Genomic DNA, 131,808 nt, shown 5'->3' on the forward strand with positions numbered 1-131,808 from the left:
ATAATTATTATTCTAATTATTAATAGTTATTATTATTAGTAGTAGTAGCAGTGCTCATATCATAATTTTATCATAACAATTCCTAGCATGAATATTTATTATCAGGCCCCGTTCTACAGGGGTTCTTGCAAAAGCACCCTCAGTTGATACTGTAATAATATCATATTGGCCCTGTCCCGAATGGCACCCTAAACACTCGCGGTCTTCATTTATGAGTCCGCACTTTTGTGAAGTAATGGCACTTTGGCTGGATCCCAAATGGCACACTTCATGTGGACTTGCGGTCTCGTGGCCTTAAATTGCGCGTGTTTGCCAAGTGTACAAGTCCGTAGGGTGTCCCATTCGGCATTTCAGCGCTCAGAAGTGTGCTCGCGAGTGCTGCCTTTGTGCCTTCAAAGCGGACTTCGGCAAAGCCTGCACTTTCGCACCCTCCACACGAGCTACCTAGCCAGGAATCATTGCGAAGTTGCGAACACCCATTCAGATAATTGAGGGGAGGAGTTTCGTGGCTGTTTAACTTTCGGTGGCATGATGTCATCAAGCCTGTCCCAAAATACACTCTCGCATGTGCCCAGCGCCCCTTAGGTCTGCACTTCTTGACGTCACCAAGTGTGAACTCGAAGGAGGTCCACAAGCCCTGACTGTGCCATTTGGGATCCAGCCTTTGACTGTCGGGAAGAAGTGTGCTGTGGAGCTCGCTTCAGTGCGGGCTCAGCAAAAGTAAACATCAAGGGCGCATATCGTCCGCAAAGGGTGCGCTTCTGATACCTAAAATGACAAATGGGACACCCCACGGCCTCGTGGACTTAACAGACATGCGCACGTGGCAGCCATTGGAAGTCCTTCACCAGCAGTCACTCGAGGCGAGTATGACTGTCCTCTCCGTTGTTTCTACTTGTGGGTCTTCAGATGGCTGTAGAGGCCAAACCGCAATCCGCTTACTTTGGTGCAGTGTGGGCAGAGGAGAGTGGTGATCGTTGGTGGTGGTTGAGCCTTTTTGTCTTTCTACTGCATTATTGTAGTGGTGATGCTGGTCATGTTGGCTTCCTCCAAGACGCTGTTGTTGGTGCGTCTGTCCTCCCAGCTGATCCTAGGAATCTTTCATAAGGATCTTTGATGGCATTGTTTCATTTTTCTCAGGCGCCTGCTGTAGGTGGTCCATGACTCGGCTCCATACAGCAGGGTTGGGAGGATAGCGGCTCTGTAGACCAGGAGTTTTGTTTGGACTGTTAGGTCTCAGACTTCAAAGACTCTTTTCCTGAGTCTGGTTAAGGCTCCACTGACACAACTCAGGTGTTTGTTAACCTCAGAGTCTATGTCAGCTTTTGAGGAAAGAAGACTGCTGAGGTAGGGGAAGTAGTCCACGTTTTCAAGAGTGGTGTTGTCCGCTTTTATGGTGGGCTGGGTAGTTGGCTGGTTCGGTGGAGATTGATATAGGACCTGGGTCTTCTTGATGTTTAAGTTTAGGCCCAGGGCTCTGTATGCTTTGGCAAAGGCATGCAGGATGCCCTGGAGGTCTTCTGTGGAGTGCTGTGATGACTTTATCATCTGCGTACTGAAGCTCTGTGACGGTGGTGTAGTTGACTTTGCTCTTGGCCTTGAACCTGTTAAAGTTGAAAAACCTGTTAAAGTTGAAGAGTCTGCCATCAGTTCTGTTCATGACTGGAAGCCCCTCTTCGCCAATTAAGTGGAGTATGGCTGCAATGAAGATGGCAAATAGGGTGGGTGCGATGATGTTATCCCTGTTTGACCCCCGTTTCCAATGTGAAAGGCTTGGATTTGGAGCTGCCGTTGCTGAGTACTGTGACTGACATGACATCATGTGGAAGCCTCAGTATTCTGATATACTTGTCATAACAGCTGTACCTTGATAGTATGCTCCACAGAGCCTGGCGGTCTACCGTGTCAAAAGCCTTTATCAGGTCTATAAAGGCCATGTACAAAGGCTGCCTTTCTTCACTGCATTTTCCCTGTAGTGGCTGTTCTGTGAATATCATGTATGCTGTACCTCTGGATGAGCAGAAGCCACACTGTAATTCTGGGAGTAATCCCTCAGACAGTGGTAGCAGTCGGTTTGCAAGGACTCGAGCAAGGACTTTGCCTGTTTTTGACAGGATCGAGATGCCCCTGTAATTTCCACATTCAGCCTTGTCCCCCTTCTTCAATATGATCACTATTAGAGTGTCCCTGAGCTCTGAGGAAAGTTCTTCTTTTTTCCAGACCTTGAGGAGTAGGACATGAATGTGGTACAGGAGCTCTGATCCACCTTCCTTTAAGATCTAAGCTGGGATCACATCTGAATCGGCGGCCTTGTTGTTCTTAAGGCTCCTGATGGTGTCTTGAACCTCTGTTATAAGTGGAGGTTCCCCCATGTCATTTCTGATGGGACTTTCCACCAAGAGTTATTTAACTCCCTCACCTGTCCGCTTTGGCTCTGGAGTGAGCCACCCTTTTGGCCTTACAGGTTACAGCATTTTGCCAGGCACAAAAGGCTGTTCCAGGCTGAGTTGTTCCATCGATGTGTTATTCTCCTCAAACCAGTCTAGGTGTTTTCTGGACTTGTACCCAAAAATGGTTTTGCAGGTAGCAAGGATGGTAGACTTGAGCAGACAGTGCCCTTAATGTCATCAGGGTATTCTTGTTGGAGGCTTTCCCAAGAGGTCACTGTTGGATGGCAGTCTCCAAGATGCCTTAAATTTATTTTTCTAGCAAAAGAGAGTGTTAGTGATGGTGAGGTTGTACTGAGCAGACTTGCTGAGAAGCATTACTTCATTAGAGTTGATGTTCCCAATGCCTTCCTTTCCAACAGTTCCCTTCTAGGGGTGTTGATCCCAGCCATCCCTGGCAGAATAAGTTTATCTTCCCTGGGGATTCTTGACAGTGTCTCATCTAAGCAGGTGTAAAAGGTCTCATTTACTTACTCTTCAGAGTCTAAAGTAGGGGCATAGGTGCTCACAACTATTGCTATCTGGTTGCTGGCAAGCACCAGACGGATGGTCATGAGACGCTCACTAATTCACTAATTCATAGAGGTGGCTGATAAGCTGGTTCCTAATAGCAAATCCAACACCATTTGATCCTGGGCTTATCAGCAGCTTTTCCTTTCCAGAAGATAGTGTAGTCACCATTATCCTCTTTTAGTTGTCCTTTGTCTGCTAGTCGGGTTTCAGAAAGGGCGGCTTGGTCAATCAGGTATTTTCTTAGTTCTCTAGCGATGATTGCGTTTCTTCTCTCCGGTCTATATCTGGTTGCACTATCCATCAATGTGCGCACATTCCATGCTCCAAAGTTCATAGTTCTGTGTTTCTGACAGTGGATGGTGATCCCTCTGGACGTGGTAATCCAGTCAGGAGGTTTGAAGCAGGCTATTTTTAGGGCACCTTTTCAAGCCCCTTCCCCACGTGGGGTGAGCAGAGTGGATCCTATAGGGCTGCTCAGTTGTGGGTGCAGCTATGGTTGCAGCGCCATTGACAAAAACAGATTTGGCAAACTCTCCAGTGCGTATTTGTGTTTGCGCTCTGGAGAATGTCAAATGTTTCTATTTACTTCTAATCTGTGTCAATAATCGCATGTTGTCTAAGTACTAAATTTTTAATTTTATTTACTTTGCGACCTTTAAAAAAGTATGTTATATAGGCTAATGTAGTATGTAGTTTGAATGAAATTTGGACGTACTACATCTGCCATGTTGTTATGGTCACATGACCACCAGCTTCAGTTGCGTCACTTCCCTGCCATTTATAAATCCCCTCCTGTGGCCTCATGGGATAGTAAGTGTCCTGCAGAATCTCAGCGGAAGTAGTATGTCATCTGGGGACTTTTTGCCTTATGTTTTTCTAATACGTATTCGGACATACTACTCTTTTGTAGAACTGTTTTCACATACTATATAGTAGGGAAGTATTTGATTTTGGATGCAGCATGTTTTTGCATCCAAAAACATACTATATAGTAGGGAAGTATTTGATTTTGGATGCAGCATGTTTTTGCAGTGGTGAGCAATGTAGCCAATCACAGAAAAGTGTGTTGATCTCTTGAATTCAATGGCCAATCAGGGGTGTTTAATTTAGTCAGAATCCACTCACCGGTCAAAATGCTGAATCATCTCATTATATACAATGTAAATAAGAGATTCATTGTGCAGTGGAGACAACTTAATTGATTATAACAGAAATTTGTGGTAATTGCACACATTTTGGAAGTGACAACCACATATAAATGCGGGATTCACTCTCGAAATTGCAATGATTGACACACAGCACGGGACAAAAATAAGAAGAGATAAGAAAACCTATATGCATTAAGAGCACTAATTTCAGAAGCATCCTCAGTGATTTGATTATGGAACCTTTATTTGATTTGATTCTGGATATTAATACTAATAAGTAAATATGGCTAAATGCAAACAGAACTGTGGAAATATTATCTGTGTCCCTCCCACTTGCCCCTGCCTCTATCTATTTGCAATCCTTCTCCACTGCACACTTAATTGTGAGAATGTAATGCTGAATTTAGTATGTCCAGGCAGCAAATGTCACACACTGATGTTACTCCCACTTAGGATAGCCCAGTTGTAATTTTTTTCCATAAAGGACTGAAGATAGTGTCAAATTGTAACGTTTTAGACATATTTTTTAATCTTTTAATGTTTTAGTCCATCAATAGCCTATTTGGCCCATAATCAACCTTCTGTATTCAAAAAAAAATGTTTTTCATAGCTAATTTTAAATATCTGACCGTCAAGATGAAAGAGGAGTTGTTTACTTTGGCCGCCATTCCTTTGGGTGCATTGTCCTTGCTCAAGTGACCGTGACTTTCCCATCATCATTTCCCATCTTAAAAATTCAAATTCCATGGACGGAATGCTGGAATTAAAGAATCTGTCTTCTCCACTGACTGCTGCCAAGTTAGCTCTACTAATTAACATGCCTTCTGATGGGCACAATCCAAATACCTGATGCTTACTAATCATTTCCCGGTTGCAATTTACCATGGGAAGAATGCGTCTACAATCCATTAGGGTCATTTATGGAAACTCCAATTAGATCTGACTTTGACAATGTGAAAATACAATAGTTAAATATGACAATTTCTTAATTTTATAAAACAAACAGGACTGCTTTTAAATGTTTCACAATGACCCTGTTCAAAAGATTAGGGTCAGTAAGATTTTCTTTTCTCTTGAAAGAAATTAATACTTATATTTAGCATTAAACTGATAAAAAAGTGACAGTAAAGATGTTTACATTGTTCAAATAAATGTTCTTTTGAACTTTCTCCATCAAAGAATCCTGAAAAAATATGTATCTCAGTTACCACAATGATATTAAGAAGCACAAGCGTTTTCAATTGTGATAATAAGAAAGATTTCATGAGCACCAATTCAGCATATTATAATGATTTCTGAAGGTTCATGTGATACTGTTTTACTGTATTTTTGATCCAATAAACGCACACTTGGTGAGCATAACATTTCAAACACATAAAAAAAGAAGTGTTGGTTACACTTTATTTTAATGTGTCCCTGTTACAATTACACATTTAAGTACGAGTAATACTATATGTACTTATTAAAGGGTTAGGGTAGGATGAGGGTTTTGTTTAGAGGTAGTTGCATGTAATTAATCCTAATTTATAGTAATTACTATAGTAAATACATGTAACAAGGACACATTAAAATAAAGTGTTACCGAAGTGTTTAAAAACAATGGCCAAGCACATGCAGATGTTAACAGTAAACCTCACAACGTGCATTACATGAGAATATTAAATATTAAATTGCATCTCATACAAAAATGCTGATACAGCATGTTTGCCATGTGTTCCTGTGCAGCCGGGATGGCATTTGTCACTCCATCAAAAGAAAAAGCTGCTTGTGTAATGACTTCATCTCTCTATATGTGTGTGCGCGCGCGCCTTCTTTTCGAGTGCGGATTTGCTGGTCGCGCGCATGCCTCCCTCTGCCTGGCTCCTTATAGTGCCGGGCGGGAGGCAGGAATTCTGACCGAGTGGTACGGACATCGCCGCCAGAGACCACAAACACGGAGCTCTCCCTTTAAACAAGGTCTCATGATCGACAACTCTTTCAATCAGTTGTCCTGGCGTGGAGGATCAGGGCGAACGCACGTCTTCCTTCACTTAGAGCAAAGCGCGTGAGTGACAGTGACAGTGGAACTGAACATCAGCATCTAAAACTCAAGGAATTCACAGACGACGAGCCGGCATGTATGAAGTTTTATTAAATATTTAAATTCAGTTATATACTTTACTTTTAATTAAATCATTTAAATGTAATAAAGATTTCTGTTCAGATGTTTAATTGAACTATTTCTGTCAGAAATAGTTCAATTAAACATCTGAACAGAAATCTTTATTACATTGTGGTTGATGCTTTGCAAAACATTTTTTGTGTGTGTGTGTTTTAATTTATATGAATGCTCTGAACTTAAAGGGACTTACAGTTAAAATTCACCCAAATATGCCAATTTCCATCATTTACTCACCCTCATTTTGTTCCAAAGCTGACATCAGATAAACATAGAAGATATTTTGAGAAATGTCTAAGTATCTTTTTCTTCATACAATGGAAATCAATGGTCACCAAAACCAACATTCTTCAAAATATCTTCTTTTGTGTTCTGCAGAAGAAAGTCATGTTTTGGAATGGCATGAGGGTGAGTAAAATATGGCAGAATGTAAGAATGAAACTACTACTGAAAAGTGGGTGATCGTAGAAATACATTTTTCATTAATCAGTCATCACCATAATATAAAAAACACTTGAAAAATCATTGAACAGCTCTTTCAACTAACAACCAGACTGGAATATACCAAATTATTTCAACAAATTATACATTTTGCTGTTTGGTAAGTTTTTTTAGTTACCAAATTCTAGACATCTATTTTAACTGGTTTTATGCTCACAAATATGATTTGCTTCTGAATCAAGGTTATGTATAAATGTATTATATAAAATTATTACAAATTTTATATTTATTTAATTAAATATATATGAAATAGATTTGTAACTTTGTCCAGTGTATGTTGCAGAATATGGTGTATTATTTGTTTGTCCTGTAAAATACCTTCATAATTATATGATCAATAAGTTATAAAAATATATTTTTACATTGTTTTAACTCACCAAAATAAGTTAAACAATTAAAAAAAGTATAAGTTATGCAAGATTCAACTATTTTTTTAAAAAGTAAGTTTAATGCAATTTAAGTGGAAATGACTTAAACATCCAAGTTGATTGTACTTAAAAATTTAAGGCGGCAACTTTTTTTTTGTACAGTGTTCCTGTTGGTTTTATGTGTGCAGATTTTGACCTGTTGATCATGCATCAGCTGTCTGTGATTTCCCTGTTGGTCTGTCTGTGGCTGGTGGAGCGCTGCCATGGCAACAGTAGCTTGGGCAACAGCCTCAATGATCTACACACTCAGTTTGGTGTCAGCCTCTACCAAACGCTCACAGAGACAGAGAACAACTCCAACCTGATCGTGTCTCCAGCCAGCGTCTCATTGTGTCTGGGACTTCTGCAACTAGGTGCCAGGGGCAACACTTTAGCACAGCTTGAGGGAACTCTGGGATATGATGTCAATGGTAAGAGTAAACTAGCAACACACTTGTAATCTGCATGTTGGTGTCCCAAACAGCTAGTGCAAAATCTAAATCAGCAATGCCTGACAACCTGCCTACCTTTGTCCAATACTTGAAGAGGAAACATATGATGATACAATGGTCTTCTTGTAGATGCTCGTGTACAGGACATTTTGTCTCGGCCACAAGGAGACCTGGGTAATTCCAGTGACGGGGTGCGCCTTCAGCTTGCCAATGCCTTATTTGTCCAGAGTGGTGTGAAACTCCTGCCAGAATTTACTCAGCATGCCTTGGGATGGGGTAACAGTAGTCTACTGAGTGTAAACTTCAGTAATCCCAACTACACTCATAGTCGGCTACAGCAATGGGCACGTTACCAGAGTAAAGGTGAGTGCCGTGACCCTAAAACCACTAGGATCATCGTGATTTATGTTTAAAATGTCTTTAAGTGATGAATAAGCCATATAAAAAGATTTAGGATCTTTGTATATGAATTTAAAAAAATAGATATATTGTTAATTATATAGTTATGTAAATATATATTATGCAAAATTAAATACTGATTTGAATTTAAATACAATTATGACTTAAAAATATATAATTATGTAAATATACATTATGTAAAACTAAATACTGATTTGAATTTAAATGTAAGTATATATAAAAATAGAATTAACAAATATTTATGTAAATTTTTTTTGATTATTTTAAATATGAATTAAAAATATAATTGTGATATAGTACGTAAAATTAAAGTTGAATTTAAATACAATTATGACTTTTAAATATAATTACGTAAATAGATATTATGTAAAATTAAATACTGATTTGAAGATAAATACAATTATGACTTTCAATTATAATTTTGTAAATATGTATTATGTAAAGGTAAATATCGATTAGTTTAAATATAAGTATGAATTAAAAAATATAATTTTGCAATATAGTATGTAAAATTTTATTTTGATTAGAACTGAAATATAATTATGATTTTAAAATATAATGTAGAAATAAATAATCTGAAATTAAATACTGATTTGAATTTAAATATAAGTATGAATTAATGTAAATGTGTTTGATGTAAAAGTAAATATTGATTTGAATTTAAATGATTCAATTTTCAGTAATAATTATGACTTTAAAAATATAACTATGAAAATATATTTTATGTAAAAAAAATATTTAAATGATTAATTATCATTAATCATTAATTATGTCTTTCTAATATTATTATGTAAATATATATTATGTAAAAGTAAATATTGATTTCCATTTAAATAGTTTTATTACACATGGCACTAGTATAGTTTTTTAAATGATGTAATTATTATGATTTCTAAAGCGGATGACCATCTCCAGACAAGAGCGGAGCAGCTTGGGTCCGGTGAGGCCCAGGAAGAGGCCTCCGGGAGAGACAGTTTGCTGCACATTGCTCTTCTGAGCACGGTGGTGTTCCATGGTGCCTGGCAGAAACAATTTCTCTTCACTGAGACTCAGAACCTGCCCTTCACCCTCTCAGACGGCAGCACAGTCAAAGTGCCCATGATGTACCAGTCAACCGAAGTCAATTTTGGTAAGGGAAGGAGCAAAACAAACACCATTTAGATGGAGGCCTATCAGAATTATATTGGAGGTTTATTTTTTTTTTTAAAAGAAAGTTCCCTCACTTTACCTGTCCACCTGTCTCAGGGCATTTCCGACTGCCTTCAGAGCAGGAATACACTGTGCTGGAGCTGCCATACCTGGATCGCTCCCTCAGGCTACTGGTGGCGTTACCTGGTGACCGGAAAACCCCTCTGTCACAGCTGGAAAAGCAGCTCACGGCCCGTGCTGTGGGACTGTGGGATACTGGATTAAGGCGCACTAAGATGGATATATTTCTGCCCAGGTAACGTTAAAAAATATTTTATGCAGTTGGGATTCGAAATGAATAATATTATTTATATCCAGGTCTTGTGTGTATTTCAGGTTTAAAATGCAGAGCAGGTTCAATCTGAAGCCTGTTCTTCAATCTCTCGGTATCTCTGATGTCTTCAGTCCCTCAGCTGCTGATTTTAGAGGAATCTCAGGTAGGAAAGTGGGACTGAAAACAGTTTAAACCAATCACAGAAGCTGATGATACAACAGATATCTTCAGTTGAAATCGGTGATTGCAAGTTTTTCTCACTATGTGAAGATTAAACCTGTTTAATATGTCTACAGATGGGGAAGGGCTTTTTGTATCAGAGGCTTTCCATGAGGCAAGAATAGAGGTGACAGAGGAAGGGACAAAAGCAGCTTCAGCAACAGGTATGTGATATTTTGCTTGCTGAAAAGGATGAGTAGGGAATTAAAAATAATACAAATGTTTAGGAATACCTCTAGATAATATCAAGTACTGTCTGTTTAATGTTAATGAAGACTGATCTGATCCTACGTTGACATGCATGCCAGCATCATATTATAGAATTGGATACATTGTGGGTTCTAATAGAAGTCATGTTACACCTGGAAAGTCACGATAAAGTGGAAGCGGTGGCAGATCTTTTCTTCTGTATTGTGACGTACATCCAAGAGTAACGGATTATTGGGTGAAAAAATGTATGACAGGGACTTGCTTCTATGGTTTTACTGCACTAAATATTTAGAGAAGTCTTGCATACGTCACCAGAGAGAAGTCTTTTGTTAGTCATGACATTTTGATGAAAAATTCCAAAGTCAAAATTTAAATAAAAAAAGAAACATACACCGTGAGATCAAACACAACGAGATCAGTGACATGCATTTATAAAATAGCGTGAATTTTCCTTGTTTATCTTTTACAAGAGGACAGAGATGATTGTAATTTGTTGACAGCCCTGATTTTTCCATCTTTCTTTTTAGCGATGGTGCTACTGAAAAGATCCCGTTCAGCAGTTTTTAAAGCAGATCGACCATTTCTCTTTATCTTGCGACAGATCAATACAGGTAAATACTAGAAACTGTAATTAGTATTCATGACATTTTTTTTTCATATTCAATAAAAAAAATACAGTAAAAACAGTAATGTTGTGGAAATATTATACTTTAAAATACATTTCTATTAGCCTGGAAATCCAGACCTAAATCTAAAAGATTAATGGTCTGGCGTCGATTAATGAAAATCGCCCAGCTCGAGGGCTCAGGGGCGGCATCAAGTATGCATTTGAAAATCTCACTGCACGCAATTGGATAACACTACGACCAATCACAACAATAAACCCCATACACTACCAGGAGCTAACTGGTAGATTAGACTCTTACCGTATCCGGTCGGCAAAACAGCAAAAACGCCCTTCATGCAAAGGAAGGATTCGAGCGCTGTCTTCTGTTCCTCTTTTAGATAAAAAGCCAAGTCTAATTCGTTCATTGAAGCGGCCAAAGCCGTTTCAAACAACTGGTGTTCATCCATAGCCATCTTGCAATGTTTACTAATGACTTCGACGTCACAGCGCTGTCGTCATCCCGCCTCTGGCCCGCCTATATCAGATAACCCGATGTGATTGGTGCAGCTCAGATCGAGGGGCATATTTAATGAGCATCATTACTCGACACCAGAGTAACTCGCTGAGCAAATTCAACTTGTGCTCTCGCGTGAACTCTGGATTACCAGGGTACATTTCTATTTGAATATATTTTAAAATGTAATTTATTCCCGTGATGGCAAAGCTTAATTTTCAACTCTTCAGTCTTCAGTGTCATATGATCCTTCTGAAATCATTCTTATGCCAATTTAGTGCTAAAGAAACATTTCTCATTAAAAATAATTTATAATAATATTTTTTTTTTTTCACAATTCTTCGATGACTAGTATAACAGCATTTATATTTGAAACATTATAATTGTATTTAGTTTAATGAGTCCTTGATGAATAAAAGTATTAATTTCTTTCATAACAAATCTTACCGTTTTGAAAATTAATTTGTGGGCTTTTATTCCACAGGTTCGTTGCTGTTCATAGGTCGGGTTCTGAATCCAGCTGAGATGTCTTGAGAAGATCCATGCAATCACAACTGCTTCAAATTATAAACACACACACACACACACTTGGCAAAATCATACAAATGTATATTAACATGACTCCACACACCCCTCCTCCTTTATGGTTGGGGGGGGGGGGGGGTGAGAGGAATATTTGAGGACCGTTAGGAGGGTCCACTGACACTTCAGGAAGAGGGACGAGACTTTTGTACATATTTGTAAATAAAATTTTATTACATCAGGGTTTTTTGCACTTCACAGCGTCTGCTGTCATTTTTTCCCCCTCTGCCCTCAATAAATTTCCACATTTCTGATGGAAATGTTTGGTTATCATCAGTTTATAATTTCATAATTGCATTTTTTTTTTTTTTTTTTTTTACTTTAATCCAAAGCGCTGTTTTCACATATACTGAAAAATGTAAAAAGGCTATTGGATCACAATGTGGCATTATAAGATGCAAAAATATAAAAATCAAAATAACTAAATCCCAGTAGGATTGCAAATTTCAGGAATAAAAGAGCTCTGACCATCAAGACAACACAGTCCATGCTCAACTTTCCCCACCAGAGTTTTTGAAAAAAAGTTGCCTGCATGCCACCACCAGCATTTTTTGATAATTTTCACAAGTTTCATGGCCGCCAGAATGTTTTGTATGAATATCTGAAAATGCAAAATGTGAAAAAAGAAAGAATGAAAGAAAGAAAACATTTCATTCAAGCTTCATGCATTATTTTTTTAATCAACATTTGAATGTGGGCAAGATTAATACAAATAAAAGGATCATTTTGAGCAAAAACCTGAGAAAATCCCGTTTTTGTCAAAGCCTACGTCTGGATGGGATTCACAACTATGATCAAAACATTATAGACAGAGTAAATCGAGTCCCTCAACGCCCCCTAAAGCTGTACAGTTCTAACTCGTCCTGGGTCAAAATTTCCTTCAATAACATTCGGCAGTTTTGATTTATATGCAGTTTAATGTTGATGATGGCGTTTTTTTTTCACATGATATCGCTTTTAGAGCTGCTGCTTCTTCGCCTGTGTTTAGTTCATGAGGTTCAGTACTCTTTCAGAAGATTTCATAGCGCCCCCTACCGAATAAAATTGAAAAAACAAGGAAAGAGGTAAAATTCCGTCAATGGCGGGGAAAGAGTTAATTTACAGTTTAGCAGTCACAAGTAAAAGATACGAAGGGGAATAAACTAGGCTAGCATTCCACAAGTCAAATGTATTACCTCAAACATCGATAACGGATTATTTTTTTAGTCCTACTTTTGATGGTCTCAGATTTGGAGCTCAAGACACATTGTCTACTAATGAATAAAATAATGAGTTTTAGTTCCTATATCTCACAAATTTCAATAATTAGATACATATGTCTGTTGCATATACCCGTGAGTTTAAGTTAAGATCTGTGGTTAATCGATAGGAAAAAAAATTAAAATGATAAATACACTGCAATGAGCCACTTGAATACTTCCGGCAAACTAGTGGGTTTAAGTGTATGGGGGGAAAAACACCACGAACATGGTAAGATTTGCAATCCTTTTAATGACATTGTGCCACTGAGAAATTAATGACAGAAAAATGTCATTTATTTACATGACTATTCACAGTGTAAAATAGACTTTATTCAAATACATACAAGAAAGGCTTTCCACCAAAACATTCTCTTAAATAATATTTTCAATGTCACCATGTACATATATACAGCATAATAAAAATACTTTTTTTTAAAGAAGCCACAGATTTATCTGTAACATTTATGATGAAGATTTGGTCCCTACATTAGGGTGCAGGGTAAGGAGGGTGAGACGCACAAAGACCAAAAGAAGCTAAGGGATACTGAAAATTTGGCAGTAATGTAGGAATACATTAGCAGCAACTTCCCATGTTAATGAATATGTGGCTCTTGACTCTCATGGATGTTTAAATATCAACCTTAAATCATTTGCATGTTTCATTATTATATCCTTCTGGTTGTTTCTTCAGTAAATCAAATTTGGTTACTTAATGCATAACTGTCATTTGTAATTTTCAGCAAAGATATCAAAGTTCATACGTGTTACAGTCCTTACTTATTCACAGAAATTTGCCATGGTTCCGTGTTCTGAAAACCAGATGACATGAACCTCTTTTGTTATTGAAGCCATGTGGAATAAGGATGGGTGGTTTTTAAGAATGAAAAAAAAAAAAAAAAGTTCAAGTAACAACTTTTTTTAAATCTAGATAAGAGCTTTTTTTTTAGAATGTCAGGGAAACAAAACTTCAGAAAGATGTTCCTCTGCTTGCCAAAAGCTAAATCTTTTGCAACGACATCATTCCTGAGATGAGTTATTTTATAATCAACAATGATTTTTGGAGTGTACAAGACTACATTTAATTATAAAACCTCAATGTCACTCAAACCTCCAACATTAAATAATTGCTTTGTAACTCGCCTTTTTATTGGTGGAGAATATTGCTGATAAACATCTACTTTCCAGTAAATGATCGTGTCTGAAACTGAATGCAGCAGTGAGTTTGCAGAGACGTTATTCTCGACTGAAATGAAAAATTTGAAAACATGTTTATATTGGTGATCATGTGTCAAAATATCACAGGGAACTGTGGGGGGAGAATACAAAAATGCAAATGAGATGAGGCGGAATATGATGCCATTCAACCAGTTCTCTTTGGCACAATTAGATAGGAAAAAACGTCTAAGAAAAAGAAAAGGAGCAGTGCATTTATGACCATCTGACATAGAAACATTCCCATATCCCCCCAGTCCTGAGGTTTAGAGACAACCCATCAAGTCCTCATCGATAAAATCAGCTTCAATACTGATAAAAACTGGAGACACACGAGTGCCAAGTAACGTTACATAAATAGTGCAGATCTGTGCGCGAGTATTTCAAGTAGGGCAGATGGAGTGCTCAGAAACCGTCCAGATGATTCATGCTGTTGGCTCTTAAGTGAATCTCCTCTAAGAAGTTCTCCAGCTGCTCAATCAAGACCCTCTTCTTAAACCTGTGCACGCGCACACAAACAAACACACAATGTAATTAATTAGTAATTAGATATATTAAAGCTCCAGTATGTGACTTTGGTATTTGACCACAAGAGGGCGCAGTTTCCAACAATAACAAAGGCGAAGCTTGATGACGCTATGAAGGAGGTGACGATGGGAGATGTGGTTTATAATGCGTTTTCACCATCTAGCGATGTATCTAAATGGAATTAATGAATCATGATCACGGATGAGGTAATTTATTCGTTTTTGTATTACCTGTATGTCTTATCGTATTATTTTATGTCATCATAATTAATGAACTGCAAGGGACGTGAAATGTTATGCTATATTAGGCTATCCCGTTACAACATACAGCTATTTGTCAAATGATTTGTTTGGTTAATGTTGTGCAGTTTTACGTTTTTTATGGTTAATGCCGTGTTGTTTAACGTGTTCAAACCAATATCTAAAAGTAAATTTGAACGAACATTTGCAAGTAATGACTAAATATTTTTTTTAACATCATCTCCGATTGTAATTGTACTGCCATAAGCTCGGTCACCACACGTGATAAAAAGCCTTACCAAAGTACAAAGAGCAATATAACTTTGTTTATAAGTGCTATTATTGACAGTTGCATGTCTTACCTGTCTCAATACACTCGCGAGAGAGTCTCTGACAAGTCCAGACGCGCAGCTCTCTCCATCTCGAAAACGCCTGCCGATATTTATCCGGGTTTTATTCCTCCGTTTGTCACACAGTCCGTGACTCCGCGTGTATCCGAATATGGACGCTTTCGTTTTGTTGGCACTTCAATACTCGCCAAAGAGTTCGTGATCCATAACAGCTATAACCATACAGTCTATGGCTATAACGCTTTAACCACCACTTCCGCATTTTACCATGCGATATTCCGGTGATGTGGGTCATATTTTTTATTTTATTCCTTTTTTTATTCTTTGTCAGATGTCTTTATTGTTTATTGTGATAAGAAAAAAACCTCAATAAAGTTGTAAAAAAAAAAAAAAAAAAAATCCAGTGTGGTGGAATTCGGAAAGAAGGATAGAGAGAGCGGACATTGCGTCACTGAGGCGCGACATTTCTTTTCCGGGACGGCCAGTTATTTAAAATCGGAATTTCTCTGAAATAAAAAATCTTTGGAGACTTTTGAGATATTGTAAGTACATAACTGGAGGAAATATATCACACTGTGCAAGTTATTTTTGGAAATTTTATTACAAAATCCCTACATATTGGAGCTTTAATAGAATAGTAGCGTAATTTGAATGGCTTAATGCATTGGAAGTGCAGACATTTGTGTTCACACATTATGCACACTTCCATTTTTACATAAATGCTTAGGCATACGTGCAGCAAACATGTACCGAAAGTATACTTTTGATAGCACACAAACACAGGCACTTGACAGTCGACACATGCACGCCAGAAAGCTTCATTCTTGTCAAGTGTCTGTACTATTTCTCTCCACAACTTGACCAATAAAAACAAATTACTTGGAGTTTTGTCCAACTTTAGTTTAAATGACTATTGCAAAGTATACATAGGGCATAAAAATGGACTTAAACGCTGTATGTATGTATGTATGCATGCATGTATATATAGCGTTTAAGTCCATTTTTATGCCCTTCTCGCGGATGCAAGTCATTGCTTACGCTGCACATGTGCCCACTACTGGTGGAACCCTTGCAATGCGTTTAAATGTAATGCCCTAAGCCCTTGCGGTTAAGTGAGAGCAAAGTGAGTTGCTGTTGTGAAGTCACAGTTGTGTTGCATTGTTGTCTAGATCTGCAAGAAGTGTACATGAGTACGGTAGACTCGCTCCCTCAGTCAGAATTGAGGGACTGTCCATATATACTTCCCTCGTCCATTTGAAGTTGAACGCACTTCAAAATGGTGGCGGGGATTCCACCAAGGGGAAGTGCTTAGGGAAGTTTGTGAATGTATATCTAAAAGTGGAGTAAAACGCAGGCAATGCATACTAGTGTTGCACGATGTACCGATACTTCAAAAGTATCGCGATACTTGGAAATTAAAAACGTCACGATACCTACATTTATCAGTATCGATACTTAAAAAAAAAACGCCTCCCTATGGACGTCTGTGTTTTTTTCCTGACGCACGCAGCAAAGAACCTGCCGCTGTCAGTGTCATGTGACAAAACACTACAGCGAGATGGCTGCAGCTGGGCGCAGCTCGAGACGCGCGGAAAGCGTGTGCATGCCAGAAATAGAACCGACGCCTATTTTTCACGCGACACGCAAGCGTGTTAGGAAAAGATGTTTCTATGTCATTTTGACACGAATACATATTAATCAATGACATTTTGATGTTTGAAAGTTTTGACAAATACAATATAAAATACAATATGATTTTCAAATATTGCACCTCTCAATACAGAACGAATTATTCTGTAGCCTATTTTGCCGTCAACACTGCCGACGTTGTCTTTGCTGCTATATATTTAGCCTATGTTTAACATGAAGTATAGGCCTTCCACAACTCTCTCCCCACGTCAAATATATCACCAATGAGGCTTATCATATGTTACCAATATTAAACATTGTTTAATATAATCGCTGTTCATATTTTTATTCAAAGTTCAGAATCAAGATAAAGCTCTTCTGTTTCTTATGATAAATGAGATAATGCAGCTAAAAGTATATATTTTTTTACCTTGAATGTCATTGCTCTAATTAATTTTTTATTTTGATATTTCATATTTTGTTCAAGTGTTTAATATATCTGCTGTTCATATGTTCATTTATTAGTGTGTTATATGATTAGAATGTTGTCCCGGTTTTAAAATACAGCACAGCAATGATATTTGAGAGTGTTTCTCCCTTTTCAGGAAAAGTATCGAAATCGCAATACTTGACTTGGTATCGGTATCGAAACAATAATTCTGGTATCGTGACAACACTAATGCATACACCTATTGTTGGGTCTCCAGTAGTTTGTTGTTCTGTCTGTTTCTTTTTTTACTGCAAATCCAGTGCTGCCACCTTGTGGACCAACTGATAAGTGGCAAAAAAATTAAAGGCGCATACATGAACTAAGCGTAGAGTGAAAAATCTGGCTCCATGCATTCTACGCTGATAAAAAAAGTAAATATCATACACTGCAAGTATATCCTTTTGTATGCGTAAATTTTTTTTTTATTTGGGCTTTACTCTTTGTACAAATACCAATATGTAGTTAATCTACTTCAAAATTTTGAATCTGGAGAAAGGAGTTTACCTGGCAGCCTCTTTGATTATGCTTTGCAGGAAGATCAGACGTGTTTCCAAACTGCCCTGGATTTGCTTGAGGAGGTAGAAGATTTTCTCATAACCTGCGTTAAGGACCGGGGGGGATTGGTGGTGGAGGAAAGATTTGATGTATGGCGTCATGAGCAATGTCAAAAAATAATTGTAAAAACACAGGAACAAATTCATTTCCCAAGACCGGTAATATTGTACAATGTACAAATAAAACTAACAAAATGAAACCCAGCTGTAACAATATAACAGATTTTCACATTTAGCAGAAGACGCCAAAATGTCCAGTTGATTTCACAAGACAAAGCGTTGGTGGGAGACCACCCCTCCTTCGCTTATTGGACGCCGTCCAGGAAAGAGCATCAAGAGAGGAAATGATGGAAACACTTGAGCAGTGTTTAGTTGCAGACATCTGCACATGTGTGTTGTTACTTACGTCTTCCAGGTTTCCGGATCTCCTTGGTGATGAGCACTCGGAGTTCAGAGTTCAGCTCCTGGCTCTCTTCGTTTCTGATTTTCTTCAGCTGGCAGGGGGAAGGGTAGCGGCACGGGGCCTCCTCTTCACCCTCACTGCCCAGAGAGAGCTCGCTCTCGCTGGACTGGCCGTTCTCCTGAACTCCGTCCTGCTGGTTCTCAATCTCATCCAACTGGAGGTGGTTCCTTTGCTCGATCGGTTCAGACTCTGGCACAGGACTCAGCTCCTTGTCCAAGTTGTTGTTGTTGTTTGACTCAAGATGGTTGGTGATGTGGTTTTCCAATTCTGTGTGATCATTATCTGCTGCTGTGTTGGATCAGACATGAAACATGCACAAGTAAAATTGGAGGTTCATGTTTTAGACACTAAGGAACCAGAATTAAGTGGGATGATTGTAACACCTGGTACTAAAGGTTTTTTTCTTCATGAGTTTATTGGTTACTTACTTCTGGGTGGTGTTTTGGGAGGTGTATATGCCCGTCCCGGCCGAAGCAGTGGAGACATGCAGCGCCTGCGTTTGGGGGCCCCTACCCCAGCAGGACTGTTGGACTCTCCAGGACGTTTGCCTTTGCCTTGAGTGCCAGTAACAAATTCATCTGCCTCATCCACCATCATCGCCTGACATGAAAAGAAGAGAAAAAAAATGCTATTTGCCTGAAAGTCAAATCTGTGTAGTGCTTCTTTTTGAAAGCCGGAGATCCAAAATTACCTTCTTGTCTAATTTGAAGGGGTTACCAAAAGTGTGCAGACGTTTAGGCTGATCGGGGTCTGCCTCTCTCAGAGGGGACGGGCAATGCTTCAAGAAGTCCTGATAGTTGCCCATCTGAGCTATAGGCACACTGTGAAGCTGATCTAGAAAAAAAAAGTAGATTTGAAGTTACATAATGTTAAAAAATGACTATATAAATGGCATCATGAAATAAACCTTGTATCACGAATTGAAGTCAAAAGCTTGCAGTTCTTTTGGAAATCAAACTAAATATAATTGAGAGAATCGTCTCGGAACGGAAACCAATAACCATTTATGGCTGTCTGAGCATTACCTTGATCTTGTCCTTTCAGAATGCAGATGCTAGAATGCAGAAGGTTCCGCCTCATGCGACTCAGCTGGTCCAGTAGATGAGCTCTTGGGATATCATAGGGGTTTCGCAATCCTTGTGGTTTTAATGCCTGTGTTGTCAAAGAGGATAATGGAAAAGATGAGGGATCTGAACTGGTTATGCACAAAAAATGTGATTCTAAAAAGCAAATGTTCCACATATACTCAAAACACTCGCAGTCAATTCCAGCCTTTTAAACATTAATCTCACACTGACTTGATTTAAATTTAGAGAGGTCATATGTATGTGTATTCTTTGTGGATCTCCTGGTCTAGAGCATGAAAACATGAAAACAGTACAAAACATCTACAAAGTGTGCAGTAGTGTACATGCACGCACTTTATTCAGAGCAGCTAATTGAAAGCCGGCAAACTCCTTGGTGTTTGCCTCCATTGGCAGAGCTGGCCCATCTCCTATGATACTTTGCAGCAGCTGTGTGAAATCCTTTCTATGGGCCAGAGAGAGGGCGGAGCTTCTGCAGCGAAGTTTAATCCCACCTTCTGGCACCGCCTTTTTCCCTACTGATGCACAAACTCTGTCTGCCTCGACCTTCGTCTGTAATATACACAATTTAATAATTCATAACTTCATAAAACACTTTTAAGAACAAAGCCTTTAAAAACAAGCTATATTAGTACACACCTGCTGACTGAGCTTTTTGAGATAGGTCACAACACTGTAGCTGAGGCCATACTCCATGTTGTCAGCCAACAAGTTTGGAGCTCCCATCATTCTTAGTGCTTTCCGCAGGGCCTGAAAGAATCAGGATGAAGAAAAAAAAAAAGAGAAAATAATTTAATTTAATTACTTTTGTAATGTTAAAATGAACATGAGTGATTCCATTACTTACAGTGATGTAGTAGGGTGGCATTGTTTTAAGATAGTTTTCAAAAGATTGTCGCCACTTCGCTGGAGGCTTGAACTTATGCACAGTAATCAAGTCATCTATAAATGCATGATGAACAGTTATGTGACTTATATCCATCAACAATCAAAAATACAAAAGCAAATACAGATAGTCAAATTCTGATAAATGAGATGTTACTAATGACACCTACCAAGCAAAGGCAGCACCACAGGGTAGTTATAGGGCATGACAAACAAGTTGACACAGGTTAGAGCTGTGCTGGCCTTCAGATAGCCAAATGGCTGCCCGAGTTCCCCGTATTTAGCACTATTACACACAAAAACCTGAGAGAGAATAAAACGTTACAGCAATAAACGTTCAGCCATAGTAGAGGTGCAATTTAGTGAATTCTGAGGATGCTTTCACACTAGCACTTTTGGTGCACAACTGGGTTCGATTGACTTCAGAGTTTGGTTCTTTTGGATGATGTGAACGCTGTTTTCCGAACTCGGGTACACACCCTCGAACCGAACCCGAATACGCATAAAAAGGAGTAGTGTGTAAAGCTAAGACTGCAGGGTGCTGCGACTAAATCTGTGATCAAAACTTCTCAGTGATGAACTGTAATAAATCTAAATATGGATCTCAATTATATTGTTTGCGGATGTGGTTGCTGAATAAATGCACTTACGTAACCTGTGTGAAAATATTAAAACCTTTTGTAACTGTTTTAATAGAAAAAAAAACATTTATGTAATTTGGAATTACTGGAATTACTATTAGGGATTTCACTGTTCTCATTTTTGAAGAGAAGTTTCTTGTTTTACCAGTTTTCTTAAAGTAGACATTTATTTTAGGCTATTTATCATAAATTAACTAAGTACACTAGATGAGGTGAAATAAAGTTGACACTCTTGATTTGTGCTTATGGTGAAAGTGAAATAATTATGATGTAATGTAAAAATACTTTTATCAAATGACAACAATCTTTTCAGTTTAACCATTAACCATTATGCAGCATGATGAAAAAAGTTACTAGACAAACAAAAAAAAGAACACAAGTTGACTAAATATGATAAAAACTAAAAAGTACATTTAACATGATAAGCTGACAAAATTAACTAGTTCTCACTCATTTTCCTGACAAGCGTGACTAAGCAACAGGGGTAAACAGCTGCTGCTTTAATTATGAAAATGCACCACGGTTCAGACACAAATACTATAATGTGAACACAATCCAGCGAGGCCAGGGGGGAGCAATCAAACTCTGGCTCAGTCCAGTCAATCGAACCAAGTGTGCAAGTACCCTGAGTGAACATACATGCTCCCCGATTAGCATGTATGGCACTAAAATACTGATTCTAGCAGTACCTGCCAGCAGGTGTGTGGTGATTTCCTCTCCAGTATATACTGAGTGAGCGGGGAAGGCTCTAGCTCGTACTTGTCAAAGGGCACTTTGTCAACCACCATGGGCTCTGAATCCACACATGAAAACTTTACTTGTGGGTGAGATGCACGTGGAGGCTGCAGAGGAACACAGGCAACTGAGCATACAGCACACTTGCAAGTTTACATTTCACTAGAAAAAATACAGTATTTATCATTTAACAACATACCAGCATCGACGGCTATGTTCATGGCAAACTCAAGAGTAATAAAATGAACAATAGTCATAATAAAAATTATATTTAAATTAATTGCATACAATCATTTACATTACACTAGAAAAACCTAGAGCATATACACATTACATTAGATTAGATATAAAAAGGACTGAACAGATGGTACAACATACACAAATTGAAACATTTTTTTTATCATACCAAAGTAGGAGAGTTCTGGTCAGGCCAAAAGGACTCTGGGATAGGCCAATGGCCAACAGGAACACCAGTTTTAGGGTTGGGTCTGACATAGATCAACTTATGACAGCTGTGCCATGATTGAGGTCCATACTTCATCTCTGCTGGGCCATCTGGAAAAAACAAACAGTAGTGTCATTAATAATGGCTTGGTTTGCATTTTTTTGTAAAGCATACACTACCATTCAAATGTTTGGGGTAAGATTTTTCTTCTTTGTTTTGGGAAGTAAATTAAAAAAAAAAATTCAGCAAGGAAGCACTAAATTGATCAAAAGTGACAAAAGATTTCTATTTCACAATATTACGGTTTTATTGTATTTATGATTAATTAATAATTAGATTTATCATTAATAGGTGCTTTACTGCAATATGTCTGAAAACTACAAGCCTGGTCCTCCTTTACCTTCAGTAGGTGGAGGATCAGGTCCAGTCTTCTCAAAATTGATGACGACACCACTCTGGATCTTCTGCACCAGAGACTCCAGGCACTGGTTCAGCATTCTCTGGGAAAACACGCTGTACGAGCGGCCTAAACATGAAAATAAACGGGAAACAGTTCAATTGCATCTGACGTGAGATTTAATCTGAGTGCTTAAATGTAGGGATGCACTGATATGAAAGTTTTGGCCGATACCGATAACCCATAATTCTTTACATTTGAAAGCAGATAACCGATATATTGGCCGAAAAATCTAAATTCAAATTGTTATATACTTTGATAGCCTGTATTCATAAACAAAAGGCTTACCATTAAATGCCATGTCCCAAAGTCTTCAACATAAATCAAACATACAATACAGTAGCCTAGTTTGAACCAGTGTAAGATTCCTTAACTTTTATAATTAATTTTACACTTGATTGGCCAAATTTCTTTATTCAAAAATGGTAACACTTTATAATGTTTTTGTTAGCATTAGTTATTATGAACAAACAATTAATGAACAATACTTCTACAGCATTTATTAATGTTAAGCTCAACATTTTATAAGATATTAAGATCCAAAGTTATATCTGTTAACATTACTTAATGCACTGTGAACTTACATGAACACAAATGTTTTAACTAACATTAACAAAGGCTATTGCTCTCTGCAAGCCACTCCCACTAATCCAGAAAGCGCATATCTGCCTATAAGAGAAATCACTCTTCCGTCTACAAGGCTAGCTACTACCAGAGCTTGAAATTAATTTCACATTCACACAAAATGTCTAGTTAGTTGGCGAACTCATATAGTGCATTACTCCTCGTTTGTATTTCGTTCGAAAAGGTGAATTATTGCATGGTACCGGGATGTTCAGTCAGAACATATGCGGTGCGAAACTAGGATAGTTCTCAACACAAACGTCCGTGTCCTCGTCTGATTCAGAGATTTCGTCCAGGAGAAATTGTCATCGTTGAAATTCTTTGCCGCAGACGGACTCTATCTCTGTGTTCGTAGCGGTTCGTAGCTGCATTGTGAGATCACCGGCGCCACCAGTCCGCCCTAACTCGAGCCAGTCCGGGCTCCTCGTCCGCGGCAGGCAGGTCTTCTGCCTCGGCTGCTCTTCGCTATAATGCGGCTTGTAAAGGTAGCCACAGACACCTGATTCAAGCATCAGACTTCCACAGCGCCTGTTAGCTTAGCTTCAAACAAGATGGAGGATATTGCTTTCAGTTTCAGAGAGTAAAGTCCCACCCACTGATCTGTAATAGGTCTGTAGCGTGAGCGCGCCCCACCCTGGGAAAGATGAGAAACTAGTGTCTGTAGTCTTAACAGAAATCCCCCCCTCTTACACTTCCTCCTACAATGACGCAAAATGACGATTTTTGCGTCATTGTAGGAGGAAGTGTAAGAGGTAAATAACAGATTTCTCCCGTCTCAGGGGAAAATGAGAGAGTGTTGCACGACCATTCAATAGTATGACTGGGTTTCTAACAATGCAAAGCTTAATGCAAATGGGTGAAGTGTCCCTTTAAACAAACCATATTGTTGATGAAAATAATACCAGAACAAAAAAGTGTGAGTTATTAATAATAACGCATCAATGTTTTGAAAAAAAAAAAACATTAAACATTTTTGATATTACAGTAATAGTAAACATCTTTAATATTAGGCTTACTGTTTCAAATTACATCACTGCTGTTTGAGCTGCGCGCGCTGAAGCTTTAGAGAACGAATGTTAAACTGAATCGCTTTGCGATTTTTTAATGTTTTGAATTGCTGTTTGATTGCGCTAGCTGTAGGAGTAGGCTAGCTGAAGAGGAAAACTGAAGAACTTTTCTAGCAGGTTGTTTAAATCAATTAAACATCTATGTGAGATGTATACATAAACTTAATATTACGACTTATATCTGCACAAAATGACGTGAATGCACAAGCAAACTTGACTGCGCTGGTCAGAACGTGTAATCCCTATTATGGATGCGCTATTCCCACAACAACGCGCTGAAATGGCAACTAAACCCAGAGAATTTACAACGTTTTATAACAATTGTGTTCTCATTATAATGGCATGTATATGACAGTCCCAATTATAGTTATAAATATGCATTGCCTTTTGAGCTGCACAAGCTACAAGGTACAATTAAACATTTTACTGCATCGTTCATTAACTCTAACAAACGCATCCTATACATATATACATACATATAGGTCTAATATTCTTTGATATACAGGTCTAATTTTCTTAACGGATCGATATCATCAAAAATTACCATTTATCGGCCGATATCGATATGTGGTCGATATATCGTGCATCCTTACTTAAATGTACATTTTATCCACTGCTATGCATATTTGAACTTGAAGTAAATTAATACTGTCTGCTTTAAGATGAAATGGTTCACTGTGGCTTTTTTTCCTTGTCAGTTCACTGCCAGACCACAGCTATTCACATAAAGCTGCACACGCACACACACACAACACAGTAGCCACCCTATTGTTTTTTGTATTTTATCAACATGAGAGGACAGACATTGTTCTTTTCTCTATAGTAAAGTTTAGTTTGTCTCCATTACACAGATGTATTAGTCAGCACACACAAGTCCAGTAAAATCTGCCCTTTAACCACAATTCAGCAATTCTCTTCAGTTCACAATTCAAACACTATTTCACAGCATTTAAACGTCACCCAATATGATCTGACATTTACTCAGCCGGGCATGTACAGCTTCTGAAAGAGTAGGGCTGCCCCCAACAGTCGACTAAAAGTTAAAAGGCTTGGTTGACTAAATTTTGATCAGTCAGTTAGTCGCAGAAAAACAACAACAAAAACTCCACAGGAATTGGCAAAAGGAATTGTCATGCAGTGACAGATTGCTAAAACTGTTTTTTTGCGGTGATATGCCGGGCAGGAAATCCAAAGTGTGGGAACATTTCGAGAATGACCTCAAAAAGGTAACGGGACCTCAAACATGACTTGCAACATGCAAGAAGTAGCCTAATGTTAGCCACTTTACATGGCTGCTCACTCTATCGTTAACATCAACCTAGATAAATGTGTGCTAATAAGGCGAACATCCAAGTGCTGTGTGGAGTGTAGAAGCTAAACTAGTACCGCACTTATTGCACAACGTCCATACCATTAGAGCACATCTCCTCAAAGGCCGGCTTAATTGCGAGCAAGACACAGAGCTAACTTCTCTCCGACAATGTAGACAAACGTATGTTCCCTTCTCATAATATGAGAAGACTGAGATCGGAGGAAAGAAAATAGTGACGATGAGTCAGATCTAGGCTTAAATGAATGACTAAGAGTCGACAAGGAAAATCTTTAGTCGACGGCAGGCCTATTAACCAAATCTACTTTTTCTGTAACCTCAAAGCTATGAAAAATAAGTAAATAAAATCTTTTTCAAATCTTTATTTTAAATGCAAAGACCTCCATTGTAATCTCAAACATACTTGATCATAAATAATTCTCACACACACAATCCAAACAAATATTTCATGGTGGCTATAGCATCTAGCAAAGAACCAATAAACATTGCCAGTCTACTTAAAGGGGTAGCCTACTCCTAAGCTGAGAAAATGGGCTTTCAATAAAACTTTGCTGCCTATGCAGTAGAAAAGTGAAAAAAGAAAATTTAAATCTGTGCCAGAGTCAAATTCCATTACTGGGATTCCATTACAATTACTTTGCAGTCATTTAGTTATAATGGTGTCGACTTGTATTATTCCCAGGTGCAAGAATTCAAAGAGTAAACGTTTAGCGGGAGTGAGTTACTTTTGGTTTCCAGTGAAGGATCCAGTTCGTTGTAAGGCAGTGGCTAAAGGCTGCAAAAGAAACGTAAATATGGAGAGGATGACCACGAAACACAGTGTTTTAGTCCAAACGGAAGGGAAAACTGAAAGAAACTGCCGTTCTGTCAGTTCCACCCAACAACCCCCCCGAGGCAAAACGCTGTTGCATACAGGAAAGAAAGCTGTTGCCATAGTGTTTTTTTTTTTGTTTTTTTTTAACTATAATGCTGTTTAAAGAGTAGACATAGTACAATGCAATTTATGATGAACCTACCCTTACAATAACTGTTCTGTCGATCTGACTGTCCATGGATGGGAGATTAAAAATGCAAAAGTATAGGCTAATCTGTCGTTTTCACGAAAGCCCTGGAGTCTGCCGGATGAGGCGTTTTGAATTTCTCGGTCCAGGTAACACAGTGAACGAATAAACATTATTCAGGGCTCGACATTAATGCTTGTCCAGGAGAAGAGAATTTTACTCGAATTCCTAGAATTTTATTTTGACTCGCTCATTAACAAATTAAATTAAATTTAGGAATTTAAAATGAAAGATGAAGCATATATTTAATAAGATTTGGGGAGGGGATGCCCTTTAAAAGGTGCAGATCTTATAATATGCAGATTTAAATATATCAAAGCTGATTAAACACTGATGAGAATATTGCTTCAGAATAATTTATATTTACAATAATAAAAAAAAAAAAAAAAAAAAAAGAATTCCGGAGTACTCTGACACGTGAATGACATTTACTTGTCCGAAGGACAAGCACATGAAAAGACTTAAATGCCGAGCCCTGATTATTAATTTTTATATATACTACCGGCATTGTAACAAAAAGCAGGTGGAAAATTGACGGAGTTACATTTTAATTTGAGTTCACTTTTAAAACATGCAGTCCATTGCCTTTTCTATTCTACACCTTTGTCTTTCTGTGATAAAATTTTCACTTAAGTAGTTAAAACGCATACACACCCCCAGTGACCTCACACATGGGTGTAATAGGAGAAGAGTCAAGAGGAACTCCACCCAATGGTTCAGGGTCAGGAGAGGAGTGGCCTGGAATGCGGAGCACTAAAGAGAAGAGTCGCTGGTCCCATCTGAAGGGCTCTTTGGTCAGCTCACTGCCAGGTAATGGTGTTGTCAGGGGTAAATGCAACTGGAGCACAGAAAAAGGATGAATTAATTCACATTTCAGCACATAAATTGAAAAAATTCCCGTAGGAGACACTGACTTGACCATTACTCATTTTACCAGCTAGAGACTGTTACTTTTACAGATGTGCAAGTCATATTGTTAAAGAGAACAACAGAAGATAGATATGGGAAGGAAGGAGCAAACTATATCAAGAGGAAAAAGTTTAAGTGGAAAAAAAAACAAGCACAGGATAGCAAGCAAAAAAGAAAAATAGGAAACCCATGACTAGACAGGATGCTATAGTGGGTCTGCAAGTCCAGCCCATACTGACACATGACCCACCTCGTCTTGCACGCCAGAACTGCTGGTCAGCTTGCTGCCATCAGTTATGGCCAAAATGATAGCTGGCTCCAAGAAAAAAGGGTTTCTACCCTGCAAAACACAAGACAAAATAAAAATGATAAAATAACCATAAAAACTGTGCACCTGCAGTGGAGCTCATTAGACAAAGGCATAGCTTCATACACCCACTCTTTTTGATGTTAACACACTGGCTTCATTATACGAATCTAAAATATGACATCTATGCACTGATAAAATAATGTAAACTCAATCAGTTAAATGCTCTGCTCTTTCAATGATTGCACTAAATTGTATCTTTAGCACAGTGCAGATTTTATGGATGAGTAATTTCTGAAACAAACACATAAACCAGAAACAAAAGAGATCCATTACTATGCAGTCACAATAATATAGAGAGTGAGTCTAAATTTACCACAGGCTGGGGACAGATTTAATGACCCTATTTTTCTTGTGTCATGTCACTACATGCAGCTGTATTACATGCCAATAATAAACTCAGAGACAGAATATATTGTCTAAATCAGAACCGAAGCATATTTTACAAATTCTTCTTTTCGGTCCAAAAAATAAAAAAACAAAAAAGCTGGGGCCTATACCATGAAGCCGATTTAGGTAGCGTGGTAGGTTTCAGTTTAGTTTGTGCCAACACTGGGTTTTAGGCACTATGAAAGCAGCTCGGCTTTTAGCGGTGATCATCTCCATAGTAACTTAAAGTCAAAATTGACCCTATTTACTTTGTTAGCGCATATTACTAGTCTTGTGGTGAAAATTTATCCGTGCAAGTTAATACACAGAAAGAAATTGTTTGCCGTCGTAATCTTTAATCAAAGTCTGAAAAGTTACTTCCGGTCTGGAATGGCTGATGACGTAGGTTTGACGGCTTGGTTTGGGAAACGCTTAACCACTCCTCTCCAACCGTTAGTCTGCTATGAGTGAGAGATGGAGAGGAGGAGCGCTAGAGTAAAACCCTGCCCTCTGTTCAATATTCCGTTTCACTGGGACATCACAACACTGGAGAAAAGTCGTTTGCAACTTCCGGTTCACGCGGACTTTATGCTCCACGGATAACCTGCTCTGGGGCAGGATATGTTCTGGGTAAGAGATCGCAAACCAAAAGGTTTGCAGACCAATCAGCTGTATGCAAAGTGACAGCTCTGATGCAATAAAGTCACTCTCCCAGTTTCTCTTGCTCCAAATAAAAGGTCATTACATAGAAACATTTTTTTAAGACAAAATCATCTGGCTTTTAGTGATGATCATAATATTTTTTTATGATTTATATAAATTATTATACCCTTAATCCATTAGACATGAGAAATTTTAGTTTAACAATTATTACACATTTAGTTTAATGAATATATACTAAAATGTAAATATGCAAAGAATCAATAAAGCTTTTGTGAGAAGTGAATAATGTTTTTTTTTTTTTCTATATTTTTAAGCCATGTAATTGGTTGTTCATTACTGATGTCACACTTTCATGTGAACAAATTCCATGACCTCAGGATCAAAATCCGAGTAGAGAGGAAGTTGATGATCAGTGTCACGGTACAAACAAAGCTTAACCGGATTGTTTTGGTTTTGTCAATGCAAAACTAATCCCGTAACCCTGAGTTTGTTCAACTACCACAACAAACACAAAATATGTGTGGGGAAATCTTGCATATGTGGCATTTTACCAGCTCAACATGCAGAAATACAAGACCTGTCCACTAGAAAAGATCTGAGAATTTTTTTTGTTTAAAACCAATGAACTAAAACAACACTCAACCTGGAACAATTTTAACTAGAGCACACTTTCACAGCATAATCAAGGTTCCACTTCAGTTAGTCATCGCCCTTATTTGCATTCACGATGCGGTTTACTTATTACTACAGTGTGTCACCAGGGGCCCTTGGGATTGTGTTGGCACAGTGTGAGCCTATTGGGTGCTTGTTTAACTGTGAGATGTTGGGGGTGGGCTCATGGGGTTAGGCCACAGACTTTATACCAGTCCCTGGTTTATAACATACCTGTCCATAGTTGTCTATCCCCGAAACTAATCTATTGAGATTGAGCAAATCAAAAGAGGTCCTTAAAGACTGGCCGATCGATGTCAATCCAACTGCTTGCAGGTTCCTCAGCTCGGTCATAAAAGTGGCATGACTGTCCTTCCATCCGGCCTGAAATATCAAGACACAGCAAATGATTAGTTATGCTTCTAAAGAGATCCTCGCATCACATCCCTTCAGGATCTGAAACTGGCTGAGGCAATAATGTAAAGAGCAGTGAAGAGTCCTCTCTCTCTGGGTGAGAAAACTAAGTTAGGTTAGTCCCCCATCTCTCTTTCCTCAAACACACACACACACAGAGAGAGAGAGAGAGAGAGAGAGAGAGAGAGAGAGAGAGAGAGAGAGAGAGAGAGAGAGAGAGAGAGAGAGAGAGAGAGAGAGAGAGCTCTCTGCTGCCACACTGAACAAAATGTCGGCCATGTTTAAACACACAAATTCATGCTGGGCAGAGTGTTTTCACACCACAAATTTAGACGTGGTGTTTTGAAACGCAAACAGACGAAGCGAGTGATTAAAGTGTTTGGATTGAAATAAAACAGGTTTGGAAAGAAATAAAAGAGTTTGTACCTTAATTCCAGCCGGTGCTTCCTCGAAACTCACTAACATGTATCGGTCTCCCCTGCTGGCCGGATCTCTGCTCCTCAGCTGTGGAGAAAAGTGGATGGAAACGTACGTTTTTTTCTAAGTTTTCAGTAAAGTAAGAATGTGGAGCAGAGACGTGTATTCATTTACCTTCAGGAAAGTCTCAACTGCGCCCTTCGCTATGTCCAGATAGCTAGTGCCCAAGTGGGAGCGCTGGTTCATGGAGGCGGACGTGTCTATCAGAAAAAGTAACACGGGCATTGTGTTGATAATCGCCCCTTCTACATGGACCGAGTGTCAGTGCAAGCGGACAAATGCAGATAAATCTTTTGTTCGCCTCCTGTCGCTGCTGTCAGCACGCTGCTAGCCGGCTAATGCTAACTGTCTCGCGCATTCTTTCTGTCAGAGTGTAACTGTAGTTAGTGTTGAAAGATCGATGCCTTGTAAACTTAAGCAAACCTCAGACCCTGGGGGGGGAAAGGTTGTTGATTTACAAGGGAAACGGGTGTTGTTGCTGTAATTTGAAAGAAATGCCTAACTTTTATCATGGTAACTTTCTGTTTAGTTTACGTCCATGATTCTCCTCACTCTGAGATGTGCTCGCGGGCTGCAGTGGTTTTATTCTGCGTTCAGCACTTGACTCCGCCTCCCAAGCCCTGCCCTAGTAGCGTGCGTCAAAACGCCTCAGCTGATTGGCACCTGAAAATCAGTCATTAGCATATTCTCAAGAAACGACGCTCAACGGAAGCATGCGCGTTTGTAAACACTTTGTTTTTGTATCGCATAAACATTAACATTGTATATGCACTTTAGTTCAAATGCAGATACTGAATTATGCATACAAAAAAAAACATAAAAAAAACATAAAAATAAATATTTTTTTTTTATTGAAAGAGTCTCTAAGTCTCTACTAAAAGTCTCTACTAAATGCACAGTTTATATTTATACTTCTTTTTTAATTTCTGTAAATAATGATTTGCTGGATAAATTACATATATTAGGCCTACATATACCCACCTTTCCATATAAAGAGTTGGAAAGTATGCATAGGAGTACATAATAATATTACGATGTAGTGGCATGCTATTGTTACTTTATTGACATTTCTTCCTGTTCTATGTTCATTTCTTTTTTCTTTTTTTGTAGTTGTTGGTCTTTGGAAGCCCTTGCTCTCTTTATACAAAGTGACAAACAGCAGGAACTTCTTAGAAACAAAGATAGAAACAACAGAAGAACAAATTCATCATGTTACCAGACAATATGAGCCACATAATCTGCAAAATGATTTGGGATATTAAAAAAACACTTACAAGACAAAACTCATTAAAAGCATGGGATGCAGACATTTAGTTAGGCTTTCTTGTAGAGATAAGAGAATGAACAATAGTTCTGTGGTGTCTGTCTGCACATGATATGATAAAGCCGAACTATAAATAGAACAATTTCCACTCTGTGTTTTTATTGTTTAGACCCAATTATTATTTCAAAATGTTGAGGGGAAAAAAGAAAACAGATTAAACTAACATACATGATTAAATTCATTATACAGGCATTGAACAATTAGCACCGTTGTACAAGATTTGGTGCAATTAAACAATGCTCATCCTACAATGAAGTGGAAATAAAAGAATGAAGTTCAACTTCCTGTTCTACACATTTGGTATTCGTCCGAGTCAACACTGCACATCGCAAACGCATACATCTGTGATTCATTCAGAAGTCGGATCGTCTGGTTACACGGGCAGAGAGCGAGAAGAACAGGCTTATGTATTCAGACGACATGCCATAGAGATCGTGTTTCACTAAACAGAAAAGTGTGTGAGAGGTAATCAGCTGACCTGCAGCATCCCCGCTCGTCACACTTCACCGTGCTGCAGGTCTGATAGTCGACCTGCGCTCAGCGTGTTATGCAGCCGAGAGAGGAGGATTCAGGTGACGGAGAAACTACAGCGCCATGGCGGCAGAGATTCCCCGTCCGCAGACGCGAAAGCCCGTCCTGTTGAGTAAGATCGAGGGTTTCCAAGACGTGGTGAATACGGCTGTGATCATCCCCAAAGAGGACGGGGTTATCAGCGTATCTCAAGACAGGTCAGCAGCACGCGTGTATTAGAAACCCAAAACAATTACTAGAATTGCAATGCAGAATATACGCAAAACACGTCATGTATACAATAATCTTATAAGCAGCACTGACACAATAATACATTGTAACATAAAATACATGTGTCCTGTATGGTCCATTTTTTACTGGTTGAATAAACGATAAACTAAAGAATATGCTTGTCATAGAGGGAGTACAAATGGAGGATAATAAAGAGGCTGTAATATGCAAACACGTACAGCTCATTTAAGCTGCGGCTATCGATGATCTCCGTTTGCGCGTATTTGCTGTAAAGTATTGCCGATCATTCGCCTGCGGATCTTTTCTGAGTGGCGTAAGTTATCGTTCGTGGGCGAATCGGTGTATTTGAGAGAATCTTGAACGATTTTGTGACCCATTTGAAGCGCGTGACTACCTTTTCCTGCCAGTTCAAAGACTGACAGAAATGATCAGAAAGCCCTAGCAGCTAACTAAAAAAAAAAAAAAAAAAATCGCTGATTTGAACCTACATAAAGATTCGGAGCGACATTGAATCTCTTTCGTGAACGACCTGGCCGAACGAAACATTTTGTTTGTGAACGATGGACATTGCTGTCACTCAGTCTCGTTTTCAATAAGAAGGGTAATTATTAATTAAGTGTAAAAATGATTAATGACCATATAAATGATGTATGACTATATCCCAATTATGTATGATTTTTTTGGTGAATGGATTAAATAATTACTAATGTAATATTAATATTAGTAACTCTTTATTCACACACACACACACACACACACACACACACACACACACACACACACACACACACACAAAAAACATAATTTATATAGTCATTCATCATTTAGTCATACGTGTGTGTGTGTATTAACTGTTTAGATTAAACTGGAGTAGGCTACTGAATTTGACAGCCAATTTTTTTCATATTTTCTATTTTCTTATATTTTTTTTATTTAAAAAGTAACTAAACTTAAGAAACACCAATGATTTTGGCAGCCCTGATCCTGGCTATGTTTTTTTATTTTTTACTTGGCAACCAAATTTAGTTTGAAGTCTTATTGTGTCTGGCGATTAAGGTGATTAGGACGTATTAGCCAGCGACGTGTTCTTAACTGTCCGTCCGGGTAATTTGTGCACTGTATTGCATGTCATGTTGGAAAGTAAAGTTCTGCTAAATATACAAAATTTTATGATCAAGATTATTTATTTAGTTGCTTGCTTGTTATCATTTTTAGGACAATCCGTGTGTGGCTGAAGAGGGACAGTGGTCAGTACTGGCCCAGTGTCTATCACACAATGCCTGGTGAGTTCAACACAGTTCCTGGGCAGCTTTCTGAGAGCCAATACAGCTACATAGATCTCAACATTATGGGACATGTAACCATATAACTTCAGGAATTTTACTATCAAAGTAAAAAGGTGAAGTGAAACCAGTGTGGGCATGAACTTCTGCTTGTGTTCATGTTCAGACAGCAGTTTTATTTCTCAGCAATGATGTCACGGTTTTGCTTGCTTTCTAGTTAACTATTGCAGACTATGGCTAAGAGGTCACTGACTCTCAGTAGAAGGTTTATGTTTATAGTTGAATGGCGATCAGTGAACTTTGTAGGATAGAAGAAACTCATATTCATTGTCTTTCTTATGTTGCAGTGGCTTGTTCATGTATGTCATTTAACCCAGAGACAAGGAGGATCTCTGTAGGGTTGGAAAATGGCACAGTATCGGTATGTTCATTAAACATTTATTATCGTCAACCACATTATAAGTGGCACTGCTGCAGTATTCTTACACAAACCTGTTTTCTATGTAGCTGTAAATGTCACTAGCAGGTTCTAAGATACATTCCTAAGCTTCATTAAGCCAGGAGTTTCTCTTTCCAGGAGTTTGTCCTATCGGAGGACTACAACCAGATGACTCCTGCGCGAACATATCAGGGTGAGTCACAAATCTAGTTTGTTTTCTTAACTTAAATCATATGAACGTGCCAAAAGGCCTAATTAGTAAAGCATCTGGTCATTTTGGGGATTAGATTTTTTTTTTATTATTTTAATCCTTAAATGGATAGTTCACCCAAAAATGAAAAGTCTGTCATCATTTACTCACCCTCATGTTGTTCCAAACCTGTATGACTTATTTTCCTCTGTGGATCCCACTGAATTTCGTTGTATGACCAACAAAACACTATACAATACAATATATATATATATACTTGGGGTCTTTTTGGATGTTATTCTAAAACATACAGATGATTCATATTCCGGTTCCATTCATGTAACAGCAACCAAAGAACAATAGACGACTAATCCTTTAATAGCCATGTACATAATTGTAGTCAGGTCAGTTCTGTAGAAACCAATATATACGCAGGGCAACTTTATTATTCAGTACATACTCTGAAGAATCAGCTTTCAATCACAGTGTGTTATTATGGCCTACACTCACCTAAAGGATTATTAGGAACACCTGTTCAATTTCTCATTAATGCAGTTATCTAATCAACCAATCACATGGCAGTTGCTTCAATGCATTTAGGGGTGTGGTCCTGGTCAAGACAATTGCTGAGTCCCAATTCGCATACTATCCGTCCTAAATAGTATGCGAAACTAGAATTAGTACGTCCCAAATCATAGCATGTTGAAATAAGTATTCCAAAGATACCCGGATGGTCTACTATTTCCGGTTAGAATTCGAAGTGCAGATCAATGCACACTCTAACGGCTAATATTGCCCACAACCCATTGCGTTCGGGAGGGAGGAGCTTTGCGGTGATGGTGGTGATGTAAACCTGGCAGTCGGATGCAGCAACGGAGATGCGCCCTCAGTTTTTAAGTGTAAGAATTCAAATGTTTAACCCTAATTAAAGTTATATTTTATTGTCTCGTAATATTAATGGGTTTATGTTGTGCCAAAAAAGTACCGTGTTTATCTTGTAAGGTCCGATGAAGATACCGAGCGCCTCATTGCAGTCTACAAAACAATAAATAAAAAGGCTCTAGTAGTGTCATGCAAGTGTCTTTTTTTATGTATTTCTTTTGATGTTTCTGTCTGACTTATTTGTAGTAATACTGTGGCTGTACATATGTTAACTTTATCAGTCCAACCAAAGAAACATGGTTACTACACTTTTACTATAGTAAAAGCATGGTTCATTTTCATCGGGGTATTTTTAAGTATTATACATAAGTATAAGATGAAGTATAAAATACGTTAAACAATAGTTACACTATAAACTTTAAATATTTTAACTCAGAAAATAAGTAGCGCTAGCTTTCGTTACACACATTTGCACATGAACGTCAGAGCCGCCTCACAAACGACCTGCGTTTGGTTGATCTACGACGACGCCCTGCTTCACTCCTCAATTTGGTAAACACATTGTAAATGTATTGTGGAAAAAAAGATGGGAATAGCTAATAAAATTATATTGGATATATAAGAATGAATGAAATGTTAAATGTTTTGTTAACAGTCGCGGTGTGCGTAACTAGGCAACCACGTTCAAGTTCACGTTGCATGATGTCATCGAAGTATGTCCCAGAACGTGCATACTTTTTGCTACACACTCAAAAGTATGTACTTTTTCATCACAAAAAAAGTACATACTTTTAGGTCGTAGTATAAGTAGGCGAATTGGGACTCAGCCAATCTCCTGAACTCCAAACTGAATGTCAGAATGGGAAAGAAAGGTGATTTAAGCAATTTTGAGCGTGGCATGGTTGTTGGTGCCAGATGGGCCGGTCTGAGTATTTCACAATCTGCTCAGTTACTGGGATTTTCACGCACAACCATTTCTAGGGTTTACAAAGAATGTTGTGAAAAGGGAAAAACATCCAGTATGCGGCAGTCCTGTGGGCGAAAATGCCTTGTTGATGCTAGAGGTCAGAGGAGAATGGGCCGACTGATTCAAGCTGATAGAAGAGCAACTTTGACTGAAATAACCACTCGTTACAACCGAGGTATGCAGCAAAGCATTTGTGAAGCCACAACACGCACAACCTTGAGGCGGATGGGCTGCAACAGCAGAAGACCCCACCGGGTACCACTCATCTCCACTACAAATTGGAAAAAGAGGGTACAATTTGCACAAGCTCACCAAAATTGGACAGTTGAAGACTGGAAAAATGTTGCCTGGTCTGATGAGTCTCGATTTCTGTTGAGACATTCAGATGGTAGAGTCAGAATTTGGCGTAAACAGAATGAGAACATGGATCCTTCATGCCTTGTTACCACTGTGCAGGCTGGTGGTGGTGGTGTAATGGTGTGGGGGATGTTTTCTTGGCACACTTTAGGCCTCTTAGTGCCAATTGGGCATCATTTAAATGCCACGGCCTACCTGAGCATTGTTTCTGACCATGTCCATCCCTTTATGACCACCATGTACCCATCCTCTGATGGCTACTTCCAGCAGGATAATGCACCATGTCACAAAGCTCGAATCATTTCAAATTGGTTTCTTGAACATGACAGTTCACTGTACTAAAATGGCCCCCACAGTCACCAGATCTCAACCCAATAGAGCATCTTTGGGATGTGGTGGAACGGGAGCTTCGTGCCCTGGATGTGCATCCCACAAATCTCCATCAACTGCAAGATGCTATCCTATCAATATGGGCCAACATTTCTAAAGAATGCTTTCAGCACCTTGTTGAATCAATGCCACGTAGAATTAAGGCAGTTCTGAAGGCGAAAGGGGGTCAAACACAGTATTAGTATGGTGTTCCTAATAATCCTTTAGGTGAGTGTATAATGACATTATTGTGAAACGGCTAGCTAACCTTTTTTTAAAACGCAAGGCATTAAGTAATGCTCTCAACACAGATAAATGAAAACATTAATGAAGTAAACACACAGAGTGAAGTATAATAAGTGCTTTGGTTGTAGTCCGCTGGTTCGTTACTGAAATCCAATCTCTGATGTTATGTGACTTTCTGCTGTATTATTAATATTATATGTGAGAGCATAATTCCCTGTCATTTTTTTTTTTGAATGTGGTAAAGTGCTCCCTTCCTGCTTTGTTTATTGTGTTTTGTCTTTTGTTTGTGTTAGCTCATCAGGGTGTCGTGACTGTGGTGCTGTTCGTCTTAGAGATGGAGTGGGTTCTAAGCACAGGTCAGGACAAGAGCTTTACATGGCACTGCTCAGAGAGCGGACAGCAGCTGGGCACGTACAGGACCACAGCATGGGTTTCTGGACTACAGTATCCATTCTTACGCCACTTCAGATATGAAATATCTCACAAGTTTTTATTCCGTCTTTATAAAATATGAGCAGTCACAAGTCAGTCACTGTTACTATTTTCAGTTTGTGCTGTCTTCTGATGAAAGACTTGATTTGGTTGAATTTACTTTTGCTTTATAAGGAAATAAGCTTCCTTAAATTATTGCTTGTTTTTTCTGCTTGAAATCAAAACAACAAAAGCACCAATTATGTGTCATTTATATTACAAATATAACTAGATAAAATTATACTTTGCCCAAATTGAAAATTCTGTCATCATGTACTCACTGTACTCACCCTCATGGTGTTCCAAAATGGTCTGTGGAACATGAGAAATGTCTCACTATTATTTTGACCATCCGATTAATAGATAAGAAGAGATTCAGGAGGGGTTCTGAAATGTTATAGTGTGGGCTTCTTGACGATCTGTGTAAGATTTGATGTGGAGACCAGACATGCCTTCGTTGGAGATCTTTCCGGACAAGTGACAATCCTGAAGCTGGAGCAGGACAACTGCAGCCTTGTTACCACCTTTAAAGGCCACACAGGTGCTTCCGCAAACAGCACTTTACAAATAGACACACTTTTCACAGGTGTCAGCACAATCTTTCACCATTAGCCCGGACACATTTTGCCATTTGCTGGCCAATTGAAGTGTAGAGATTCATTCACACATCTCGAGCACTTCAAGCAAGTAAATCAAGTAAATACTTTATTGGGCTTCAAGTACAAACAAAAAAGTGGTAGCATGAAAACAAGCAACATGATAAATGGTTGCCTATTAACAATAAAACTAATTAACATGGCATGAAAGGAAAGCAGTTGGTCAGTGCAAATAAGCAAATTAACCAACAAACAAGTCCTCAGTGTACCAAGGGTGAATGACTACCTCCAGTCATTCTAGTGTGGATGGCGTCCCCTGGTGGGCAGGATGACAATACTGTGCCAAAGTAACAGAAATATCATCATGTCCCCCTTTAAGAAGCCTTCAAGTCCCCATAACCACCACAGGATATACAAAATATACTAATCTTCATGCATGCATCCACATAATAGTGTATAATGGAAAGAAGTATCCCATTACTTGCACTGTAGCTAACCTTGCACAATGTTCATCTTATTGAATCTTTTAACATTGACCCTGAATGTGTGCAGGCAATGTTACGTCCCTGTCTTGGGATCCTGTGCAAAGGGTTTTATTCTCTGGAAGTTCTGATCATTCAATCATCATGTGGGACATTGGAGGCCGCAAAGGCACAGCCATTGAACTGCAGGGACACAAGTAGGACATGGATAAATTGTTGTCATGTACTTAAAGCATGGCTGTCATGTCATAATATTTGTGTCTGTGTGTGTGACAGTGATAAAGTGCAGGGCTTGTGTTATGCTCCTCACACTCGTCAGCTCATTTCCTGTGGCTCAGATGGAGGAATAGTTATCTGGAACATGGACGTCACACGACAAGAGGTGAGAGAGATGTAGAGCTAGAAAGTATCATCGAGGACAAAAGGGATTGTCTCTGTCAACAGGATGTGTGATATTTATGTTAGTTACATATGTCTGTTTACATAGTTTCAGCATGTCCTCATCTGTTCTTTATCTCAGACCCCGGAGTGGCTTGACAGTGACTCGTGCCAGAAGTGTGAACAGCCGTTCTTCTGGAATTTCAAACAGATGTGGGACAGTAAGAAAATTGGTCTCCGGCAGGTACTGCGCATAAAAAGATTGTACATGGTAAAAAAAAATAAAAAAAAAGATAATAATTTTAATCAATATTTTGTCTTATTTTACAGCAAAATCTTAAACAAAAAATCTAAACATCTTTAAAACAAGATAGATTTATTTGAAAAACTAAAGTCTTTTATAAAATATGCACTACTGTTTAAAAGATTTTTTTTCATGTTTTTGAAGAAAGTCTTCAGTGTCACATGATCCTTCAGAAAACATTTTAATATGCTGATTTGCTGCTCAAGAAACATTTCTTATTATTATCAATGTAGTTGTGCTGCTTGAAATCTTTGTAGAATCAATGATATTTTTTTCAGGATTATTTGATGAATAGAAAGTTCAAAAGAACAGCATTTATTTGAAATAGAAATCTTTTGTAACAGTATAAATGTCTTTACTGTCACTTTAAATTAATTGAATGCATACTTGTGTGTTTTATTTATTTACCAAAACTTTTGAACAGTAGTGTGTATTGCATAGTTTAAAAATATGTCTTAAAACAAGTTTTAAAATACAAATTTGTAATTAAGTTGAAAAATATTTTAGCATAAAATAAATGTATCTGAGGACTGTAAATGCATGAAGAATAGTTTTCAGAAAATAAGTTTTTCCTGGTTTAGTTCAATGATTGTTTGCAGTCCTTCATTCAGCCAAATCTTTAATATAATTTGAAGCAGCTTGATTTTGCTCTCTTTCCCAGCATCATTGCAGGAAGTGTGGCCAGGCCGTTTGTGGAAAGTGCTCCTCTAAACGTTCCACGATTCCTCTCATGGGATTTGAGTTTGAAGTGCGGGTTTGTGACAGTTGTCACGACTCCATTACAGATGAGGAGTAAGTCAAATTTAGATTGTCTTCAATGTTTTGACTGTCTCAAATGATAGGATCACCCAAAGCTTTCTTCTTGTCCAGACGGGCGCCCACTGCAACGTTCCATGACAGCAAGCACAGCATCATACATATGCAGTATGAACCAACCAGAGGTTGGCTCCTCACCTCCGGGACAGACAAAGTCATCAAGGTCGGTCACTGTTCTCACACAAGAGTGTGAGTGTACTGTTTAATAAATTGTGGCTGGAGATGGAAATCATTCTAAAATCTGTGGTGTGTTTACATGCAGCTATGGGACATGACTCCAGTGGTATCATGAGAATAATCTTCTGATCCTGAACCATGGAGAACGTTCAGAGTTCAGGTCCCTTTCCATGGGCAGCTTCATCTCATGGTGGAAAAACTCAAGGATATCATGAGATTTAACTGATGGTTTAAACTGAGCATGTGCATTTGTATGTATTTGTGCATGTGCACGTGGGTTATGGAAACAAACATGTAAATACTGTCCAGTCTAAATCTGCTTAGTTCTAGTTGTTTATATTGACATGACCTAATGCTATGTTGTCTGTGAAATATATTTTATCATCTTATGTCTTATCCCAAACACAAATGAATCCTCCTGATATTGCATCAAAGCATGCTGGAACTGTTTTTATATACAAGTGCCTTTACTGCACATCAATCAGTGGTTTTGGCATGGGAAAATACTGTCTGCTATTGACTCTTGGTCATGATGTTAATCTTGACTCTTTAAATGTAAGCACTTAATTTTACTGACATTTTTACACCAGTAAATTGAATAGGAGAATTAAACATACACATAATCACAGGTGTTGTTGTTTATACAGGGTAAAATTCAGTAATGCTTTAGTGTAATAATATTGTGTTTGGTTTGATTAAAGCTGATGTTTCATAGACATCTCATTACTGTAAGAAACATTCACGGCATTTCATTCTTTCATTGGCAGTGAGAAATTTGATGTCTTTCCTCAGGCACAGTTTTGCTGTATGTTAAATCAAGCAAGGCTTCCATAATGACTTGCAAAGTGAGTGTCCTGTCCTATAACACAATATGGACATTGGAGCATTTTTAACAGGTCACTGTAAAGCCACAATATGTGAAACACTACAGCTGAGTGGTTATGGCAAGGTTAGTGTTTTTGAAAAGGACTCATTTCACTAAAATGAAAACTGGTTCATTTTAAAGTATACCGTTGTAGTTTGGGGTCAGTACGTTTTTTTAATGTTTTTCAAGGAAGTCTCTTATGCTCACAAAGGCTGCATTTATTCTATTTGTATATATTTTAAAATGTAATTTATTTCTGATGGCAAAGCTGAATTTGCAGTCACTCCAGTCTTCAGTGTCACATGATCCTTCAGAAATCATTTGAATATGCTGATTTGGTATTCAGGTAAAAAAAAAAAAAAAAAAGATCAGTGTTGACAGTTGTGCTGCTCAATATTTTGTGGAAACTGATGCATTTATTTTCAGGATTCTATGAGCGAAATAACAGCATTTATTTTTTTATTTGTAAAATTACAAATATTTACAGTCACTGTTGATTATTTTAATGTGTTTTTTGCGGAATAAAAGTATTAGAAAATCTTACTGACCCCAAACTTTTGAACAGTAATGTAAGTAATGGGAGTGAAGTTTTTGTTCACCTTGAATTAAAAGCCCTTATTTTTTGTCACATGATTCTTTTTGGTTCTATGAATATGAATAATTTCAAATCCTGCATAAACATGATTTGATCAGTTGTTTTGATAAGAAAGTCTAATAATATAAAGCTCATAATTGTTAATAAAAATGTAAATAAATAATGCCTAAAGATTTGCCTAAAAGATTCAGACAGAGATTCATTGTTTTTATATTTTATTAAAAATCACGGCAATAGCCACAAATTGACATAAAAGTACAGTAATTTTGTTAATAATTAGCTAGTTAACTGTAAACTCATTTGTAAGTGTGTATAAGAGGCATTTGTTTATATGTTCATCTTCACATTTATTTATTCAGTTTGAAACATGTTTACATAGTCATCTATATTTATGATAGTGCGAGTACGAGTTATGGGTAGTACTGTATATCATGTTCTCAGACAGCTGTTTAGGTTTGATGTCAGTTTCTTGGCCAGCCTGTGAGGCTAATTCAAAATTTGGGGGTTTTATGGAACAGCAGTTTTAGATTATGAATCAAATAATCTGTTTTTTACAGACTGCAATACTTGTCCAATTCATCAAGCAGGCAAACTCAAAACCTTGTGGTAGTTAAACTTGTTTGGGGTATGACTGTGTGCAATTTATGTAGAAAACACATTTGAATAATGTTAATCACAGACGTCATTTTACTTTTAAATCAAGAAAGTCATTCAATTGCCATTCCAAAAAGCAAAAGTGCATGTATTAGTTTCTAGCCTTAAACTAGTATAATAAAACATATTTAGGAGTGTATTTGTTCAGAAGAATGGACAATAAGTTTGAAATATTTTAAATATACATTTTAGGTTGTTTTGGTTAGCCTGTTTTGGTATAGAAATCATGAGCTTCTCACATCTCTGCAATTCTAACCATTATTAAGAATGAATATCACAATCTCCGTGAGGAATGATTCGGCCAATAACTCAACCGATTAACACTTGAATTTCATAGCGAGCTCCTCCAGCGTGGTCATCAGCTTCTGGTCTTCAGCTGGAGAAGACCTGGAGAAGGCCAGAGGCAGATGCGTAGAAACAGCTTTTCTGTCTGCAGATGAATCAGTTTGTGGAAGAGAGGTCAAAGTTCAGTTACATGTTAAAGAGATCTTTAGTCTGCTATACATAAAGACATGTTCAAAAGATGTGAACAGCAAACTAACACACACTTTCTGCTAAACAGTGTTGGGTAAAATTACTTTTACAAGTAATGCATTACAACATTAAGTTACTCCCTAAAAAGTAACTAATTTTGTAACTTAGTTACTTTTTCTCACCTGGTCTAGGCTTGCTTGATTGGTTTATAATAACAAAAACAAAAGTTCTGTATTTGGCAAATGTAAAGGCTCTTTTACACCAAAAGCTATATGACACCTGAGAAGAAAGTTCAACACTCTTACTTCAGAAAAAAAAAAAAAAGAAGCACAAATGTGCTGTTTATCTAAATGTGCTGTTTAGCTGCGTTACCCCCAACACTGCTGCTAAATGAAAAAATAACTGCACACTTTATAAAGATGCTTGACCTTGGAAGAAGAGGCCACTGGGCTGTTTGCTGGCAGCATCTGATATAGCCAGCCACACCACTGTGTCAGCGCCCTGAGCTTCAGTACGGAGCTTATTCTTCATTTTCGCATGAAAATCTGGCATGGATGACTGTACCGCTGCGGACAGAACACAAACCCAAAACAATATTTTAGCGACTGAGGTTGCACAATATCTTACTGTATATAACTGATGTAAACACACTGCCCACCTGGGGTGTCTGCCCAGCCGGGGTGCATGGATGAGAAGTGGATTTCCTTGTGCTGAGCTGCCAATTGCTCTGTCATGATCACCTGTTGCCTCTGAGAAAGGTCACAGTTTACACCAATCAATTTTTTTTTGCTAACACTAACACTATTTTTACTGAAAACATCAAAACAACATATTAAATCCATTAAAAAAAATCTGCATAAACTCAGAAATAACATGAGGACAGTGAATCAGGCTGCACAATGTAAAAAAGCTTACACAGTGACAATAATAAATGATGGTCATTGTAACAAAAGCAGAGTGGTGATGCTGCTGGAACATGTTGTCTCGTGCCACTATTATTTTTTATCATTGATGGATTGGATTGGTTAGCCACCAAAAGTATGATGGTTTTGTAGTCTATGGACTATGAAAGTAATAATAAGAGTAAAAAAATGCAGTGCAAAGTTTTTACTGAAGAAGAAGAAGAAGAAAAAACAGACAGATTTCAATTTGAGTTTATAATTTATAGTAGTACCTTGTTCTGTGCATAAGCCATAGTCCCGTCAAAAGTGCCTTTCTCAAGCTGAAGGTCCTCTACATTCAACTTCTGAACTAACATCCCACCAGATGACACAGTGATCTGTAATAAAACAAAATGAATAATAAAATTTAAAAAAAAATTATAAAATAAAATAAAAACAATAATTGTAACACTTTACAATAAGGTTTCATTGGTTAACATTAGTTAACTACTTTAGTTAACATTAACTAACAATGAAAAATACTTCTACAGCATTTATTAAATCACAGTTAATGTTAATCTCAGCATTTAATGATACATTGTTAAGTGCAAAAGCTGTATCTGTTAACATTAGTTAATGCACTGAGAACTAACAAACATTTTTATTAACTAACATCATAACGGTTAATAAATGCTGTAAAAAGATATTGCTCATTGTTAGTTCATGTTAGTTAATGCATTAACTAATATCAACAAATGAGACCTTATTGTTAAGTGTTACCCATAATGATAATAAATAAGTTTGAGGGAAATTCTGTTGAAACATTCATAAAGTTGCCAAAGTCATACTTGTCTGGTGTAAGTGTAAATGTGTTTGGAAACAGAGATAAATGGTGGCACGGTCTCTGTTTGCAAACGGCGTGTGTTTATTACTCTACTCATTAGGAGGCAGGAGAACTGATGCATTTCTTCACACTCACCACTCTTGGATTCTCTGACTTCTTCAGTGTAGGAATCAGTGCTGTCGTCAGAATATAAGTCCCTGCAAAACAAGATCAGTGTGTGCCGTCTGGTCTCTTTTATCTTATCTCTAGATTTTAAGTGGTGACCCTAAAAACATTCTCTCCCAGAAGGGATAGCCTCTGACCTTTGTAACTCAGTATTATAAAGTAGTATAAGTAGTAAGAGCTCATACTTTGTGGTCCATATTGGAAAAATGTTAAGATATGATCAATATCAGATCAGAAAAATCATGAATTAACTTTCCTACCAAGTGTGTTTGTCGCAAAGTTTTTCTCCAGACCATCCTCAGTCAGTTCTCTCTGGTTGACCATGCAACCCGCATTATTGATCTATGGTAATAAATCACATTACAAGTACAATAAATCACAAGTGGAGACAGCATGACAATGTACAGATCACACATGTTTTGTTGTACACTGTAAAATGGATAGTTCAGACTAGGAGTTGTCACACCATTTTATAATAGTGCTGTAGTCGTCACATTATAATAGCAATATCCCTATGCAATACAGTGATTTTGCTATGCACTCAGCCTCTTGTGACTTATTGAGTTAGCTTATTATGATATGTTGATATGTACAAATTAAAACCATTTACCAAAGCATGTAGATTGTGTTTCTGAGAGAATCCATTGGCAAACTCCCACACTTTCCGGGGGCTGGACATGTCAACTAGGTGAACATGGACATTCTGAAAGCACACGAGACAAACTCAGACCAGAGTTCACTGCTTTCATTTCAGACGCATGTGAAATAATGATTTGAAGCATAACATTTACCTCATTTTTACTTTGCTCCACGATCTCTTTTCTTGCCTCCTCCGCACGATCTTTATTTCTGCACAACATATGTACTGTCCCACCTGAAGAAAAAAGAACTTTGAATTGCTGTGGTTTTTAGTAGCACTAAACATCATTTGCCAGTAGGAGTCACTGTTGTGTGCCTTTTGTTGAACCGTGACTGTCCAATTGTCATAACAAAGGTGACAGAATGTACAAGATCTTCCCAGTTGAAAGAGTAGAAGTTAATGGCAGTCGTCTTCGTTCTGTTTTTGTTCTCACCTCTTTTAGCGATTTCGTAGGCGGCGGCTTTCCCGATGCCACTGTTCGCTCCGGTGATGATGAACGAGCGGCCGCTCACACTCACCTCCAGATCCGCCGCGCTGAAGCGCCTCTCCGCTGCCTCATAGCCGCCCCTGGTGACAGTAAACTGGACTTTAACTAGAGCAATGCACAAACTATCGATGGTGAAATTAGGGAAATAACCGTATGTCAAAGTGATGGGCAGGCTGAGGCGAAATTAGACAGACCGATTATGACTTACTTTGTATATTCCTGAAGACCCTTTAGGAACCAAACTGTGTTTCGGTAGAGAGACATGAGTACAATCCATAGACAGTAAAAAAAAAAAAGTACAATCTCACTCGTTTCCACTGAAAAGCAGTGTCATAAACCACGAGCACGTTGGTAATCAGAGCCCCGCCCCTGAAGCGTTTAATAACAGATCACATGTTGAATGTGTTGTAACGCAGGGTTGCCAATTCCGCGGTTTTCCAACGCAATATCAAACTTGCCGCGAGGTTTACATTGATTGCAAAAAATATATTCGCCTGAAATGCTTGTAAATATTTGATATTCTACTAATGATAAAACTGTCCTATTATGAGTTTTGTAAGGGAGGGACGCAAGCATTTGAGCCTCTGTGAGCTCCTTTATGAAAACAAAATATGTTAATGATTAGTAGCGATTTTCAAGTTCAAATTGTGTGCATAACAAACAGTGACTGTAAATGTGTATTTTAGGTATGGGAGTGGCATGTTCTCAGTTGGGCCAGTTTAGAGGTAACGTTATTTTGATTGGCATTTGGCAACCTTGGTTGTACGCGCGGTTACAATACGCATGCGCACTTGCGCAGAATCCTCTGAGCCTGGCTTATACTTCATAAAACGATAAACGTGTTCTTTGCTCAATGAAAAAAAAAGTTAGTTTTGTGCGCTTATTTGAAAAAGTTTTAAAACATAAATGATAAACATAAATGATAAGATTCCAGTTCCATCACATACTGGCGTCGTATTTTTTTTTAGGCCAAGTCGAGTGTTTCAACCTAAGTATATTTGTATACCTAAGTGCACCGCGCGCAACTTTCTGTCTTGTATATCTTTTCAGAAAACATTGACAGTTATAATTAAAATCCATAGGGGCGTATTTTCGTGTATCTCTCAGTGTCAGGATGGCCGAGTGGTCTAAGGCGCCAGACTCAAGGTTGAAACCTTCCATATAAACATGGGTATTCTGGTCTCCGAATGGAGGCGTGGGTTCGAATCCCACTTCTGACAATATCTTTTTTTTTCTTCTTTTTTATTACTACCCGGATAATGGATTCCTCCATAAAATGTATTTTAAATTAATTGACATACTTAAAATGAATGCAAGTGAGCATACAGGAAATGCACAATTCATCTGTGGTTTAAACTACAACGTTTAATAAAAAAAGATTCATTTTGATATATCATTCAATGAATCAGCATTCAAGACGGAACGACCAAAAATCCCTGTTAATACATTTTCATATAAAATATAATTTAATTATATACAAATGTTTTTTTTATCATGATTTTTCATGTGATACAATTTTCAATGGTCTTTCTGTGTTATTATTTCATCAATTTTGAGAGACATGCATCAATTTTGAGAGACATGCAGCCCTGTGTGTAGTCTAGGCTATTCGGTTTTAAAGAATGAGTAATAGCCTACAATTAGACAAATACAACTCCACTTCCAATCCAGGTCACAGTGTTATCAATGTCACTAAGCATATACTGATAAAGTAATGCTCTTGTATTGAACTGCAATGGCTTCGAAGCTCCTCGAGATGGCACAAGACAAACAAGGTTTATTCAATTTGTACAAATTTCATAGTAGCCTAGTTGGGTTCTTGGAAAAAACAAGACATGAAAAGTAATGCACAACAACCACTTAAAGTAATAATAATAATAATGATTTAAAACCTTGTTAGGGACACTTCTTGAAATCTTGAAAAATCAAATATGTTTCATTTAGGCTAGTAAATATTTCACATGTGTTAAACCGGTAACACTTTACATAAGATCCCATTAGTTAACATTAGTTTATGCATAACTATAGGCTACTGTAACAGCAATAGCCAAATAGCCACTTGTTATGGTATTTATTAATTAATGAAAATACTATTATTGACAGCCTGATAGACAAATAAATAAATAAACAAAAAAGTGCACATAAATATGAACATAATATATAAAGTTTATATGAAACTTTAAAATGCTGGAATGTTTTAATTAAAGGGACAATATAAAGTTAAAGCTATTATAATAGGCTATGTCCTTTAAACTAATGGTGATTCTTCTTCTGTTGTTGTTAATTTCTTAATCATGTTTCTTTAAAATACTGGTTCAGTAAAAAATATATAGCCTAAATCTCGGCCGCGCACTCTTTATCAGCTTGATGTTCTCTCCGTAGCTTACTTCCACGAACAGACAATTTTACATTTTCAATCGTTTTGGTTTCGAGACAGATCCTGTTTGTCAACTTACTACATGAACAAGTTTGTACTTTTTCTCACACAGAAAAGGGTGGAATTTAGGCGTGTCTACTTAGAGGCCATGCCAGGTAAAAACGCTAATGAATGGGAAACACGGAAGTTCTCAAAAACTGACAGAGAGCCTCCACAATCTCAGTTGGAGATCGCGACTGTCACCTGTGATGATGCTGAGCGCGTCTCGGTAAATGTTCTGTGTACAGCCTCGATCTGATGGTTGGATTTGATCTCAAACTGCCTGTAAAACCGACGTCTGTTCAGCGATCGATCGACAGGCGATGATGTGAATTCAGACGCTCGCTACTTCAGGCGTTTTTAAGAATCAGGCTCCATAGTCACAATGAGCGCTCCGGTCACCGAGGGTCAAGAGCCCTCCACCTCTGCTGGAGATCCACAGGGACTCAGTGTAAAGGATGTCAATCAGATGATGATGGAGTTCATGATGTTCATGATGAAGGCGATTGTCCTGTGCTATCCCGTGTACCTGACCGCCTCGCTTGGATTCAGCATCAGCTGGATTCTTCTGAGCATTCTGATGTGGACAATGTGGAAAAACAACCGCAGGTGGAAAGATCAGAGGATCGATACAGCCATTGACTTTTTGGAAAACGAGAAGGACGTGATCAGCACTGAACTCAAGTCCACGAACATGCCAGCTTGGGTGGGTGGTCTTCTTGACATTTTTACTGTCCTGGGATAATACTAGGCTAATTTAACTGCAGCGTGCAAAATATAAATTTGTGAGTTGATACTGAAAATGCAAACTAATGCTGGTGGGCAAATACTGTACTGTATTTGTGTATTAGCCTACTGCTTAGTATCCAAACAATACTAGATGGTATTAAAATGTCAAAGGTGTGGCTTCTTGTTGTGTTGCTTTGGGAACATCGCACACAAAGTTGTCAGCTTGAGCTTTTTAATTAAGATACCCAGCCCTTCATTCTTTAAAACAAGAAACTGACACACCCTAAAGTTGAAATAAATAACTGCAATGGGTTATGACGTAGAATCATTTTAGTGGACCTGTAAAGTTTCAAATTAAAAGGTAGTTCACCTATAAAAAAGAAGAGACGTGAGGCTGTCAAGATATCTGAGGAATGTTAGTGACAACATAAATCAATTGTGACAAAATTTTCATTTTGGGATGAACTATCTCTATCCTATGTAACAAAAATAGTCAGCCTGTCTCAGGTTGTCAGGCTGCTCTCTAAAATAACAGCATGAAATTACACACCTGATCTTTACTGTTGATTTTGATATATAAAATTTACACATATCCATGATACCATAAAATTAAATAGAAAATACCTGACTGAAGGTCTAAAAACCTGGTGTTTTCTGTTTAAATAGCCCATCTGAACATCATAAAGTTATTCATGAATATTGATCCTTTCACAAGAAAAAGAAATAGTTCAGTGGCATAAAAACTTTTTAGGAATGATTCTAATTCATATTTCATAAAAAAAAAAAAAAATCTGAAAGGAAACCGGAATTAAAGGTAATTAGTTTAATATGGAGAAAATTAATTCATATTTAAACATCTTGAAACAACTTGAACTTGAAACTGAAAGTGTCCAATTATTATGTTCCTTATTTTTTGCCCTGATAGGTTGATTTTGCAGATGTTGAGAAGGCTTCTTGGATTAACAAGGTAAGATTTTAGCTGCAGAAGTTAATTTGCCTCTTGACATATTTTTGCAGACCTCTAGTCTTTTTCATAAATGTGTCTGCCTGTGGGAGTTTAGACTGCTATTTCAATATTTCTGCCTTAAATACATGTCTCTAAATGTGCTTGTTTGTTGTAGATTCTTCAGCAGGCATGGCCGTTCTTTGGCATGTACATGGAGAAGCTTCTCATTGAAAACATTCAGCCAGCCGTAAGATTATCCAGCACCCATCTGAAGACCTTCACCTTTACTAAAGTTAACATGGGACAGAAGGTATAATTCCACAATCTGAGGCTCTGTGTCCTTAACTGCGAATAGACCGTGATACCCCACTACTTTAACTATTTTAGCAATCATTGTAGAGTTTACAACAGTGTATTTGCGTTTCAGGCTCCAACTGTTACATGGGTACGAGCGTACACACATGAGCTGGAAACAAGAGAGGTCATCCTTGACCTCAACATTGTGTAAGCTATGACTTTAAATGTCATTTTGATACTGTATTATGCTAACCCATGTATGATTGCTATTATGTGTGGTTTAAATCTACTGTAGTTATGATGCTGATGTGGACATTGACGCAGATGTTAAACCAGCCATCAAAGTAGGAGTCAAAGGGCTTCAGGTTAGTGAAGGAATTTAATGAATGTTAAAGTGAAAACTTAAATTTAAAGGGGGGGTGAAATGCTATTTCATGCATACTGAGTTTTTTACACTGTTAAAGAGTTGGATTCCCATGCTAAACATGGACAAAGTTTCAAAAATTAAGTTGTACGTTTGATGGAGTATTTCTGTACCAAAAATACTCCTTCCGGTTTGTCACAAGTTTCGGAAAGTTTTTTTCGAGTATGGGCCTGTGTGACGTCAGATGGGGCGGAATTTCCTTATACGGTCCTAAGGGCTCTTCTCCCAGAAGGGTGCGCGCGCACCCGGAGACCACCAGAGCGAGAGAGCGAAAGCAGTACCTCAGCGCTGTGCTCGCTGCAGTCACAGGACTTTGTTTGTTCCCTGCATTTCGACGATGATTGTTTTATAAACAAAGCCCAGTTCGACACCGGATTTAGCAGTCCCAACGATAAAGGTTCACGGTCGTGCGTTGGAACCGCAGGCGGTGAGTAAAACTCATAGACAAACTGCTTCAAATGTCTCTGTGTTGTTAGCTATCGGCGCGTTAGCTCCGCCCACACGGCACGCCTCCAGCCGCTCGTTTTTTTCCGGAAAGAGTCAGTACAGCCTATCTTTCTTTTATAAATATAATAAAACTAAAGACTTTTTGGAGATACGAAGGATGCAATAATACTCTATTCACGAGTTCACATCTACATATAATTAATACAACAAGTTTATGCGTATTTGGCGTGCTGTCCGGGGGGAGGGCTCCGAGCTCGGAGTTAGGCCCGAACCCAAAGTACTCCCCCCAGTTGGTAAGAGTAGATGGAAATGGAAGTGTAGATGGAACTGGAAGTGAGGAGATGGGGTGGAGGAGGGATGCTGACAAACTTTTAATGAACAGAGACAGGTCTGCTGTGAATTTATACTCTGTCATTGAGTTGATTACTGATTAATCAACAGCTGTGCATGATTTGGTTAATTATCTGAACCTGCTCCTCCCGAACTTTGTTAAATAAAACCTCATTAGGTACTCAAGATTAACATGAGATTGACTGAAACTGAGTGTTTCACCCCCCCCCCCCCTTTAATAGTAATAGATAGGCTTTTTTTCAGTTGATGTTCAAATGTTGACTTTCAGTCAGGCGAGGTCATTTGTGACATACAGTACCATTCAAAAGTTTGGAGTCAGATTAATTTTTTTTTCTCATCTTTTTCTAGTCTCTTATTCTCACCAACGCTGCATTTTTTAAATCAAATATACAGTAGAATAGTAATATTGTGAAATATTATTACGGTAAAAAAAAATCTCTTTTACTAGAATTTAAAATGTAATATATACCTGTGATGGCAAAGCTGAATTTTCAGCATCATTACTGCAGTCTTCAGTGACACATGATCCTTCAGGAATCATTCTTATAATATGCTGATTTGCTGATCAAAAAACATTTATTATTGTTATCAGCAATGATGTAAACAGTTGCGCAATATTTTCGAGGAAACTGTGATACATTTTTCTCAGATTACTTTAAAGAATAGAAAGTTTAAAAGAACAGCATTTATTTAAAAATATAAAAGTATTGTAACATTATAATTGTCTTTACTGTCACTTTTGATCGATTAAATGCGTCTTTGATGAATAAAATTATTAATTTCCTTTAAAAAAATCTTACTTACCACAAACTTTTTAAATAATAGTGTACAGGAGTTTCCTGCAGAACCCTCAGCCACAATGTTCCAAAAAATGTGTTATATGTGTCCATATGTTTGTTTATCATCATTTGAGAGTATTTACAGGAAATGCACCAACATCTAGGAGAGTCCCCACGGCAAACGTTAATGTATAAAAGTATGAAAATGTGAGGATGAGTTTATTTTTTCCTTCAGCTTCAGGGGATGCTACGTGTAATTCTGGAGCCTCTGATTGGCCAGGCACCCCTTGTAGGTGGAGTCACCATGTTTTTCATTCGCCGACCCGTGAGTATGGATATTGCATGCAATTGGTATGCTAAAGTAAAAAATGTGTTCATTAGCAAAACATGAACATTTTAAATGACATTTCCAGGCTCTGCAAATCAATTGGACTGGAATGACTAACCTTTTGGATGGTCCAGGGCTAAGGTACGGTCACAGATTTAAGTAGTTTTGATTGTCACTCAATAATATGTGTGTAGAACCTTAAAATGTTGAGATGTCCATGTCCATTTGATGTATTTATGAAAATCTGTCAGAATAATGTTTTTTTTTTTTTTAACTTGACAGTTCTCGATACACATGTTATCTTAGAAGTATTGAAGTATTATTATTGCTTTATTTCATAACTTATGCACTTTGTTAGTTAGGGTTAGGGTTAGATTGTGTCCTTAAATTGTGTATATATGTTGTATTATGAAGCAGTTAACCCTGTAATAAGCATGAGCAACTCAGTCACATTAAAGCTGGAGTAGTTAAACATAAATGAAAAAAACAAACAGTAAACTAGCTGGCCACCTACACTCATCTTCAAAACTGCTTCAGGACATGGAATGTTGTCATGCAAGTTTATATATAGACGATTGTGTATAGCCTGAAAGCCTCCAGTGTGTGGAGGGATAAACAGGACAGGTAGTAATAATAAGGATTAAAGGTGTCCTTTTTCCAATTACTGATTACCTTATTGTGCTCTTTGTTCCTAGTCTGCCATCATTTTATATATAATACATAACATGCTGTCTCAAAACACAATTTTTCATTATTTAGTACAAATTGAAAAAATAATGTTATTTCTGCTAACTGTTAACTCATTAATCTCTATAACAATCAGGGATAAACCCATATATCCTGCAACTAAGGACAGATTTTACCTGGCTGTAAGACTCTTTCAGTCACTGAGTAATCCAGGCATATTTAATTGATATGTAATGTGATATGTAGTCTTCTTCAACATCTAAATCTGAATCTCTATTTACTCTTTAGTCATATGTCAGAATCAGCCATTGTGGACATCATCTCCTCTCTCATGGTTCTGCCCAATCGGATGTGCATCCCTTTGATTGACCAAGTCAAGGTTGACCAAATGAAGTTTCCTCTTCCTCGGGTAAGACTGGGAATGATTGTTTTCCATTACCATAATCAGTCAAAAAGCTTTTTATGTGTTTTAAATTGGAGAATAAGTTAAACCATGTGAACATCTTTAGGGTGTTGTACGGGTCCATGTTTTGGAGGCCAAGAATCTTGTAGCAAAGGACACGCACATGATGGGACTAGTAAAGGGCAAGTCAGATCCATATACTGTGCTGAGGGTCGGGAACAAGCAATTCAAAACAAAGACCATCAAAGAAAATTTGAATCCACGCTGGAATGAAGTTTATGAGGTAATTATCATGAGCGGTCCTTAATCTATCTGTATAATATTCAAGGTCCATTCCACTGAATGGGTGTCATGTGCTTGTTGTAACTCTTCCAAGTAAAACATCGTTTTAAAAACTGAATCTAATAACACATATATTTAACCATTCAAAATATGTATTGGTCCATCTCAGGTAATGTTGTTTCATTTTTTACAAGGTTTTTAATTGGAAGATGGATGCATTTTTCTCAGTCCTGTTACCAAAACTCGAAAAGAATGTTTAAAAACATGTCAACTAATTCCTTTTTTTTTTTTTTTTTTTTACATCAAGGAGATGTTTGTTTTAAAGAAATTGTTAACTTGTGCTGTTCTAAAAAATATTTTTGTCCTTTTAAACGTGACTCAAGCCTCAATTTTATAAAAAAAAATAATAATAATGAAATTTATTAAACAATGGAATGAATGATGGACTAAACACAATTGAAAAAAATAGTGGTTTAACTTTATTTTATTAATTAATAAATTATTTTGAAGGAGTTACACCGCACTCACGATCACCAAGGTGCCAGACAAACAAGACTGAAGATCTCAAAAAATAATAAACTGTCTGCACACTTAAATCCTTTAAGCAAATTTAATCACCAAGCTTACGGTTAAGTTCATTTTCATGCATATTTGTACATATAATGTCGTGGGGACAGAAATGGAACCCACAAGTCATTTCAGATGGGAAATAGGAAATGCAAAGAGATCTCGTTAATATTTGATTTCAATAGTTTGTCGTTCATGAAGCTCCTGGACAGGAGTTGGAAGTGGAACTTTATGACGAAGACACAGACGCTGATGACTTTTTGGGCAGGTAATGATGATTATGCTATTATAGATGCTCATAGTCATTATTTTACCCATTTTATGTGATTGAGTGTGAGATGTTGTATTGTCTGCCACAGGTTCAGTTTGGATTGCGGAGATGTGAGAAAAGACCGAGAAATAGACAAGGTGAGCTTTAGAAAGATCAGAATCATAATGCTCCTTTACTGATAGTTGATTGGAATGAGAACAAGAAAAAAAATGATATACTTCTCTGAACATTGACAAAAAAAGTATTAAAGTATACCATGATATAATTAAGTTGTGACTTTGATTTGCAGTGGTACACTCTGGAGGACATTGAGAGTGGTCAGATACATATGAAATTGCAGTGGTTTTCCTTGCTCACAAACCCAGAACTGCTGAAGGAGGTAAGCTTGTATTTATTGCATTTATAATAGTTACCTTGATGTATTGATTTAGATACTGCGGCAGATGGTTCAAATATGTGCCGTGATTTAAGTGGTGTATTTAACAAAATATGTGTTATATCTAAAGAATCAAACTGTGTCTGGGTCAAATTTAAGGTTCTTTTCATATGTTTTCTTCTTATTTGTTTATTTTCACCGTTCAGACCAGTGATGGGCTCGCTTGTGCCATGCTGGCTGTATATCTAGATAGTGCCTCCAATCTGCCTGTGAGTATACTTGTACAATGAGAGCACTTCTAAAAGACTGCCAGCCTATTATAACAAACACAGCACGTGAAAACAATTGATATTGTCTTCCATTTTCTTTGACTTCAGAAAGAACAACATGAATTCACCCATAATGAGAAGCATGGAAAACAACCCAAATCGTCTCGGGTAAGAAATTGCCTCAACTCCTTTATTCAACACAGTTTGCAGTCGTTTCTTCATTTCTTCAAAACATAATTTCATTGTCCCTGACTTTATGGGGGAAGAATCTACTTTTAAGCTTCTCAGAATCAATCCAGACACAGCTTACATGGGTAAATTAACAAACTTTCCAGATAGGATTAATGCAATAATGAGAATGTTGTCATCATTTACTCACCCTTGTGTTGTTGCAAACCTCTATGTTGTTATGTCGGTGGAAGACAAATAGAATAAAAAATAAAAAATAAACCTATGGTTTATTGTGTCCATCTCCAAAAAGGTTTCATAAAATTACACCATAAACTCTATAAAAATACCATATCAAGCTTCTGAAGCCAAATGATAGGTTTGTGCGAGGAACAAACTGAAATTAAAATTCACCATTAATAAATGGATGAGTAAATGATAACCAATTTTTCTATTCTTTTAAGCCTTTCTGAAAAGTTTGTCTATTAGGCTTACTCGTGAATAAGGTGATTTTTTTTTTCTTTTTTTTTTTTTCTGTTAGTAGGTCAAAATGATAGATGTCTCGGTATTTGACTATTATTCCTTCTCATGTGTTTGGAATGCAGCCTCCTGCCATCTTGTACTGAATAGAGAGCATTCCAGAGATTATATCATGTCGTTTTAACTGTGAGCATGATAAAGTCAAGGTGCAGGTTTTCATTTCTGCTTCTGCTTGTAATGACCTGTTCATCTGGTTTCTACCAGTGGCTCAGCTATGAAAATGATCACGTTAACCACATACACACATCATGCAAATCAACAGGTGAAACATTAGGACTTTTTCATGATGTGAGTTTCATAATCATAATATCACTTCATTATCAGTGGATTACAAACCTATTATTTTGACATTTGGCTGGATTTTTTTTATATAGTAGAGTAATCTGCTGGTCAGGACATTGTCCTGCACACATTCTCTGAATTCTTTCTTCTGTCAAAAAAAAATAAAAAAATTTAAACCAGAACTGGTTTTGGCATGATGTGGTTTTTAATGCACCACATGCTAATTCATCTATAAGCTGCATTCCAATCGATGAGCGTAATTGTTTGTCTATCACCTGACTTAGTCACTACCTGACTTAAATGAAAATCAAATGTAAATGAAAATCAATGTAAAAAATCATAAACAACTGGAAAGTTTAAGGAAAAGTCATGGAAACTCATTGATGGAAAAAGCTTGGGGACCATATCTAAGGGTTGTACTTGGAATATACATCATCAAAATGTGTATTTCCCTAAATGAGATTTATTTACTGTGTCCATTTTTAATTTCAGCTCACCAGAAGAACTAATGATCCCAACTCATACGTGGAGTTTTCCATTGCTCAGCAAAGTCAAAAAAGCAAGGTATTTAACTTATTTGGAATATAATTCTAATGCCAATCCCCTTCAGCTTTTCCTCTTTGTTTACATAGTGGATCAGATATTTAGAAGCTGCAGTGTTTGTATTTGTTTTGACAGATTGTATATGCCACAAAAGACCCGACTTATGATGAATGCTTCACATTCTTTGTGCACAGCGTGAAAAACCAAGTGTTGAATGTTGAGGTAAACCAGGTCTTAAAATAATCTATTTTACAATTTTAAAACAGACTGAGTTTTTCTTGTTCTTCCATACAAAAGGCTTGATAAATATAACAAACATCAGAAATTGATAGCATTATTATGTAATATATAGAAAATAAATCTATATTTTTATGTGACCTCAGGTAAAGGAACACCAGAAGAAATCCTCATTGGGCAAACTCACTCTGCCATTGGTCCGGCTGCTCAATGTTTCTGACATGACAATGGACCAGCGTTTTCAGCTTGAGCGCTCCGGAGCCAATAGCCAGATCAAGATGAAAGCTGTTCTCAGGGTGAGCAACTAAACACAGTACTAAAACTTAAAATCAAACATTCAAAAGTAATATTATTCATTATATTGGTTACACTTAACAGTAAGTTTAAATATGTTAACATTAGTTAAAGTATTAGGTATCACAAACTAACAATGAACTTTACATTACATTATTTATTAATCTAGGTTAATATTACAAATTTCAACATTACAATTTGTAAAAATGACATAATATACTTTTAAAGGATATGAATTAATAAGGAACTAATAAGTATGTATTAAGTATGAATTAATAAGTATGTATTTATTAATTATTATTAACCTAGATTCACAAATTAATTTAAATGGTTGAATGAATGAATTTATTTAAATTGTTGTTCAGTGTTACATACATTCAATTCCTACAGTTGGCACAAACAATGTTTATCTTTGTTGCAAGTGAACCAGTATTGGTTCCTTTTTTATGTTTATGTATATATAAATATATATATATATATATGTGTGTGTGTGTGTGTGTGTGTGTGTGTGTGTGTGTGTGTATGTAAAGTCTCCCTCTAAAGTTCTATTGTATATATGTTTTATTGTATATTAAGACATAAATTAATAATGACTATAATATTTGTTGGTAAATATTTAACAATGACTTCACACCTTTCGCTTCAATTAGATCCTTGCGTTGGAGAAACGGGAACCAAAGGTTGTCACTCCACCAGCTCAGGATAAGGCAAAAGTCTCATCGAACCAAACTCGCCCTGAGCCTCCAACTCCAGTTCCTGTTCAGCCCGTACAGAGCAACCTGAAAGAAAAAGTGCCTGTTTCATCTGTCCCGCTCTCCAGAACACAGACTGTTCCTGCCCCTATGCCATCTACAGTCGGCTCCTCTAATGAACTGCAAGCGGATTATCCCCCCTACCGACGAAGCACTTTCGTGGGCACAGAGGCGTTGCATTCAAGCCTGTCCACCCCCAGTCAAATGCGTCGCTACGATTCCAACAGCCTGTTGTCAGAGAACTCAATAGCTTCTTCTCGCTTTGATCTTACAGACACTAGTGTCCCTTATCCTGAGTATGTAATATGGTGACACTTACATTGATTTATTTATTGATTTATATTGTGCTTAATACAATACAGATATGAAGCAATGTTATGAAGCAAACTCAGTTTAACTATAAAGCAGTACAGTGTCTTTATTTAGCTCAAGTCAGTTCAGTGTTGATTCAGTTCAGTTCAATAACAGTTCAAATGTTTTGTTCTACAAAAATCTTATATGTTCATTCAAAGGGCCATCTTGAATCATCAGGGCAGCTTTGGGCAGATCCAACTCACATTGCGTTATGCCACCTTAAGGAAGCGGCTCATCGTGATGGTCAACAGCTGCAAGTGAGATGCCTGTGTCTCTTTTTTTAATATATACCTTCTAATTATTTACCACACAGCTGAAAGAATCATAAAAACTATTATCCTTCTTCATGACTCCTTAGGGATCTGTTTTCCTGCAGCGAGAACGGCTCTGACACTTACGTCCGCATGTATCTGCTGCCTGATCTGACGTGGAAACACCGCAAGCGCACTCCGGTTAAAAAGAAAACTGTGAACCCTGTCTTCAATGAGATGTTAGAGCCATTTTTCACTTCTTGAAAACCAAGTATTTTCATTGTTTGAAAAGATCTCTAAAATAACTCTTCATCTCAGATTTGAGTTTGCCGTGTCACCGGAGGAAGCAAGAACCAGAAAGTTGGATGTTGCTGTAAAAAACAATAAAATGCTTCACAAAAGGGAGCGAAAGGAGATTGGAATGGTAAGTAGACAAAGAACGTGGATTGACATGAATATATGAGGCAGCGATAGACTAAGCATTATCAGGATGTTGAGATTAAAAATGTTATTTATATTTCCCAAAAGGTTTTGATTGATATGTCTGAAATAGATCTAAACATGGGCTCCACAGAATGGTAAGGACAGCAAATGTGGTCAAGTAAATTTGTTGTGGCATTAACTTTTACCGCACAGAATTTTTTTACTAATATGGTTTAAGCATATTGATGGTTTGTGTTTATGTATAATTTTTTCTCTCAAACAGGTATGAACTCTCTCTCCCCGGGCTAAAGAAGACAAACTAGCAGAACAGAGGTCAACTAGTCGCAAATTAACTTAGAAAATGTATTATTTATCTTATAATTTTATCTTGTACCCATTGCTGAGAGCTACCCAGATGAGACAGATTGCGCACTTTGACACTGACATTAAAGGTGATTTGAATACATAATTCCTAATTCTACACAATATTTCCTCTTTATTGCTTATGTTGACCATATGCCATTCTGTAGGATAAAATTTTATACATTATCTATTTTCACATTTATACTTCGAGCTTCATGCATTTGCAGTCTTTTTTATGTGATACAGTGATTCTTGACATGGCTTTCAGTCTTTTTCCTTCTTTCTGTCCAAGTCTTCAAGACAGTTTTATAATTTTCTTTTTTGCTGTTAACAATACTTGTTCATTAACATATTTTATATAAATATCAGTATGAACTCATGAAATGATAGAGTATATGAATATAGAGACAAATATGATTTAAAAGCATCTTAAAGCATGAAGTATTATTTTTGGTTGTTACAATGGAATTCAAGATTCCTAAGATCTATTTTTCCAATAATATGTCTTTCTGTACTAATAAGAAATATAATTGTATTGTTTTATTGATATATTTGTGACTAAGATGTGGAAGAGCAATTTATGTGGATTGTGCCTATACACTTTTTTTGAATGTCAAAAGTATCAGCTGTATAGGGGTGTAAGAAATTACAATAAAACAATTAGAATTTTCGAAGTTCTTTATTTGCAGTGCAGTTTGTATAAATGTGCCTGCATATTTGTTTGTGCATGTTTAGTGGAAATATCACCGGAATAAAAAACAAAACAATTTTGTAAACATTTTACAGCAGAAACAGAAAATAATTCATTATAAGGCACATGCATTTTCCGTCATTAAAGCCCTTTTAAAACAGTTTTAATGATTCAGTAAGGAACATTATGGGAACTACGGTTTCATTTAAAAATCTTCTCCCTGATTGTAACTGATGTGATCAAGCCCTCAGTCTCACTGTGTAAAATGATTGGTCTTTAAACGACTAAGTGAAATTGATTAAATATTCAGGATAAGCATTATCATCACGAAATACCACAAAAATGGTCGGAGCAGCAGGGTTGTCCACAACTGTGTCGTACAGGTCACAGTTGGTATTTTTTGTAGGTGGCACAATCATCCCACCTGCTCCTTTAGTGAAGTCTCCCGTAAGGACTCTGCAGAGGTACATGTGCTTATGTCCCTGAGCATTAGGCACTGAGTATGTGCTGTTACAAGAGTAGCTTGCATTAACTGCAAAGTATGTGCCGTTTCCAAATGCTGCAGCTGTAACAGGAAAAATTAAGAGATGAAAAATACATATATACACCACTTCAATTAGAATGATGGAATGCACATATTATAATGACTGTAGTAAATGATTTACCATTTTTTCCTGCATAACTGCGATTAAATCCACTCTTATTGATGTGATTGATAGTCTGCTCACTGGTTCCATGAAAGAGTCTTTTCTCATTGTTTTGATGACCATTCTTTTTTTCCATGACACTTTTGTTATTCTGGTAGTTCTTCCACATGCCAGGATTCTGGATTCGTTCAATCTATAATAAAAAAAAAAACAGGCGTAAAAAACAGACAAGAATCCCATAATGAATACAAGTATAAAATTGAGTTGTCTGTGAAGTTGTCATGTGTTTATTTCCTTGCCATTTACAATTTATTGCACTGCCTTTCTAATTCAAAAATTAGATCCACCTACACCCATTCTAAGAATTCTATCTTTAACTGGGGTTGGAATCCTATAAAATTGAATGAACTGTTCATAAAACACTAAAAACAATACAATAAAATGAAACGCACCTTCAAGACTTTGTTGTTTGGACAAGTGGCCTGAAAGCGCCCCAATACGTCTATGTATTCTGTGCTGGTCGGTTGCAAATTAAACTTTTGGTACAAATCATTAGGTGCCATGGCATCCCAATGCTGTGGGATACTTTCAGTAGCTGGAGAAAAATAACAACTTATTTAAAATTAGTTCTAGTGCCATTAGACAAATCATATCCAATTCACATCTTTTATTTATGATAAGATCATTTACACATTTATTCACTTTAATTGAGTTTTTATATATGTATTATTTTCATTTTTCGTATTGATAAATGATACTACACAGCAAATACCTTTCAGTCTGTCAATGCGTTGGATGTTCATCTTGTTTCCTCCAGTGGTGCTCACCGCAGGACCCTCAGGCAGTTTGACCTGGTACGTTTGGCCTTGGAAGGAAATTCTGATGTCTGGAGCTTGGCTGTCAAGGGCCTTTTCCAACTGCAAATTTGTGCGTTGATCAAAACTTTTATATTGCCCACCTTGTTCATACTGCCAATCCACAAGTTCACTTGTGTAATCCATTTCTTTTTTGAGTATCTCATCCTCTTTGGCTGTTTTGAGCATTTCTTGGATTTCCTGAGTGGCTTTTAGAACATCTCGGCTGAGACCTTGTACTGTGAGTGTGGCCTGTCCTGAGGTCCCTTCAGAACCCTTATTGGCTTTGTAGTCTAACCTTATAGTCACATTCATAGTCCTTTGCAGCTCCTGGATTCTCTGTTGGTCTTTGTCTGGAAAGGTAAGTATGGCTGTGTCTGTGATAGACTGGAACACTTGTTCATCAGTGATCATGTCCTCTAAGAAACGCTTTGTTTTGTCCACTTCTGCTTGCGATGGTCCACAGATAGAAAAAAACACTGGATCTACTTGCACGCCTTCAATGACAAAGTCTTTGCCACCATGTTGTTTAATTTCTTTCTCCCAAGATCCACTGAAGAGGGATTTAGCATATGCTGCAACATACACAAAGTTGGAATGCAGAAATCGGTCAGGTCGTGTTTGATATCTTTGTTGTGCATGACCTTATTAAAATGCATTTCTAAACTACACTGTTTTATGAATTAAAATTGACATGTTTTAAAGGTTAATCAGAAAATTACATGTTCTATGAAATTAGGTTGAAGTGAAAGTGATGAGATTCATACTTTTGATTTTTGACCATGTACTCTCTTTCTCTTGTTTGGCAGGTCCAGTTTCTCGATACTGCATGCTTTTGAGGAATTCAGGAAGCATGGGGGCCTGGAACACAACCAATCTGACCAGCTTGAGAGTGGACTGGGGAGTTTTTCCTATCATGTCCATCACACCATCCATCATGGAGTCTGCTACTTGACCTGGAGACAACCCCGCTTGTCCTGAGAAAAAGAAAGCAATGCGACTATGAACCATGTCCATGTTTTTAGTTAAAGTTATATATAGTGCTAAACCAGAATTTGAGAAAATAAATTAAATGTATTGTACAAATAATATATATATATATATATATATATATATATATATATATATATATATATATATATATATATATATATATATATATATATATATATATATATATATATATATATATTTAAGGACAGTCATTGTGTGACATGGATAAATAACAATATCACTTTCCCTCTCATCTGTTCTTTTTCCTGTTCTCACCTGTGCCAATAGCTGGGAATGCAATGGAGGTTAACTTTTCCTTGGCACACATTTCCAGGGCCTTTTTAACATGTTTTTGGATCATAATAGCATTGCTTTGTGCTGAAATGTGGATTATCCTTTTACACTGTAAATTCCCCGCTTGAGTCATTATCAGTCCACTGTTAGTCTTGGCCGCTGGAAAAACACAGAATTATAAAGAATTATAAATCTGCTCTGTTCTGTGTGTTAAACTGTGTAAAATTTCAGGACATGTGTTTTTTTTTTTTTTAAGTATGATTTATTATGTAATTTATTTATTACTCAATTCTTATTAAAATATTTTAGGAACTAAAACATGCTTCTTACCAAGCTGCTGGCACTCAGCTTCAACATTTGGACCGGCCTTATCCATAATAGCCTTTGAGACACCTTGACAGTTTGAGATAAAAGTTTTATGTAAATCTCATTCATTCCTATCTTATAAAATTAAGCAACAAGCAATTAAAGGCAAAGTGCTTGAAAAGTCATTAGTAAGGAATAAAACATTATCAGCCTTCTACTAACTCAGAATTAGTAACTTTACCTGATTTCAGTGTGAACTCTTTATTGCTGGAGTTCACAATGACATCAGTTTTCTCTGTAGTAATATCACCATTCAGGACCTGAAGTGTTATTCCTCCCACTGTAGTCTCATGAATCCCAGATTTTGTTGTGACCTTTGAGAAGGGGCCTGTGATTTCATTGTAAAATAAAACAGAACTAAATAATAATGGAAAGATATCATATCAAGGGGAACTGACTTCATACATCCACTAAAAATTACATTGAGACCAATTAATTATAGGTTATAGGTAATTTGTATATGAAAATTGAAGTTTTGGGCACCTGTGCTCAGCGGCTGTGTGGGGTTACTTGCTGAGGCAGACTGGCCCATAAACCTTTTGCTGAACTCATCTGTGAATGCCTGTTGTGAACGACATATAGTATTACTGGGGTCAAAATAACTTTATTATTGTACTAAGTGTCAAAAATTGTGACTAAATGGATCTAAAAAAGGCTGATATGAGACATATATCAGATACCTGAATGGTTTGGGTATCTTTGGGGTGAAGAGCAAATACCACTTCCTTCACGTGCTTTGAACTTCTTTTACTGCTAAACTTGAAGGCCGAGTCCAGCATTGTGCAGACCACCAGTGGCTTTGGAAATCCCAGGTTTCCTGTGCCAATGGCAGAGAAAACAATGGAGCTCTGCTGACGCTGCTCTGCCTGACCCAAACACTTATCCACGATATCCTCCAGCATCTGCTCAAAGAGAATAAAAAAGTCATCAAAAGCATCAGATTTGAAATACTAATCTCTAAATCAACCAATATTATCTTAATTAATTCATAATAGTATTACCTTCTGCTCGTTCCCTTGTCCCTGATTCCAGTGTGGTACAACTGCATGGAACACCAGTTTGTTCTTCAGGTTTGCACCAGCTGTTTCAAAGACTGCTCCAACGTTTGCAGAGCCTGTGACTTGCTGATTGAGCAGAACCTGAAGCTGTGGACCAGCTGCTTTTTGAAGGGCAATTGAAATAGCTCCAACACCAAGATTCAGGTCACTGCTGAGAGTGTTCACAACAACATCCATCTGTACAAAAAAGAGCAGTTATATACAAATGATTAGTTTGCACATGCACCAGCATTCACTTAAGAACAGGACCTAAGAACTTCTTGAAAAACAACAAAAAAAAACTCTTATTTTAGAAAATATGAAATCTCTAGACATTTTGCTATTTCAAATACAAAAATGCACTTTAGAAAAAAGCAATACACCAAATAATATTATGCATAATTTGTAAATATTGAACTCACTGTTGTATCCTCAATGTTTCCTTTCATAAGTGTGATAGTTAAGCCTTCTTTTGTCTGAAAACTTTGTGATGCCCCTTGAAAGAGCGCAGTTATCTGTTGTTGGCTTGGAGAAGAGCTTGCTTGGGTTTGCTGCTGGCTGCTTGAACTGCTTCCAGCTGTTATGATTGGGGTAGGTGAACTGACCCCATAAATTTTCTTCACAGCAGCTTCTAAAGCTTGAACCGTTTGATCATTATTGTCAACTAGGTGAATCTTCCTCAGCGCAATGTCCCCTTCAACAAAATCACAGAACTCTTTTATAGCTTTCACAATGGTACATGCACAAAGGTCCAGAGGGAAACCAAATACACCAGAGCTAATGGCTGGGATTGCCAACGACTGGAAGCTTTCCTGATCTGCCACATTCAGACTCTTCTTCACAGCTTTCTTCAAGAGCTTTTCGGACTCCTGAGGATTTGAAGAATTATATTGTGGTCCTATTGCTAATATGACATGCTTGCATCGCAGCCGTCCTCCAGCATCGAGGAGAACTGCATCACCTGTTGTCAACCTCCGTCTTTTGACAAGATGGTCGCAGTCATTCTGAAGTTTAGGACCAGCAGCAACTGAGAGTGCTTTTGCTAAACCTCCATCCAGTAGTAGGGTCTCTTTGCATGCACCGACCACTGCATCCGCTTGAAATGAACACATGTCAGCTTTGTATACTGTAATTTCAATTCCTTCATGTGATTTATATTGATAAGCAGGCTTTACAATCTGTGATTGAACAGTGTCATGTGGGTGGTCATACTCATCTATTAATTGGACCAAACAATTCATATTTGTCTTGGCCATTGTCACACACACTGACTCTTTCTCCTTGAAGAACTTCTTTGCCCCTGGTTTAACTATTTTCATGGTGCAGTGATGCACAGAGGTAAGCAAGTCCTCAAATACAGGCACACACTCAGAGACATAAAGCTTTGGGCCACTGATCATGATGGTTTCATCTTTGAAGACCACATTCACTTTCCCTTTCACCTCTTCAAGCCAATCCTGCTTTTTGTGAGCCTTGATGAATGTGACAACGGTCTTGTGAGCCTTCAGAGTTTTCTCGAAGTGTGAGTTTTTCTGAACAAAATCATTTAACTCTTGTTCAACATCCTTGATAGACTCTACAAAACCAGAAACCACCACCTGGTTGATGGATGTCTGTACTGTAACATTTTTAACATTGTTTTTTATGTGAGAGACAAGGTCTTGCCAATCTGATCTTGTTAGAACACTGGGATCTTCTACGTTGAAGCTCAAATGATCCAGATCTGTCTGCATTCGCTTCTCACCAACATCCAAGTCATTGTCTGTTTTTCCAACAAGCAAAACTCTCTTTCCATCAGATTCTAATGCTACATTGATTCCTTTGTTAAAAAACAAAACTTTGGACATTTCCTCAAGATCCTTCTTGTGTAGAAAATCTAAAACAGATTGGTGGAGCTCAGTTGGTTTACGAATTAAATTAAGAACAGCCTCCAGTATCTTGTTCTTTGTTTCCAGCATCTCATCTTTTAGACCGTAAAGAGTTAACTTTTGGCTGTGTGCATGGTATGTTATGTCCATTTCTGGAAATTTGTCTCGAGTTTGCTGCTCCAAACCATCACAGAGAAGAAGCTTGTAAATTGATGGAGTCATATTTATTTCATCAGTCTCACTACCCTTCTCCCTTTGTATTTTTTGGGTAACTCTCTGTACAGTTTCTCTCAGAATTCCCTCAATCCCGTCCAAATCTTCTTTCAGTCCGGCTACAGCTATTGTCCCTTCATCTGTGTAAGGAACCAGTGTGACTGCCTCTCCCACCACTACATTTTGAATTTCAGACTGTATCTCTGTCCATGCATCCTTCAGAATGTGGAGCTCAATGGATTTAAATTTAGACATTGCCATTGAGAACCCAGAGAGGGCATTGTCTGTCCATGTTTTAATGAGTTTTCTTGTCTCCCCGCCTCTGTTGAGCAAGGATGATGAAGGACTGATCTTCACTGCTAAGGATTGAAAATCCATCTCACAAAAATGACTGGACATAGCTTGGGTGACTAAACCCAGAGATTTTTGGTTTTCCTTAAAGTGGTGCCATATAGTCTTATCAATCTTCTCAGTAAATTCCTCTGGAAGTCTCAGAGTGGGTCTATCTTTACCATATAGAGCTGTTTGTAGTGTTTTGTAGTATGGCAGTACTCTGAAAGGCTGCTTTTTAATCTGATGTTGATGGTTGATGACGGTTTGCACATCTGAAAAAGCACACATTGTATGTTTATGCATATGTCAAAATTAAATTCAATAAACACATTTTTATTGTAACAACTTAATGTACCTTCAGGATTTGTAAAAGTGATTATTGCTGACTGATCCGTTTCCATTGTAACCCCATCATCCTCTACTTCTCCATATTTTTCAAAATAGAGCATGAGGTAGTCTAAGTTTGTGTTCGGAGGTAAGCCTTCAGCTTTCACCGTTGAAGTCATCTCAAGTAATCTGACTTTTATGTTTTTCCTCTTAATAATTCCATTGCTTGGGCAGGATATAATGAAGTTTTTTGCATCTATATGGAACAAAATATAAGTAACAGGAAATGTGGGTTAGGGGCAAGGTGATCAACACTCAGAAACCCCCCCCCCCCCACCCCCCACCAGCTAGTATTTTGCACGTACACTACCGTTCAAAAGTTTGGGATCAATACGATTTTTTTATGTTTTTAAAAGAAGTATCTTCTGCTCACCAAGGCTGGATTTATTTGATAAAAAAAAACAATAAACAACAGTAATATTGTGAAATATTATGACAATTTAAAATGACTGTTTTCTATATTTTAAACTGTAATTTATTCCTGTGATCAAAGCTGAATTTTCAGCATCATTACTCCAGTCTTCAGTGTCACATGATCCTTCAGAAATCATTCTAATATGATGATTTGATGCTCAAGAAACATTCATTATTATTATCAATGTTGAAAACAGTTGTGTACAAATATTTTTCAAAATTCTTTGATGAATAGTAAGTTCAAAAGAACAGCATTTATTTAAAATAGAATATTTTCTAACATTATAAATGTATTTACTGTAACTTTTGATCAGTTTAACTCATCCTTGATGAATAAAAGTATTGATTTATTTTATTTCTTCCCCCAAAAAATAAAATGAAAATTCTTACTGACCCCAAACTTTTGAACGGTAGTGTTTAATGTTACAAAAGCTTTAGATTTCAGATAAATGCTGTTCTTTTGAACTTTCTATTCATCATAGCATCATGAAATAAAAATGTAAAAAATTGTTTTCAACATTGATAATAATCATAAATGTTTCTTGAGCATCAAATCATCATATTAGAATGATTTCTGAAGGATCATGTGACAATGAAGACTGGAGTAATGATGTTGAAAATTCAACTTTGATCACAGGAATAAATGACACTTTACTGTATATTCACATAGAAAACAGCTGTTTTAAATTGGAATAATATTTCACAATATTACTGTTTTTGTTTGTATTTTTAATAAAATAAATGCAGCCTTGGTGAGCAGCTTGGTGATACTTCTTTTACTGACCCCAAACTTTTGAACGGTAGTGTACATCTGAAGAGTATACTCTACTGAAGAACACAACCCAAGACTTACCCTTGCTATAAGTAAAGGTTACCACAGCACAATTGCTCTCTGGTATCATTTCAATGCTGAAGTCATTTGACTCGGCAGAAGATCCTTTCAGCACATTTTCCACCAGCATTGTCAGAAACTCTTGACCGCTGTTTTGGATGTTTTCAATTACAGCTGATCTATGGGTTGTATCTTCTTCTTTTTTCTCAGGTGGCTCAACCTTCTCTTCTTCTTCATCTTCTTCTTCTTCACTGTGTGATTCACCTAAAAATAAAAACATCATTCATCTGAAAAGTTTCAAACAGTGTCTACAATGGTGGTGAGTGGAACGCAACAAAAGACAATAGAATCCATTATAATCAATGATGCTGTCTACATTGGATGCAATGTGGTGCAACATATCTCATTTCTGATGTACTCCAAGCACCTATGCCATTTCTAAAACAAAGAACAATTGGATTTGCAATAGTTGCTTTGTCACGTCTGGTGTAGACAGACTGCAACTTCCTGTTGCAGCACGGTGCATGCTACACGGTGTTAGTTGTGCTGATACAAATATATTTGGATTATTATATTTAAATTAACTTAAGGGTTTCTAAAGATAACATTTATTACGCTTGGTATCCTTTTTGTGCTAGGGTATCATGTGCAAATGACCATGCTAAAGCTGAATAAAATCTTATTCAGTATAGTATACTTATCCCTTTTTTGTCCACGGCTATAGAATACTTGATATCAGATTTTCCTAATATGAATGGTCAGAAAACCTTTAAACCCCATTCTCTGAACCAAATTTTCAATAGCCTAAACCCATTTGTCAAATAAATCACTCTTTCTGTTAAACCTTAAACAAGTTCAGGCAGTTTAACTCTGAACACATTCTCACTCACAAAAACACATATCGCACTGTGATGCACTTGTGTTGCAAAACGCTAAACAAGACAGGCAAGGCAAAAGTTTAACACAACTACAATACACTTGTCATCGTTTATACACAACGACTCAAAATTGTTCACACTTATTTCTAATGATGTGATCAAACCAACTGTACAAAATAAGCCAGTTCAGAGTGTACAGGTGCACTGAATGTTGATACGAATAATAGATGGAAACACTCTGAGATGGAGACGAGGAAGAGTATGTGTAAGAGGTGGTGGAAAAGGAGGAAGAGGATGAGGACAAGAAAGAGCAAGGTGTGGACAGTGTTGTCAAGGCTGGAACCGGCACACCAGAGGGTTTTTCCCTTTGCCTGGCAAGAGACATTATTGCCTGTAATGTGGACAAAGTCCTCAGGCTGGACCCAACACGAAGACGTGATGCTGAGGCAAAATGAATCTCTCACTAACTTTGATTTTGCAGTTGCACAACTCTTTTGAGTGTACTGTAACATGCTTTTCATTTAGAGGGTTTTTTTTTTTACCTTTTTGGCTTTTGCAGTTGGACTACTATATTTTACAGTATGCAAGTGCTGAATATACAGACATTCAGAACTATACAATATTCAGTACAAAATACTACAGTGCATACAGTATACAATCTATTCACCTTACTACTGTAAGTTGCGATTACTAAACTTTTTTTGTAATTGCAAAATTAATTTACTGTGTTACAACATACTTTTTTTCTGTAACTGCATGCTTTGGATGCTGTGTTCTCCATTTTTTGATGTAGTGTCTAATGAATGTTCTGTAGTGTTTATATTTTGATTGGCTGTGTATGAAAGCATTGTTTGATTTTGAGCACAAATATAATGTTTTATTATTATTATTATTATTATTATTATGCCAGAAGAGTCAGATGTTCTCTGAATGTAGTATGATGATTTGGTGTGTTTAAGGTTTTTGAGAAAGTGGGTGATAGTTTCAAGAAATGTGTTTTAGCAATTCAGAAAAACTGTAATATATAGGGTACAATGAGGCTAAAGATGCACCCAGGTAAAATGTGCATTTGATTTTAAACTCTAAATCACTACATGGCACAAAAGCTTGCCGCAGAACTTTCCTAAACATCTGCATTTCACGATGCAAGTGGAAATGTGGCTGATCATTTATGCAATCGCGGGCCGCAGTGCAAAGTTGATTCTGAGCTAATTGATCTAATATTTAGTATTTTATAAAATGTTGCAGATTTCAACAGCACATGAGAATCGATTCAATTATTGTCCTGTTAATGATTTTCAGTTTTGTTAAAAGTAATTAAATCAACACTTTTTAATAGCTGAAGAATATGTAAAAGTATGGTATTTGAGGTAAAAAAACAAAACAAAAAAAACACCCCTGCTGTTGAGGCTAAAGGCATGATCATTAACATGATAATAAATAGCTGGCTGCATGACATGGTTAGATAAATATGAAACCATCATATTTAAAATTGAATTGAATTGAATTCAGTTTCCTGTGTTAGGTCATTGGTGCTTCTCAATCAGCTCCTTAGTTCAGTAGTTGGGACACTGATCATTATTATAATTATTTAATTATATTCCAGCATAAACATACATACATCCCTAGACAGGTAATATTGGGGAAAAAAATCTAGCAAACATTTATAATTTATTTATGGTTGAAATGTTGCATGTATGTGCATATGTAAAGTATTTATAATGTACTTTAAATAACATTAAAACATAATATCAACAAGATATCAGTTCTGTTGTTCATAAATACCAGTGCCCGAATTCATGAACACGATATACTGATTCACAACCTTGGAAGCTAGGGAGCCTTTGTCCCAGTTCATTAGTTGCCATGGTTTTTGATTTGCCCTCATGTGTTACCTGTGTCTTGTTAATTATCTTGTTTAGTCCCTAGTGTTTCACTGGGTGCTTCTCAAACGGAAGGCTGCATCCTACCGAGACTGCGTCCTTCCTAGTCCAGTCATTCTGCGGTTTGTAGGCTAGACTCCTCAGCAATTAAACGCTAGAATGAGACAGTCTAGTAAGTGTCCATGGCTACGTCACACACGTTCCCGCCCCCACGGTCACGGCACGAAAATACTATTAAAACTTAATTTTGAAATTTATAATTTTATATTAACTGGCTTTCTTTTAATGCAATACAGTGAATGACAGCTGGCTTACATTAGTGTCAGTTTAGTGTTAAGTCAGCAAAACAAAAGATAGCATATATGCTTTCATGTCCAAAAACATTATTTTTGTCTTACATTTAATAATAAACTCAGACAAGCTCAGTACTGACTCATCTTCTGTAAGTTTATTTTCGTGTGTGTGCAAAGGATTGTGGGTGATTTAAGGCCGCGAAGGATACATCCAATGCATCCTTCAAAACAGGCCTTCAGCAATTGATGAGATATGCAGCCTTGGTGGATGCCGCCTTTCGTTTAAGGAACACTCGCGGTGTGTATATAGCCCCGTTTTTTTGCTGTTCCTTGTCCATTATCGTCTGCTTGCTGTATGTTTTGTCCGTGTTTTTGAGAAGTTCTGAGATACCTGAGTATTTTGTTATTTTGATTTTGTTATTAATAAAGACTATGCTAAGCATATATCCTCCTCTTTTATCCTTTGCCTCAACCACGCCCTGTAAATCATATTATAAAATATCACATTTATTGTTACTACTGTAAAGCCATATTACATTTTCATGGGATCTCCTTCAAAGCTTTCAGAATATTTAGGTTTAAGTATTTTTTTTCTGTGTTTTTAAAATGAGCATTTTACAGTTTATTTGTTAAAAATACATTTCCTTTATTTATTCAGATAAACAGAAAATAGTACAAACTTTCCTGAAGTGATTGTTTTGAACAAATATTAACTTAGATATTATGCAAAACATTACTTGAGCTAAAGTATTTGTATCATTATTGCGGGCCGTATGTACCATCCTGGTGAGCCTTTTATCCCGAATGTAGGAAAGAATTTTTAAGCAAAACAAACTACTTTAATGATTTATTATACCACAAAATGTGTTGATCCATCAATGTTCAATAATATGTGTGTGTGTATATATATATTTATATATATATATATATATATATATATATATATATATATATATATATATATATATATATATATATATATATATATATATATATATTTATATATTATTGAACATTGATGGATAATATGTACACACACACACACACACACACACACACACATATATATATATATATATATATATATATATACATTCCTCAACATTTTCCTTAAGTTGTGCCTTTAACCCTGTTTAACCCCATTGTACCCTACAGAAAAAGATAACTTGTTACACAATACAGCACGCAATATTAACACTTTTTTGTGTAAAGTGCTACAGAAATAAGACATAGACTTCTATGCATATTCAGTATATTTACAAAATAAACAGAAAAGAAAGGGTCAAAATTTATTTGTTTCTCTAAACTTTGAGTTTTGATTTCTAAGTAATCAATTTATGTACGTGTTTTCATGCATGATAGTTGGGTGTAGGTAATTGTGAAATGACTGTGGTATTTAAATGGCAGTGTTTTCTAAATGAAAAACAAAGCTGTTAGTTTTGAGTGATGAGTCTACTGTAGAGAACTGTGTTTGCACTTTGCAAAAAGTTTGTTTTACAAATGCAAACTGAGTGTAAAGCATATATAATGTGCTTGCAATTTTGCAGATTTGGTCTGAATAGGTATATGAGTTTTGCTAAGTGAACCTTAAGTACAACTTTTAGTGTGAAAGCATTTTTTAAAAACTGTAATATTACTGTAATATTGTTGTAGTGTTCATCTTATTGCAGGGCTAATGCTATTGAAGGTATGCTGTAGTGGACAATGTTCCCTTTCGTGGTCACTCCGAGTTACATCGGATGACGACGATTGGGGTTTCGCTTAGAAGCCTATCACCTTCGAGTATATAAAACGAGCCAATGGCAATGAAATGCCATGGGTCTGCGGAATTTGCATAGCGTAACTCCGCCCGCCGCAGGGGGGTATATAAGGAAGTACGCTGGCAGAATGCAGATACTGTATGTTTTCGCTTCGGAGCCGAGAACTTCTCCACTACACAAAAGCCAAAATTCTGAGTTATTTCTTCTCATTCCTTCGAGACGAGCGAGCTCTCCGGTGTTGGTGTGACGGCGATTTCAGCGAGTGCACATTTCTCTGCTGATCTGGTCAGTGATCTGACAGTTAGTGTGATTTCTCCCTGTTCGCTTCAACATCCGCAGAGTTTTCCTCTCACAAAAAGAGCATTGCATGTGGCACGTCTTTTTAAAGATGTCTCGCCCGTGCACTTCTGGTTGTGGTCGCGATGTATTTTCTCCTGATGGGCACAATCTCTGCTTAGCGTGTTTGAGCGTTGATCACGCTGAAGCAGCGTTTGTGGATGATTCATGTTCTCACTGCGGGAACATGACCATCTCCATGCTGCGGTCGAGACTCAATGAGCTCATCAGAGCGAGAGTCCCCTCATCCACACCCCGATCTACGGTCTCCCCGAGAGGCTGTACTTCGGCTGGTGGCCAGGGTGACCTGAGGGTAACTGTGTGGGACAAACCGCCGACACGTCCACGGTCCACACACCCCTCTTCAGCATCGGATGCTTGTGGGTACACTGGGGTTCCCACAGTTGAATGTTCTGTCGCGATGCAGCTGTGTCCGGCAGGCACTTCATCACGGGGTGATCCTAAGCACCCGTCCAAAGCCTGTAGATTCTCGTCCACCCTGGTGGCGAAGTCTTACAGTGCGGCGGGACAGGCAGCTGCCTCTTTGCATGCCATGGCCATCTTGCAGGTCTACCAGGCCCAGATGCTCCGTGACATGCACGAGGGCAGGACAGACCCAGGGCTCTTTGATGAGCTGCGCGCCGCCACCGACCTCGCTCTCCGAGCGACGAAGGTGACCGCGCGCTCCCTGGGTTTGGTGATGTCCACAGCTGTGGTCCAGGAGAAACATCTCTGGCTGAACCTGGCTGATATGCGTGAGCCCGAGCGGACTCGTCTGCTCGACGCCCCCATATCCCAGGCCGGCCTTTTCAGCGGTGCAATCGAGGACTTTGCCCAACAGTTCTCGACCGCCCAGAAGCAGTCTGAGGCTATAAAACACATTCTGCCCCGACGCTCCGCTGCTCAGCCGTCGGCACAGAATCCTCAGCCTGCTCGCCGCCGAGGGCGCCCTCCCGCGGCCACCCCTCCCGCATGGCCCCAGCAGCAGCCTTCACCCGGGCCGCGTCGTGGAGGAAGCCGCAGGCAGGCGCCACAGCCCTCTCCAGCCCCGCCGCCCGCTAAACGCCAGGCCAAGCGGCGCTCCTGAGATGGGCTGCTCAGGGTTGGCTTCAATTCTGTCCCAGGAGCTGGTAGCAGGGCCACTCCTTCCCCCGGTGGAGGGCCGGGGGAGAATCTTTTGTTCTCCACTCCCCGCTGCTCGTCCAACGGCGAGCAGCGCCCTAATGTGGTTAAAGACAGAATTGAATTCCCCAATCCTGAGCCGACGGAGTCCGAGGGCCGCAGTGCGCGCCACCCTCGGGTCCCGCCACTGCCGCCCTCCTCTGTCCCAGAGGTGCGGGATGACAGCACGCGCCGCCCACGGGCCACGCTCCTCTCATCCCCCTCTATCGACAGACCCCTGCCAGAGCACGCCCCCGTGGGACGCGCGCCCTCCCCTGGCCTCCTCTGGCAGGACGCGGTTAATGACCGTGCCCCCGCACAGGGCCGCTATGCCACCCTCGCCGGTGCCGGTCATTCCGCCTCGCTGCCCCACCGACGGTACGTCTGTGGTTCGTATGACCCTGCTGGTGCACTTTCTGGAGGCCTGGCTAGAGCTTCCCAGACTGTCCCGCTGGGTCGCGAGAACCATCAGGCTCGGCTACGCGATTCAGTTCGCGATATCTCCTCCCCGCTTCAGGGGAGTCCGCTTCACTATGGTCGGTGGCAATGCCCCTGTCATGAGAGCAGAGGTCGCCACCCTACTGGCGAAGGGTGCGATCGAGATTGTCCCTCCAGCCGAGATGAAGTCCGGCTTCTACAGCCCTTACTACATTGTACCCAAGAAGTCCAGTGGGTTACGGCCAATCCTCGACCTGCGCGTCTTGAACCGCTCCCTTCACAGGCTGCCGTTCAAGATGCTAACGGCCAAACACATCCTCCAGTGTGTACGGCCGCAGGATTGGTTTGCAGCGATCGACCTGAAGGACGCCTACTTCCATGTCTCCATTTTACCTCGACACAGACCGTTTCTACGGTTTGCTTTCGAGGGGCAGGCATAACAGTACGCGGTTCTCCCTTTCGGGCTAGCCCTGTCTCCTCGCGTCTTTACGAAGGTCGTCGAGGCAGCCCTTGTTCCCCTCCGGGAACACGGGGTTCGCATCCTGAACTATCTTGACGACTGGCTGATCCTAGCTCACTCTCGAGACCAGGTTTGCGAACACAGGGACCTAGTGCTCCGGCACCTAGCTCGTCTGGGCCTTCGGGTCAACTGGGAGAAGAGCAAACTCTGCCCCGTGCAGAGGATCTCTTTTCTCGGTATGGAGATCGACTCGGTCGCCATGTGCGCGCAGCTTACGAGCGAGCGCGCGCAGTCACTGCTGACTTGTCTTCGCCAATTCGAGGGCAAGAGTGCGGTTCCACTGAAACTATTTCAGAGGCTCCTGGGGCATAAAGCCGCTGGGATTGCTTCATATGAGACCGCTTCAGCTTTGGCTTCGCGATCGAGTCCCGAGGTGGGCATGGCAACACGGCACGCTCCGAGTTCCAGTGACTCCAGCCTGCCGTCAGACCTTCACCCTGTGGTCGAACCTCAATTTTCTACGGGCCGGAGTGTCCTTAGAACGAGTTTCCCGGCATGTTGTTGTATCAACAGATGCCTCCACCACGGGCTGGGGCTCCATGTGCAATGGTCATGCTGCCGCGGGCTCCTGGACAGGACCCCAGCGCCTTTGGCATGTCAATTGCCTCGAGTTGCTGGCTGTACGTCTCGCCCTGCACCGCTTCCGTGCGCTGCTCAGGGGTCAGCACGTACTAGTCCGATCAGACAATACCGCGACAGTAGCATACATCAACCATCAAGGTGGTCTACGCTCCCGCCGTATGTCACAACTCGCGGGACACCTGAACCAGGCGGCCGACGAGCTGTCTCGAGTTCGGCCTCTCGCTGGAGAATGGCGACTCCATCCCCAGACGGTCCAGCTGATTTGGGATCAGTTTGGCGACGCACAGGTAGACCTGTTTGCCTCCCGCGACTCGTCCCATTGCGACCTGTATTATTCCCTGACCGAGGGCACGCTCGGCACGGATGCACTGGCGCACAGCTGGCCGCGGGGCCTACGCAAGTATGCGTTTCCCCCAGTGAGCCTTCTTGCGCAGACCTTGCGCAAGATCAGGGAGGACGAGGAGCAGGTCATTTTGGTTGCCCTGTATTGGCAAAACCGGACCTGGTTCTCCGAACTAGTACTCCTTGCGACAGCACCTCCCTGGCCAATTCCTCTGAGGAAGGACCTCCTTTCTCAGGGACGGGGCACCCTTTGGCACCCTCGTCCCGATCTCTGGAACCTCCATGTGTGGCTCCTGGACGGGACGAGGCAGGTTTGAGTACCCTACCACCTGCGGTGGTGGCTACCATCACTTCCGCTAGAGCATCGTCCACGAGACATCTCTATGCGTTGAAGTGGAACCTCTTCGTCAACTGGTGTTCTTCTAAACATCAAGAACCCACGAAATGCCCCATCAGTGTCGTGCTTTCCTTCCTGCAAGAAGGATTGGAGCGAAGGCTGTCTCCCTCCACCCTGAAGGTGTATGTTGCCGCCATTGCCGCACATCACGAAGCAGTTGATGGTAAGTCTCTGGGGAAGCACGACCTGATCGTCAGGTTCCTGAGGGGAGCGAGAAGACTGAATCCTCCTCGTCCTCCCCTCGTACCCTCTTGGGACCTCTCAGTGGTTCTAACTGCCCTGCAGAGTGCTCCATTTGAGCCTTTGCAATCAGTGGAGCTTAAGTTCCTGTCTATGAAGACAGCGCTTCTGGTTGCATTGGCCTCCATCAAGAGGGTAGGGGACCTGCAGGCATTTTCGGTTGACAAAGCGTGCCTGGAATTCGGGCCGGCTAACTCTCACGTGATCCTGAGACCCCGGCTTGGATACGTGCCCAAGGTTCCTACCACACCCTTTCGAGACCAGGTAGTGAACCTGCAAGCGCTGCCCTTGGAGGAGGCAGACCCAGCCTTGGCACTGCTCTGTCCAGTACGCGCCCTTCGTGCTTATGTAGACAGGACGCGGTGTTTCAGGACCTCAGACCAGCTCTTTGTCTGTTATGGTGGGAAGCTGAAGGGAAAGGCTCTCTCAAAGCAAAGGCTATCTCACTGGATAGTGGATACCATTGCTTTGGCATACCAGCAGAAAGGTCTTCAATGCCCCCTTGGTGTGAAAGCCCACTCCACTCGTAGTGTGGCTTCCTCTTGGGCTCTAGCACATGGCGCCTCGCTAACAGACATTTGTAGAGCTGCAGGCTGGGCGACACCCAACACATTCGCGAGATTCTATAATCTCCGAGTAGAGCCAGTTTCTTCTCATGTACTCGCTTCAACCAGCCGGTGCTAGATTCTGCTCAGGTGTCTTCGCTTGCTCGCCATTCCTCTCCACCGACGGGATTCGTGCGACTTTCTTCTCAGGTGAGTCTGATAAGCTCTGAGTTTCCTCCAGCACTGGTTACGTCAACGCCTGACTTATGCCATTTTGCCATAACGCAGCTTTTGCGCTTGACTAGGTGCCTCCATGTGCATGGTCCCCCCTCTGGGTGACACCCACATGTGTATTCCACTGTAAGTCTCTTTGGGAGCGTGTGTCTTTCCCTTGGCAAGCCACCTTGCCTCCCCTGGGGTTTAAATATTCCACCTGCGGCTGGACACCCCAGTGTTATTCCATATGCATCCCTCCGGGTCATATGTCTATTCTAAGTCCCCCCCATCAATGGCTGGGCATGATTGCATATCTCTCTCTCTGGGGATATGCTTCCCAGTGTACCTTGGTATCCCTGTGTTAAGTAGGACTCCTTCGTTCGTGCTAGTCTCACAACAGGGAGCTCAGACTTACGCAGGGCACTGGAAGACAGCCGAGGTGGCGTGATTAGACTGGAACCCCAATCGTCGTCATCCGACGTAACTCGGAGTGACCGCGAAAGGGAACGTCTCGGTTACGGATGTAACCCTCGATCCCTGAGTGGGAACGGAGACGTTACGTCTTCCTGCCACTTCCGCTGTACCGCTGAAAAACGCCTGGGTCCAGTCTCGACTCCTCAGCGAAGACATATCTGCATTCTGCCAGCGTACTTCCTTATATACCCCCTGCGGCGGGCGGAGTTACGCTATGCAAATTCCGTAGACCCATGGCATTTCATTGCCATTGGCTCGTTTTATATACTCGAAGGTGATAGGCTTCTAAGCGAAACCCCAATCGTCGTCATCCGACGTAACGTCTCCGTTCCCACTCAGGGAACGAGGGTTACATCCGTAACCGAGACGTTTTTTTTCTCAGCGGAAACTTAAAACTGTATACAGGTGAGGTAAGACAATACGATTTCAACTCAATAAGGTTCACTCCAAATTATGAACAAACGTTTTCCATTAACGTTCACAAAATGGTAGCACAAAAAAAAAAAAAAAACATTTATACCTTATTTAACTGTTACTTGCTACCTGTTTCAGAATGTAAAGAGAATAATCAAAAGTAAAGTTCCCATAATGTTTGCAAAATGATCAAATAGAACGTTCCTATAATGCTTTTTGTTTGAACAATCAGGGGATTTTTTTTTTTTTTTTTTTTTTTTTAGCAAACACTCAGAAATGACGTTTTCATAACTTAATGGGAACTTTAGCCAAACGTTCTTAGAATATATTTTTGTTAACTGGGACACATTGTGGAAGAAAGTGTTCATGCTGGCATGACCAGCAGAGGGAAGCAGAACAGCGTTTATTCTGAAGTATAAAACGGGACTTACCCGTGATTGTGTTGACCGAAGAGGTTGATTCCTAGAAAACAAAGTTTAGTTGTTACTCCAAGTCAAACTATTAGCCGTTCACTTTACTCACTTGTGATATTGAATACTCACATGAGGAACTGAAGCGTCTGATGACAGAAGACTTACAGTGATTTTCACTGTTTTTTGACCAATCTTGAGCTCATGCGTTTGTTTGTTCAGAACCCGCTGTCTCACTGATCCAAACATAATCGAACACAAATGAGTGAACATTTATTTTCATTTGCATAACGCAAAAAAAAAAAAAAAAAATACATTTAAAAAAAAAGAAGGAAAAAAAAAAGATTGGTTTCGTTTCTTGGTCCCCTCCCACAGTAGGCTAACTCTACAACATCTTTCGATAGGCCTTATCAATAATTATGAGACTTCTAATATCAACGCATCACTTTACGATTTATGCATATATGTAACAGTGATTCAGAATTCTTAAGGAGTTTAGGACAGGAAGACTAGGTTAACTTTACCTTCCTCTGTTTTGAACCTAACAGTTGCAGTTTGTCCGTCAGAAACGCCGTATTCCACCTCACAGTCGCCTCCGTCGGATTTCTTACTCTGGAAATAGATAATAAGTTTATTTTTTAGTTTGGGAGTGTTGGGGTCCCACTGGCCCTCGACGCAGAGAGCGTACGGGAACTCTCCAGCCATGTCCGTCTGTCCTGTGACTGAGGAGTTTGACGAACCCAGTGAAAAGGCTAAAACTTTCACTTTTGATTTCCTTGAAGCCTATATGGTCATGCACGAGGCGGGTTTTTTTTCCAGCAACGACAACAGAAAATATAATAGGCTAGTTTCAGCTTCAAGCAGAATCCCATAGTGGTCTTTTCGAAACGTAAAACCATCGCCGGTTTGGAAAAAAAAGGAAAGTATTGCAGTTAATAAAATAAAAGGGTGAGTAAACAGAGTATTGTAACGTTAGGTTATATTGAGTAAACTGACCTCTGTTCGCATTTAATGAATTGAAGGTCCCACAATTCTTTCGCTTTCGATTTAAATTTAACGAACTTTTTATGTGATTTTTGACAGTCATTGTAAGCTGTTTTGATAAAAGTTAGTCGAAACTACGATAAGATGTGTTTGTTATTTCCAAAACAAGTAGCCTAGCCTACACTTCAGTTATAGGCTAACGTTACATGGAACTTTGTTGCAGTTTCATGACGCGTTTCGGCATCACGGATAATTATGCTTCTTTGCGTAAAACACGACGTTTATGTTTTAAATTGTTGATTGCAAAACCATTACTTAAACTAGTTTTACTCCCTTAATGTTTAGTGTTTGTAAATCGAATTTTGTCTCGAATTTTGTTCCGGTTCTTTTGTTGCGGAATTGCCCAGTTTTGTTGTTGATGTTGTGGAGTTTAAAGGGATAGTTCACTCTAAAAATAAAAAATGTAGTCATCAGTGCTCGCCCTCATTCCTGTATTTTCTGTGAAACAGAATGTTAGAGACTAAAAGCCTAAGTCATCATCCATTGCATATAGGCTACCTGCTGCTCTCTGTATCCTTCTTAATCAAACAACAGTAGAAAAGATTTTAAAAAAAGAAAACTGCTCTTGACTTAATAACTTTTGTATCTTTAATAAAAATTAATGTAGGCCTATATTTAATTTATGTACGTATGTTTTATTTTTACATTTGATTATTCAGTTTCTTACTTTAATTAGGCTATGTTAAATAGACCTAGCTGAGCAATTAAAGCACTTTATTTCATTTGAATCTTATGTTGTATTTGTCCTATCATTTCAAATTTGCATATTTGTTCTTTATTATTTTAAATTACAAAGATGCAATAATGAACTAATAGAAGTTAATTATTTTATCAAGATCATGGATTGTGATCCTGCTTGAAAACAATTGTAATATAATATTTTTGGCATATCACTAGTAGCATTTTATTTGATTCTTAAAGGAGGCTTATTTGATCGTATCCTTAAGGATTTGTTCCAGATTATGAAAGACATTCTAATATAAATCTTGTACAAATTCTAATAGGATATTTTGACTAACGATTATGTGGTCATATTTTGTCGATACTTCATTTCTCCCCCGAAGCCATAGTTGTCTGTCCTGAGGAAGCTACGAGCCATGAGTGACATACAACAGATTCCACTGGTTCCAGGGCAGGCTGCCATTCTGGGAAAGTGTCAAAGTACCTTTTGCCATGCTGTTCAGGCAAAATTTAATTGCATGGCTATTCTCCGTAATATTGAAGAGACTGGCTCCTTTGGAAGCACAGGTCATGCCTTACATGCTGAGAAGAGGTACTCCACAAAGCTGTCCGGCGGAGTGGAAATATCAGTCTGGAAAGATGATCTTACACGTCATAAAGTGGTTGCTGTGGTCAATGCAGCCAATGATAAGCTAAAGCATGCAGGAGGTCTTGCACAAGCTCTGAGTGATGCTGGGGGACCAATGATTCAGAAATGGAGTGATGATATTATAAAACAAGGAGGAAAAGTGAAAACTGGTGAGGCAGTGCTCACTCCTGCTGGGAATCTCCCATGTGAATGTATCATACATGCTGTAGGTCCCCAAGTGTCTCAAAAACCATCCAAGACGGAGTGTGATCAAGCTGCACCCTTGTTACATAAGGCTATTTTTAGTATCCTACAAATAGTTGTAAATCAAAACATTCCCTCTGTTGCAATTCCTGCTCTGAGTTCTGGCCTTTTCAACTTTCCAAGAGATCGCTGTGCAGACATTATTGTAAAGGCTATAAAGCAGTTCCATGATTATGTGGGGTTTTATAGCAAGAATGTGGAAATCCATCTGGTCAATAATGATGAACCTTCAGTCAAAGAAATGGAGAGAGCCACTAGAGCGTATTTAGATCCGTCCAGCATCTCTGGCTCATACAGTGGAGCTGTGCAAGGCCATAGCATGCTATCCTCTTCAAGCAACAGTTTGCAGTGTGGCAATGTAACACTGCACCTTAAAAAGGGCTTTATTGAGGAGGAAGAGGTAAGACTCTCTGTCAACAACTCAACAATGCTCAGTGAGATTTTGTTAGTTGTCACAACTGTTTTATATAATTCTAAGAAACTGCTAACATCTCATGACTTTTAAATCTTTTAATAAAAATTAGTTTGAACTGTACAACAAATTAAAATTATGTGCAACTGAGTGACAGAAATATAAAAATTTAATTTGCTTTAATCTCCAGGTTGATGTAATTGTCAATACAATTTCGAAAGACCGTGTTTTGTCCCAAGGAGAGATTTCAAAAGCTATTTTGAAGAAAGCTGGCAAAAAGATTCAAGATGAGATTTACAAAACAAAAAACTTCACAAGTTTCACACGTGGTGATCTCTATAAGACAAGTGGAAGTGATCTGAAATGTAAAGCAGTATATCATACTGCATTGACAGATACGTCCCTGAAGGTCTATCTATCTATCTATCTATCTATCTATCTATCTATCTATCTATCTATCTATCTATCTATCTATCTATCTATCTATCTATCTATCTATCTATCTATCTATCTATCTATCTATCTATCTATCTATCTATCTATCTCTGTAATTCATGTTTTTATGCCTGTCAATATCTGTACCCACTTTTTTATGTTGTTCCATGTAGTCTCTTTACAATGGCGTCTCAGAATGTCTGAGGAATTCTGCTCTGCGATACACATCAATCTCCTTCCCAGCTATTGGTACTGGTAATCTGGGCTTTCAGAAGCGAGATGTTGCCAGAATCATGACAGAGGCTGTGGCAGAATTTGGTAAACACAACATGAGTAAACTGGACGTATACTTTGTTGTGTTTCCAAAGGACATTGAAATGTTGGAGGTGATATATGATAATTATGTACTATGCATTTCAGTGACAGAATTCTTCAATCTGCATTTAATATGAAAAAAGTGAATATATAAAAATTATGTGCAGTACAGTTTGTAAAATTAATCAAGCACAACTGAAATTAAGTAGAAAATTTACTTTTTCACATATTTGTTTCTTCAATAATGTTTAGGCTTTTGATAAAGAGATGAAAAGCACAAAAGGAAAGGCAAAGTCCCCAGAAGTACACAATAATGTGACAAAAAGTAAGCAAAATATGTAACATTGTTTTTATTTACTTTTATGTTTCTGATTTCAAAAGTGTCACACTTTTGCCCAGCTACTCATGAAAACCACTGAGATAAATTTTCTTTTGTCACTCTCAAATACTTTCAGGCTTTGCTTCTGCATCCAAAGAAACCACAGCATATGAAACGCCCACTGTTGAGTTCCAAAGTGTCTGCAAAGAAGCTTTGAGAGAAGCAAAAGAGTGGACAATTAATATGCTAAAGCCATCAAATAACAAAACAATAAAGAATAACCATGTCATATATCTTGGGCAAAGAGACCATGAATGCCTGCTCTCTCTTCAAACAAAGTTTGATGTTCACATTGAAGAGTTCTTCAGGAGTGGAAATGGTGGCATAACCATCACTGGAAGTCCTTCAGATGTCAGCTGTGTGGCAATTGAGGTGGAGTTCATGCTTTGTAAGGCCCAGGAGGACTTCGCCCAAGCTGAAGAACGAGACATTCTGTATTCTGTGGTTCGCTGGAGCTGTAAAAATGAACCTTGGATACAAACACCTGAAATCAGTGCAGTTTTGGAGAAAGCTTATCTGGCAGGAATTGAAAACCGTGAGTTCAATAACCGCAAATTCAGCTTGAAGGCCATGACTTTGGTTGACAACAGTGGAAATATAAGCTCCATGAAGAGGACATGTATGTTTTTAATATTTCTATTGGAAATAGTTCTATTGAATTTAATACATTCAGTAATTACTTCAGTGTAGTATAGCATCTGCTCACCTGATAGAGTCTTCTTTACACCACAGGCCTGTTGGCTCCTTTCAATCCTCTTACCAATTCATTTTATGCAAGAACTCCTGTGAGCAGAGAGTATTTTGAAAAAGAAGGAAGGAGAGCCTTGGTTGATTTTGGGCTCCGAATCGTCAAGGTGAATTTGTTAACATCATACATATATGCTACATTTTATTTTTTAGGTGTTAAACAATATCTTTTATAGGCCATGTCATTTTCTCTAGCTTTGTTTTTTTTTTTTTTTTTTCATTTTCATTCAACTACAAGATACAAGCAATAATAAGCAATAAGGAAGCAATAAGCAGCAATAAGGAGGTTTAGCATCTAATGGCATGTGGTTGTGGTTGTTACAGTTGGAGAAGCTAGAGAACATCGCGCTGAAGCAGCTGTTCGACAGGAATGAGCTGAGAGTGGAAGACAAACCCAAGCGCCTCTACCAGCGTGTGTCAGCTCAGTTCTGTGATCTCATCTGCAGAGTAGGCTTTCAGAAAGAGTTCGCCCCTCCTGCAGGTAACACACACGTGAAGTCATTCAGAATAATAATTAGGTTGTTATATTCTTCTCTGAAGGCATTTCTTGTAAAAGTTCATTTACTATATGCTTTTAAAGTACAGATGATGTTTTGATGTTTGGCATCAGGTTACAATATCTTCATTAAAGATGTTTTCCTTCATTTCTAGAGCAAAAGTATGGCAGTGGAATATACTTCAGCAGTACATTGGACGGAGCCCTGAGGCTGTGGAAGGAACAGGAACATGAGCAGTACATCTACATCATTCAGGCCCGGGTCCTCACTGGGAGATCTACGATTGGGTCTCCAGATTTCATTTTGCCCCCAGCCATGAAGGGAGACCCTTTGGATCGTTATGATAGTGTGTCTGACGGGGCACAGACTTATGTCATCTTCAGCGGTCAGCAAGCTCTTCCTGAATACTTGATCATATGTGACAAATCCACCATTGCGTAGCTGCTCACAGCATGCAAGTACAAAGCACATAACAAATCTAGCCACAGAATAAATACAGAACTTTACAAAAAAAAAAAAAGTTAATCATTAGTAATAATCATTAGTCTAAATCATATTACTGGATTATTGATTATAATATATGCTGGTGAAAATTATTATTATTTTGATGAGCTAAACCTGCTTTAATGTAACCAACTTTGATTAGAACTGCTCCTTTTTTTCATTCAGATAGTCTTTTTTTATATTAAAAGGTGTTAGGTGAATAAAAAAAGATTTCTTGTAATAAGTTCATTAGTTGAACAGAAAGAATGCAAATGAGGGTAAATAATTTAGCTGGTAGGTTTACAGTTTCAAAGTATATGCTGAAATTCATTAATTAATTAATGTAAAACATGATCTCTGACTGTGCACAACTGAGTTATATTGAATGCTTTGACTTAAATAAATGCCAAATTTCAAACAAAATTCTCTCTTGTGATGACTTTTCTGCACGGCAATATGAGTTATATATATAATGCAACTTTCCTTAGATTTAGATAAGAAAATATTTATTACAGAAATATAACAAGACCATAACAAGACATTTTTTAAACATTTGTAGTGTAAGAGTTGCTCTACATATAAAAAGATGAAATACATCAGGGTCAAATGAAGATTTTAACTGCAAATTTAGTTTAAATTCAATACTGACGCCACCATTCTAATACTTTATTTAAATGTAAATGAAAAACAATCAAATCAAATTTCCATTCTACTAAGAAAAAAATATAAAATAGTATTAACATAGCTTGATTCATATTTAGATTCAGATTATTTTTCAGTTCAGTATGTCATGATAAAATATTTTCACATTTAAGATCATCGTTTCAGAAAGAAGCTGATGTTAACAAAGGACTAACACGTCACAACATCTTGAATTCACCAGACACATAAAGACTGAATGAAAGAAAATATCTTGCTTGTCACAAGGCCTTGAGCCAAAGCGTCTAAAAACACAGTCACATTACAGTATATTTCCAGAAGAAAGTTATTGCTGAAGTCTGACCCTATTTAGAAGTCGTTGGGTGAGATTCTGGACAGAATATTCTAAACAAGTACACATGTTCACATTTAATTCACAAGGAGAGCACTCTATGCTATTAAGAACATGATTGTGCAACCGCACAAAGAATAAACAATTTGACATCAATAGCCTTGTCTATACATGGCATGGCCATCATAACAAACTATCCAGTAAAGGTACAGCCATCCTCACATCTTTTAGTGTCAAAGTTAACTGCACCTTGAGAAAAAAAAAATACATTGACATCACTTCCAGGAATTAAGAAATGAACCGTTTAAAGGGTTAAAACACTCACTCTAATGTTGCTGTGAGGTATTATAGAAATATTACTAAACTATATGTTTGTAAGACACATCTGTCTCTCATGCCTTAAAATGGCCCATTACTGAACCAGCACATGCTGATCTGTGGTCAGAACATGCTATTTCAACCTCCATATATACACTTCTCATGAGGATGGATAATCCAAACACTGTCACTGTCATTCTGCCTCAGAGATTTCCATGCCGTCCACCAGCATTGTGTGAATGATGCCGTCTCGTCTCTTTCCGCTGCTCACAGCCTTGATGCAGCAGTCGTGGTCGCCCAGAGAGAAGTGCGTCTCTGTGCCGTCCTCAACAAACTCACCCTGAGGAGCGGGAAAGATCAATGTTTCTCTCTTTAATGAATGCCAGTTATGGTAGTCATGTATGTTGTGAAACCGGTACGCTCAGTAGGGCTGTGACCGTCTACTTTGACAGTGTCAAACATCAGTCACTGTGAAAAAATCAAAACTATCTACATTTTTACATTCTCTTTGCCCTGTTGCTATCAGGGAAATGAATCAGTAATTAGATAGTTGTGCAGTACTGTAATTTTAGAGTGAGAGAAAATAAATCCTAGACTACTTTGAATTTGAATCGAATCGTTGAATCAAAAAGATTCCCACCCCTATTAGGCACTTTCTTTCGGATTTGTCTTCCTGTTTCGAATGCGCATGCGTCGCGTCTGAGCGCGTTGTTGTCTTTGGAGCTCCATCGATTGATTTATAATTCTTGATTTCTCTTTAAACTCACTTACAACGAACATTTTCTACTTTTCCTCACCTCATAGTTATAACGCGGATTGTTGAGCAGACGCGTCTCAAGCCTAGTGATCCAACGCTGGATACTCTTATAGGTTACGTCCGTGGATCACGGCTGAACGCGTCTTCTCCGCACTCATTTACAAACAAACATTTTTTCGCCTATCGTGCGTCTACTCTACACCCGTACCACTGAAAAGACGGATTATATCCAAGACTTAAGCCATAAATTAGTATTAATATTGATAGCACCACTGGTAGCGTCGTTGCTAACTTAACTTACTGTCCATCTGTTAAAATGGCGAATATATCAAATGTAAGTAGTCTACCTTTTGGTGCAGGTGAGGACACATTTGAGCTGCACGCGGTGCAGTCTGAGCTGGAAGCTGTTGAGAAACAGATCCACGACCTTTTAGTAAGAAAAGCCGAGCTGATAGACCGGCGGTTAGCTCTTGAAACATCACGTGCCGAGGCACACAAATCAGAGACTAACGTTACTAACCCGATGACTCCGACCTCGTCTACTCCGTGCGTTCCTCAACATCGGTCCCGAACGTCGAGGTCGCGATCAGCCATGGTCTCGTTCACTCCGGCTCCAACATGCCATCACGAAGCCTGGATTTTTCCGCAGCGGAAGACGCGAGCCAGGTCTAGACCAAGAAAACTCTCTCCGACCCTCCCGGTTTTCGAGATATCCACACAAAACCGCTTCTCCCCTCTTCGCGAAACAGAACGCGATGCTGTGATCATCGGCGATTCCATCGTTCGACACGTACACGCTACGTTAAATAAAAGTAAGGTGCATAGTCACTGCTTTCCTGGTGCTCGTGTTTCTGAAATCGCTGCTCACGTTCCCGAGATTTTGAACGAGCGCGTCGGAACTGTTGTCCTGCACGCGGGAGGGGCCGACATCAGGCTGTGCCAGACGGAAGTTCTGAAGAAAGACTTCAGGAATCTGATCGATACGGTACGCAGCACATCGCCTGATATAACGATTATTGTGTCAGGACCGCTTCCCACGTACCGACTAGGTCATGAAAAGTTTAGTAGATTATTTGCGCTTAATGAATGGTTAATGTCATGGTGCAATGAGCAGAAACTTCTCTTTGTAAATAATTGGAATCTGTTTTGGGAGCGTCCTAGGCTTTACCGTGCTGATGGCTTACACCCAAGCAGATTCGGATCGGATCTTCTGTCAGATAACATCTCCAAAATGTTAAATACCTTTTGACTAGTAACCAAAAGTCCAAATCATAGTCTCTGCTGCACCAATTTAACTGATATAAATAGTTTAGAACATTGCATAGAAACTGTGTCTATTCCTCGTTTAGTGAGATCAAATCATAAATCTACTGCAGGATCTAGAAAAAATCTAATTGTTATTAAACCAGAAAATGTTGCTATTGGTAATCAAAAACAATTTTTAAAGCTAGGTCTTCTAAACATTAGATCACTCACACCTAAGGCAGTTATTGTAAATGAAATAGTCACAGATAATAGCTTCGATGTACTTTGCCTTACTGAAACCTGGCTTAAACCAAATGATTATTTCGGTTTAAATGAGTCTACTCCATCAGGATACTCCTATAAGCACGAGCCCCGTCTGAATGGTCGTGGCGGCGGTGTTGCAACAATCTATAGAGATCTTCTCAATGTTACTCAGAAAACGGGTTATAAGTTTATTTCATTTGAAGTACTTGTACTAAATGTTACGCTCTTAGATGTTCGAAAAACATCCCTATTATCTCTAGCCTTGGCTACCGTATATAGACCGCCTGGGCCTTACGCTGATTTCCTAAAAGAGTTTGCAGATTTTCTCTCAGACCTATTAGTTAACTTCGATAAAGCATTAATTGTTGGAGACTTTAATATCCATGTAGATAATCAAAATGATGCGTTAGGGGCTGCGTTTACTGATTTATTAAACTCCTTTGGGGTCAAGCAAAACATTACCGGACCGACTCATCGATTTAATCATACACTCGATTTAATTATATCACATGGAACCGATCCAACCGATATAGATATCATTCCACAAAGTGACGATGTCACTGACCATTACATGGTAACTTGAATATTACGTACTCCTGTAATATATCATGCTGCGCCGCGTTATCGATTAGGCAGAACAATCCTTCCATCCACCATAGATAATTTTTCAAACAGCTTATCGGATCTGTCTCAGCTGCTCAGTGAACCCAAACAAACAGATGAACTTGAGGAATTAACTAGCACTATGAGCACCATTCTCTCTGGATCATTGGATATTGTTGCGCCCATTAGATTAAAAAAGGTCAGAGAGAAAAGTAAAGCACCATGGTACAACAATACTACGCGTGTTCTAAAGAGAGAAACCCGTAATTTAGAGCGTAAATGGAAACAAACCAACTTAGAGGTCTTTAGAATCGCATGGAAAGACAGTATGTCACGTTATAAAAAGGCCCTAAAAGCGGCCAGGGCTGAGCATCTACGCAAACTAATAGAAAACAACCATAACAATCCTAAGTTCTTATTTAACACAGTGGCGAGACTAACAAATAAACAGATGTCTCCTGAACAAAATATTCCATTACAGTTTAGTAGTAATGATTTCATGAAGTTCTTCACTGAGAAAATAGAAAACATCAGAACCACAATTGTAAACGTTCAATCCTCAATCGCGCCTTATAATTCAGCCTCAATTATCACCCCGCAAGAACAATTACAGTGCTTTACAACTATAGAACAAAAAGAGTTAAATCAACTTTTTACTTCATCTAAAACAACAACATGTTTACTAGATCCTATACCAACTAAACTATTGAAAGAAGTGTTACCTGTAGTGGAAGAGCCTCTCCTCAATATTATTAACTCGTCTTTATCTTTAGGTTATGTTCCAAAAACATTTAAACTGGCAGTTATAAAACCTCTCATTAAGAAACCACAATTAGATCCGAATAATCTAGTAAATTATAGACCCATTTCAAATCTACCTTTTATGTCTAAAATACTAGAAAAAGTTGTGTCCGCTCAACTGGGCTCTTTCTTACAAGAAAATGACACCTATGAAAAGTTTCAGTCTGGGTTCAGGCCGCATCATAGCACTGAAACTGCGCTCGTTAAAATCACAAATGATTTACTTTTAGCTTCTGACCAAGGCTGTATCTCAATATTAGTTTTACTTGATCTTAGTGCTGCGTTCGATACTATAGATCATACAATACTCTTAGATCGACTACAAAATTATACTGGTGTTCAAGGACAAGCATTAAGCTGGTTTAGATCGTATTTATCTGACCGCTACCATTTTGTTTATTTAAATGGAGAAAAATCTATCATAACTCCAGTAAACTATGGAGTGCCGCAGGGATCTGTGTTAGGCCCTCTATTATTCTCAATATATATGCTGCCACTTGGAAATATTATAAGGAAACATGGAATTAGTTTCCATTGTTATGCTGATGACACTCAAATCTATATTTCATCACGGCCAGATGAAAACGCTAAATTATCCAAATTGACAGAGTGTGTTAAAGATATAAAAGATTGGATGACGCATAATTTTCTTTTATTAAATCCAGACAAGACAGAGGTACTACTTATCGGTTCAAAAAACCACCCACAAAACCTCTCACAATACAACTTTAACATAGTAGGATGTCCTGTTACTTCATCCTCTACAGTAAAAGACCTGGGTGTTATATTAGACTGCAACCTGTCTTTTGAAAATCATATTTCATATGTTACAAGAACAGCCTTTTTCCACCTTAGAAACATTGCTAAGCTACGTAATATGCTATCTGTTTCTGATGCAGAAAAGTTAGTTCATGCATTCATGACCTCGAGACTAGATTACTGTAATGCGTTATTAGCCGGTTGTCCTGCATCCTCAATAAACAAGCTACAGTTAGTCCAAAATGCCGCTGCTAGAGTTCTAACTAGATCAAGAAAATATGATCATATAACACCGATTTTATCATCTCTACATTGGTTACCTATAAAGTCCCGTATTAATTACAAGGTATTGCTACTGACTTATAAAGCCCTAAACGGCTTAGCTCCAGTCTATTTAACGGATCTTCTATCGCCCTATAATCCATCGCGCTCTTTAAGGTCACTAAATTCGAGGCTTTTGGTCATACCTAGGATATCTAGGTCCACCAAAGGAGGGAGAGCATTTTCACATTTAGCACCAAAACTCTGGAATAGTCTTCCGGATACTGTTCGTTGCTCAGACTCGCTCTCCCAGTTTAAAACTAGATTAAAGACGCATCTCTTCAGCCAGGCATTCATATAATACTTTTAATCCTACAGTTAAATCCGACCTCTAGTTCATAAACGCCAGAGGAGAACTGGCCCCCGACTGAGCCCGGGTTCTCCCAAGGTTTTTTTTTCTCCATTAGGTCACCTGATGGAGTTTTTCGGTTCCTTGCCACTGTTGCCTTTGGCTTGCTCAGTTGGGGATATTTGGGGATATTTAATTGAATTAATCAATCAACGATACTATTGATCAGCATTACCAAACGTAGACGTTCCACTAGAAACAAACATTGATGTATTGTTCTAATTTATTACTGTGAAGCTGCTTTGATACAACCTGTGTTGTGAAAAGCGCTATATAAATAAACTTGACTTGACTTGACTACTTTGCTGATTTTACTACAAATAAGGTTGCACAAGTGAACTGATTCAATCGGATGGGATTGTTTTTCCACCAGTGAACCAAGACTGCAATACATGATGTGTTGTTGATCTGAGACTGAATTAAAGGCTGATCAACTGCTGTTTACTGTAGATATATCCACTTTAAAGGGCAAGACCTTTATTGAGAGGTGCTGAAGTGCCCCATTATGTTTTTTCGGACGTTCCCTTTCGTGCAGTGTGTAATATAGCTGTTAGTGAATGTAAACGTTCGAAACGAAGTCGAAAGTGCACGATAAATAAAGTTCTTGTCTCCCAAAAAGAAAGAAATACTTTAATGTATTTGCTAAAACTAAGACTAGGGTTGGGGTTGTTATTATTTCCAAAATAATAATATAATAATAATAATACAATAAAAAATAACTATAACACTTTACAATAAGGTTTCATGAACTAACAAAGAACAACCATTTTTACAGCATTTATAATCTAGGTTAATATTAAGATATAAATATAATATAAATATAATATTGTTCATTGTTTACTTATGTTTGTTGATAACACATTATGTTATTTTATACAACTTGAAATGTGAAAAGTACAAATTAGCGTACTTAATACTACTTAATTTAAGTCCTTAATTTAGAAATTAACATTAACCAACATTAATACATGCTTTAAAAAGATTTCTCATTGCTAGTTACCAAAATAATACAAATTTATGAAAAATAAATAAATAAATAAATAAATAAATAAATAAAGCAACTGCTGGACTTACAGCTGTTTCCATTTTCTGTCCATTGCACCATATATCCATGGTATCTTTTTCTGTTGAGGATGGAAGAGTTTATAAGTGATGAATTAGCAGATTGCATGATGAGTGATAAAGATATAAACAGCAATATGAATAGGCCTATTGCTTCACCATACTTTCAGTCTTCATACTAGCCTCACTGATTATTTAGTGAGACTGTTGCTGTGTTCCAATTCGCCTAAAAGTATATACTGTTTAAGAGAAAGTACTGTATGTAAGAGAAAGTACATACTTTTGAGTGTGTAGCAGAATAGGCAAGCTTTGGGATACACTACTTCTTCATAATTGAAGTGCATCCTGTCAATCATCTTGTCACAGTTAAAATTCTCCACATTCAATTTAATTTAATTTTCTACTGTTTCGGAGAGAAATGTAGCAGCACGTTGATATGCCAGTTGTGGGTCTTTAATGCGGAGACTCTCCTCATGTGTTTGCAATTTGTATAATGGCGCATTTAAAAAGTTAATGACCAAACGTATATTTACAAAAGCTCACATTGCTGTAGCAGATGAAATATAATGTGGATAACATTGAATAAATATTTACCTCTCTAACCGTCTGACTTGCACATCTGCAATGTTTGTAGTTTTTTAACACTTATTCGTAGTTCTAATCGAATTAGTGTGTGCACGGATCTGCACTTCGGATTCTAACCGTAAAAAGTCAACCATCTGGGTATCTTTGGAATACTCATTTCAACATACTACGATTTGGGACACGCTAATTATCATTTCAAATACTATTTAGGACGGATAGTGTGTGAATAGGAACGCAGCACGTGACTTACTGTAAACCTAGAACCACAAGAACCTTGTGCTGAGCCTTTCTTTTTGACACTTGACTTGTCCTATTAACTAGATTATTTGTCAGACATTTTCATACAATATCTGTGCACCATTGGTGTTTAAAAGCACAAGCCAAATTATCGCAAGTAATGATTAACCTTAATAACATTATATTATATGATGATGATAACATGCATTTGGGAGGATCTGAAAAAAGAAGAGTTCTCAATATCAGCCTGTGGTCTCCTATGGTTGTAGCAACCTACTCCCCCCTCCCCCCAATATGAAACTATTCAGATATTTTTGTTGAGTTGTCCAGCATAACTGTTATTGATAAATTCTTAATGGCTAGTTTTCAAACAGTCCAGGCCCAACATTTGTTGCTACTCCCTGGATGAGCCATATAAACATATAAATCAAAGGTCTGGAAAGTCCTTGGAAGCTTCTCTTTCACAGTTAACAATGTTTATAGACCACGTGTTTTCCAACTAGGCCATATGCTCCATTGGCCTGAGCTGATAAAAGTGCTAATGTTTGTTCACTAAAGCCAGACATCCACCTGCTCACTAGCGCCCCCATCAGACTGTTTGAGAATGTTTGTGTTTTTATTATTAGAAGCGCCTCCTATTATTAAGAACTAATTAGTTAAAGCGATTTGCAATCTTTTTTTAAACCTTTATTTAACCTAAAGTTAATCACTGCTGCTGTGCGGCCGGTCACAGAGGATAAGTGAGGAAAGGCTTTCAGCATTTCAGAGATCAGCTGTACTTTAGGGACATAATAGAGGATTGCTTTACACACTGTGTTTACCGTTAACAAGTTATCAGCCTATTTCTATTAAAATTAATACTTGCTTTTGGATGCTACATTCTAGTAAAATACAGGAGTGGAGGAAACAAGAGGGACAAACTTCATAACAGATCAATCAAACTCCCTATTTTTTCTTACCCAGAACCACCCTGCAGTCGATGCCATCCAGGTTGAGGAGCCATGTGCTGGTAACTTTGGAGCGATTCTCCATGTACTTCTTCAGGCTCTGTCCGTTGATCTCTAGAGTGTACTCGTATGCAAAGCCACTCACTGCTTCTATGTTAATAGTGGCCTTCGTGTCTGTGCCACCCACATGAAAAGCCTCCTTTCCAACCAGTTTGAACATCCAATCTCTCCGTATGACTTCCTGTGAAAGTCACGAACAAACGGTGAGACACCTGCACTTATTTTCGAATCATTATTATAAAATACACGTCACATTATTTCTGTATAATCATCACCATCATCTAGTGACAAATAAAATCCAAAATCACACAACTATCTGGAATACAGATTCTTAACTGCATTATTGATCACATAATTGTCCCTGGTAACCACTTTTCTACATAGATTTTCATCAATTATTTAGTGTGCACTAGTTTGTTTGTTTTTTAATGCCGTATCAGCTTCTTTGGCTATTTTCATTGCAAGAAAATGTATGGTAACTAAAACTACATCAGGTTTTTACAATCAATCTTTGCTAAAAACTTTGGTTTATTTGGTTTAACTTTATTGAAAATTTCTTCAAGAGTGGTAACGGAGTAAAAACAGTTTTTCACAGGGTCAAAACCAGCACAATCTAATAAAACGTGGGTTTTGACAGACAGAACATGTTGGCGGATCTTTTCCTAATATTATGTCATCCTGGAATGGCCTGTTCGGCTACGGGTATAAACAATCTGGTTTAGTGTGCACTAGAACAGTAGTGTACATTGTCGTTCAGAGGTTTGTTTAAAAATGTATCCTGAAAACATGGTTAACACAAAAATATTAAGGGATGTAAATATTGATGATAATAATAAGAAATGTATCTTGAGCAGCAAATGATTTCTGAAGGATCATTTGACACTGAAGACTGGGGGTATGGAAAGCTGAATTGTCAGCATCATTACAGGAATAAATTACATTAAAAAAATACAAATTTAACTTCAATTTTAAATTGTTTAATTAATTATTAATTGGCAACTGATCTTCTACATAGATTTTCAAAATGGCAATGTCACGATCTCAGCCTGTGTTCATGTCTTGTGTAAGAACTTTCCTGTCTTGTGCCATGTTTTGCTGTTTTTCATGTTGATTAGTCTCTCCAGGTGTGTCTTGTTAGTTCCCTTGGTTATCCTGTATGTTCCCATGACAATCAACCACACCCCCTTGTTACCTTGTTAAGGTGATGATACACAGGGCAACTTTTTGAGCAATGTTGCTGTGTAATCTTGCCGAGCGATTGATACTTGAGCACTTTCCCATTGAAAATGGGCAATACATTTCTATCTGGATAATTTTTATCGGTCGTGGGCCCTGTGTCTCATCTGGTTGCCTTTTGACGGCAACATTGCTCAAAAAGTTGCCCTGTGTATCATCACCTTTAGCCTGTGTATAAATTGCCCTTGTGTTTCTCTTGTGGTTTGTCAGTCGTTGTTTGCTGTACCATGTTCCTGTCCTGAGTTTCTTTGTTTGCCCTGGATTACCTGTTTGTATTGTTAAAGTAGTGCTTGCATGTGGATTCTTTCTCCGCTTCGTCCCTGCCTCTCCGTTACAGGCAACACACTAACTGCAACTTTTTTTTCCATCCAATTTGTGTACATCCTTGTTATTACGAAATAATTATTAAAATGAAAATAAACCCAAGTTTTCACTTTGTAATTTGTCATTAGTGGATTCAACAAGTACTATTGAAATTTTACATGGATTGTCCTCCTGATTGTCAGCCATGTGTATTAAAAGAGTTTTACCTTTCCATCAATGTAAATAACCCGTTTTCCTGTGGTTGTGCCATGTTCAAATTCAATCCTGTGCACACCATCACACAAAGCCACTTCCCACACAGCTACAAGATCTCCCGACATCCTCCAGAGTCCAGACCAGAACCTTACAGAGATATGAGTGAATCGCTCATTAGATCACATGGATAGTAACATTACTAATAGTCAACACGAGAATAGACTGAAATGAAACGAGTTGAGTTGAATGGAGATGAGTAACTTTACAGAGTAATTACACTGCAGTCGTACACACTACTTAGAGGAGATAACTTACATAAAGAGAATCTGGCTTATATACAAATTCAATAGCATACGTTATTTGATAGAAAAAAATGTGTGCAATGATTGTTTTACTGTAGTAAATCTGTTGTAACTTAAATGTACAAATCAGCACTGGATTTTGAGCGACATAAGTCTAGTTTCATACCCAAAAAAACGCTAAACATTACGTATAATAAAGAATAAACTCTAACAGCATTGTTAAATGGCCTAATGTAAATAAATTAAATAATTGTGGTCTGAAAATAATTGAATTAACGTTACATGACTTACTATTCTTTGGTAAGAACATTTAAAATACCTTGACTAGCAGTAAACGTGATATGTGATACTGAACAAGCTGTCGGTCGTTCAAAACACAGATTCAGAGCAGTAAAGACAGTAAGTTAAAGAATACATGTAGTTACCGATCCCAGTCAGAGCAGAAATAAACCGTTTCTCTGTATATTTGATAAGGAAGCCGATTTTAACACAACTGTCGCCCACAGCATCAAAACACTAGCTCCAAAATTAGCCAACAACAAACCTGCTCCAGCTAACAACAGTAACTATAGCAACAGCTTATTCTTCTGTCCGCAGTTGTGCGAGTTTAAAAGCCACAGTTGACTCTACTGACATCTATTGACAATAACTTACGAGCCGTTAATATGCACGATGTGACGCTGCTGCCACTGGAATGCCACAAATTTTCCAGCACACAAATATGAACATCCATTTCTATTCGGGTTTTCACATGTAGAATATCTTCAGAGCCAATTTAATTCTGGACTGTTAGACATTCTCTGACTGTGCGCGATCTCACCTCCCATAAACCACAGGAAAAGAGTGTAGCGCCATCTGGTGGGGATGGACAGTGATAAAATATGTAATCGATTCCTTTATTGGAATACAGTCCTGTTCCGCGTTCGCAAACTATGTACGCAACTAACCTAACTCTAACCAAAAAGTAGCCTACTTAAAATTGGTTAAGTTCACTGTATAGCCTACACTAGTGCACGCACGTAGGCCTACTGTAAAATAAATTGCGTTCCATTTATTTATTTATTACGTTTATTTCATCAGTGTCCATATCAATTTTGTGCAGAAACAGTACCGTAATGAAAGAACTAACCTTTGGTTAAAATGTATGCATGTTTAAAATATTCAGCTGATAAATCTTTTGAAAGTGTATTTTGATAATCAGCCCCCTTCTGTAATATTATTTTGACTTATTTGTTATTAATGTATTTATTTTGTGTTTGTTTGTTTGTTTGTTTGAAGTTGTTTTTTCTACTATTTGGCTTGTATTTGTATGCCTGCTTATTTAAGTTTTCTGATGTTTTGTGTTTCATTAAATAATAATAATAATAATGTCATTTTATTATTATTAATATTATCATCATCATCATTTAATTATTATTATTATTATACAATAATATAGGTAGAAGACTCTCCAAATACAATCATACTACAACAACAACAACAACAACAACAAACAAAATAAAGAATTGCAAGAAGAACCAATCCCAATACATTTATAGGTAATAATGTTTTTTTTTTTTTTTTTACCAATCAACTTCTTTATAATTTTTAAATATAATTTTCATTTTGATCAAGGCTTTTGTCAAGAAGAAACCACATGACGCGCCATGGTCAAAAATTGCCTTACTGTAGCCTAGATATGACGCTATTAGATAAGGAACAAAAAATAAACTAAATGCTCAAATAACACATAAGTATACACATATATATTTATTATAGTTATGTTCAGGTATATTCAGATGCATCCAAAAATATAGACAACAAAGTTGTGGCATTCACAGTTCCAGAATTCAATGTCAAAATCAATAAAAGAATTTCAGATAATTTATCAGTAGGCTAGCCTAGCCTATATACGGGGGAAATGACTGCAATCCTAATGTCAGTAGCCTACAGTGGGTTGAGGAGAATAGACCACTGAGGACACTGATGCTCTGATTCAAGCTCATTATTAATGACATTAGAAACAGGTCATACAGAAAGCAGAGCAGATGTGCTGACTGAGATCCTTCTGACATTGTGATTTGGTTTCTGATGATAGGATTAGAAGTGAATTTCTGCGGGGTACCAGCTCATGTAGGAGTTAAAGGGAATGAGATGATCGCAGATGAGTGTGCAAAGGAAGCAACAAATAAAGCTGACATAGACATTAAAATATAGTAAGGCTGAAATGAAATGTTTAATCAATCAACATGTAGCCTAAGGAATAGATGGCAAAAACAGTGGGAGGAAAGAACAGGAATATGGTTTTATAACATTCAAAGTATCGTAGATAAAGGCAGACTAAAAGGGAGAAATTGAAACGAAGAAACAATCATTTCAAGACTTCAAGATTTGGGCATACTGCACTTAATAGTAGCCTACATTGAAGACAATAGGAAATATGAAAAAAAAAAAAACTGGACAAAAGGACACAGTAGAGCATGCTATTGATATGTCCTACTATATATATATGGAATAGTATGATGGGTGATGCCATCTTGACCTGCACTAAAATGCACCTAAAAGACATAGACAGTATGCTAAAAGTTGTATGCCAACCGCCATAAACAAGCCAGAAGAAGAAGAACCACATGACCCACCGATGACGCAAAACTTCCGCGACGCGACACAGAGATCCTTCGGCGACATTGAGGATCATCAGACTCGCTGGAGTTTCTGAAGTTTCGCGATGTCGTTGCGGTTATTACGGCTGGTTGTGCCCTCGGGTGCAGCAGCTTGGAAAGCAGTATCGCCTGTGTCGACGGTAAGATTGAAAAAACAGCCTCTACACTCCAGGACGAAAGGTTTATCTATTCTGTCGGGCCTCATGTAGTCCAGCCTGAAGGACAACAACAGAACTACAGCTGTGGAAATCACTTCTTACTGTCAAATTAATGCATCTATTCATATGTTTATTGAATCAATGCAACTTTAATTGTAACATGCATTCACGTTTGTTCAGACATGACCAATATCAATGGATCTCCGTGTGCGGCTGACAGTAGTTCTGTCAAAACATACTTGTTTTATAGTTTTGTATTTAAGAAGTGTGCCAGCAGTAATTAATCGCTTGAAGCCATATATAGATACTTCAGCTGAGCAGGACAACATATGTACTTGCTGTCAGACCACATCATCTTAATGGTTGGAAACATAACAGGATATTTTGATACCCCCCCCACCAGGCTCAAATCCACACATGTGCTGTCAGTAACCTACAGTATGGATGGTGGGCTTATACTCTGGGGGAGAGGACAACCTCCCGCTTCAAGGAAAACAGCAAGATCATTTCCATTGATGGCAACTTGGCATCTGGAAAGGGAGCACTTGCACAAAAATTGGCTGATAAACTGGGTAAGACAATTTCTGGCTCCCTCGTTTTTTAAAACACCACACACACACACACACACACACACACTCTCTCACACACACTCTCTGTTTCTTAATGCATTTGGGAATATAATATTTTGTGTTCTATTCTTTACTATTCATATTTCCTAGAAGTATTCAATGTTTCTCTCATTAGGGATGCTGTACATGCCAGAGCCAGACACGTACTATGTTGACAAAATGACAAAGGAGAAAGTTCCTCTAGATCAGGCTTTTAATGGAAACTGCAGTTTGGAGAAGTTCTACTTGGAGCCCAAAGCCAGTGACGGTAACTCTTACCGCCTGCAGTCTTGGATGTACCTCATGAGGTTGCTGCAGTACTCTGATGCTATTGAACACCTGCTCTCTACAGGTAACCAAAGCTGTTGATGAAAACCCTACAGCATGAACAGATTTTCCTATATACAATGTTTTTGTAAGTTGTGGGAACGCAGTAACAGTTTAGGATATTTATGTCTTTCTCTCTTCTCTGTTTCCCTTGCTCAGGACAGGGCGTTGTTCTGGAACGATCTCCATTTAGTGACATGGTTTTTTTGGAGGCCATGTTCAAGGAAGGCTACATCCGCAAGCAGTGTGAGTGATTATGTCTGAAATTCATATTTATAAAATATTATAGAATGCAGGTAAAATGCTGTTGATGTCTGAAGTGGTATTGCAACTGATAATATATCAAAACTGTTTTTTGTTGATTGAAATTAACAGGATGTATGTGTTGGTTGCTATTCTGCAGGTGTGGACCACTACAATGAGATTAAGAATATCAGTATCTGTGAGTTTCTGCCCCCTCATCTGGTCATCTATGTCGACTCACCTGCTGAAGAGGTCCAGAAGAATCTCAAGGCATCAGGAAAGGTGTGTGTGTGAGGATCATGTTGGTCCAAATAATTCATATTTTGATTATAATGTGTAAAAATGACGCTGACAAAGATTTTCAATATCACACAAAGTAATTGATTACAAAATTATTAAATTATGGCTGGTTTTAATGTATAGTTTAGTTTAAATTTTGCATAATTGTAGTAATATAAAAAAAAATCCATGTTTTTCTGCATGGAGGCTTTTATTTAAGGAGAAATATTTCAGGAGATTTTGATTAATTCAGGAAGCGCTGATTATACAATGATGACAGTGAATTTGAATTTTCATTGCCTTATACAGTCATACCTCCAGAATGTTCCTTTAAGCTACCTGAAGAGCATTGAGACTGCATACAAGAAGACCTTCCTTCCTAAAATCAGGTCAGCACCTAATATTCATTGTATTATTGTACATAAATGTTATAATTAATATAAGTCCTGTAATTATTGTAATTGTATAAAAAACATTAATAATATTATATAAGTAAAATGATCACACTTTAGATTAGGGTTCTATTCTCACTATTAACAATCAACCACTCAATAAACTACTAATTACTGCTTATTAATAGTTTTAGTTTTGAAAAACTGTATCTCATTTTCAGTGAAGAGGCAGAGGTTCTTGCCTATGACACAACCCAAGCCCAGGACATTGAGAGGGTAAGGTTCAAACCTGTATGTGGAGCACTTTGAGGCAGGCAAATGTCACTGCTTTATGACTTCACTTTGCCTTTGCAGGTTGCAGAGGATTTTGAATACTTAAAGTTTGAGAAGGGCCCTTGGCTGGAGCAAGATGATGTCACTTTCCACCATATGCGAATGATGTAAGTGCTTGATTTATTTACATTTCACTCATGTTTTTTTTTTTTTTTCATAGATTTTTGCTAGTGTTGGCTGTAATTATTATCTTCCCAGCTTGGCCACATCCTTGAGCACATTGAATAAATGTACCCTTTCCCTTATTCCCTAGGGTGGAAGACAAGCAGAGGGTAGCCACCCTGACCTGCGTCCCCAAATATCTCCCAGAGGTCACAATCGGTGCTCATGAGTTTGATGCTGCCTACTATGCTTTCAAATCGGTATGTGCCCTCCACTGAAACTGTAACAGTACATGTAAAAGACTGATCATAAGCCACATATAGGTTGTTTTGCCAAACAAAATAATTTTGAACAATGTTGATATTCAAACAGTTGACTTTCATAGTTTCATTTTTTTTTTCTCATGCTATGGAAGTCAATGGGGCCCATTAACTGTTTGGTTACCCATATTCTTCAAAATATCTTCTTTTGTGTTCAGCACAAGAAAGAAATTCATATAGGTTTGGAACGACTTGAGTAATGACAGAATTTACATTTTTGGGAGAACTATCCCATTAAGACCTAATTATGCTTAAACCTTTAGCAATTCCAAAATTCATATTTTTTATTAGAAGTGACGGTTAATATTGACTAGATTAGATCCTCGATTAAATGCGAGTACTCGTTTAAAAAAAAAACGTTGATTGCAAATTACCTGTGTCTAGTAATCGGCAAAATACCGGAAGTGACGCTTTCAACGGACAAGAATCCATGAAACGCATTATTAGACCAATATATTAAAACCATTTAAAAGCCATACTATAGCATAATGCTATTGTGAATTCACAAAGGCTGCGATTCAGTTAAATAAATGTATGCCCTGCGGGTTTAATATATATAATTTATCGTCTCAAACTCCATCTCTGCATATGCTGTGAGTTTAGTTTGCTTATAACGCTCATCTGGGGACGCAATGTGCACCATTTCATCAGATTTGTAAGATAAATCAGTTATAAATCTACGCCAACACAGGAGAATACATACATTTTTTCCAAATATGCAAACATTGTGTTTCAAAATAAGTTTAAACCCTCGCTCTGAGTTTGCATGTTTTGATGTCCACACGTTCTTGTTCAAGAAATTAGTGACTATCGTTCTATCGTAAAGAACTGGCCAAATATTAAAGATTAAGTTAACATTTTAATTAAAGGGATAGTTCACCCAAAAATGAAAATTCTGTCATCATTTACTCTCCCTCAAGTTGTTCCAAACCTGTATGACTTTCTTTCTTCTGCTGAACACAAAAGAAGATATTTTGAAGAAAGGCGGTAACCAAACGTCTGATGGACCCCATTGACTTCCATAGTAGGAAAAAAAAAATACTATGGATGTCAATGGGGACCAGCAACTGTTTAATTACCAACCTTCTTCAAAATATCTTCTTTTGTGTTCAGCAGAAGAAAGGAAATCATACAGGTTTGGAACAACTTGAGGGAGAGTAAATGATGATAGAATTTTCATTTTTGGGTGAACTATCCCTTTAAATGTCGTTTGACCAATATTAAACAAGGATTTGATCTTGCTGTAAAGTGTAACAACACCAGGCCGTTGGCGCCCTTTGCAGGCATTTGTTATGATATATAATGTGCATAAGATAATTGTGTTGTTCTGTAAAACCATCTGATTATTTGCTTTTGATGCTTTATTTGAACCAATTATGATTGCCTCATTGTTATTATATAATGTATGAATTAATTCATTTTAAAGGTCTTTTTGTTTAGGTCTATTTTTATATCTCCACAAAAAAAATTACTCTATTAATCGTCAAAATAATTGATCAATTGCTAAAATAATCGTTAGCGACAGCTCTAATATTAACTATATTAATTAAAGAGAGTATGGAAGCAGTGATGCTTTAGGTGCCTCGCTGATGATAGATCTGCCTTAAATGATATTTCTGTCAGATACATTTGTGTACAAGTAATTGCATATGTCCAGGAGCCCAAACAGTGTCCCTTCAAATGCCTGCACAATGATTGAGTGTTTTCACAGATCAGGAGTGTCACCTGAGGACATTCAGTGATGTCGGTGGCATTACAAAATCAGTAGACAGACTTTTGGAGTGGGTGACAGAACACTTTGTATGGCCATTAGTGATTCCTGGCAATATTATATTGATCTTTGGGAGCGCTGTGTTCAGCCATCAGATTTTTCATCTTTTCATTTGCTCATCTGATCACCACCTTGTCAGTGTTCGCGCGAAAACATATGGAGCTTTACCTCAGCCCAGAGAACATGTGGAAGTGGAGCTCATGAATATAGATTAAATGTCTAGTCTTTTACACTTTCAGTGCATTTCTTTAAAGGTCACTGTAAAATGTTGCAAGGGCTTTAAAGAATCTAACATGTGATATGAAAATCTCTCCTTAGCTCCCAGGAAAGAAGTACGCTGAAGGCTATAATGAAGACGTTGGTGACAAAGGCATCTGGCTGAAGTGAGAAACGCCAGTGTCGCTGGAGGGCGAGGGACATCTTAAAGATAGATTCCTTGTGGTATTTCAACCATTTGTCCATGTCCCATGGAGAAAGATGTATTCTGCTCTTCTGCTGCGGAAGATATCATTGTACATTGCTATTAAAACATTTATTGTATATGTTAAAAAACGGTTTCCTTTCATTTTGAGTAAGTGTTGTTTGTGGGTGGATCTTTTTGAGTTTGACTCAAGTTCTGGTTCCAAGGTCATGGTCCAAGGAGGCCCCTGGGCATGACTTTGACATACGTCTAGGGCCCCTGGTGGTTTGTTTCTGGCTATACAAATTTAGGGGACAGGTCAAACTGAATGTGCTTACGACACTGGTGATCAGTTTCAGGCCATGTTGCTTTAGAGGCCCCTGGCAATATGGAAAAAACTAGATATGAGACTAAAGTACAGTAAAGTCAATTAGTATTTTTAGATATCGTTAAAAAAAACAGAAAATTATGCAAGGAATGTGACATCTAACTGAGGTATTAGCTATGTAAGGGAAAAATCAATCTGCCGGCCGATATCTTATTTTGTTTCATTGCGGTGAGACGGTGACTAAACACCCCAATTAAAATACTTTTTGTTTGAAATAGCACTGTGCAAACTGGCCGCAGCTCATTAGACACCTGAAACCAGTCGTTTCTCGTCACTCAGATGAGATGAGAGGAGATGATATGAGTCTGCTGCCGGTAAGAGAGCGGCCGCGGGTCCAGGAATAGAGCCGCTGCTCATTTGTTCCTGAGCGCATCTCATATTACCATCATTTCTCATATTCTGCCCTTTATGGGTGATTATTCACCAAAATCTGCAATGACGCTGAAATAAAAGTGGCTGTTTGGACAACGCCGGCCTTCAGATTCCCTTAGCTTTCATCAATTTTTACACTACTCTGAGTCCCTCTATAAAAGGGAATGGGATTCCATAATTTTAGACTCATTTAATACTTTGGGAGAATCTGTTTTCCTATTAAGCTGAAAATATCTGAGTGGAGAAAATGAAGAAAAAGACCTGAAAGTTCCAAAATTAGTCCCAAAGGAGATCCAACAGGTCTGTAAGTACAAGTTTATTTCATTTTAAAATGACTAAGAATATCATTGAGGTGTGGTTGTGTTCGCCGCCATAATTTCTCATTTGTTGTTTATGTTGTTAATCATGTCAGCTTGGTGTTTTAAATGTGTCATTACAAGTGGTTTTGAATGGAAACCACCAGAGGGCGCTTAACATAGTTTGAGAATTATAGTGTCACAAGAGAACTGTTATTATCTTGCCTTTGTGTTTGTCGTAAGCCCTGGCTATATGAACGGGATATTTTACCAAAAAATGAATATTTCGTCATCATTTATTAACCCCCCATGTCTCTAAACGTATGATTTACTTTCTTCCGTGGAACACAAAAGAAGACCGTCTCAATCACCATACCCTTAGCCTATATGGAAAAAGATGCAATAAAAGTGAACGGTGATTGAGGCTATCAGGCTCAATTCTGCAATGATTTTGAATTTAACAGAAGAAAGAGAGTCATAAGGGTTTAAACATGATGCTAGAATGTTAATTATAGAATGGATGTCCCTTGAAGTTCTACTTGTCTTGCTTTCCTCAGAGGAGGGCACTGTTGTACTTCCATCCTAAAGAAACCACTCTTCAAGTCTCTTATGGATTCATGTCTCACAGAGCAGAACACTTTCCCTTTCTCCTTCACTTGTTTCTTGTGTATTTGACTTTATGAGGCTTTTATTTTGACAGCACTCTTTTAAATACATAAATATTTCATACACATAGATCCTCCCACAGCTGTTATTAAATGCTCTTTCAATGCAGGTCTAACTTGGCACGGCAAATAGGACTCTGAATTTAAATTTAAAGTGGTTAGAAAAGTGCTACATTTGAATTAAACTACATTAATGCATTTTCAAAAAGGGTTTAAGAGGCTGAATTAAAGCGGTTAGTTCTAGTGAATTTGCTGGATCTCTGTATTTGTGCTGCTGTGGATGAAGGACTGTCACATTGCTATTTGAGTTGTCGGTTATTGGTGGTGTTATCAGGCAGTTTGGAGGGGTGGTCTGCTAAATGAGGAGGATGGAAAGATAAACAAAGCTAGTGTAACATTGCTGACAGATAATAGACACACAGCAATGCCCTGAAGCTACATGAATGGATGTAAAATGAACCTTGAATAATGTCAAGGACAAGGCAAAATAAACTCAACCTGTGACATAACAGTGACAGCTTCAACTTCTGCTTTTGTGCAACATTTTTCTTTTAAAAAACAGCTTATGGCATAGCCTGCACTAAAGGATTGGGGTCAGTATGTTTTTTAAAGAAAAGAATTTTAATCCACAAGGATGTGTTCATCTATTAATTTACATTTGCCATCAGAAATAAATTATATTAGGGGATATATATATATATATATATATATATATATATATATATATATATATATATATATATATATATATATATATATATATATATAATTATATTACTGTTTTTACTGTACTTCGATCAAATAAATGCAGCCATGTTGAGCATAAGAGACTTCTTTCAAAAACATAAAAAATTGTACTGAGTGCTGACCCCAAACTTTTGAACAGTGTATGAATGTGCAACAGATGAATTCTCACTAGCATTAGAATAAATGCGTTGCTAAATCAAAATCAATTTGCAGGGTATTCTGAATATCTGAACCTTGACATTGACTATAAACCAATCATATCAAATATGACATATGTTTTAAAATACTGCATTATAATTTAAGAAAGAGCGGAGCCCAAGGTCATGTTTAGTTACATTCATCCAGCAGTTCTACATCTTTCTATATAGTTTTTTAATAGTATGAATTTGCTGGAAGATATGATAATTGCCCATCTCTGGCTGAGATCTGCCACACCTGAAAGTTCAAGACCTTTTGTGTCCCTCTAAAGAGAAGCTTTCACACTGCTTAAAAACCTGGGGCCACAATTTCACAGTTAGACCATCTGGAGTGGGTCTCCTTTTGACAACTCTCAGTTTTTCCTCATGTGACTTTAATCACATTTCACAGCTCGTTTTAAATGAATCATTTACATGCCAGGAAAGAACACTATTTGCTGGCTTTGATTACTTGTGTACTCTTGTCAAAGTGATTGTGGGTTATTTTTGAATTTCTGGAGACTTTTCTTTCTTTTTTTTTAAACGAAAGGCGAGTTTTATTTACTACCAAACAGGAGCAGAATTTGCTGAGAACCAATGAATACTGAACACAGTGAATAATATTTAGATAAACTGTGACGCAACCAGTGCCGTTGCTAAACTTCATTGACCCCTTGTCAAATTTGTATGTCCCCCACAAAGAGAGTAAAATCACAAATCATTAACTTAGTTCAGTATACTATAAAAACAAATAGATTTAAAATTGGCTAACAAATAGTAAAACGGATGAAAATGATGTAAATGTGAGAAAGTTCTTGAAAAACATGCCAATTCCAAATTAGCAACTCATGACAACATACAAACTAGCCACTCAGTAATTGCTTTAATGGTCTGTCTACTTTTATAGGTTATCATCACCTTTGAGAACAGCGTCAGATAGCTCTCTTTGATGTCTCTCAGCGTCCATATTTCTCATGGTATGTCAGACTTGTTCTTGATGATTTCTACAATGTTACATGGGTTCTAAGCCGCCATGATGAAAACCACTTTCATTTTCAGGTATTCTTACCTCATCTGCTATCAGATAAATCATTTGTCAAAACTGTTCACATTGAGGCGCTTTCATGTCAAATCTTCAAATCAGGATATCATGCTTGGCTGAGATTTTTGTCAGACCTTGAAGTCACTGATATCAAAAACAAGTGCACATATTTCAGCTCCTATTAACAAAGTCTTTCACATACATTTTAATCGTCTGGCCTTTAAATAGATGCTTTAATCATATTTCCATATGTTAAACACACTCAATGGGAAAAAAGGGGGAAGTTTCTTGAGGGAATCTCTGGAAATCCAGTTAATTTGCTCTCTGGCTAGAATTAAGCCCGGAGCCATCATAAATTACCATTTCATTAAGATTCAGAACCCAAACAGATTTAAATATTCATGGATTCTCTCCTTTCTCTGATTAGATTTTAATTACACGATATCGTCTTAAACAAATGAGGGACGTTCGCATAAAGGAGCTATTTGTTTTGAGGGATAATGAACACCTGAAAGGTAGAGCTGCTTCAAAGAGCAGAAGCATTTATCCGACGAGACACAAAGGGCCCCTCTGAGCCCTGGGTTTTGTCTTGTTTCTGTCAAAGAAAAAAGACAGAAGGAAATAAAAAAAAAAAACCTACACCCCGAGCACTCTGCGTCACACCTGGTCAGAACCTCCAGTTTGTTCTTCAACCCATTCATTCCTTCCTTTCCTCCCTGCCTTTGTTGAAAATTTAATGACCTCTAGTAATTATTCAGAGTGGTGCGATACAGGACTCGTGTACATGATGGTTTTTTTTTATAATGCAAGTTACACCCATCAGCTTTTCTGCTCTTTCCCCCAATGAGTATTCAGATATTCATGTAAATTTCTCCATTTTAAATTCCAGGCAAGAGAAACATGATGCACCTGTCGTGACCAAGGTTGATGTAGAGGTTGCTGTAGACACGGCGTTTGCAACAGGGTTAAGGCAGGGCCGGATCTAGACATTTGGAGGCCCTAGGCAAAATTCATGTTGGAGGCCCCCCACCCCCAATAAAACACACTTGAAACAAATATGATTCCTAACCTTTTTATTTATACAACATTTAATTTTAAATTTAGTATATTTTTACTTACACAGTACATAAGTTTGGACAAATTACTATTTGTAATGTTTTTGAAAGAAGTCTCTTATGCTCATCAAGCCTGGATTTATTTGATCAAAAATACAGAAAAATAATATAGTGAAATATTATTACAATTTAAAATAATGGTTTTCTATTTTACTAGGCTATACTTTAAAATATATTTCTGTGATGCAAAGCTGAATTTAGTGTCACGTGATCCTTCAGAAAACTTTATAATATTCTGATTTATTATCAAATGTTAGAAATGGTGCTTAATATTTATTTTATAACATGTGATACTTTTTTTCATGATTCTTTGATTATTAAAAAGTTGTTTTAAAAAAGTCTTCAATATCACTTTTATAAATTTAACACATCCTTGCTGAATATTCCTGTTTTTTTTCTGTATTTTTGATCAAATAAATGCAGGCTTGTAGCATAATAATAAACTTCTTTCAAAAACATTAAAAATAGTAATGGGTCCAGACTTTTTACTGGTAGCCTATCAAACTTTATCTAAGCTAATCTCTTTTTTTGTTTAATGAAGATGTTATTGTTATTGTTGTTATTTTGCTGTTTTATTCAGTTTATTCACAGTTCCAGAATACCACTTCAGTAGATGAACATGAACGTGCTTTTATCATTTTTCTGCGTTATGGGCAGGATTTTTCCCTCCCATTTAATCAATATTGACTGCAGATATTGTCATATTATTAATATCAGTAATATGTTATTATGTATTGCATTGCTACCTTAAATATGCTATACACAAATCAAGTGGAAGAGAAAGACACGATCGCTACTGAGCAGGAAAAAAAATCTAAACTAATATTCCTATAGGCTTTGATGTCAGGGTATTATCTAATCATCAGCATCAGAATATAGAAGATAGACCCATATGAGATCTTTTATTTGAAACATTTAAAAATGTTGCAGTGTGTTGGTTTTTTAACTTTGAATACAAACGTCTTGTCTTTTACTTTTGTAGCTTTTTTACTAGTCAGCTCTGGACGCGATGTTATTCATTGATTGTACGCGCAAATTCAAAGCGTCGCGTCTGGGCACGTTAATGACGCTCGCGCTCTTTTAAACTCATAAAGCGGTGAATGGTTTTTCCAGAAATGACGCTGATCTACAGTATCCCACAAGTTTATATTTAAAATACATTGCAATCACACCAAAATCGATGACCTGCATTACGAGCTGTGCTTCTTTGCGTGCCTATTTCTGCTTTTGCTTCGCACTCAGCACCTGATGGATGCGTTCGTTGACCGCCTCTGATCGCCTCTGACGTCCCCTCGGACTAAACTGGCTGGCGCCTCTACAGTCATGGGCTGGCGTTAATGTGACGTAATGTAACAGTCTATGGTTAAGATAAACATCGTCACTATTTTTAGTTGATTAATAGGCTACATTTTGAAATAAATTGTAGATAGGACATTTAATTTTTTTTTTTTTTTTTTTTTTTTTTGTCCCTCTGTCTGGGCCCCATCCCGCCAATCGGGCCCTAGGCACGTGCCTAGTTTGCCTTTGCGTTAATCCGGCTCTGGGTTAAGGGCATTTACTTTCTGTAACCAAAATAGCATTCGTGGTTGCTTTTTTTTAAAGAAAAATGAAAAATTATATTTTTACTCCCCCACTGCAGCTGATTAAAAAGCTCTGCACGACCATTCGTTCGTTTAATAAAACGCCTTTTTCTGGTGTCATATCATCTTGTTTTTCAGCCACGATGCTGTGATGTTAAACCGAAAGCAATGAGTAATGAATGCTTATCAACTTTTACTGATTACTTTGGTTTGAAGCCAGGGTTCACAAAAGCAATATCCAAAGGTTACAAATAATTGCTGTAATACAGCAGTCCCATCTTACAGTACCATGAATGCCTCTCTTCACAACAGAGATGTCAGCTCCTCACTGCAATGGCCCTCATTAAATTCACTTGCAGGTGAGCAAAGTGTACAATGCTGTGAAGGCATATCAAAGCCACAGTGTGTTTGCCACAATAGTGCTGTCCAAAAATGTGAACGAGCACTTAAATGAGCATGTAGCTTGTTTAGCCCAATATTTATGAAGTATTCACACAGCTGAATGTCCAGGGCGGCCACATCCACCCATTACAAATACAGAACCACTTTCCCAATAAACAAACAAATCGACTGCTCTTTTCCATAAGGCGGCTGTCTTGCCCACCTAGCACTCTTGGTTTCAAGGAATAATAGGCTATGATGAGCGGAGATAAATCAGCTCATTCAGGTAATTGTGCCTTATGGGGATTTCCAGCTTCTGTGTAATGGCCCTCTTAAACACACCGCATAAGATGACCATGGCTGACTCATCAGGTTTGAGCCGACTGCACACATTTTCTTTCTCAGAAAATATCCTCTGCTTGAAACTATTCGACGGTTTTACTGCCCATTGTGTGCTTGGAGAGACTAAATCCTCAGATTCATGCGGAGCGAGTCAGAAGTGTGGAGCAACACTTTGAGTTATATGTTGAGAGGCAGTAATGGACTTTAAAGACTTCAAAGACTCACTGTAAATGAATTGTTAATAGTTTGCATGTGTTGTCTGGGCTGTTTTAGTGCTTAGTTCACTAAAATAATTATGCAAGTGAGGTTACAATGCAACACGACCAAAATATTAGTGCTGAACAGAACGCAATTTGCACAGCTCAGTGATCTTGGTATTAAGTTATGGAGGATGCAGAAGACTACATGCTATCTGATATACTTAACAGTGACTTTAAAGCATTGCTTCACTACTGTGAGCCAGACACCTCAAACAGGACTTTAAAATGATGAAAGTGCACTCAAGTACACATGCATCGGTATATATGCCAATTGTGATGCTTTCAGTACATCTTTGGATCGTCATTTGATGAATTATTGCTGCCGTGATCAATAGAAAATGTATGCAACCATCTCACCAGATACACAACTGCTCAAGTTTTGGACTGAGCAAATATTGTTTTAAACAATAAGGTCTAATCTGTAATGAAACAAATTTACAGTAGCACTTTATTTTACAGTCCTGTTCACCATGTACATATTATGTACTTCTTATAGTAATTACTGGGTAATAACTAAGTACTAACTCTGAACCTACCCCTAAACCTAACCTTAACCCATGTTGTTACCTTATATTACCCAGTACTTTCTTAGGTAAGTAGGCTACACTGTAAGTACACGTACAGTAAATGCACATAATATAAAATAAAGTGCAACCAAATTTACATATAAAGGAAGCTTGTTATTAAAAAAAATTACACTGATTAAATTTATTTTTAACGAATTTTGTTAACGAATGTCAAATCAAAAATGATAGTCATACAGATTTGTTTTAAATATAGCTTTAATGCTTAGATTTCTGTTCAAGAGTTCTTAGTGGAACTCATTCTTCAAGAAGTCAAGTCTACAGTTTTTCTAGCTGAAAATCTGCTTTAAAACATCCATTAGAGCTTCATATCTGGTCATTGGGGAGGTCAGGAAAAGTTATTTTCTCAACATGGTCCTCATGAAACCAATTTCTAAATTCTTAAATGTATTTAGCAGTTTTTATTGGGGCTCCATCGTCCTGGCATATTGGAATATCATGGGCAAACTACTTTATGAACATCAGGAACCTGTTCCTGTAAAAACCTCATATTACTTGGCTGAGCAAACATCAGATTTAATGACTTTTCCAAGACAACTGCCCACACCAGTACAGATCTCTCACTACATTTAACACCTAACATCTTTTGTCCAGATGTAAACCTGTCCGGGAGTCTTGGTTACAAATGGTTTCCTTTTTCATATTGTGTTTATGTTATTTCATACATCCTCTCTACTGTCTAATGATCTGTGGTGAGCAGTTTGTTTCCTCTAGAGTGTTAACACTGTTCAGGAATGCTGACTCGATATGGAAATTTCATCAGGCTTTTACAAAGTGTCCTTTAAGGACCATTGGCCATTTTTAAGTATTTGCTGTCTCAATATGTTTCTGAAAAGATAATAAAGGACTGCCAGACAAGCACTGTCACTGGCATCCTTTTCTGAGAAGAAAATATCTATATAAGATAACAGGGATTACTTGAACAGCTTTTAAGTTGTATTTCATTAAAATACTGTAACAGTACACTGATGCAGTAGACAAGGACTGTGTAGAATATTTTCACACATTTTGCATAATTTGACAAAATTACAGCTTGAATAAAAATATGATTTTTTTTTTAAAAGTGATATTTACTATACCTTGATTTGTAGGTCAACTGACATTGTTGTCTTCTTGCTAAATTATAAAGAAATATAATTAGATTAACCTAAATTGTTTGTCGTGGCCGAAATCACTGACACACACACGCACGCACACAAGCACACACACACACACACACACACACACACACACACACACACACACACACACTTGTACATCTATCTTTATGAGGACATTCATTGACACAATGCAATCTCTAGCCGCTTACCCTAACCTTACCCATCAAGTGCCTAACCCGAACCCTTACCCTAAACCCACCCTTAACCTAATTATAACCTTATCCCTAAAACCAAGTCTTGACCCTCAAACAGGCCTTTAAAGGGGTCTCAGAAAGTGAGGACCGGCCAAAATGTCCTCACTTTACTCTCTTTGTCCTTACTCCAATGGTCTTAAACTGGTCCTCACAAAGATAGTTGTACAAGTACACACACACACACACACACACACACACACAACAAGACTAATGACAAAACAAATCCACATGACAACACAAAAATAAGACAAAAAATAATCAATTAAATCCACCCGTTACACATCCTTTTTTGTGTAATTCATTTCAAAGTGAAAGACCAGTTGTGTTCATCTCAGTTGTCCTTCAATCATCTTGATTTAAAAAACAGAACCAAAAAAGATTCATTCCAAAAAATTTAGTCCAAGAAAGCTGCTCTCCAGTCTCCACCCACCTGAGTGAGTAAAGTTATCTGACAGAGGAATCAAAGCACCTTGGTTGTGGATTTAAGCGAGTTCAATAAACATGCAGGCCACACTCTCCTGTGGAGCTGCAGAGGGCATCAAGGTCGCACTGAGTCACAGTCATTTTCAAGATGAACAACCTTGTCCTCATGGTCTAAATATATCTGCCGGATTTCCAGTTGTGCAGACCAGCTCCCTCAAGCCACCCCACTAAGGACAGATGTCAGCCTTCTGTGACCCTGTCAGTGACACACAGCTGGATGGGGCAACAGATCTGGAACAGTCTCTGCAGTGCAGTTGCTGAAGATGGTATGTTGTTGTGAGCATAATGTCAGTGTGTGATCCCAGCGCACCGATGGCTGAATTCAGAACGAGGAGGGGAAAGTAGGTTAATGGAAATCATAGTGTGCTGTACCTCTCACCTTCTCTTCCTCTCTTTCTCATACAGGTTTGCAAAGACATACAGCGGTGTTCATTATGGCTACATTTAGTCATACAAATCTGTCTCAATTTAAATGGAAAATAAACACTCTGCAAAACACAAAGCTTTGAGGTTTACATCCGAGGTCTGGAGGCAAAGGAAACTGTCTTGTCAGTGACTTCACAGGCAACGTGCATGTATGAGGGAACCTCCTTGGGAAACTGCTTTTAGACAGACTTCCAATGCACCATAATGTCATGTCTAATGATCAAGAACAAGTCAAGTGAGCTTATAGGAGCCTCAGAGCCACACGTTTTTGCATCAGATTAATGGTTTAAAGGTGTTTATAAGCCAGAGCAAACTTTTCCGGAAATTTCGCTGTGGCAAGTTGTTTCAAACTCCAGAAACAAGCTCCAAACGAACATCACACAAGTTTGTTCTTTGATTTCACTTGAAGTAAATCAGGGCCTTAACCCTTGTGTTATGTTGCGGGTCAATTTGACCCGTTTAGATTTTATAGTTGCTGGAAATACTGGTTAACCTATGTTTTTTTTCTTGATATTTTGTTGACTTTTTCTCATTTATCATCATGAACATGCATGCAAAGTTTCAACATGCTGGTGTTTTTTGACATATAAACAAAATTACTGTTACTTTCCTGATGTTCACGGGTCAATTTGACCCGCATATTTTAACGCTTTAAGGCAACTGTACAGACCCAAAATTTCTTGGTTATACTTTATTTTATTTTTTTACTACCTTATGAAGCTAAAAAATTTGTTTTCCACACTTATTTCAATACAGAAAAATATTTTGTCAGCCACGGATGGTAAAAATTACATTTATTTTTTAAAGCTAACTGGGCATCAACTCCAGTTCTAAAGTGTAAGTGTATCTAAAAGTGCTCTAACCCAAACCAAACACACTTGAAAAAGCTAAATCAGTGTTCAGAATTAATTGCAAATTACAAATGAAAATCTTTGACAGACACAGATAGTAAAATAAGCTCTCATTTATATATTCAAGATATCTGAAATATCTTGAGACTTAGACATAGACAGCAGGAAAAATGAGCTCAGATTAATTGATTAATTGTTCAGTTATGTTCTAAGCAAAAAAAAAAAAAAAAAAAAAAGTCAAAAAATGTATATTAAAATATATATATATAAATATAATGTATATTCAAATTTTGTCAAAACAAAACAGTTTTAAAAAATGGTTAAAAAACATTTCCATTAAATCATATCTTCAGATATATATTTTTTGGAATATTTGACAAATGTTGATATTAAAAGTTTACAGTTTGTACCTGAATCTTTGTTGTTTTTCATGTGATTTTTGAGGAATTGTATTGAATCCAATTAGGGTCAATTTGACCCGAACCATAAGGGGAGTGCACAGAATTCCAACATAACACAAGGGTTAAGCAAAGAATGAAAAAGAACTTGAGTGCACTGAGTCTTTTAGAGATAACCTCATTTTGTATTGGAATCGTAACCTTAGATTAATATCAATGTTGAAAACTGTTGTGCTGCTTAATATTTTTGTTGAAACAATGCTTTTTTTAGGATTCTTTGATGAATAGAAAGTTTAAAAGAACTAAATTAATTTAAAATAGAAATGCTCTTTGCTGAATAAAAGTGTTTATTAAAAAAAAAAATCTTAGTGACTCCAAACATTTGAACAGTATTGTATGTGCCCTTGTGATAAACGAGCAAACTTTACACACTTTTTAAAATGATGAATTGGGAAAGCAGCGCTCTCTATTGAAGCTAGCTTTGATATTCAACACCTGTGAAATAAAAAGCCTGTCAAGCTTTAAACTCAGTTGGGGACAGTCTTGAGACTTTATTCCCCTCCAGTGTTATATTTGTAAAATCAAAATATGTTACAAAAGCAATTTGTTTGGCAAGAGCTACCGTATTTCATGTGAAGAGAGATTCTGAATACTCAATCATCAGAAATGTCACAGAGGAGTGTTCTGCTTCAAAAGTGAAAAACTGATGTGCTGATGTAGCCTGACTTCGTCATACTCATATTCTAGTCAGAATGTGAGTCTGATACCGCTCCATAGAGATTTGATTATGGGGCGTGTCTCAACCGAACTAGGAAAAAAAAAACCTCTGCACTCAATTGGATAGACCTACAACCAATCAGAGCAACGGAGTAAATGACGCATGTCCTTCATTCATATTTTCAACCAACAAAATGTCGCGCGCGGCTCTCTGTTCCTCTTTTAAAATGAATGCGCTGTCGATATCAGTGGCGTTTTCTTGCGGAGGCCAAGGGAAGCCAGGCTTCCTCACTTTTTCAGAATATAATTGCCATTTAATAAACACTTTTGTTTTCACAGTTTACGTAATCCTTCTGTCATCTCCTCATCGTCTCTCTTCATTCATTACTGGGTGTTTTATGATGTGTAAAACAGCGCCCCTATAAAAGTGACATGGTGAATGAGCGTTGAAAACATGGTACTGCACCCTGTGTCTGTGAGGAGGCTAGGCTGAGTTGGCATCCCTTGATAGAAAAAAAAAGAATGATTAACCAATCAGGTGACGCTATTGTCACGACACTGCTCCCCTGTGATTGGTCAGGACAGTGTCAAGGGAAGCCATGAACTTGTTGGCATCAGGCCAATCACATCACGTTATCATCGTCAATGAATGAATGAATGAAATAGCGGAAGATTTGTGGTTTTGTGCCCATCTTTTTAATTCCTTTATTTATTGACCATACACTCAAAACAAAACAAAGACACATTTAAATGTAAGCCTTACAAACAACCTTTTCACACGTAAGTTTTTCAAGGCGACCGTTATTGATCGTAGTATCGCTTTAGTGTTCCCATGGAGACGCGTCTTTCATTGCTTGTCACACCGCAGGCACAATAGCGCTGAATGATCAGCTTTTATTTCCTTTTTTTATTCAAAATTTCACAAATTTATTAGCTATAGCAGGATATATCTGATATTCCGATTGTCAAATATGTGCAAGAGGATGTGTTTTGTTGTTCAAACACCTTTATAACAATCGCGTTAGTTGAGCTGTATGCGCAACATATTTTAGGTATCTAACAAAGTGTTGGATTGAAACAAGCGTAAGTCCCGGTAAGATGATGCTGGGCGCTCTAATAGTTCATCCAAATAGCAACATATAAATCGTAACGTATGATTTTCTGCCCCCACCCCTTAAAACACACAGCTTAGAGAGGTTGTGTCTTAATTGGCTTCCTCAGAAATTTTCCCCACGCCACGCCACTGGTCGATATCTTCTATAACAGACGCGATGGCGGAATCAACACATGATGTTTCATAAACAAAGTTCGGGAGGAGCACGTACAAATAATCAATCCAATATCAACTTGTCATCAAACAATACCATGTCTAACGTTACCGAGGAAGCATATTCACTCTGTCAACTTACCTAACACTCCTTGACAGTTTTTCAGCATCCCTCGGTCCCTCCACCACCCCGAATCCTCACTCGTCTTGTTCTCTCACAACTTAAGGCGGAGTCACTTCCGGCATCACCGGCGGCCATCTTACCACAGGGCTCTGTGAATTAAGGTGAGTGAGCAGCACGCACACAAATCCTCTTATCTCGCTGAAATCTGGACGGATTTACGAACGGTTTGGTTTCTTACAAACGTTATTAACGTGGCTATAATTCTGAATGCTTAAACATTTTGAACATAATTATTCATATGTATGCAGTATAATAGCTACATCTCTGACGTTTATAACAAACCAAACCGTTTGAAAATCAGTAGAAAATTGAGCAGGTTATGGTTATTTAAAAGTACATGCACCATGTTATGAGTGAGCGAGCACCCTGTGGTAAGATGGCCGCCGTGTGCGGATGTCGAGCTCCATTGGCCAGCAGCGCGGACGAGACATCTAGCCTTTATATGATATCTATGACCGAGCCCACAGCCCTCTCCTCGGACAGCACGTCATATACGCATTTATTCTATCTGACTTATTTGTGTGAACTCATGACATCTCATATAGCCTACGCATTTATTCTATCTGACTTATTTGTAAATGTGAACTCGTGAAATCTCAATTCTCCAGCTGCTGCAGTCGTCTTTGTTGTAAACTAATTCAAATCAAGCGCTCTTTGGTGACGTAACCGCAGACCATCTGTCCATCATCGATTAAAGCCCGCCCTGGCAATTTGATTGGCTCGGCCTTCTAGGAGCCGAGCATAATTACTCCTCAATGGATCGAGTCCAGACCGAACTTCCCGACCAAAAAATGTTGTGGGCGGGGTTCGGGCTGGCACCCAGGCTAGTGCTGATGGCTTCTTTCTGCTCATATTTGTTTCAGTTTTATGTTCACTTTTGTATTGTTTTGTTAACAAATCCATGTCTGATTTCAAGTTTGCTTGACTTCCTCACAACTGAAAAACATTCTGACATTTTGCTTAATTGCAATATAATTGCTATGTAAAACATACTATTCAAAAGTTTAAGTTCTATATATATACTATTCAAATGTTTTAATGTGACTTTTGAGGAAGAAATGCATCCTTTTAAGTTACCATGAAATTCAATTTTTTTTAAGGGATACTGCAGTATTTACTATAAATAATTGATCTATCTTGAACCCTCTTAAACTTTAATCAAAATAACTTCCCATCCCTCTTGCAGCGACATCTTTTCTCATCTCAGATGACATGTTTACTGGCTTGAGGGCGGGACAACCTGTCACTCACATGAGATCACAGTAATAGCAAACCACAATGATCCAACAATCCAATCAATTCCCGATGGACAAAATCAAGTCTCGTCCTAGATTCTTTCTTGTTCGAGAAGCTGTTTCACTCGGACATACCTCACAATAGGGAAGAATTAAGTCTATCGCTACGTCCATTTCATGCCAACTTTAAAATACACATACGCAGAGCATTGCTGCACTAACCGGCAGGTCTTACAGTTCACTTCAAAATGACCGCCAGGTGTTTTTTAAGCAAATGGAGTGTCAGGTTTGCTGGATCACCTCTGGCTTTCTGTTGTGCTGTGAAATAGACAGTAAAAATAGCTAAAGGTTCTCCCAATCTCCAGTGGAAGCAGATTCTGAAAGACCTGCATGATGTGAACACCAATATTCTTCAGTTCATTTGATAATTCTTAGCAAAAATAGCAACAAAAAAAATTTACCCTTAACCTCTGGTCTTTTGTGACCTGGGACATCATACACCACCCTCTTCACTTATTATTTTTTTCAAGTTAGACATCAACCTTCTTATTATTCCTCAGTCAATTCATTATAAACAATATAACAAGAAAAGAAAATACAATTCTTAAAGAATGCCTGTTTTTCCATTATTTTTTTGTAAAAATGATAGGGTTGCTAATGACCCAACGTGTGCAGTATAAGTATATTTTTTTCTGCACAACAATAATTGAATCTTTGATTAAATAAGTGCAATTCATCTTTATTCCACAAGGTGGCAGTGTCTGATACACAATGATGAAGTGACGTTTCACTCTTAATTACCGCAGGCAGGAAACAAAAGAATAGGAAGTATCATCATCAAAACTTGAAATGGCTCAGCGATTTACTGCAGAGCAAGTACCAAATGCAGTCAAATATTAGTGTCACTTTCAGCGATCAAAATATTGATTTTAAAGATGTTGAAAATTATAGTTTTGAGAATATGTATAAAATCTGAGCCAGATGCTGAACGCTACATGAGCTCTGATGAGGACAGTGAAGTATAAAACATTTGCTTTTAATTTTTTTATTTATTTTTTTTAAATAAGCTTTATTTTATTCTTCTGTAATTGTTACTCTAGGAGAATTTTATATTATCGTGACGGCTAGAGATCCATCCCTTATATATTCGGGTCACTAAAGACCCGAATATGCAATAATGATATGGACGAAACATTCATACATTTAAGGGTTAATGTGTGGTGCAACTGGCTAGATTTTAATGTATCCAAGTAAGGAAGGAAGGAACAAATAAATAAATAAGTAGCCTATTTTTTGAGAGCATTTTTCATCTTTTTTTATCTTCACAGTTCACTTTTGTTAAGCTCTGGGAACACATTTGAAGTTTAAAGTATGATTTAAGTTTTCACGAACAGTTAAGAAATTATGAAGTGATGTGACTGTAGGAAACACGTTTGTGTTGAAGCATTGTGGGAGGTGATAATTGTGTCCTCATGCACATCTCACTCCCGTTTGTGGATTGTTAATCATAGAGGTGTCAGTGTTGATTATCAAAATATAAGTGACGACAGGCATTCTAGCTATTACACAAAATTGTCCTTTCAGTTGTTAACTTCACTGTCAAAAAAAAAAAAAAAAAAAAACACTGCAGAAACCTTTAGTGGTGAGGTCGCATTAATCAAGAGCGCTGGACGGAGGAAGAGGGGGGTGAGAAGGTGAGATGAGATTTGGTGCTCAGGGCTTATTTTCAGCCTCCATCCTTGAAGCAAAGAATTAATCAAAAGAAAAATATCTCTCACTCGTGTCGGATTCTCGCGGTGCCGCTCACCTCCAAAGTGTCTGGCATTTTCATTTTGTTGCATCAGCATCTGTACTGGCCTTTGAATAATGTGTACATTTTTTGGTAAAAATCTTCCAGAAGAGATCTCATTGAAAAATGATTTATCACGGTACACATCAACTGAAATCATATTTATAGTACTCAACGTCCCACTGCCATGCAAACTGTTTGCTGGAGATAACATTTCTGTTTCCCACGAGTGAATAACGCAACACCTGTACTAATTATTCCCCCATGTAGAGGAACTGAATCTATCAATGGCCCGAGGCCTGGCTGTTTGATCCAAAATAACTAAACTACGCACAGCATGAGCCCACTTTACTACCAGTAGCTGTGAGCTTAAAGGAAATAGTTCACCCAAAAATGAAAATTCAGTCATCATTCCAAACTATTTTTTTTCTATTTTCTAAACATGTATGACTTAGTTTTTCTTTTCTTGTCATTTCTTTTTTTAGACCTGTGCTATCAAAATACTGATAAAATTGGGAAATTGAAAAAAAGCAACTAGCACAAGAAGCAATGTAGTTAATTTTATTTGTAACTGAAGAGTTGATATATGTAAATGAAAAAGTCAAGGCATCTGAAGCAGATATTTTTATAATTTATGTACTCCTCTGACTAACTCTACTGCTTCTAATTACAAGCAGCCTTTTATTAAAGGGACACTTCACCCATTTGCATTAAGCTTTGTATCGTTAGAAACCCAGCCATATTTTTGAATGGTCGTGCAATATACCCTCATTTTCCCCTGAGAAGGGAGAGATATGGATTTCAGTGTTGCAGTTCTTGCTTATAATGATGTAAAAATTGTAATTTTCGTCATTCTAAGCAGGAAGTCCCATATCTTTGTAGAGGGGTTGAGACTACAAACACTCGTTCCTCATTTTTCCAGGGGGTGGGACCCACTCACGCTACAGACCTATTACAGATCAGTGGGCGGGACTTCACTTGCAGAAACTAAAAGCAATATCCGCCATCTTGTTTGGAAGCTAAGCTAACAGGCGCTGTGGAGCCAGATGTGAAGTTACGACAATGGCGGAAGGTACTCAAATATGATTTGGAAGAAGAGGTCTGATGCTCATATCAGATGTTCGTGGCTACCTTTACGAGCCGCAATATAGCGAAGAGCAGCTGAGGCTTATGGAGGAACAGAAGGCGGCTGCTGCGGCCTCTGCAGCCGAGGCAGAAGACCTGCCTGTCACAGACGAGGAGCCCGGACTGGCTCCAGCTGGGGCGGACTGATGGTGCCTGTGCTCTCACTGTGCGCCTACGGACACAGGAATAGAGTCTGTCTGCTGCAGAGAATTTCAACGGTGCCAATTTCTCCTGGACAGTTGTGTTGTGAACTGGATTAGTGGGAGTTGCTTGCGGAGCTGTGCAATGTGGTGCATTGTGGGAGTTGTTGTCTTCCATACAAATGTGCCCTAAAGCTACTTTCTGTCTTTCCTCAGTCAAGAAGGCACCAAATTCGAAATTTATGACTACGTATATGACACACTTTCAATAAAGATTAATGTTCCCACGGGTGAAATGCTCCTTTAAATTAGTCAAACAATTAGATCTTATAAATTTTTCTTTTTTTCACAACCAGAAGAAAAAGTTATTTTCAGAATCATCACATGCAGTAAAAACAGAAGCATGTAAATTTGTAACACCGCATTAATATGGATGACATTTTGCCCAATGGCTTTTCCTGAATGTTTTTTCCTATTGTCAACATAAATGTTCTCATATCCTGAACTTCTGACTAACAAGTCAATTTTTTAATATTATTAAAATAACTGCACTTAAAGGTGGAGTAAGCGATTTCTGAGAAACACTGTTGGCCCCTTATATGTGCCACGTACAGTATATAGATGTGAGAGACCAATTAATTTCACTTGTTTGAAAAGTGTTTTTGTTAATCCTACCAATTAAATGTCTTGAAATATTGCTTGCCATTCATATTCAAATTCTGTATAAGATCAATGGCTTTCCTTTCCTTCACCTGAATACCATCACATTCTCCTAAACTGACATTTGTGCTGACAATCAGCTTCCAATAGGAGTACAAATGTTACCTCTTTTATTCAGGAAGAAAATATATAAACAATGTCAGATATTGAAATATATAGGAATTTCATAATACTCTTCTTGTTTCTTTCTGTTTGCGGAGAGTTCTGTCAGCTACTTCACTGCTCTAGCAAACAACATTAAGGCATCATGTAAGCCGAGTTGGGCTATCTATTGTGCCTCATATGAAATACTCTTTCTTGCTCTCATCCATGGCGTCCTGCAAGGCTGGGTCTCTACGAAGAGCGGAGTCTGCTGTCTCGGAAAACTCTGTGCCCTTGGCCTCATTGGTATGATATGTGCCCTTGTGTTTGTACATGTATCGCAGAATGACGCCCAGGAGGAGGAGCAGGACCAGAACCACCACAGCAATGACAGCTAGAAGTGAGAGAGAGAGAGAGAGAGAGAGAGAGAGAGAGAGAGAGAGAGAGAGAGAGAGAGAGAGAGAGAGAGAGAGAGAGAGAGAGAGAGGGGCGGGGGGGGGGGTTATATTTGAAGATAACCTGTGGGCAGCAGCTATAAGGTGCGACTGAACTAAGAACAATTTAGTCTGTTTATTTCAGGATGTTCACTGAAGTATACTGGCTCAAGGACCAGAAAGGTAGTAAAGACATTGTTAAAATAATCCATGTGACTGTTGCTGTTTGCTGTTCAAGTGGCCACCGTGACGCATAAGTGTGATGCTGACGCAAGAGCCAGCCAATACTGAGCCGGCGTTCAAGTGGCCGGCGTCTTTTTTACAACGTCAACAGCGTCAGAGACTAACACTGTTTTTTTTTTTTACCTTTTCACATGTAAGTTTAAAGGAACACGCCGACTTTTTGGGACTTTAACTTATTCACTGTATCCCCCGGAGTTAGATAAGTCCATACATACCCTTCTCATCTCCGTGCGTGCTGTAACTCTGTCTGACGTACCAACCGCTAGCCAAGCTTAGCACAAAGACTGGAGGTAAACGGCTCCAGCTAGCATACTGTTCCCAATAAGTGACAAAATAACGCCAACATTTTCCTATTTACATGTTGTGATTTGTATAGTCACAGTGTGTACAAATAACAAGGTGATATGAGACACAGCCATCTTCTAACCATATACATACTGGGACCTATATTCTCAGAAGGCGAAGCACTGCTACTTCTGCGGAGTGATTTGCTCGCAGCACCTGAGAAGCCCAGTGGTGAGGAGCAGAGAGTTCGCTCAGAGTTGGAGTAAATCACTCCGCAGAAGTAGCAGTGCTTCGCCTTCTGAGAATATAGTTCCCACTATGTATACGGTTAGAGGATGGCTGTGTCTCATGCCACCTTGTTATTCGTACACGTTGTGACTATACAAATCACAGCATGTAAATAGGAAAATGTTGGCGTTATTTTGTCACTTATTGGGAGCAGTATGCTAGCTGGGGCCGTTTACCTCCAGTCTTTGTGCTAAGCTAGGCTAGCGGTGGGTGCGTCAGACAGAGTTACAGCACGCACGGAGATGAAAAAGGTATTTATGGACTTATCTAACTCTGGGGGATACAGTGAATAAGCTAAAGTCCCAAAAAGTCAGCGTGTTCCTTTAAAATATTCTAACTGACCCCCCACCATTATTTACAGTAGAACCTGTCACTTTATTGTTTCCATGGTGACGCGTCATTGCTTGTCACGTGACACACCGCAACCACAACAGCGCTGAATGATGATGATCTGCTTTTATGTCATTTTTCCTTTTTTATTCAAAATATTCACAAATCATTAGCTATAGCATGAAATATCTGATATTCCGATTGTCAAATATGTGCAAGTGGATGTATTTTGTTGTTTAAACACCTTTATAACGATCGTGTTAGTTGAGCTGTATGCGCGATGGGTGCAGCCATGTTAGTTTGTGCCACAGTTCAGAGAATCGGATCTGTTTGATTTACAACATGTCAGTTCATCCATTTTTCACAAAATACATGAAAGTTAGTGGCCGGTGAACTGGGAGAAAAATAGGGTAAACTTTAAAGCTACTTCTATCTGATATGAATAAAATGTGTCGTCTAACTATAATGGAAAGGATTATTATTGCCGCTTCCATTGACATCAGTGTATTTTACAAACTCAAATGCATCGTTTTGCTAGTACTTATGTGATTTTAAATGTCTGAAACCTAAAATAAACATTATGTGGTTGAAAACACTGAATAGATATATGACAAGCGCTGAGCGCGTCCGTCTCTGGCTCAGCGCCAGCCAACGCACGAAAGCACGTTTAAATTTAGCAGTTGATCACGTGATGCACTGACTGTTCTAATCACAACACCAGTGTGATTGTACGCCCCAGGGACCAGCCAAGACTGATCATACCGGTGTGATCGTATGTGCGAAAGGGTTAAATATATATTTTTTGCGCACAAAAAGTATTCTCGTCACTTCATAACATTTAAGGTTGAACCACTGAAGTCATCAATCCGGAAGTCGGCCATTTTGGAGGCACTGAACGTAAACAATGCGAGTTTTGGACTGTACTAATCGGTCGCACCGGGAAAACACATTTCGAGTGACAGAAGTTAAAGAGAAGAGTGCAAAAACTGATGAAAGAAGGCATTTGTGGTTGAGAGAGGCACAGCATCAGCCACATGTGTAAATGAAGCGTTGACTATGGCTAAAATGTTGACGTAGTTAACTATGACTACATTCACACTGTCAGTCCAAATCCGATTATCTTTGTATCCGATTGGAATGTGATCTAAAATGATGCCCACACTGTGTATCGCAACTGTTCAGATCCGATTTGTGTGTCCATGCAGCTCTTTGGCAATATGGCAATGACGTTGCGTTGTTGGAGGGGTTTGCATTTGCAATAGAGATGTTGTCTTATTTAAATTTTACAACATGGAAATGTGTAGTCGCCGCGCTGGACTACTGCGTCTTGAGTATTGGTCTTGAGCCTGCTGCAGAACTGTAGGAGGCTGGTATGCACAGCTTTTTTTTCCGCGCCTGTTTCAAAAATAATAATTTTCTGCTCGTCCGGCACTTTGCAACAACACAGCCTTGTTTCGGCAGTGACTTTCAGCATGTTCCCTTTAACAACTGACGTTTACATTTTACGTGGCGTGAGAAAGTAACATACCACGCAAAATCCGATCAGAGCGTTCAGACTGAAGCAGATTTCCTGATATGTGATTTGAATAGGATTTCAAACCACATATGGATGTAGCTTGAAACGGATTTCATGTGCTTTTTTTGGACTGACAATCTGAATGTAGCCTATGTCGGGATAAGAAATAGAAGGAAGAATTGCAGTAAGGGCTAGAGAAGCCATCTCGTTTGGATCTTTACCACATATTAACTTTAGTTTGGCTAAATTTCGCGCTCTTTCCTGCTTACTAAGTTCTTCTCTCTATGATTTTGCAGCTTCCATGTGTTTTTTCCGTGGTTTATTAGTGTAACAGTGTGTTCAGTAGTACATAAATTGTGCAATCTATGCTGTTGTTTACATCCGAGTGCCTCCATAATGGCCGCGCATCCGGGTTACCGCCCAGAACGTCGGTGAAAACCCTCTATTTTAATGATGTCTTCACTACCTTTCTGTTCATTGAAAGTGGTAATAACGTTGCAGTCTATGGTGGATCAGAAAGATCTTAATTTGAGTTCCGAAGATGAACGAAGGTCTTACGGGTTTGCAACAACATGAGGGTGAGTAATTAATGACATAATTTTCATTTATGGGTGAACTATCCCTTTAATGTTACACAAGAAAGAAGTTAGAAAATTAAGATTATTTTTTTTGTGGTACTAGTCAACATTATGTCACAAATACTGTTGATTGAGCTTAACTTACTGAACCCAGAACATTTTTCTGATTCAGTAGCTGCCAACTGATACCAATATCTAAAGATCAATGTGATTATAATGGTCATAACAATGATGCTATATTACAATTTAATGATAGCAAATCAGATGTACACAATTACTTCTGTGGATGAGAACAAACCCAAACACTGATTCATGTGTAAATGAGCTAAAGTGAGACCACTGTGGCACTGGTCTTTTCTTTTTCTTTCTTCTGAGGCCAGGAAACATCTTGTGCACAAATTACCTCTCATTTGTACAGAAATCATCCAAGCCTCTCTGACCATCATCAATGTGCTGTTCTCACAATGTTCTCATAACTACACACTCTGGAGGCAAAAAGCATCTTTCTCCTCTGACACCCATGCATTCTGAATAAGTACATTTTTTTGCAAGTAACACATTAATAATATTTCACTATGGCATACAGGAGATATTTTATCAGTGCCCAGTTTTGTTCTGAAGAGTTAATTAAAGCGTTAAATAGACTGGATATTTAGAAATAAAAATCGATGTTTTCCCCTGCCTGATGCTTTTCATATCACAGCTCAGAATAGTTGTTAGAAAAATGTTTTGGATTGTGCGTGTTCCTGCTGTGCCGCCTATCACATCATCTTTCTGTGCATTCAAAGTAATTAGTCACATGACATCTACAGCTCAGGGGCCGTATTCACAAAGAATTTTAAGGCTAAAAGTAGCTCCTAACTGGCGAATTTAGGAGCAACTCCTAAAAATAATGGGCGTGTCACTCGTAACTTTAGGACTCCTAATTTTTTTGATTAAGAGTAATTCACGAAGCATTTTAACCCTAAAAGTAGCACCTAAGCCTGGGACAGCTTAAAAGAAGTCGAGAGGACTCCTAACTCACTAAGACCTATTCACAAACCGCTTTTTGTGGCATTTCACGTTGCGATGTTTTGAAATGCGTATGCGGAGCTACAGGAGCTTCCAATCGCGAGGGAACAATTTTGCATTGTAGGCATAACTAGGGATGCAATAACGCCACCAACAACAACCAAAACTAGGCTACTCATTCATTGCATGTAAACTAATCGTAACGTTTGATTGTGAATCAAATTAAAATGTTCTTCTCTTTGCAAACGTACAGTAGGCAGAGGCATATAGTGACAGATTAATCAATAATGTTGCAATGCATCAATCCATACGTTTCATTAGGCTACTAGGCTATTTGTTTTGCCTTACTTTTTATTCATTTAGGCTATTTATTCAGTTATTCATCATCTTCCGTCCTTCGCACTACTTGTGTAGCGCACGCATTCTCAGACCTGTCACTCATCATCGTAGGGGAGGGGTTTGGAATCATTCCCGCGTTACAATCATCAGCCAATCAAGTTGGTCATTTCAGTCCAGCTCGTGCATGAGTAATGACGTCATCCATAGCAACGAAGACTCACTCTTAGTTTAGGAGTTGTCATTTTTCTTTACTAAGAGTAGGTCTGAAAGGCGTTGTGAATAACTTTTAAGAGAAAACTCCTAGCTAAAATCTTTTAGTGCGATTTAGGAGTACTCCTAGTGGTAAGATAAAATGCTTTGTGAATACGGCCCCTGGTGATTGGCTCAAAACAATTGTGCCCAGAACTAAAAATACCCATAAGCCTATGTAGACATAGGAACCAATGGCACCAATAGTCAAGGATACTTTTGGGAAACATAGCCTTGACTCTTTAATTTGTAATAATAATAATTTGTAAGGGTCAGGGGCCGTATTCACAAAGCATTTTATCTTACCACTAGGAGTACTCCTAAATCGCACTAAAAGATTTTAGCTAGGAGTTTTCTCTTAAAAGTTATTCACAACGCCTTTCAGACCTACTTTTAGTAAAGAAAAATGACAACTCCTAAACTAAGAGTGAGTCTTCGTTGCTATGGATGACGTCATTACTCATGCACGAGCTTGACTGAAGTGTCCGCCTTGATTGGCTGATGATTGTAACGCGGGAATGATTCCAAACACCTCCCCTACGATGATGAGTGACAGGTGAAGTTGCGTGCGCTACACAAGTAGTGCGAAGGACGGAAGATGATGAATAACTGAATAAATAGCCTAAATGAATAAAGAGTAAGGCAAAACAAATAGCCTAGTAGCATAATGAACCATATGGATTGATGCAATATCTTTGCAACATTATTGAATTAATCTGTCACTATATGCCTCTGCCTACGTTTGCAAAGAGAAGAACATTTTAATTTGATTCACAATAAAACGTTACAATTAGTTTACATGCAATGAGTAGCCTAGTTTTGGTTGTTGTTGGTGGCATTATTGCATCCCTAGTTATGCCTACAATGCAAAATTGTTCCCTTGCGATTGGAAGCTCCTGTAGCCGCCGCATACGCATTTCAAAACATCGCAACGTGAAATGCCACAAAAAGCGGTTTGTGAATAGGTCTTAGTGAGTTAGGAGTCCTCTCGACTTCTTTTAAGCTGTCCCAGGCTTAGGTGCTACTTTTAGGGCTAAAATGCTTCGTGAATTACTCTTAGTCAAAAAAATTAGGAGTCCTAAAGTTACGAGTGACACGCCCATTATTTTTAGGAGTTGCTCCTAAATTCGCCAGTTAGGAGCTACTTTTAGCCTTAAAATTCTTTGTGAATACGGCCCCAGATCAGGTCGAAATAGTGACTAAAGGCAAAAGCTGCACATTTTTAAAGTGTATGTGAGTTGAGGGCATATTGGATATTTGTACGTTTGTGAGCTGTTACAACACTTACCTCCAACTATAGCTTCAAAGTATGGTCCTGATCGCTCTAAAGACAAAAAGAGAAGAATATTTAAAAAATGGTAATATGACAAAACAGAATGGTCACATCACATAGGCTGTCCCCTTGTCCATTTAAAAATTTTAAGTGGTTTCACTCATACATTTAGGTAGGAATTTCTAATAGAAGTAGATATCAAGTATTAAACAGAGTAAGGCAGTAAAGAAGAATAAAGAAACTGTCCTGAAACATGCCAGTTCTAGTTCTGCTGCTGTTCTGCTGATTTTAAGTGCAAATGTCTTTACATGTCATTAAAGTTTAGTGTTCTGTTTGATCTTTTCTCAGTGGCTAGAGTCCTGAAACATTTTCAAGATGAATGCTTTTTAGGAGTGCTGCAGAGATCCCTCGCAAAACACGTACTGTTGACTTTCTTCCTGTGTTGTAATAACACACGTGAATCTTTCATGATGCTTTGTTTTTATAGACAGCTGTCTCCCCCGCTGTATTGTAGCGAGACTCATTCTCTTCATCACCATGGGGACAAAAAGCTCGTTAAAGAAAGTGACTGAAGATAATCATGAATTATTGCAAAGGCAACATCTGCTGCCTTGACTTGACTTTCACAGAAGGACAGGCAAATCAAAGATGTTGCTTTCAAAATGGAGATGGATCTAGTGAGACCCCCAAACTATTTTTCAACAGAAAGGATAATGCAGGTTTGACCAAGCAGATGCCCTCAAAACATGAACAATTAAGCTCCCTCATTAGTGTCTAATAACCTGTTACATTGTGATTAAAAGCTCATTGTGATTTTGGTGTTTACAGTGAGACTATATCTGGAGTAATTAAGGAGACATAGAACATTCACATTTGGGTAATGTGAAGGGCATGAAGGTGTGTTTGAAGGTATAATATCCCCTCATGTGATCTTTAATGTCTCCTTATGACTTTAGCAATTAGTTGTCCTTTAGAAAGGTTGGAGTAATATAAAAAAAGAAAAATTAAATAAAAATGACAAGCTCACAGAGGCTCTGAGCCATGCAGTGGATTATTTATAAATCAATCAAGTGCTTCCAGCTCTACTAAACCACATGTCAGAAAAACGAAGACTCTGGATGAAATATATCTCTCTAATAGAGTTGGTCTTTGTTTCACAAAGTACCACAGATTTTTCCTGAGAATCGTCGTCATTTTAACACCCAGATGTGTGACCTCAAAACTATCCTTAGCTTCCTCCAAGCAAACTTAAGTCAGTGAAGTCATAACTAGTGACATTCAACATGGTAAAAAATTGTTTTTTTGTTTTGTTTTTTGGAACATGGATCCCAGAACATATTGATAGGTCTGTTTATTTAAACTGTATAGTGCTTTCTGAGGCTCTGTGTACCTAGTAAATGATTAACTACTGAGAAGAGAAACAAAGGTCATGCTATTTTGAAAATAAAGACAAGCACCCTTTCAGTACAATTACTAAATTGAACATCTAATAAACCACCAAGATTGAACCAAGACCCCGGCCCTACATTTTTTTTTTTTTTTTTTTTTTCGTTTTTCAATAATCCGTTTAATTCAGATACGTCACAATTTGGAAGAAAATATCTGTCACTACTTTCGTTACATCCCAACTTCAAAGATGCATTCCTTATCGTTCCTCATTAAAAAGATTTACAAATAAACTTAACAGTAGTGTAATAATGTTTGTAACTGGTGAATGTTAAACATAACTTTAATAATAAAATAAATATAAAGATCAAAATGAAAGTAAAATAAAATAAAGCACCAACATAAAGTCCAGGCCTGGTCCTCTCTCATCCTTCACTGTCGTCACTCCTCCTTTTATGCTTACGGAGCTCCTCCTTGTGCTTCGAGACCGGTATGGTTTATTAGCACTCGTACCACTGGCCTCACTCCGTTCCCACGGCTCTCTGCCCCGCCCTGCTTGCCACAAGTAGTA

General features: G+C 38.1%; 10 protein-coding genes across 15 annotated transcripts in view; 5 read left to right on the forward strand and 5 right to left on the reverse strand.

The window, feature by feature from the left end:
• The first annotated feature begins 5,988 nt into the window (after nt 1-5,988).
• Nucleotides 5,989-12,372, forward strand: serpine3 (serpin peptidase inhibitor, clade E (nexin, plasminogen activator inhibitor type 1), member 3). Its single transcript, XM_081368884.1, has 9 exons — nt 5,989-6,225; nt 7,324-7,605; nt 7,756-7,989; nt 8,945-9,175; nt 9,292-9,490; nt 9,571-9,671; nt 9,805-9,891; nt 10,465-10,548; nt 11,543-12,372. The coding sequence occupies exons 2-9, from the start codon at nt 7,341-7,343 to the stop codon at nt 11,590-11,592; spliced, it is 1,251 nt and encodes a 416-aa protein (XP_081225010.1). The 5' UTR covers nt 5,989-6,225; nt 7,324-7,340; the 3' UTR covers nt 11,593-12,372.
• Nucleotides 12,373-13,111: 739 nt separating this feature from the next.
• Nucleotides 13,112-31,126, reverse strand: ints6 (integrator complex subunit 6). Of its 2 annotated transcripts, none has more exons than XM_081368886.1 (18): nt 30,641-31,126; nt 30,476-30,553; nt 29,870-30,019; nt 27,836-27,925; nt 27,331-27,514; nt 22,538-22,663; nt 22,099-22,247; nt 21,647-21,799; nt 20,487-20,619; nt 20,279-20,373; nt 20,071-20,181; nt 19,768-19,983; nt 19,372-19,498; nt 19,038-19,180; nt 18,775-18,946; nt 18,290-18,631; nt 17,834-17,927; nt 13,112-14,592 (listed from the first exon to the last, which is right to left on the reverse strand). In XM_081368886.1, the coding sequence occupies exons 1-18, from the start codon at nt 30,749-30,751 to the stop codon at nt 14,499-14,501; spliced, it is 2,568 nt and encodes an 855-aa protein (XP_081225012.1). In that variant the 5' UTR covers nt 30,752-31,126; the 3' UTR covers nt 13,112-14,498. The 2 variants fall into 2 exon arrangements, with proteins under 2 accessions (XP_081225012.1, XP_081225011.1); XM_081368885.1 differs by having other exon boundaries at nt 18,290-18,634.
• Nucleotides 31,127-31,971: 845 nt separating this feature from the next.
• Nucleotides 31,972-42,061, forward strand: wdfy2 (WD repeat and FYVE domain containing 2). Its single transcript, XM_081369170.1, has 12 exons — nt 31,972-32,578; nt 33,828-33,895; nt 34,243-34,316; nt 34,473-34,527; nt 37,639-37,789; nt 38,245-38,357; nt 38,965-39,091; nt 39,171-39,276; nt 39,415-39,516; nt 40,238-40,368; nt 40,447-40,555; nt 40,655-42,061. The coding sequence occupies exons 1-12, from the start codon at nt 32,445-32,447 to the stop codon at nt 40,682-40,684; spliced, it is 1,200 nt and encodes a 399-aa protein (XP_081225296.1). The 5' UTR covers nt 31,972-32,444; the 3' UTR covers nt 40,685-42,061.
• dhrs12 (dehydrogenase/reductase (SDR family) member 12) lies at nt 41,865-46,545 on the reverse strand. Its single transcript, XM_081369172.1, has 10 exons — nt 46,383-46,545; nt 46,121-46,254; nt 45,839-45,921; nt 45,658-45,750; nt 45,308-45,389; nt 45,018-45,079; nt 44,332-44,436; nt 43,816-43,906; nt 43,586-43,723; nt 41,865-43,113 (listed from the first exon to the last, which is right to left on the reverse strand). Exons 1-10 carry the CDS (start codon nt 46,436-46,438, stop codon nt 43,001-43,003), a joined length of 957 nt encoding a protein of 318 aa, XP_081225298.1. The 5' UTR covers nt 46,439-46,545; the 3' UTR covers nt 41,865-43,000.
• Nucleotides 46,546-48,693: 2,148 nt separating this feature from the next.
• esyt3 (extended synaptotagmin-like protein 3) lies at nt 48,694-60,624 on the forward strand. The gene is made up of 23 exons (XM_081367587.1): nt 48,694-49,296; nt 50,245-50,286; nt 50,441-50,575; nt 50,693-50,769; nt 50,858-50,927; nt 52,799-52,888; nt 52,977-53,032; nt 53,867-53,987; nt 54,088-54,264; nt 55,016-55,098; nt 55,190-55,238; nt 55,391-55,480; nt 55,684-55,746; nt 55,855-55,914; nt 57,229-57,300; nt 57,415-57,501; nt 57,663-57,812; nt 58,461-58,858; nt 59,075-59,173; nt 59,275-59,406; nt 59,486-59,591; nt 59,696-59,745; nt 59,874-60,624. Exons 1-23 carry the CDS (start codon nt 48,976-48,978, stop codon nt 59,911-59,913), a joined length of 2,568 nt encoding a protein of 855 aa, XP_081223713.1. The 5' UTR covers nt 48,694-48,975; the 3' UTR covers nt 59,914-60,624.
• Nucleotides 60,519-81,136, reverse strand: parp14rs1 (poly(ADP-ribose) polymerase family member 14-related sequence 1). 2 transcript variants are annotated; one of them, XM_081367586.1, is made up of 18 exons: nt 80,768-81,136; nt 80,296-80,383; nt 79,904-80,007; nt 79,793-79,823; nt 68,904-69,146; nt 67,605-67,832; nt 65,258-67,521; nt 64,800-65,033; nt 64,479-64,700; nt 64,282-64,360; nt 63,980-64,126; nt 63,763-63,825; nt 63,415-63,591; nt 62,913-63,122; nt 62,064-62,720; nt 61,744-61,886; nt 61,310-61,484; nt 60,519-61,209 (listed from the first exon to the last, which is right to left on the reverse strand). In XM_081367586.1, the coding sequence occupies exons 1-18, from the start codon at nt 80,777-80,779 to the stop codon at nt 60,929-60,931; spliced, it is 5,358 nt and encodes a 1,785-aa protein (XP_081223712.1). In that variant the 5' UTR covers nt 80,780-81,136; the 3' UTR covers nt 60,519-60,928. The 2 variants fall into 2 exon arrangements, with proteins under 2 accessions (XP_081223712.1, XP_081223711.1); XM_081367585.1 differs by lacking the exon at nt 80,768-81,136 and having other exon boundaries at nt 80,296-80,507.
• parp9 (poly(ADP-ribose) polymerase family member 9) lies at nt 80,390-86,071 on the forward strand. 2 transcript variants are annotated; one of them, XM_081367588.1, is made up of 9 exons: nt 80,390-80,719; nt 81,880-82,788; nt 82,991-83,209; nt 83,409-83,621; nt 83,803-83,875; nt 84,006-84,548; nt 84,662-84,783; nt 85,001-85,157; nt 85,328-86,071. In XM_081367588.1, exons 2-9 carry the CDS (start codon nt 81,913-81,915, stop codon nt 85,612-85,614), a joined length of 2,490 nt encoding a protein of 829 aa, XP_081223714.1. In that variant the 5' UTR covers nt 80,390-80,719; nt 81,880-81,912; the 3' UTR covers nt 85,615-86,071. The 2 variants fall into 2 exon arrangements, with proteins under 2 accessions (XP_081223714.1, XP_081223715.1); XM_081367589.1 differs by having other exon boundaries at nt 80,550-80,719; nt 84,006-84,464.
• A 69-nt stretch (nt 86,072-86,140) lies between these two features.
• faima (Fas apoptotic inhibitory molecule a) lies at nt 86,141-97,865 on the reverse strand. Of its 3 annotated transcripts, none has more exons than XM_081367591.1 (5): nt 97,667-97,865; nt 96,722-96,857; nt 94,908-95,136; nt 93,139-93,188; nt 86,141-87,305 (listed from the first exon to the last, which is right to left on the reverse strand). In XM_081367591.1, exons 2-5 carry the CDS (start codon nt 96,833-96,835, stop codon nt 87,159-87,161), a joined length of 540 nt encoding a protein of 179 aa, XP_081223717.1. In that variant the 5' UTR covers nt 96,836-96,857; nt 97,667-97,865; the 3' UTR covers nt 86,141-87,158. The 3 variants fall into 3 exon arrangements, with proteins under 3 accessions (XP_081223717.1, XP_081223718.1, XP_081223716.1); XM_081367592.1 differs by lacking the exon at nt 97,667-97,865 and adding an exon at nt 97,557-97,649 and having other exon boundaries at nt 86,143-87,305; XM_081367590.1 differs by lacking the exon at nt 97,667-97,865 and adding an exon at nt 97,438-97,597 and having other exon boundaries at nt 86,143-87,305.
• A 1,714-nt stretch (nt 97,866-99,579) lies between these two features.
• Nucleotides 99,580-104,751, forward strand: ndufa10 (NADH:ubiquinone oxidoreductase subunit A10). Its single transcript, XM_081367750.1, has 10 exons — nt 99,580-99,794; nt 100,216-100,384; nt 100,557-100,772; nt 100,907-100,993; nt 101,151-101,272; nt 101,579-101,658; nt 101,883-101,937; nt 102,016-102,101; nt 102,248-102,356; nt 104,506-104,751. The coding sequence occupies exons 1-10, from the start codon at nt 99,720-99,722 to the stop codon at nt 104,572-104,574; spliced, it is 1,068 nt and encodes a 355-aa protein (XP_081223876.1). The 5' UTR covers nt 99,580-99,719; the 3' UTR covers nt 104,575-104,751.
• Nucleotides 104,752-123,313: 18,562 nt separating this feature from the next.
• The window catches only part of gypc (glycophorin C (Gerbich blood group)), a 26,634-nt gene continuing 18,139 nt past the window's right edge, over nt 123,314-131,808 (reverse strand). Inside the window, exons 3-4 of the mRNA XM_081367596.1 lie at nt 129,867-129,902; nt 123,314-123,699 (exon numbers count right to left, since the gene is read on the reverse strand). Of these exons, the coding sequence (XP_081223722.1) occupies nt 123,503-123,699; nt 129,867-129,902 (233 nt within the window). The 3' untranslated portion in view covers nt 123,314-123,502. The remainder of the gene's footprint in view (nt 123,700-129,866; nt 129,903-131,808) is intronic.

Source organism: Scardinius erythrophthalmus (genome assembly GCF_964197995.2).
Source record: "Scardinius erythrophthalmus genome assembly, chromosome: 6".
Taxonomy (NCBI): domain Eukaryota; kingdom Metazoa; phylum Chordata; class Actinopteri; order Cypriniformes; family Leuciscidae; genus Scardinius; species Scardinius erythrophthalmus.

Excerpts from the sequence above, each read along its gene's own strand:
- serpine3 (XM_081368884.1), top strand. The coding sequence starts at position 7,341 with ATGCATCAGCTGTCTGTGATTTCCCTGTTGGTCTGTCTGTGGCTGGTG. Across the intron at positions 7,606-7,755 it reads TCTGGGATATGATGTCAATG|ATGCTCGTGTACAGGACATT; the intron begins GTAAGAGTAAAC and ends GTCTTCTTGTAG. Across the intron at positions 7,990-8,944 it reads GGCACGTTACCAGAGTAAAG|CGGATGACCATCTCCAGACA; the intron begins GTGAGTGCCGTG and ends TGATTTCTAAAG.
- ints6 (XM_081368885.1), bottom strand. The coding sequence starts at position 30,751 with ATGCCCGTGTTACTTTTTCTGATAGACACGTCCGCCTCCATGAACCAG. Across the intron at positions 30,020-30,475 it reads AAGCACCGGCTGGAATTAAG|GCCGGATGGAAGGACAGTCA; the intron begins GTACAAACTCTT and ends TTGATATTTCAG. Across the intron at positions 20,182-20,278 it reads TGCCACCCTACTACATCACT|GCCCTGCGGAAAGCACTAAG; the intron begins GTAAGTAATGGA and ends TGATTCTTTCAG.
- wdfy2 (XM_081369170.1), top strand. The coding sequence starts at position 32,445 with ATGGCGGCAGAGATTCCCCGTCCGCAGACGCGAAAGCCCGTCCTGTTG. Across the intron at positions 32,579-33,827 it reads ATCAGCGTATCTCAAGACAG|GACAATCCGTGTGTGGCTGA; the intron begins GTCAGCAGCACG and ends TATCATTTTTAG. Across the intron at positions 39,277-39,414 it reads TGGACGTCACACGACAAGAG|ACCCCGGAGTGGCTTGACAG; the intron begins GTGAGAGAGATG and ends TCTTTATCTCAG.
- dhrs12 (XM_081369172.1), bottom strand. The coding sequence starts at position 46,438 with ATGTCTCTCTACCGAAACACAGTTTGGTTCCTAAAGGGTCTTCAGGAA. Across the intron at positions 45,390-45,657 it reads AACACAATCTACATGCTTTG|ATCAATAATGCGGGTTGCAT; the intron begins GTAAATGGTTTT and ends TTATTACCATAG. Across the intron at positions 43,724-43,815 it reads CGGCTGGGCAGACACCCCAG|CGGTACAGTCATCCATGCCA; the intron begins GTGGGCAGTGTG and ends TTCTGTCCGCAG.
- esyt3 (XM_081367587.1), top strand. The coding sequence starts at position 48,976 with ATGAGCGCTCCGGTCACCGAGGGTCAAGAGCCCTCCACCTCTGCTGGA. Across the intron at positions 52,889-52,976 it reads TGTTTTTCATTCGCCGACCC|GCTCTGCAAATCAATTGGAC; the intron begins GTGAGTATGGAT and ends TGACATTTCCAG. Across the intron at positions 58,859-59,074 it reads ACTAGTGTCCCTTATCCTGA|GGCCATCTTGAATCATCAGG; the intron begins GTATGTAATATG and ends GTTCATTCAAAG.
- parp14rs1 (XM_081367585.1), bottom strand. The coding sequence starts at position 80,476 with ATGGCTGGAGAGTTCCCGTACGCTCTCTGCGTCGAGGGCCAGTGGGAC. Across the intron at positions 63,826-63,979 it reads AGAGTTCACACTGAAATCAG|GTGTCTCAAAGGCTATTATG; the intron begins GTAAAGTTACTA and ends CAAACTGTCAAG. Across the intron at positions 61,485-61,743 it reads CAAACAACAAAGTCTTGAAG|ATTGAACGAATCCAGAATCC; the intron begins GTGCGTTTCATT and ends TTTTTATTATAG.
- parp9 (XM_081367588.1), top strand. The coding sequence starts at position 81,913 with ATGAGTGACATACAACAGATTCCACTGGTTCCAGGGCAGGCTGCCATT. Across the intron at positions 83,210-83,408 it reads TGACAGATACGTCCCTGAAG|TCTCTTTACAATGGCGTCTC; the intron begins GTCTATCTATCT and ends TGTTCCATGTAG. Across the intron at positions 84,549-84,661 it reads AAGCTCCATGAAGAGGACAT|GCCTGTTGGCTCCTTTCAAT; the intron begins GTATGTTTTTAA and ends TTTACACCACAG.
- faima (XM_081367591.1), bottom strand. The coding sequence starts at position 96,835 with ATGTCGGGAGATCTTGTAGCTGTGTGGGAAGTGGCTTTGTGTGATGGT. Across the intron at positions 93,189-94,907 it reads CGACTGCAGGGTGGTTCTGG|AAAAAGATACCATGGATATA; the intron begins GTAAGAAAAAAT and ends CATCCTCAACAG. Across the intron at positions 87,306-93,138 it reads GACAGAAAATGGAAACAGCT|GGTGAGTTTGTTGAGGACGG; the intron begins GTAAGTCCAGCA and ends CCCGCTCCTCAG.
- ndufa10 (XM_081367750.1), top strand. The coding sequence starts at position 99,720 with ATGTCGTTGCGGTTATTACGGCTGGTTGTGCCCTCGGGTGCAGCAGCT. Across the intron at positions 101,659-101,882 it reads ACCTTCCTTCCTAAAATCAG|TGAAGAGGCAGAGGTTCTTG; the intron begins GTCAGCACCTAA and ends TCTCATTTTCAG. Across the intron at positions 101,938-102,015 it reads AAGCCCAGGACATTGAGAGG|GTTGCAGAGGATTTTGAATA; the intron begins GTAAGGTTCAAA and ends TTGCCTTTGCAG.